The 121,985-nt window shown below is 40.7% G+C and overlaps 1 protein-coding gene across 1 annotated transcript; it reads left to right on the forward strand.

The window, feature by feature from the left end:
- The first annotated feature begins 3,847 nt into the window (after nucleotides 1-3,847).
- Nucleotides 3,848-90,205, forward strand: nectin1b (nectin cell adhesion molecule 1b). Its single transcript, XM_033976661.2, has 6 exons — nucleotides 3,848-4,561; nucleotides 64,545-64,916; nucleotides 66,517-66,816; nucleotides 67,583-67,700; nucleotides 73,034-73,185; nucleotides 86,894-90,205. The coding sequence occupies exons 1-6, from the start codon at nucleotides 4,510-4,512 to the stop codon at nucleotides 87,379-87,381; spliced, it is 1,482 nt and encodes a 493-aa protein (XP_033832552.1). The 5' UTR covers nucleotides 3,848-4,509; the 3' UTR covers nucleotides 87,382-90,205.
- The last annotated feature ends 31,780 nt before the right edge of the window (nucleotides 90,206-121,985 follow it).

Below are 121,985 nucleotides of genomic sequence, written 5' to 3' on the forward strand. Positions count from 1 at the left end.
ATGTGTCCTTAAGCAAGACACTTCACCCACATTGCCTAGTATGAACGTAGCGTGAGTGTGAGTGATGGTGGTGGTCAGAGGGGCCGATGGTGCAGATTTACAGTCTTGCTTCCATCAGTCTGCCCCAGGGCAGCTGTGGCTACAATAGTAGTTTACGACCACCAAGTATGGAGTGCCTGAATAATGCACTGTAAAGTACTTTGGGTGTCTTGAAATGTGCTGAATAAATCCAATGTCATTAATTAACATACTTTTACTATGTGATATTCCAGATATGTGATATGTCTGTGCTTTGGTTATTGTACAGTCCATTCCTAATTTCTTGGGCTTCTTCTACCTTAACCAGGGATTTGAAGGCACCTTTTCACATTTCTGATGGATTGCCATGACATCAAAATAATCTAGACAATATATTTTGTCAAACTTGCCCTGCCCTTGTCGTAAAGCCATGGTTTTAGTGTCATAATAAAATGTTATGAGCCAGAAGATGTGTACACAGCTGATGATACAAGGCAAGTCCAGGTCCCCAACAAAACAATTATAGCAGAAGTAGGTCCAGGGTTTGGTGAGAACAAGTATTACAAAAAGACTACATTTAATCTGACTAAATCAAAACCGAGCAGGCAGTGTTCTCACATAGTCAAGGCTCTTCCCTGACTGGACCTCGCCTGTCAGGATCCTCACACTGCCCATGACAGGCATCGCGTTAAGCTGCAGTAAATATTATCTTCTTTCACTTAGCCTGTTTTATATACATGACTCTAACTGAGTAACACTTGTGGAAGTCTTTGTTGGTATGAAACGTTTTCCAATAAAACACTCCACCAGTTGAACATAACTTCATACATCATCTCTCACTAACTTTAAAGCACATCATATGGGATGCGACAGTTCCCAAATCTCCACAGTGAACCAGGCCTTGACTCAATCTGTACCACCAGATGTAGTTCAAAATGAGTGCTTCAAATTTCATCATCTCTTCTGTAAATCAATCACAAGCAGACTGCTCCATCGGAGAGCCATTGGAGTTACTGCAGAGACGACAGGGCCAGACCTGCAGGTTCCACTTGTTATTTGTTATTTAAACTTTAACCAGGTGCCGTAAATTGAATCAATTATACAATGTGATCATGTAAACAGAACTCCTCTCAACGCTGCGAGTTAGAGCCTAATATACAGTTTTAGAGTAATTCTATTTTACTAAAACTGTAAGTGATAATTTCTAGCATCAAGTATCAAGTGTAACCCCCATGACATTAATTACCAGGATAAGTGGCTGTCTGCTTATGCTTTTTAACACTATACTTATTTATTAAATGCATAATGTAAGCATAGCATGGCTGTGCACTTCCCTGCTTACAGCCTGATTGATGCTACTTTGCTTGGAGAACCTGCTCACCCTAAATACCAATTGGCCCACTGCTCCCCGCGATGGCAGGTGCTTCCTCATTCAGTTCAGCGTACACTGTTTTACTCATGGTTATACATCATGACCACAGACAAGGTTTTGACCCCAAGAAGCAACCCTCTACCCTCCCTACATCCCATTTGCCTGCTAATGTGAACGACTGCCATTAAGTGCAGTGTATCAGCATCAAGCAAAACATTATGACCACAGCAGAAGAGGTGGGTTAACAAAACTATTCATTATAAGACCTGCTGGAGATGAGACGTATGAGGCCGCAAGTGTTTATCGCTGCTAAAATGTAACGCAAATCTATCAACTGGACAAATCGTGGTAAGAGTGAATAGATAATAGATTTAAACTTCGTCTTTTGCGATGAATCAGACCTGGATGGCTGAGGGTTTACACAGACGCAGTAACGCAGGAGAATTTACGTTAGCCTGCTGGGAAAATCTAAAGTGTAATGGCCAAAATGATGAGCATCTCAGAATCTACGGGGTGTCTTGGTTTGTGAATAGAGGTCCAAGGAGGTAAAATGCGGTGAAATGTCAAACCAATCATATACATTTGAAGTTAGAGCTTGACAATACAGTGGTCCCTCGCTATATCGTGGTTCACCTTTCGCAATATCGCTGTTTTGCGGATTTTTTGGGTGCAATTCTACAGGCTTTTTTTACAGTATATGAAGGTGCATCGTGTTCTGCGTCCTGATTGGCTGTTGCACTGTAGACCATTGTCCATCAGTCTCCTCCGTGCCATGTCTCCTGTACAGTACAGAATGTGTTCAGACAAATTTACATAAACGTTGGATCGCAGTGTGACTCTGAAGTGCTGTACGTTTGCGATTTGTTTTCTCCCCGACAAAACCCACGATGTCGATGAAACGTTCTGCACCAACAAAGACGCCTACGAAGGTTTGAACTTTGAGAGAGTTTAAACGAGAGAGAAATGTGAGAAAATGTTAGTAACTGTGTGAGAAAAGTGTATAAAGTGTGTGGTGAGGGGTTTTACAGCTGCAAAACATATAGAATAATTCAAAAAAATAAAGCTGATACTTCACGGATTTCGCCTATTGTGGGTTATTTTTAGAACGTAACCCCCACGATGAATCTTTTCTGGTAGAGGGTCTGACACCTGCTTCTTTCCAGGAAGGTGTTACAGCTTTGATTGAAATGTTCCAGCATGTCATAAACTTATCTGTATCCATGGAAACAAGTAGATGACGCCACCAGATCAAGTTATAGGTCATATCCCTGAAGATCCGACCATGTTTACAGTAAGAATGCATGATTTTTAAAGCTATTTTGCACAATAAAAACATCTGTAATAAAAAGATAGATGTATGTAATGTCATATTGTGGAACATTACAGCCCAGGCAAAGCAATAACAAACGGGTGGTGAACTCTCCATCTCTAAAGTTACAGAGTGCACCTTTAAAAACCAGCTACAAAGAATAAATGATCTGTCCTTGTGTATGAGGGTTGATATAAGGGTTACTAATCATTCAGCTGGTGGTCATAATGATACGGCTCATCTGGTTAGTGTATAGTAGCACGTAAAACCCTTTCCAATTACCCAATGGCCACTGAAGTAGCGTCCACAAGAGGGAAGTGTTTTCACATTGATCCTAACACTCATTTACCTCAGAGTCCACAGGCCGGATCTGAGGGCTTGTTTGTAAGAAGAAAAAGGGATGAGGCAAGGACTTACAAGTGAGAAACAAGGAAGAGGGGCTGTCAGGAAGGAAAGCCAAAGGAAATGAGCTGAGCTGTGTTAGTTAGCTGTCACAGCAGTGGAGGAGGTAAAAGCACAACCCTTCAGGCGTACACAGACCAACACACACACAATGAGGAGTCTTCTGCACAAAGGTTTAGAAACTTTTACCGGGTCTTAATACAAAACACTGGCTGTGCTGTCAGTTTGAGTTGGAATATTTATGTTTTTTTTCCTGTAATTTAGTCATTTTGTGCTGTGAGTGGTGCCATGGCTAATAAGAACAGTTCCTCCTTGTATTTTTTTTCTTTTAGTAGCTCAATTTATTTTTAATAGCAGCAGTTATTACCTCTCGTATTAACATTTTAGCTGTAGACTGTAAAGTAAATGCCCTTTACAAAAGCCGTGCGTTAGGTTTATATGCTGCACTGCCCTTGCTGGGGGCCATCACACTGTTTTAAGCTTTAATCATGACTCAAAACCACATTCTAATGCGCCCTCATTTCCTCACATCGCCACAACGCGCCACACAAACCATTACGCATCCAAAAAGATTCTGTCACAAACATGCCTGTTGAGAAGCATTCAGAAGTTTCAGAGTCAAACATGGGGCTACCAGGCTGCCATAGCGTTTCAAATCCTCTCCTTTTTGCAGGACAATCCAGGCTCCTCCCCCGCACCACGTCACTCGCCCCGATCTCTCCCAAAGCGCAGGGCTCGTCTGCAGCGCACAGTGGCAGATCTGCGGGGCGGAGCGCGTAGCCTCACACCGCTGCTCTCCATTTGGTCCAAAAACAAGGAGCTATCGGGGTTCATCTGTGATCCCCACTCTTCATACAACTTTACTGCTCTTCTGGCCCAGGGGCTGTGTACGGGACGTTCGGACGTGCGTAAAGGTCTAAACCATCTTTTAACTGCTCTACGAAGGAGACAAACGGCGACATTCTCCCGGAGGAACTCTGCAAGTATTGGAAACTTCCCAACCCAGCATCGATCGAAGACCTCCCGCCCACTTTACCTCCACAACAGTGGAAGGAGGCTGGAGTAACAAAGGCTGCATGGTTCAGTAGAACTCGTCTTTGCCTTCGTCTTTTTGACACACGGACTCTAAAGCTGCTTGGATTTGAACAGAGGGACTCTGAGGCTGTAGTAACAGTGCAAACTCTGCACGAGGAATAGCCGCAGATCTTGAATTGATGCTTAATCACAGAAAAGCGCATCGGAGAGCACCCACTTTGGCAAAAGTCTGCTACTTCTGCTCTACGACTGAGCTGCACTAGTTATTTGTATTTGTGGGATTTGCACAAGTTGCATGCGCGTTTTCTGTCGCCTGTGAGCCGCATCCATCCGCTGTCAGGTTATCAGAGACGTTCCGGATAGTTGAGGAGCCATGGCGATGTGTTTTGGCTTATGGATACTGGCGTTGGCGCTGCGCCTTCAAGGTATGTTTATTATGTATTTAATACGGAAATGTTGTTTCTGTGGCAAATGAGGAACAAGTATCTCTCTGACAGGGACATAATGCCACTAACAGAGGCTAAAATACTTATTTGTTGACTGGACTGAAGTTTCTCCTGTAGCAGGCAGATGGCGATATGTGCGAACTGTGGAGCAGCAGTCTCCAAGTTTTCCAATATCTCATTGAAATGGCAACTCTATCTGCACAGTGCTCTTGAATGACAAAAGGAAAGTGTGTCCCAGTGACGCCTGCCCATTTAAATCCACCACCTAAAGCCTTAGTGTTTGTGTTATGTTGCATTTGGCCTGTTTTAGGAGACTCCAGGTACAAAGCAGCTTCAGCGTGTAATGGAAGTCAAACAGACAAATGTGGAGTGTGCCAGTGTGGGACTAGATGTGATCTGGGTGGAGATTGATACTAACCACAGCTAATTTGACACAGATCACACTGATACTATGGCCTGTCACAGCAGACCTGTTTATTCAGGGCATGTTTTGAAAGAAAGTGTTGGGCTTAATTTCTATTGACAGCTTCCTAATTGGGAAAGAGAAACAGCTACAAGCATCAGTCTGCCAGTCTCTTCACTTTGTCAATGTGTGCGATGCATTATGCAATGAGCTTGAAGGCTACTCAACTAGTTTAGATTTTATGCTTGTAATTTTTCCACTGGCATTTCATTTTCAGAAAGGAATGATAAAGGGTCAGCTGTGGTCGAAACATCAACATACATAGATTCATAAGTAGTTGGTTAATGTGTAATAATAGTACAAATTGTCTTATGTTGACGGAAATTCCAGATATTTATGGCATGTGTTGGATACTTTGATCAAAGGCCTCACTGATTTACACTGAGATGATCCCTCTTCTGCTGGAAAAGATAAGGATTAGTTGAGACTCTTGGGATTTCAGTTGGAAATGTTTGAAACTGTTCAGTGAAGGGAGAAGAAAATGACTTAAAGATGCACCTAACAAGTCCCATTCACAAAGCTTACAAGCAAATAGATGTAAATAATGATGATATAATTAGTATTTTTGATGACAGCAACACAATTCAAAGATGATAGAGCAGTGAGGGAGGACATTCACCCTTCACTCTTCTATAAATCCATTCAAACCCCTGTGATTTATAGTTGTGGCACATACAAGGCGCCATAGAAAAACAGTGGATTTCAGATGCACTTTGTCTTCACCCTTTTTCAAATGCAAATAAAGAATTTGGTCTTTCACCCTGAGGTCAAAGGGCGTCACCATAAATACCCATGTTCTTTGAAGGCCTAATTGATATACAACGTGCTCCAGACATTATCATTATTGCTGCAACATAAACAAAAAGACCCTCCCTCCCAAATGCAAGAGGAAGAAGCTGTAAAAACTCCACCAGCTCTCCATCAGGGAAAGCTATTTGTACTTGTTGCTGTAATAAACCATTTGGAGGGCACACAAAGGGTCCACATTTACTGAAATATTGTCGCTGTTCTGCCAAATTGCTGATAAAATAAAGCAGACATTGAGAATAGTGGCTGTGTGGATGATAATAGCAGCTTTGTTTCCTATTGCATCAGAGTGGGTCTCTCCTGTATTCCAGATTGAAACCTAATTGTCTGTGAATTGAGTTAGCAACCAGGTGCCCATTTGTGGCTTGGCTCTTAGCTTGTGTCCTGTTGCTGCAAGAGTCTGAAGTGACACTTTGGGAAAATCAGCTTTTATAGTTTAATTTTTTTATGCTCGTTGGATTAAAGATTTGAGAACAGCTACAGAGTGAACGTTGGTGTAGTCAAGACTATCGAGACTGCGGTATTGTTGGAACATTTAGGGATTAGCAATGGAAGAAAGTGTTCAGAAACATAAAACATGGATTCTAGCTGTGCTGTATCCTTTCAGGTGAAAATGCGTCTTTCACAAAGTAATTCTAAGAACCTGTGGCAGATTTTTGTGATTCAAGTGCATGTTTTTCAGTTTAGAGCTCAAAAATAGAACATAATTTCCTAGAAGTGACATTCCTCATTTTGTCCAATGCACATACTGACCATTCCTTGGTTCTATAAGACAAAAAAATGTATAAATCAAAGCAGTGTTCGTCACATCTTTCTTGAACTTCTATTTAGTATCTCTGTAATAACTTTGAAGTCAAACTTGTATCAGATTTGCTGAGAACCCCCCGCTGTTTCTTCCTGTCAGTCAGTTGTTTCAATCTTTTATAGCATAAGTTTCATACGTGTTTGTTAGTCTTTTTGCGTGTGATCACAGCGTAATCTTAAGTTAGCCTGCTTCCTGTTTTGATCATCACCTCCCTCGAGACCTCGCTGTCTTTGGAATGACAGTTTCAACTCTTTTATAATTAATTATGAGCTGCAAATTTGAAGCATGAACTCGTGCCATAAAATACAATTGCCTGTGTGAGAAGTGGTGACATGTGGAGCTGCTGCTGCTGACATTGTTGTTGTGGCTTATTAGGAACACATTGAAGTCTCTGTATGAAAATGTCAGGAGGATTGATTGATGTATTTCTCATGAAGGAGGTGACAGGACAAACAGTTGCTACATGCATTTGTACATGCACTAACATTAATAGCAATTTCACGTTGAGCTATCAAACAGGTTACAATTCCCAGATGGGTCATTGAGCAAAGGCTTCTGTCGGCTGGAAATGTGTTAATTAGCATTTCAGCAAATTTTTTTATCTTTGCTAGAAAATGGTAATTGCCACTGCTTGGCATTTTAACTCATCTGACACTTTAGATACGGAAAAAATGGAGAATGTCACTATGGGATTGTTGGACCTTGATGGCTTTAAATGCAAATTGCTGTGATCCTCCATTCCTCTGGGAGTGTCTCTTTTGGTCCCCGCTGAGGTGATGGATGGGGGGAGCGATCTTGCATCCCGGGAGAGGATGGCTTGAGGCGAAGTGACAGGAGATTAAGCTTTTAACTTAGCCATAGGAACTAATAGAGGCTGTTGGCCATTCAAACGTCAAGTCTTTAAGTATTTGGCTAATTGTGGTCGGTGCTGGCAGCTCTTAACAAAATCCTACTGAGTCAACTGTCTCGGTTTTGTGTCTCGAAATGGAGTGGGTTTTTGATTAACTTTTGGAGAAGCATACTTAAGGATGACATTTCAAAATGATCTTGAGAAAAATATGAGAGTTTAAAGAAGTTAGTAGGCACATTTTGCAGAGTGTGCACTAGTCCCTGCTCCAAGAAAATCTCTGCATGCATATTATAAATGAATAAAACATGATGATAAGCACCGAGGCTAAATAATGAAAAGGTTGAGCTGAGATGGAGGATTATGCAAGGAGAAAATGGCATGAATGTGTCAAAGGGGTCCCCCAGAAAGCCTATTAAAGTACAATAAATAATCAGATATTTTCATCGTGATTTGGTACAGGTTTTACACCAGATGCCATCACAGACCTTACATGACATGCATTTCTATAAAAAAGTTAATTTGCAGCTCTTCTGCACATCTCCTTGATGATGACACAGTTTTCACATATTCCTGCGTGATGGTGTTATTTTGAGCAGCAGTTCAGACAGTGGATATCTCAGGTAATGTTTGTCCTAGACTCGGGCTCCTTCAGTTACCGGATGGCAGCATTTGTCAGAACACGTTGTTCAGCAAAACATGCACCAATATTATTCCTATTCTTCACTTTGGAGGTTATTTTAATCTACAGTTACTCTCAAGTGTCATCGTTTTCACCTCTGGCTTTCTCACAACAGTCACAGCTATAACCAATCAGGATGTAAAGACGTTTATCAGCAGACTGCAGCTGCTGTATTATGCTTTGAAAATCCCTGAAATTTTCTCTGTTTCAACTCAAATGGCAGCATCAGCAAAGAAAGAAAATCAATGGAAGGGATCAAATCTCGCCCTTAGCTTTTTTGTATTGCTTTTCTAAGTCTAGTCTTTCTGCCTCTTTAGCCCTCAGTTCTTATGAGACTAAATGGTTAACTTTCCATTCGGATCTGTAGAATGACATTGATTGAACAAAGTCTTCCATATTTCGCTTCCCGTTTGTATAAAACCTGTATCAGCCTGGGAGATGGTCTCCTAGCAGTTCGTTCCTGAGTTTGGAGAAAAGTAAACTATTGCACATGGGGGAGGGATTTGGACAGTCTGCTCTGTATTTATGTGACAAAGTCGTGCCTTGTTGGGAGCTTGTAAAGTGTTTCTTTTGTATCACCACTGTTCCTTTGTAGTTGCTATAGATAATACTCGGCCAATACAACTGCACTATAGAAATCATCAAAACTATTGTTATGTTGGCTTACAATCTAACAGACATTTTTCCATCAAAAGCTCTGAAGCAGTGTGCTAACTGGACAGAGACATCAAATTGTCAACATTTGAGTTACAGTAAAACGATACCAGTCATGATGTTGTGATTATTCATATTTTATGTATATTGCTAATCCCTACAATCAGATTTGTTTTATTTTTAAACCTCTGTCTCCTCTTCTACCAACACACTAAAGATCTCATCAGTTTTAATACAGGCAACCAGTATTTCTAGAGAAACCATAAGGGAATGCGTTTAATTATTCATTGTGTCTGGGGTTTTCTGCTGGGGCCTAACTCAGGAGCTTATTCGGGATTGAGCGAGTGGATAATTCCTGGTCTTTTCACTAAGACCGTATGCCTTTAAAAGCAGATCTGATCAGCGCCGCTCCCGCCCCCATACGCGAGCTGAACAAGTCAATTTACACCAGGCAGCGACTGATGTGCCTTCCATTAAAGAGCACGAGAACACTGATAACCAGTCAGTCTACAACCTGCTGACTCCACCAATAAAAGGGATGGATAGGGTGTGAATGCACGGGTTTAACTCACTAAAACACAATACGTCTTATCAGGGCTGTGCTATAAGAAAAAACACACACGCAATCTCTTTTTTTATTTTGACTTATTAAAATCAGATGCAAATAGCTCTCAATATCGCTGCCCTGAACTTTAATTATTGCCATTTAACTCAACAAATAGTCAGATTTATTTCTGTAAAGCATATGTGTCAAACTCGAGGCCCGTGGGCCAAATGTAGCCCGCCACGTAATTTTATGTGGCCCGCGACAAAGTAAATTAAAAGGTATGACTGTCTTAAAATATGAGTTTATCAGGAGATACACAGTTACACACCTATTTTTTCATATCTATGCAAATCCGTGCGCAATATTTGTAACTTGAATAAGTAATAAATATAGAAACGGTTAATTAACAGGATTAAAAAGTAGTTGCATTTATTTTACATCACTTTTGGTTACATTAAGTTATCTAACAGTTACATCTGGGCCTTTGAGAGCAACTATTTTGTTGATGTGGCCCTCTGTGAAATTTAGTTTGGCACCTCTGCTCTAAAGGCTGAAAATCACATGTTTTTACTGACAAAGGACTGGCTGTGGACCTCTCAGTTATATTACAAATGACTGAATCTTGATCTTGATTACATTTGTATTAATTGCACAGCCATTCGTACCACATCAAACAGGTATAGATACTTCTGTCTCTGCATTTGACCCATGCTTCTTAAACGGAGACCACCAAGCAGCGAGGGACCAAAAGACAAACCCACTTCAAACTTCACTCAAGGAATTTAACAAGGGATGTTTTCACTGTAAGGAGAACCAGACTTAAATATTTAATCTTTATGTGGATTACATTGTCCCCGTTAGGATCCACATCACAATAGATTTGAAACTGTTTGATTATTCATTCACTGAGGCTTCGTCGTACCAGGATTGAATGAAACCTCGCTGCCCTTGGAGGTCAAAGGCTTAGCTGTCTTGACTTGGATCTGGAACTGATAAACACTGGCCTAAGCAGTCACCGGTACGTCTCACCACCGTCGTTTTGTTTGATAGCCTGACCAAAACTGAGGTCAAGTATTTTGCCAAAAGCTATTTGTCGTCATCGCTTTTACATTTCACATAGTTGAGATTGTCAAGCGTTCAGTCTTAGCGTAAACTGGTCTGTGAGTCGTGTCCCTAAACTGTCCCAGACAAGTAACCCAGAGCACACGGCACCCTCTGAAAGGCCTCTTCAGGTAAACACATGTAATCAACATCGCTCCCGCAACTCTCCATTAGCTTGGTACTTTTTTTTTTTTGTATAAACCTGTGCATGACTCCCCGGTATCTCCTCCTCCCTCCGCAGTCTCTCCCTTCCCTCTGCCTTTGAGGCCACCGCGTGCAGTGAGTCGACTTGCTCTCTGCTTTGCACAAAAGGGGGTTTGTTTCATGAAATGTTTCCCTTTTTAATGAGTGATGGTGTTCACTCATTTAATATTCCGCCGTGATATCTCTCTGGGAGCTGACTGTGCTTCAAAGCAACAGCCGTGCTTCTTGTAAAATGGAAGGCGCGCGTGTCGGAAAGGGGGGCATCCACAACACGAGTTTATTTATTCTCCCTGGCATATAGTTAAGCTGCCGTGCGCCGCAGCATAGCACAATAGATACTTGATGGTGTGGTCCTTTTTAGACGGTATCGTAAGTGATAACCAGTCAGCTCTGTCTCATTCGCACCAACCCTGCCATCACTTTTAAAGGTAATTGCCCTGTTCGCCGGGATTTTCTACTGCTTATATCAGAACATTTGAGCTATTTTTCCGCTCCACTTGCAACTGTAGTCGACATGATGGCTTCCCAGCATGTGCCATTACCGAGAGATTGGGGTCAACTTCTATGAGCTGGAAAAAAATACTTACAATTTACCTGTTTCTTCAGTGCTGGTGGTTAAACCTGACTGCACCAAAAGATTGAAGATAAACACAGAGATGGCCTGCAGTTTTGCATTGATCTTTCTATTTTGTTAGCAGGGGCTATGCCAAACCAAGCTAATATAGTCAGCTATCGATTCCCTCTATTCAAGCCTGGCTGATTCCCACCGTGATGCTTTGCTGTTTGCAGAAAGTCAGGTGTGACACGTTCATTGTATTATATTCTATTTGCATCTGGTCTTTATAAAGCAAATATAGCTAAGAATAGGAGCTAAAATGGTGTGCTAAAAAGGTACACGGTTTTGGGGTGAGTAATCTGTAGCACTTGGAGAGGAGAAAGGTGCTGTGTTTATCCCTTTATCTCAAGCTGTAACACGCTGAGCCTGCGTCAGCACAGCACCTACTTAAACTATTGACTTGTTTGTATAAAAGGACCCATAGTCAACCACTGTGCACTGGCTAAACTAAATTTACCCCTATGAATGCAACAGTAAATCGTATATTGTCTGTGAGAGCTGTCAGAAGAATAACACAAGGAACTGAAATGTAATCACCGTTCAACAATGTAACCCACACCGAGGTCCCATTTTGTTCCTCTACATAAATACCTACAGGATAAAGTCAGTGAGAAATGCGTGTTTGTTTTGTATGACGTTTGCATCACGATTTGCAAAGAAAAACTGTGCTATGTTGTTACTGTGTCATGTTGTTATGTGGCAGGCAACACATTATTATCAGGCCAGAATTGTTTGCTCATTTGAGTGTAATCTCTGCAAACCTTAGTTTTAACTGTGCTTCTTTGCTTGTATTGTGGATTTCAAAGGGTTGTTTTGAAAGCACAGTGTTTAGCTTTGGGTAGGGAAAACAAAAGCGTCTTTGTAAAGGTTAAGGAAAGATCGAGGTCAATGTCGACCTAAATCCCACCGCTCTGGGGGGTTGACATTTTGTTTAGGTTACATTTACAATAGTATAACCCCAGAAGGTAGTGATTTGATAAAGTTGAGTGAGAATATGCCCATGGTGCCCACATTTTCTTTCTTTAGTGTGCAATTTGACAAGTCTTCCAACTTGACAACTGCGCCAGGCGTTTCCACATGGGAGCTCTCATTTTGGCAGCGTGCATTTGCTTGGCTTTAGCTCCACCGTTGGAATTACCCATCAGGTATCAGTGGAAGTCTTGGACACGAGCAACGGGTCCATGTGGGTCCATTTTGTCTTTTGCAGTAAGTGTCAATTGAGCCATAAAAGAGCCAAATGTCAGGCCAGTGTAGAGGAGCAGAAGGCTTAGGTCAGAAGGCTTCATCCTCCGCTTCCACCACAGACATAGATATTTACATGAAGGTTAGTTATGCAGAAATAATCGCCCCCACACTGACCCTGCTCCCACTAACCACAGCCCTTCACACAGCCAGCCAACCCTGTGGCTTTATCATTGTAAACCAGTTTGTTCTCACATTTCAGCTGTACACTTTTATTCACCTTTTGAACCCGGTGAATATGCAGCTGCAGTTGTCTTCGTGATAATTGGGTGTGTTCTGTGTCAGTGTGCACCAACAAGACACAGATCCCTTATTTATTGTGTGCGTGTGCCTATAGGGGCGAGCTATAGTCCATAAAGTTATTTTATTTTTGAGAGCCGAAGCTGATTAAAGCTGTGTGTTGCTTCTGAGCATTCAAACATCAGTGTGATTGGTTAAATCCACTTGTCGCTCTTCTGAACAGGATGGAGCTTGACCAATAATAGTCGTGTGTGAGGAAAAGTGTCTGTGTTTGAGCTAATTATCTTTAACCGTGCCATTCATGTATTGAAAAGTGCATTTAAAGGGAGTGTACATGGATAAACATTACATCTGAGACCCCAGATACGAGATAAACATGTTCAAATCAAATACAGCTTTTAATGTTTTATGTGTATATACCATTGGACACGTTTCAAGATGATAATCCAATCATAAAGAAAATCAGTGTGTGAATTCTGGAGATTCTGAGCTTTCACACTGTAAATGTCCTGAATATGGAGGTCAAGGCTCTGGTCATTCGTTGTCATTGTAATACCTTTAAAAAACAGCATAATAGGCTATATACTCCCCCTGTAAATGGTAAATGGTACTTAGTGTTAACAGTATTGCAAATGGGATCTAGACTGCCTTTGAAAATGGCTGTACAGAATTACATTTCCTCCAGGAAGTATCACAAAACTTGTTGCCTTGAATGGACATTTACACAGACAAGAATCCACAGACAGCAGGGTTTTGCATTGGGACGCGTTGTTTCTGAATGAACTGCATGTTTCAACTGTGAATTGGCTTAAGATTTTAACTTGGCGTTCTTGGCCGTGGTGCTTTTTTACCACCGCACTGGATGCTGGCTGGGTGCTGGTGCAAATAGTGTAGTTCATTCATGATTTTCCAGCTCATTAGTTGTTTTCAGTCAATGTGGGAGGCCATTCATTCCACCCCCCAAATTAATTCATTACTTAAACAATGGCTTAATTATACAAATATCTATATGAGTGAATTAAAATATACTTTAAAGCTTGTGTTCTAAATCAGGTCATTAGCGAGTAATTCAATCATCTCATTTCTTTTCAACCCGATCTTCTTCCCTAAAGAGTCCAGATGAAATGAAGTGCATTTCAAAGTGCTGTCTAATAATGTAATAGAAGTCGCAAATAGATGAAACTGATTGGATTTGGCCCACATTACTGACGACGAATTTGCTTCCTGCTGTTTAGACATTTCTGTTCTATGAAATTTCTGCCAGAGCAAGTGGCTTCCCAGTGGCCTCAGTCTGAGTCATTCAAACACCAGGGGTCTGATTCAATATGCTCTTCTGTGGGATTTGAAGGGTTAATCCCCATGATTGGAATGGTGGGTTCCTGCTGGAGATTTTTAAATCTTATCTCTGCCCGATGTACGTCCTTGTTATCGTCAGTTTGTTAAAGGGACGCTGCGCAATTTATTGCATTGTTACAGCCATAAAATACTGCGTTTCTGTATACCTTTATAGCCCTCCTACAGACGTAAATGAGTCATAAAAGTAACTGCATTACCCGACACAAACCCGCTCCAAGGAAATCTAATTCTTCTTGAGCATTTATTTCAACTCTAACTTTACTCCCTGTAGATTTGTTCAGAAACTTGACAACTTTTCTCATACCTTTTTTTTTTTTGTCTAAATTAGTCGAGCTGAAACTTCATCTGAGTAATCATGACTTATTGACTTATTATTAATTCGTTGAACATTTTATTCATTGTTAATCATTATTTGAATATTTGATTCTAAAACCCAGAAGATATTTTGTAACGACGGCTGAGTTAATAATTTGTATCTGGTTAAAAATATCCGCGTAATCCTTCAGTCGTCTGGGTAGGTTCCATAGCAAAAAGAAAAGTCACTATTGTCAGCTGAAGATTAGAGACCAGCTGCCGAAATGTGCATAAATAATATATGTTTAAAACTAAGATGGTTCTGCAAAACACTGGTCTTATCCATTTTGTAGTAAAAACAAGGCTGTGGATGAGTTTGTACTGAATTCAGATTAAATTATTTGGAGAAAATGGTCAAAATCAGTCTATATATGGGCTCAAAACTGGTCACACTGCTCGATCTCTTAAGACGTTTCTCCACCCGTCTGTTAATATCCACCACATTATTGCACATGACATGTTTTCCTAGAGTTGTGCATCTGTAGTTTCTCCATAGTCCTGTTTTTTTCCCCTTTTGCTGCTTCAGTTTCAAAGCTTCCTGACTGGCATGGAGTGGGCTATTTGTTTTTCTACGGAGACAGACCCAAGTGAAGTGAGGCGTGAATGAGCGTTGGATGTGCACATGCAGATGTACATGCGCAGGCCGGGGGCAGCTCCACGTTCCCGGGACACTGCTCTGCTCCAACCCCTCCCCGTCCTGATCCTGACCCACTTTCTTTCCCCCCGCTCACTCTTTAATTGCCGCACAGCGCACTGAGGCCATCTGCTCGACCGAGGCCCGTCGCCATGGAGACGCTGGGAGGCTTTTCGGATTTGCCGCGGACTGACCAACAGGGAAAAATGGAGGTCAGGGGTATGGGGGGTAGGGTTGGGACACCGTGGGGGACGCACACACAACACAAGTCCACCACGGGACAGTAGTTTGGCAGAGATCCTGCACCTGGATGACTCAACAGAAAGTTACATCCAGGCAACACTAAAAATAGACATTTATCCCCAAAAAGGATTACTAAACTTCCCAATGTCGCCATTATTGCATGGAAACAGGAATACAATTTTGCTCTAAAGTACATTTCTGTTCCAACTTATCAAAAAGTTCAGTATTTTACATGTCATATACGAGGGTCATTCAATAAATAAGGTGAATTTTTCGGTATAAGGACTTTAAATACACATAGAAGCTTACTTTTTTATTTTTTTTGTTTTTGTTTTACTTGTTTTTCACATGGATTTAATTTTGTTGCAGATTAAAAAAAAAAAAAACGTTGAGAGTTTTGGTGATTAACAAAGATGGCCGACCAAGAAGCATGCTCCAGGATTGAACAGCGGTCAGTTATTAAGTTTTTGGTTGGTGAAGGTGCAAACCCATATTCATAGGAGAATGTCAACTGTGTCTGGTGCCACATGTTTCAGCCAAAAAAATGACCGCTGTTCAATCCTGGAGCATGCTTCTTGGTCGGCCATCTTTGTTAACCGCCAAACCTCTCAAAGTTTTTTTTTTTTATCTGCAAAAGAAATTAAATCCATGTGAAAAACAAGTAAAAAAAAAAAAAAAAAAAAAAAAAAAGTAAGCTTCTATGTGTATTAAAAGAAAAATTCACCTTATTTATTGAATGACCCTCGTACATGTCTTTTCATACAAGTGAGGAAAAAGGCAAAGGAAAACTCTCTAAAAACGTTTTGATTGCGGCTTCAGGAGCTGAGAAACTGTAAGAAACTGGAATGTAGCTGGGAAATAGAGCTTTGAATAAATGTTTTCTTAAGTCCTGCAAAACACGGCAGGGCTCTTCAAATGTATCCAAGTATTAAAGTTAAGTTTTTGTTTATGAGCAAAGTTAAAGGTTCAATCTTTAAGTCATGTTTTTCTAGCTTTGTATTTCTAAAGTTATGTAGTAGTAGTGGTCAACTTTTGGAGTTCCAGCTCTTCCGGTCTCTAGCCACCCTACTAGAGGCGTGTAGTTGCTGGGAACTTGCTGGAGATTATAAATACATGTTTCAATGCTATCTTATAACTTTTCAGCCGTGTCCTTGCAGCTATCCTCCACCCCAGCAATACAAAGTTAAAGCGAACACAAAAACCCAGACGTCTATCAGTGAAATGTTGTTACACCGAACCTGACATGACCCCTACTTGTTACAGGGCATCAGGAGAGACAATGGGGCAGTTGTGGACGTTGCCGTTGCCCCGTGTCTCCTGTTACAGTCTATTTAGTGTCGGTTGCATCTGCCTCCTGCCATCACTCAAGCTCTAGTTCGTTAACCTCTGCGGTCTTTATATATTTTTATGCGTACTTCCTTTCCCAATGACACGGTTCAGGGATGAAGCAGTTGCCCCGTTTTTCCAATTAACACACAGGCGAATTTCAGAGTACTGGTCTGCACCGATACGTCTAAGCTTTTACTTCCCGTTTTGCCAGATGCACTCGGTGTCAAGCGTATTTGTGTGATTTTTAAATATTTCCCGGGTTCTTTGCAGTATACATTTACCACTCATTTTGCACGGCGAAGCTCCTAAATGCATATATCTTACCAATACGACTTCATATTACATTTAAAGCTTATGCATGTTCTGCTGAGGTTCAAACTGAGTGTCAGACTGGTGCAGAAATTAACTTTTTTTAAGCTGCCGTGATGTGTAAGAACTTATTTTCATACTGTGGGAGTACAATTTGCTTTGGATAAATGCCAAGTTGAGGTTACAAGGAGAATGTCCACACTTCTTTAAGTCACTGTAAAAAAAATGGTTGTTTCTATCGTGACCAGTAACTGTTAATTTAGACGATTTATTCCAGGGCCTTGTTTTAGTTAAACAGGCTTAATGGACTCTACTATTGACCCCTGGCTTGTTCTGCAGTGCATGTGGACACAATTTAGATTAGCTTCTCCTGCAAAGGTCAATATTGGTCTATGTCATTTCTGAAGTGGCATTTATAGGTCAGTAGCTCATTAGTAATCTGCTAAAGTTTGGGATACAATGCAACTGCCAACCAATGTGCAAGTGTCAATATCAAGAGCCACAGTAGTTCGATATTGTTTCAGACATTTTCTTCTTCTGATCACAGTCATAATGTTATATTGCACGGCATTGCACAAGTTACATCCCCGCTGTGTCCATAACTAATAACACTGCAATGACACATCAGACTTGTCTGTTTGAACGGCTCAGGATAGTTTGACAGCGGAACAAGCTTCAGCGTTACTGTCAGTCAAACATCAGCCTTCAGACTGTTTAAATTAAGTCTAATGTAACTTAATGTTCCTTCATTGCTCCAATTAGTGCATAACGTTGTCACTTCTTGTCTCTTTTAAGCTTGTCTATTTCTTGTCTATGTGTAAATGTTGTGTGTGACGCAGGGTTTAACACACAAGTACTGGACGACTAAGAAAGATGTGTATTTCTTTTACTTTGTCAGAATAAACGATACTTCATTGGGTCTTAAAATAACACACTGCTTCCAAAACTACTGAAACTAAACAATTTATCATTTTGTCTTCCAATTTACCACTGTTGCTATACAAACTTTTTTGTTTCCATAGTGCTGTGTTTTACTATTTCTTAAAATGCTATTGCCACACGCCGTCAGCATCTGCATTAAGTCTTTTATTAGCTGGATAATACACTGGTACTAACATTAAGCACCATTATGCATGTGCTTCTACAGTCTTCTGCCTGTAGTGACGCTCCTGGCAACTTGAGCTGGTCTTGTATCTCTGCGACAGGCTAACTATGATAGCGAAAGGCGGATGGCGCTCTTATTTGCTGAAATCTTTCGACAATGTGGCATTGTGCGTTACTTGATGCCTCTGCACCGTTTACTTAACAAGACTGGACCTCCTACGACGGCTGTCATCATGTGCCAACAGTGATGGCGTCAGCATCTGCATAGACGGGCTCTGACAGCTTATTTTGCTCCCCCATCACACAGTAACACGGCAGGCAGTGACAGTGGGAAAGGTAGCCGCGTCAATTTAAACTCCAGCGAGCACTTGATCTCTGGGCTGCCTCAAAATGTACAGTCACAGCCAAAGTTAACAAGACAATGTAGCCAGGCCTGTAATTAGACTCTGCCTCTTTTCAGCTTGAGAAAGAGTGTCAGTCAGGGAAAAAGCTCTCTAGTCAAGGTCATGGTGCGGAGCTAGACGCGCCCTTGTCCGACGGTGGCTTACCCATCTGCTGCTGCTGCTGTGAAGTGGGCCCTGAGCCACTGCACACTGTGGGATTCACACTAGATTATAGTCTAAGATTAATCTGGCCATACAATGTGACATTGATGAAAGACTGATCTAGTCGAGTACAATCCGACTACAGCCGTTAAATACTAAAGTCTTATACAGTTGTGTGGACATCGGGTTTGAAAGGTGTTAGAAGGTCAGGGGTCATGACTCAACTCTGTATAAATGTAGAGTGCTAAGGGAGGGTATCTGATGTTAAAATATTGGCTTGATCAATATGCAAACTATTCAAGAAACATGTTTTCTGAAGCAAAACCAAGAGAGGAGGACAGACACCTAAAATGATACTGGACTGCATTCTATTACTGCAGACAAACATTAACTGCACCAAGAATGATCATATATCACTGATTATCCAACTCCAGAACTTATACAGCCGCAATGCAGAGAAACATGTGAGATTAAGTGTGCAACATTGTGCAATGATGGAGAGTTTTGCATAAACCTAGTTAGCTCAAGTGATTTTCAAAGTCCTTGTTGTGCCAAGCTTGTGATCCAATAGAGGCCATGCTGAAGAAGGATGCTAATTATCCCTCTCTCAAGTGCCCTATAGTCTCTCCAAAGTGAATTCTGATCTGTTAAACAAGAGCTACAGCCTTTTCTTTTTCTTTCTTTGCAACTTTTTATCACACTATCCTATTCCCTCTTTTTATGGACAAACAACAGTGGACTAGGAGAGTTCTTCACTATTCAAGAGAAAGCAATTTACCTCTCTGCTCTATATATATATCCTGCCGATGCCATTTGGTCCCTTGAGAGGAAAGTGCATTAAGCCACTCACTGTATTTACTTGTTGGACTGATGTGGATGCGTCAGACCAGTCTAGTGGATGGCGATGATGGCAAATTGATCATTGGCGAATGGGAGTCATGGGAATTTTGACTTTGCCTTTCACACACTGAGCTTGGAGAATCCATCAAGTAGGAAGTCGGGGCCGGTGGGGAATACAGGCACTTACAACACATTAAGACATGTTTGCTCAGGTATCTGTACTTCAGCGGAGAGCTTTGTTTGATTGGGAGAGGTAATTGACTCAGAATATGTTTGTACATTCAAAGGGTCATTGTTATGAGCCACTCTCAAGACTAAGGCTAAGTGGGATTATGAACCTAAAGATATAGTGGACGCATAAAGATAAATAAAAAATCCGTTATCACATAATGGAACTGTTACATAGGTTATAAGAAAAACAAATACATGAAATAAATGGAATAATCAAGCAAAGCACTGGTTGGAAGATTGTTTACCTCGAAAAGTACAGAAAAAGTAGCTTAAAATGAGCTTTTTTTTGACACAATGCGTATTTTTTATTTGGTTTTCAATAGAGAGACCTATAATTATACAGCAAACAGTGCAGTTTTTGTTAAATCAGAGCTGCCACAAAAATGTCAAAACAAACAAAAACTTTTAATAAAAAAGGAAGCATGAAAATTAACAAAAATAAATAAAATAATAAGCTCACACTCTAATATGATTATAAAATTATTAGTTTATTTATTTGTTTGAGAAAAGTCCATTAAGAGTGTCTGTACCTCTTCAGACACTTGTGCTTAACTCCTACAACAGACTGACCTTTATTTACTTTAATCAGTGTGTCAGTGTATAATTATTGTGTTTTAAACATTAAAACTCTGGACAACTGCAATAAAGATACATGTTTATAAAAGGACTCAATGTTATTACGTCATTACAACAGCTGCTAATAATTTGTGAACTAAGTAAATGCATTTTGCCCAGCTGACTGGGAAGATGGCCAGTCCCACTCTGTTTAAGGCAAATTGGATGCTTAGAGGACTTAAAGAAAAGAAAAAAAATGGTGGATTAACCGTTTATACATGCAGGCACTTGTGCTATGTGGAAATACACCCATTTGTTTGATAGAGTAATGGTACACGCCTATTGTGGTAGATCTTACTACAGTAATACATGTAAGGTAATCCCTTGAGCAAAGGTCTAGTTTATTTAACATTTCCACAAAGAGTGTTTTCTGAACTAAGCACAGCTAAGAGTGCGCATTCTGCAAATACAGTCTGAATAATGAATGAAACCTTTTTAAAATTCTGTCTGCGATAAACAAAAAGCAGAGACCAAACGGCTTATGTGATGTGAGCCTTTGAGGTTTGCATTCCCACACACCTACGAAACACACACTTTTCATCCGACAAATCTGCTGTTTGAAAGGCTCATAGTCATTTATAATGGGAACTGATGGAAGCTACCTCCATGGGCTCCATCTTATAATTTGTTTTTACAAAAGTTCATAGAAGGGCTGCAGAATCTTCCAGGCATAAAGAAAGTCTTTGTGTTGGTTTGCTTGTGTGCATCTTACACAGTAAGATCATTTTATGCCATGGATTTCAACAGCATTTATGATAACAAGAGGATTAGAGGCTTTTCTGTTTCATGATAACACAAGATGACTTGATTCTACATAATAGCTTTTTATTTCAAACCAGGAATCGAACTTGCCCCTACAGGTTTTGATTCATGAATAGAGCAAATGCCAAGTCATAGCTGAGAGGACTTTTATAGCTGCACAGATTTGTGCACTGACATGCAAAATCTGATATAAATAAATAAAAATAAAATTACTGCAACAAAAACCTTTAGTCCAGAGCCTTCTCCAGCCCAGTAAGCAATGCAACCATTGTTTTAAATGCAAATGTTTACTATTCCACTAATTACCTTGTAATGCTCTACTCACCTGTGTTGTGGCAAACACAACAGAAAGTGCTAGAAAAACAACTTTAAGTTTGAAAGTGTTAAACTATAAAGTTAAAGACAACAACAGCTGCCTCTTAAATGGCCCTGTATACTTCAGTATGAGAAAGCAAAGCACCTGTCTTGTACTACGTAGATGATTAATTAAGTTTAGGTAATTAATTTCCCCAGCCGCCTTTGTTTTACCACCATAAAGTCCCCTTTAGGGGTATTATTAATATTTATTAGGGACTGTCAGATGGTGTCATGAATCAAGAAGGATCCAGAATTCAAGAGTCCGTACTTGATGTGCTATAAATCCCACATGAAAGATGACTAAAAAGATCCAATTAGAAAAGTGTAACCATTTTGCGAGGCGACTTACGGTGTGATTTATTAGCACTGTTACTCCTCCCATTTCTATTATGTGTTTTAATCCATAGAGGAAATGAACACGTCTGAATGGGCGCTAGCTATGTGACCGCTGCTATGCAATACAATAGAGAGTGCATGCGCCAGCTCCCCTTTCATGCTGTGCACACAGAGCAGGAAGGTACTATGCTACTACTATCCAATCCAATTCTCCAGAGTGCGCTTGCTTGCATGTGCATAAGTATTTTTAGCCTCACGCTTCACATTGGCCTCTGCTCAGATGTGTCGGTGCAGCATCATGTTAAGGGCTCAGTCAGATGGTCCTTAACGCATTTGCCCACGGTGCTGCAGAGGGGATGTTTGTGCTGGAGCGCTGCAGGCGGAGGGGGGTAGGGTCACGTGCCGACCTCATTGTGAGCACGAGGAAGTGAACTGTGTAGAACTATAGTGAATCTGCTGCTCCCAGTCAATGAGGACAGTTTACTACGCCATAAACACATTAAACTTCAGTGATGTTCGATCCAGTGACAAAGTTAAGACCATTATTACCATTTTCAGAGGATACTTCTCAAATACTAAGGGACATTTACACAGTTTTGACACTTGCTGACCCGCCTAACCTTTCCCAAAGATCGATTTAACCCACATAATTGCATGTACTACAAAAAGATATCATGACATGCTCCGATCCAGTTATACTCGTCTTGATGCTACCTAGGGCTACGGCAATTACTCTAAACTAACTACTAAAATATTTGTTTTACGAGGCCCTAATGATAACCTGTCCATTTATCTAGAGTTTGGACTGTCACAAAGAGAGACAGGCCTTTTGTCTTTCTGCTGTGTGTACTAACAGTGTGTAAAATGTTAATGGTACATGGAAATGGATCATCATGTCCTGTTTTCAGGGATAATAGTGCATAATAGACCATAACCAACTGCTGCCGTTATGACAATAGTGGAGAGAATTGTAACTGCCCCTGAGTCCTATTCAGATTAATTTAACATGTTAGCAACGTGCCAGCCTTAAAGACCCGTTCTTTTACAGGGATCTGGGAATGCTCTTAAAAATGGGAAAACCACATTGTGCCTCTGTAAACATATGGGTGAAAGTTTATTTTACAAGCGTATAATCCCCATTTTTTTTAGCTCGTCCATATGTCTGACTTGTCTTTCAGAAGCTGTGATCCAAGAAGAGAGATCCATCTTGCACTGTCCTCCTCCTGCGTGTCTTTCCCCCCATTGTTACGTTTATAAAAGGCGCAATTGAGCCACTTTCCTCCCTGGTACATTAACTCTTGTGGCTTCCTTGCTTCAGTGGAGCAGATACAGGTGAAGAAAACAAACCCCAAGTCCATAGGGTTAATCGCTGCCACCTTTGGGTCTGCACGAGCTGTATCCAGGTGCGCCACAGACAAAATACACTTGACTTCCTCCTTTCCGTGACCTTTGACCTGCTTCCCTTTCATACTAAGAGCATGGGAGCAGCGGCGTGATGGATCGGTTTCCGGCCAGTAGCGGCGGAAACATAAAACAGGAAGTTAGTTGAGAATAGTTCCTTTGTCGTCGTAAAAAATTACAGTTGGCTATCCTAATACACTTCTCAGGTACGCGGTACATTGTTTTGACACGTCTGGGGGAAACTATAACCTTGAATTCATCGCAGCAGATGTTATTATTTTGTGTCCGAAGTTGTTGTTAGTTTTGGTGATTATGTTTTCTGTACAGCAACTTTGTGACAGTCTATTTCACAGACCGCGCCAGCCGAGGTGTTCTTTCTATCGCCCATAAATTGTTACACGATACACGGAGGAGGCCTACATACATTTGTTACGAAAGAAAAGATTGTTATTTCTTCTCCTTCACTGATCTGTGACGTTCCTGTTGTAACTCTTGATAGTATTGTTTGTGACAGATTGTATATTTGAGTAAGGCCAGAGCTGTGCATCAATGTGCCAGGGAGATTTTCTTTGTAATGTACTGCATCTTGGGAGCGTATTGTTTGCGTTTGTTACCGTTGTGGGGAATAACTTCTTTTAAGGGAATCCATAACAGTATTTTTTTTATTTTTTTTTGCTATCTTTCCCACAGAATGAGATGGCACCTCCTAGGGAACATCAAGGTTGTCTTTTGTCCTTGTGCTGTAACTAAACACTAAAAGGAATTTTCCAGCTTGTGTTGCCTCAGTCAAAATCTTGTTAAGTCTGTTATATGCCTATCCATTCTTTCCGTTCCCATAATGCATTTTTGTGGTAGAATGCCAGTTTCCTCTTTTGAATCCCTCTCCTAAGACACAGCTGCTTACTTGGATAGCTAATGGCGGCATTTTGTGCTGCAAAGCTCGAGTGTGGCATGATGGCATTTGTTGTGTGTGTGTGTGTGCTCAGGGCTTGGCTTGTCATTGTGTATCAGGGCCAGCCAGTGGGCCTGACTCACACATGACGCCCGTGGGTGCTCCGACTCGTAGACAAGACACCGGGAGTTTAGCATCGTACACCCACAAATACATATGTCAGGGAGAGCAAGGACAAAGAGAGGGAGACGCTGAGGTGGTGTTACTGATTCTGTTCACGGTGCAACAGCTGTGACTGAAGCGTCGCACATACAGAACAGATCGTTTGGAGATTTTTTTGCAAGCTGTCACATTTTCAGTGTTTACAGTTTCAGCTAATCAAGAAACAGCTATGCGTCTATGATTATAACCTGGTTCTTCTGCGTATAGAGTTTAGTATGTGGTCCTTTTCTTCTTCTGACGACTATCGGAAACTTTGGGTGACCCTAAGACAGAGGTGCTACATCTCAAAACATATTCGAAGACCGATGATGAGTGCAGCTTTGACAGAGCCGCTGTGTATTAATAAGGCTTGAAACATGTTAATTTTAGGTCTATATTATAATGCAATGTGATGTTTGAGGTTATAGTGGTAGAAATAGCTTAATTTGCTGTTAAAGTACTGCTTATAATCAATTGGGCCGGTTCAGCGGGAGGTCTGAGGGCCACTTTTAGCCCTCGGGCCATAGTTTGGACACCTCTGCCCTTAAACATGGACTAACTTTATTGATCCACCAGGAAAATTACTTTGACCCTGTAGCTCACACCTTGCAATATAAGAAAAAACAACTAGAAATAAGCAATAACGTTCAAAATAATTAAAGGCCGTTCACTGCTTGAGCCAAGAATCTTAGTCACAATCAGAGAATTCGTGTAATATCTACGTATGTTTTAGGAGACGCATCGAGACGCAGAGAAAACTGTGTACCTTATCGTTACGTGGCAATTTTCCACAAATTTAGATTACTTCAACACTTTGCTCAGATGCTCGACTCTAATGCATTCCATTTAGCATTTCCCAGCTTTGTCGTTATAAATGAATCATCAGACACAACAAAACAAAGATTTACATAACTGAAAATGTCACCCGTAATTATTCTGATCAAGGTTACTTAGTTTTTAATCATGATTTGTTTTTTATTCTTTTGTAGTTTCGGGTTTTGCACAATTCGACTCCATTCCGTCAGTGTACGTCGGAGGTGGCCCCACATCCCCCCGTCCTGCGCAGTGACAAAGCGGCTGCCTGTTATATCACATATCTATCACCGCAGAGCGTGTGTCGAGAGGCCTGTCCGGTAGAGAGGCGTGCAGTCAGTGTGAGGGGGCTGTAGCCGACGGGCCGGTACAGATGCTAAATGACAGTGACACAAAGAAAGGCGTAGCACACAGGTCTAGACAGGCCTGTTTTACCATTTAGAATATGCCTAAATTTAAAGGGCTGGGCGTTATGTTTAAATATCTTTTGATTTTCATGGAGCCACATCGCTATACTGATCTTTCCATTGCCTTTCATCATCTTCTGAAACTTGACACGTCACCCTGATCGCTTAAATCCAGTTGTCACTCACTTACAGTATGACCAAAAATAGCATATCACTCCAGAAATGAGATCACAATTTGATTTGATTTGTACCAACCCTAGTCGAAAATGACTCCTCTACAGCAGTGCCAGGAAATACTTACAGTAACTATTGTAATTTCAGAGTAATTTGATATTATGAAAGGTTTGTTTTACAGGACTGTAATCAAATTCAAAATGCAGACGAGCCATTATGGGCACAATCAGGTGAAGTGAATAACTGAGATTATCTAGCGCCAGTGGTTATATCAAACAGTATTTTACATCTTTTGTCCTCGATTTAATGAAGACTAAAACAAAATCGCTCTATAGGAAAAAAGAAGCAACTGTAGATAATTTTATTTCGTTTTTCATACCTATTTTGTTGGTTAACGCCTGTTGTCGTAATGTTATGGCTGGTTGCTCTTGCACATGAATGCCACTGGTGTAAACTTCCATGTTGTTTCCCAATCTGAAGTGTGACCTTTAACTTGATTTCACTGTAGCCTCGGGAGCACGCAGTATCTGTTGTAATACTTTCTGAAATATCCTCAGAGCCAGAAACTCAACTACTATCTCATTGTGTGTCCTTGTGCATCAGAAGTATTTCAAAACTGCCCTCAAGTACAAGTATAATAATATTCATCATGGTGCCTGCGTTTACCTTGTGTCCAATCTCTGTGGCGCCCCAAAGCAAAGTGCTAGCATGATCCTTTTGTTAAAACGCTGAACGTATAGTATAGTATAGTATAGTACAGTGATATCCGCAGTCACATGGAGGTACAGGCTCTTGTCAGATTATACGGCTTTTTGCGAAGTTGTCTGTCTTGCTTAGGTGTGTCTAACCTGGTTTTGAATTTACATCAGCTGCATCAACCGCCGCTGTAACTTTTGTAGACAGTAATCTTGCAGGATTATTGTTATTGTACATAGGTTGTGTTTAATGTGGGTTCGTGCAACACTTATTCCCGTTGCGTATTGCTAAACTTACCACTATGATGTTTTCGTTAGCTACCATGTTTCCAGGCGCTGCGGACCATGCTAGATACGCTGTTTTATTCACGGGTTTGTACGCATCGTTTTGGGTACTTATTCCCATTCAAAAGATAAAATAGTTTGTTTTAAATTGTTGATCGCTATGGCAACAGGGCTACATTCTCATCATTATGAAACCCATGGATAAAGTGGGCAGCCTTTATGTCTGCAATGTATTATTTTCCTTGCAAACAGTCAAACCTGTGAAACAAAGGAAGTACTCACGGTCCCAACTTTTGCGATAGAAGTATTGCGCATGCGAGTGTTCCTAGTCGATCAGATGATAAACACGATAAGAGTGAAAAATGTACAAGGCCTGCGCTAACCTGCCCGCACATGCACAGCTCAGTTAGTTTGTGTTTCTTGTCAAAATGAGAACCCACGGAGGTGAAGGGGCTTGTTTTCATCTGGAGTTTCCATCCAAAGAAAGTCGGAACATTTTTCCAAATGTACTATTTGTTGACACTTAAATATCTGCTCAATATTTGATGGCAGCTCTAAGTTGGTTCAAATGGAAAAGTAATCAAATAGTTGGAAAAGAGGCAGTGATTAAACTGAAGATAGAACATGCACTTTAATAAAATAAAAAAAAAATATATATACTCTTGAATAGAACCTTGCTACTACTACTACTACTACTGCTGCTACTACTGCTACTTCAACTACTACTACTACTACTTCTACATTTCCAAGTGCTACTGGTATAACAACAACTACTGTCACTTTTACAAATATCACTACTTCTACAACTACTGCTGGTACTACAACTACTTCTACTATTACTGTTGCTGCTACCACTTCTACTACTACTACTACTACTACTACTACTACTACTACTACTACTACTACTACTACTACTACTACTACTACTACTACTACTACTACTACTACTACTACTACTACTACTACTACTACTACTACTACTACTACTACTACTACTACTACTACTACTACTACTACTGTTGCTGCTGCTACTTCTACATTTGCAAGTGCTACTAATATGATCACAACTACCACCACTTTTACAAATGTCACTACTCCTACAACTACTGCTGGTACTACTACCACTACTTCTACTACTACTACTTGTACATTTCAAAGTACTACTGATATGATCACAACTACCACCACTTTTACAAATATCACTACTCCTACAACTACTGCTGCTGCTATTACTACTACTACTACATTTCCAAATGCTACTGACATGATCACACCTACCCCAACTTTTATAAATATCAATACTTCTACAACTACGACTACTACTACTTCTAAGTTTCCAAGTGCTACTGATATGATCACAACTACCACCACTTTTACAAATATCAGTACTTCTACAACTACTGCTGCTGCTACCACTACTACTACTACTACTTTTACTACTACTACTACTACATTTCCACGTGCTAATAATATGATCACAACTTCCTTAAATAGCTTAAATATTTTCAGCATCTGTCACATGTGTTTTTAACTGCTGTTATCTTCAGGGTTAAACTTCCATCCAAACAGGAGGAAGGAAAAACAAAGCCTATCTGCGTATCTTGTCAGCGTAGAAGTACCTCTTTGTTACTCTCTGCTTATTATACTGTTGAAAAGTACATTTCCCGTGGCATTGTAGAAGATTGCAAAACTATTTTATTGTGAAATGAGAATCGCTGACCTCGTGACATCGATCCATATCTGCTCAAAAGTCACACTTATATTTATGGATTTCCTCTGGTGAAGTGAATAGCCTTTTTCATTGTGTCAGCAGTAGTTTTAGAAAATCTTTTGACATTTGCTTCACTTGAGCCTCTTACAAACAGAGCTTTACAGGAATCCACCAGAGAACTACGCTACAGGTCGAAAAATGTGCACAAACTTCACTCGGCCTTTTATTTCCTGCTCACCACGGGGAAGGCTGAGTCATCAAAACGTTGGCTCAGCTTTCTCCTTGGGGTACAACGTAACAATTTGGTCCTCTCTTCCGTCTTTTATTTATAGTAATAACCTGGGGATACATAGTTGTCCAGTGATTTTGTCAGACAGTCACTCGATCCTTACGGTGAAACAGCATCTTTCTAGCCTTTACTGCTGCGAGCGTTCTCCTATAGCTCCGGACAACTTATCTTATATTGCACTGACCACATTTTTCATGGGCTAAGAGTTCAAATGGCAACTTAAAGCTATATTTTTTTAGTAAAATCAATGCAAAAACTGAAAGAATCCTCTGAATACAATACAACAGTAACAGTGTGTAACAAAAAAATATGGTGCTTTTTACCAGCGCCGCCAGAATCTTAAAGTCAGGAAATTTGAACATGTTATTTTTAAATCACTGCACTGGCTCCCTGTTACTAAATTCATCTGCTGAGCCATGAATGCATCACTGATCAGGCACCGCTGTATCTGCAAGACCTGATCACTTTGCAATCTTCAAACCGAACCCTCAGATCTTCAGGTGGCTCCTTCAGGTCCCCCCTACAAGGCTCCGTGCTTTTCAAGTGTTTCTAGTTTTCTTTTCTTTTAGTAATTTGCATATTGCTGGACTCGTATGCCTTTTTTGTTCATAGCCTTTCGCTAAAACCTACACCCAAACCCGCTCTACCACACTTTATCTATTTCATTTCCAACCTAAAATGTCACTTAGCTCTTAAATCCTCCCCTTTCTTTTCCTCCCTCCTTTGTGTCATCCTGCAACAATAGAGTTTTTTTTTTTTTTTTTGTTGAGCCTAATGGCCGGCAGGTGAATTACATCTGAAAAGCCGTGCTGTCTCCGCCACCGTGCGCCTCCAGTTTCCTATGACAGCTTCATCTGTGAAACCCATATTCTCTCAGGACTCCGAGGCTGCCCTGGGATCACGACAGCGCTTAAGATTACATGTCTACTGGCAGGGAGCAGCAGATAGGTGAAAATAATTGGCTTCGTCACTGCGGCTTCCCCCCCTCCCCCTTTTACACTGAATGACACATGGGCTAAAAGAAGCACCCACACCTACCTTATTTGCCTTCCTAATCCGCAACAAGATGACTACCCACGACTTAGTATCTTATAATCAAGAGAGGGGGACCCGTGTGCCCCCTACTGATTGGGTGTAAAAGAGGTTGCAGACCTAGTTTCATGCAATTAGTGGAGGAATGCCAGACACTAATGGATCACAGTTGTGTTGGCAAAACGCTTGATGGAAGTTAGAAAAAGGACATATGCCCAGAGGAGAAACACATTGGTCCATATGAAACAATAAACTGTAGTAAGGGGAAATGCGCACGCAGCATGCTAGCGGGGTATACAGAAGGGGATTGTGGGAAACGGCTCCTCAGCGCAACAGGATAAATAATATTGAAGTAATGCAGATGGTTTGGGCTCCAGGGAGCGCTCTGGAGGGAAACAATAGTGAATGGGTTTTTTCTGTAGTAATTAAGATCTAATTTGAGTTGACGGCAGATACAGTGTAGTTTTTTTTTTCGCCCGATTCTCTGACAAATCTGATTGGCTACTCGCGAGAGGCCCTCTGTTTTGATTCAACACAGAGAGAGGAAAGCAGGACAAAAAAGTTGGAAACCGAGATGCAAAATGTGAAACTCTGAGCGAGTCCAGCAAAACAAAACTCAGCCATTGTATTTGGTGACGTTATTCAGCCAGATTACGTTCAAAAAGCAGATTTCGCCATAGATTACCCTCAAGTTGAGCCTGGTCCTTTCTTTTATAACTCGAATTTGCTTTACTATGTCAAATAAACTGCCCTCCATTGAAGTTATGTCCAGGTTAATGTAGTATCTTGCATGGGAAAGTGTAAAATTATGCAAAATCACATGCAAGTCTGTACATATTTGGACACAGTGATTTGCTGTCGTGACGCTGGTACCAAAACGCATGAACGACAGTATGTGGGACATGTTGAACATCACAGGGTACACGCCGCTGTGTGATGCAGACAGCGCTGTGTAAATCAGGGCTGTCTGACTTCAGGTGGTGTAAAATTAGTGCACAAATCCTCATCTGAAAGTCATTGGGCATGTTTATGTACTTTAGCTTTAACAAGGCACCCCACCGAGTCTCCTGGGAAGTGATTGTTTTTATGAGGGAGGTCGACTTCAAAGTTGAACTTGAAGGAATAAACAGTAGGCTGCAACAGGCTTTCATCGCCGCCTTGTTGACAACTGCTCCGGTATATGATTAAAACACCCAATGTGGTGCTTTAGACATGTAAATAACTGTTTGTGAAAGGTCTGTTTATTTACCCAATGTGCAGTCCATACAGTGCTTTAAACTGCCTACTATTGTCGCAGGATAATTTATAGTTTCGTTGTACCTATTGTGGTTAAAGGTGGGCAGGGGGTGAGCATTAGTACGGCATCCAAAGACATGTATGTGACGTAAGCCTGAGCAATTAAAATCACAATTATTTTCACTTGTATTGGTCCATCATTTTTCTATTTTTCTATTTGATTATAGTTTGCCTTATTAAAAGACAAAGAAAAATAGCTCCTGATATATCAAGACAGAGGATTGGCTGTAAACCTCTCCATTTAAAAAGACCCAAGCTTATCATTGACGATTATAAATGGCTAAATCTTGATCGGGATTTAAACTGAATTAATTGCACAGCCCTAATGTGACGGACGAGATATGAATCTAAATTGCTTCCAGTTATTGGATGTAAAAAGTTTTTTCTATGTGTATCCTTCTACAGGCTTTTATAGCTAGAAAAGGTTCATGAAACTTAACGGCATCTTATTTCCCCCTGATAAACCGTGTGCATTCTGTAGCTTTTGCCGTGCACAACTGTTTCAAAATAACACTTCTAACCCTGTTATTTGCTTGCATTACCACAGAAAGTGCTTAATGATATCACCCTTATACCTGCAGCTCTATTATTCAAGTGGGACTTTAATGCATGCATCGACTTAAAGCATCTTTGCGTTTGCCCGCGCAGCATTTACATGACATTAGATATTGCATGTCGGCCTACTACATGCCTTATCTGCTATGTTTTATTCATGCCGAGGTCTACCAACAAGGGGGCGTTCGATGAGCAAACGCGGCAGAATAAAAAAGCCCTCATTGCTCTACACAAGTGGGGCAGTGCGGGTTCAACGGGAGCTTCTGTAGGTCACCGGGAAAAACAAAAAAAAAAAAACAGTGGCATCCCCGTTAGCCAGCCAATTAGACGACACATGCCAGCGCCGATCCCATGAAAGAAAATGAATTGGAGCCCAAAGTGCAGCAGATGTTTGGTGCTAAGGGAGAATGCAATATCACAAGCTCGTGTTGTATTTTCAGCGTGGACCGGATTCAAGACGAGTGAGAACGAGTGTGAGAATAAACTGCATGTGACTCGACAGAAGGATGCTGAGCCAAAATAAGTACTGCAGCTCATTATATGCGATCTACAAAGTGCTTTTATGGCTTTGTACTTGAGACATAGTAAAAAACATACACTTTAATGAGAAGAGATAATAACTTTAAACTGTACAAACACTTTTTTTCCCCATATTTCCTTATATCAACATTTATATTTTAGAAAGATCTCCTTAAAATGTAAATGTTTTGCCTTGGATCAGCATGAAATAATACAATACAATACAATACAAAGATGACATAATATATTAAAGGTGCGCTATGTCACTTTTCTAGTAGGGGTCTGCCATCTGTTTGTCTCCATGGAGATATATAATATTGCTTTGGAATGGCATTAAACTTATCTATATTGGTTTTCCCGATCACAAATGTCCGTTTTGCTCAACAGAAACATTCATTCTGTGACTTATCTCCATGGAGGCAAGTTTAATGCCATACTGTGGGACATTCCAGGCACGGAGACGAGCTGAAAAGTTAGACGGCACCTTTAAATACAGTAAATATGTCATTTCGCGTGTATTATTCCCTATACAACACGACCTGTCTCCATTTACAGGCCTGTGACATCATGAACACAGCCTATTCTTTACAGTCACTCACTGTCCTGTTTTTCCCTCTTTCTCTTTGCCCTTCCCCCTTAAGAATGGGCCGCTGCCAAAGTGTCACTGGAGGTTTTAAATAAATAATAACCATATGCACTTATCAGATGACAGCCTCAAACCTCCCCCTCCCCTCCCCCCCTCGTCCCGCACGGATCCTACCAGAAGTTCAGGTTTGCGTTCGCTGACAGGAAGGACAAGTCCCTGCATGCACGGTACATTGCCAAACCAACTGTCTCCATAGTAGAACAATTACTCACAACACCGAGGGGGTCAGGCCACTCAATAGGGCCCTTGTTTGTCTGCTGTCGTGTGAATAACCGTAGCATGAATCACTCCCGTTATTGCTAAACTTGGACGTATTCTTTATTAGACCTTGACATTGCACTAGTAGGTGTCAGTTCAGAGATAGTGAGGATGGGGAGTAAAAATAGCAGCTATAAAGGTGAAAATAATGGAAAAATACTTCAAATGGAGTTAAGATAAGGGATTTCCTCATAATAAACCATGACTGTGTGCGGTATACAGTATATAAGAATGTCCTTGTGGGCTGCCATTGTTGTTTGTTCGGAGCTGATGAAGTCTGTGTGCGTATAAAGGTAGCGTTTTCCCGATATTTTTTAATTTTAAACTCTTCCTTTTCCTTGTGTAGTGAATTTTAAAGCACAATTTCCACACGAGTGCACCACTACTATTACAACTACCGCTACTGATACTTCTAGAGCTATGGATATTATTACCTACTTCAAAGCTCCTTCTAAAATTACACACTTTATCACTAGGTATCACAAAAATAATTGGTACCACTTGATAATAACCACACTTTAATAAAACATAAACAAAGACATGATAAACTAATACTTAAAGATCCTATATTACGCTTTGTTATAATGTATCCTCAACAAAAACATACCTGGAGTTGTGTTTTGTTTCATATATTTCACCCATTTATTACACAAAACCATTACACTGAGTTCTTCTCGCAAACAGAAAACACGCCGTTCCACTTTGTGATGTCATGAGGTAATACAGGAAGTGCTACGCTGCGCTGTGGGGTTTTTTTTAACTCTGTACTTCTTCACTAGAATCATTTGGATGATTTCAGCCCGGGAAATGCCAGTCCCTGCTGAACAAAAGTTAAAAAAGTAGCTGTTAACTTGAAAACTACCACTACATGACATCACAAGGTGAAACGGAGCATTTTGAGCTTGCCAGGATTACTCAAAAGAGGTGTGACTGAAACAAAACCCAACTCAGGGAATGTTTTGAGGAGGCAACAACTCACAAAACTCCCTTTGTGTAATATAAGACCTTTAATCAATACCTCAACTCCTAACCTATAATTAGTTTATTAAGAATAATTCAGGCTTTGTAACGACGTAGTTATTCAAAATGTAACTGCTAATTTAAACGCTTTTCTTTTTTTACTGCACATTTTTGACAAAGGTGACAGCTGTGAGCTAAAACATGCAGCACATTTGGGTCACGTAGGTTGTTTGGGGGGAAAAAAAATCAGCCAAAACATTATAACCTTGATAAAAGTTCTCCGGTGTTGAGTGGCTGCAAACCTTAAAACTAGTTTGCACTTCGCCCGGCGCCTATAAGCCTATAAGTTTCTGCCCGAGCTCCCAGTCCTGCCTGTGGTCCCTCAAGCCTCTCATATTGGCCATGTTGCGGTTAGTGAAATGTGCAGAAATTATACTGTGCCTTTAGCCAGAGAGTAAGCTGCGGCAGTGAGGCAGGCCACACCCGCTCGCCCACATGTCTGCTCCCAAAACCAGGAGGAAAAGACGAGGGAACCATGCGACATCAGCTGTGGACGGAGCTTGCTAAACCAGTCCTGTAAACGCCGCGTGGAGTGTAATCCCGAAAAGCCGTTAGAGTCAGCCCCGCCGCGGAGCTTGAGCCGGCTGTGTTTGCCGAAGAGGGAGTGTCCGTGTGCTCTTCCTCCTCCTCGTGTTTGACTACGGACCTTTGTGTTCACTCTGACCAATTTGCATGGATGAGTTTAGTTTAAGGATTGAATAGGAGCAAAGTGGTTGGCTTTGAAGGACATATGGAGGTTATAAGGCGAAAAAAACCCAACTGACCGAACCAATTCTACTGATCTACATGTATTTCGATTATATATTGACTGCACAATTCAAAATGCTGTTTGAATTCGCACAATTAGCACATCTCAGCATATCTAAGTAATATAATCCCTTCTGCAGAACAACCTGTCTTCATTATGTCTCATTATTTCTGTTTAAAACCTGCTATCATCACCTCCCAAACATGTTCTGAAATGCATGCGATTAGTTTAGCAGCTCATATTTCAGTTAACAGTCAGTTGAAGTCAATATTTCTTTAAAAAAATATGTGGGTCATATCTAGTGCAACTGCTACATTCATAATCTAATAATGTTTCAGCGTTTCTCCGCCGTAGTATCGCACCAAAATGAAATGCATAAATAATAATGAATGAATGGACTGGTTAACATTCCAACCGCGAGGGTTTGGTCCGTCATTCAATACCGCAAACATGTCTCAGATGTTGATTGATTTAAAGTATTTCAAGAGTAAATTCTTATCTAACGAACCCTGAGAATGTCCGTAACCGATGTTTTTTTGCAAGGATGAAACGAAAGAACGTGCTGGATGGATATTTATGTTCGCGAAATGAAAACAACAACTTTGGCAATTTCAAAAGCATCAAGCTGTCATCTTTGTTTATCTGACAATTTAATGTTTATAAAATGTTTTAGGCTTCCGTCTCATTCACAGATCATATATTTGTTTTGATTCGTGTCGTGGAATATCTAGACAATAGTTTTTGCAGCGTCTTTGTTGTGGTGCGTCCTCGTATTTTCAAAAGCATCTGGTTATACGACGCGGATTTGCACCCTCGACTTCTTCGCCGCGAGTCAGAAATATCAACCACTGTGCCGTTACGCGCCCCTTTTTTTTTTCGATCGCGTCTGACACAACATTGTTAAGGTGCAAAAGCTCGCGATGTCTTCTACTCCGGCGCATTTGTAAAGCTTCATGTCACTTTGAATGTAGGTGAAATGAACCCGAGCTGTCTGAAAATCTTTTAACTTAAGCCAGACTATTTTTACCGCACAAGTCAGATGTCTCGCCGTCTTTGGACCTGCCAATCACATCTCACATCGTTGAGATCGCCTTGTGTATTTTAGGCTTTTTTTCTGGGTTATCTCCCTCTTCCCCTTTCAGACCTGTCATGTTCCAAGTCTGACTTATGCAGGTTTAATTATGCAATAAGGATCACTACACATTTTACAAGACCAGTGAGATAAAATTCTAATTGTATTCAGTCTTACAAGCTGTGTGACACCAATAACAGTGAGTGGAGATTGCTTTTTACACTGCAAAGCCATGTCGATGTGAAGACACCTGCTGTGAACAAGCATGTCTTAATATCGGAGCTCATTATTTGAAAATGAATGAGTGTATTTTAATGATTTTTTTATTTTTTTTTGTTGAATTGGCGCCAGAGGAACATGAGCTCTTAATTAGGTCCAGTCACTTTCACTGATGTGTTTACCTGCAGCGGATTTGATAATGTGCCAACGACTACAAAGCGTTTAAATCTACTCTTTATTATTGCTAAAGGGGAGTATCGATGCACCGTTTTCTCTTTGTTTAATGGAAGAATTCATTTGTTGAGAAGGGCAGGTCGTTTTTGAAGCAGGATTGGTTGTGACACTATTACCTTCTTATTCGGAAATATCGCAATTTCACAGTACAGACCGTGAAAACGCCTTATCGCTCCGTGCAGCTCGCTCCGTGCAGCTGGCGGCTTCTCTCACTCTCACGAGCTTTATTCACAGCTAATGTTGTTTTTTAGCTTCATATTTCTGACCTCAGTCCACTTCATTTACATTTGCTGATCTGGTATTGCACTGCTCATTCCTTGACCAGGAGCTCTATTGGTTTATTGACCTGTTTTATAGAGTAAGGAAGAAATGAACATTCAAAGCCTTGTACTTTCCACACATTTATTGATATCGAAATGCTGAACTGTTCTAAACATACAGTATAACCTTTTCTTTTCACTATCCAGACATAACAAGACTTGCACTGGTCATCCTCGCTGTAATTGTGCCATGTTATTATTGTTTATTGTAATTTAGTGGATACTGTGGTTGTCTTGAGCGCATATTGAACAGCATTAATATCAGTCTGTATTCAGTATGTTCACGCACAATGATATCCACAGTAGAGATGCAACAATATTTAGCATAATATCAAATCGATCGATACAGGTGTCACAATTCAGTACATGTGTTTGCTCGATTTGTGTGTGCGCTGTGTTGTTATTTACCCTGGTGCGAAAGGTGAACGGCTCCAAAGAGGCTCACAGCTGAAGTATTCTAAAGATGTGCGCTTTAGCTTTCAGTTTCTTTTTATTTGACGCTGATGGACCCAGGAACGACAAAAATATGAACTTTTAAATCCTCTAAAAACAATAATCAATCAAGTAATTCACACTGGACATGACTCACAATACATGCAATCTTAATCTTAATCTTAATTCAGACTCTACCTGATAAGTTTTACTCAGAAAACAGTCTGTTGAGACATTTCTATGTAATATAATATAGTTTCAGTGTTCAGAAAGAAGACGGGACAGTGCAGCGTGTTAATCTGACTCACACCAGACTGACGTACATCAGTCTGAATTGAGTTCTACACATTATCAGTCTTGGATGGCTCTCACTGAAAACAGTCAGAAAATGTGGAACAGCATGATGAGTATTTGAACCCGATTGGCAGAACAAGATGAGAAATCAAACTTTTGTTACATCCAGTTGAGAGAAAACCACACACTTCTTCCCTGTCCACAAATTCACACAGCTCTCGCCTTCTGTACATTTTTCACAAACAAAACAGTCCATATTGACGCTAATAGGCTGGAGTACGTCTGTCGGCGTCGCCACGTTTGTTTTGGTTCACTTGAGCGCGTTTGCTTTGGTGCTTTAACACAACCCCCAGTGTTGCTCCGTGATTGGTCCGCCTTAGCGATGACCTCACCGAGTACGCGCCAAGATGGAGTTTGTGAACTCAAAACTATCGCGAGAATCCATCTCTCTGTGCAAGGTTAACTGTCTGTGGCTTCTGCTGCTTAAGATGAAGGAGAGCAGAGCAGAGACAGGCGTCAGAGGAGGTTTGGATTCAGGGGGAAAAGAAGAGAAATAATCCAAATAAATCATCAAATCGCCATCAAAAAAGGAAAAGTATGATAATGGATGTCCTCTAGCAGCCATGTTAAGAGTATATTATAAAAACTGTTCTCCTTAGAAAGCACAGTTCTTATTTTCTGATTTGTAAATCACTGAATCAAACGAACTAAAGTCCTTCACATAGAGAATACTTTACTGTAGTTGTACTGTACTTTACTAAATGGAGACGTTTAATGTTAATTTCATAAGCATTTACATTTTTCTCACCTTTTCTGCACCTCAAATGTATCAAAAACTAATTGATATTGTAAACCATGTATGAAGATATGCACCGAATTGTGGGAAAACTGCATCTTTGCATTCCTAATCGACAGTAAAGAGAAATAATAACTGGGCACGCCTCCCTTGTCTCACTCCGATTGGAAAGCCCTAAACCCATAGCTTCCATTTTAATAAGACAGCTTTATGCACATGAATATTGTGATCCAGTGGGCTGTTTACCCATCTCACTTTTACACCCACATTACAGGGAGCCATTGGTTTTCAGTGCCACATCTGCCACTTGCATCTGCGCCGTCCGTGCCAAGGCTGAGGATCCAGGTGTGTCTCGGAACATGACCTAACTATTTATTACACCGGGAGCCCTCATCTGTCCGCTACAGGCCACAAACCCCCCCATTGATGAGTAGCGCTCGTGGTGCCATCAAAAACACTCGGCCGGTCCTGCAGCGCGGCCTTGTTTTCAAAGCGCACTTGAATGAATATAGTGTTTCCAACTGTTGCTGTCAAAGTGCCATAACGACCCATATAACCAAATATTAGTTTAACCTTCTGTTTGCGAGCGGATGTAAGTACAAGTACGAGTATTACGAGTATCGACAGTTGAAATTATATTTAGGGGAGAGATTGTGCTTTCACTAAAACGCAGTAGTAACAGTTATGGGGTTTAACGTAGCAGTAATAGTAGTAGAAATGGTAGTAGCGGTAGTTGGTGAAGTGCAGGCTTATCGAACAACTATATAAAAACGTGTACTTTAAAATGCATCTTTAAAATCCTCCACAAGGTCAATTGTAAACGCAGGACGGAGGAATTCCCCTTCACCGACGTAACATGCCCTAGAGCAGTTTCACTATGGCTATGACGTGTTGTGTGCATCATACTTACTATAACTACCAAATGGAGTATTTTCCTCGATTATACGCTGCGCTAATACTACTATTCTTGTATTTCCTAAGTGAAATGTGAGTGAGACCTGAGCTGCATGTTCCTAGCTGCTTGTTGACATTGACAACACTTCCAGTTTTGACACGTCGGTCTGTGAGAACATGCATTGGGGCAGGGGCATTCCACCGTGTTATTCCCAAACACAGCTTCAACAAAAAGACCAGTGTGTGTTTAAATAAATGCACGCAAGTTTGGAGTTTAGCGTTTAGTATAGTTTGCGCGTGTAACCCAAAATACAAGAAAAAGAAGACGTTGATGTGAATAGAGTGAAGAAAATTTAAAAATTGATTGTGGTAATTGCTGTTTTTTGAGATATTCTATCAAACAATTATAGTACAAAATGAATAGTAAAGGAGACAAGAGCTGGTTAAAAGTAAAAATAAAACAAACGTGGTGCATAATCTTTCAAATTATACATATTTTCTTAGTTTTGTGCAGTACTTGAACCTAAACTATAACATTTACAAGCACTTTTAGCACGTTTATGTTTGATTCACATAATGCAATCCGAAAAAATGAAAAAATATAATAAAAATGGCTGATATTGTCCACCCATTGATGTGACTTTCTAACCCGGAGTTACTGTCGCCATAGCGTCATGCTGTAAATAAAATATAACGTCTTCGCTTGTGTGTGTGAATACATTTGAGTCATTGGCGCACCGCTGTCCTTTAATAAGCCTAATGAAATTATTCAGCTCGGTTCTCATCACGCTCTATAAATACTCCACATTGGGATTCTGCTCTTCCTCTAGGATATTTTCTGCTGCTTTGCTCCCATAATGCACTTCTAAGCTCTGCTCTGGTGCTTGGATGAAAATTTGATGCACTACTCCACGTTGGGCTCTCCCTCATCGCCGCACTGAGGCAAAACAAGCCCTCTGCCTTCTACTCGCGCTCCCTATTTGATCTGGCACCCCAGCTGTTCCACTGCACTTTCCCCAATACGCCCAAGCCTCCTGCTGCAGCTCTCATCTGCACCGCTCTGCTTCTGTCCTCTTCAAATAAATCTACATGTATAACCCTTATGTGGGCTTATATTACCGGGCTGCAGAGGTGGTACATCTTCATCCACCAAAAAGCCGTCGCAAACTCATGAAAAATGCACCCCCGGATGACCCCTTACGTGTCGGGGAAGGCAGAAAGTGCGAAAAATAGAGGTTTTTGGATGCTTTTAAGAAAGTACCAGGGGGAAAGTGGTGCACTAGCTGGAAATGATCCGTGACTTTTTCTGTGTGCTTCCCTGTGAGGCAACAACATATTTGTGTACCAGAATCGGGGAAAAATACACCCCCCTCTCCATAAATATGCATGGTTTAGGCCAGTGGAATACATAAATTATTGTAGATTTGATTTTACTTTCCTTGTTTTGACAATCAAGACAGAGAAATGAGCAATTATGTCTTCTGAGTATGATAAATGAATCTGCGTTCTTTCTAATTCTCCTTTTCACTTCAAGGCAACACCAAACAATGCACAAATACAAGTTATTACACACACATATATATAATAATAATCGTTTTTTGTTTTTTTCCTGTTATTTTTTCACATACACCCAAAAGCTCATACATTTTCTACCATGCAGTGACTTGCTGATGCTGATTTTTATGACTTTTTACGAGTTCTATAGAAGATTCATTTATGGCCCTTGCAAATTAAAAATCCAAAACGCGCAAATGCCAATCACATTATTCAAATAAGTACATGTCAGCGCGTGCATACTGTACAGTTGTTAAAAGTCGTTGAAAGATTTTCAATAATATTCCTCCGGGCTTCTCGTGTCTATTTACCGAGCTCAAAATTGACAATACACGGAACAAAAAGATGTCAGACACGCCCTTGACAATAGTCGTTTATATTGTCGTTTCCTCATTTTCCTCCATATTTGTAGTTCTTAATCATTTAAATGTAAGTTAATGAATAAACGCAGCCAGCAGGCCCGTGTTTCCTTGCGTTTCCCTTGAGAATACTGCAGGATTTGGTAAACCGCACGTGTTCTCATTGCAAACAACTTGACCGTTTACTCCTGCAAGGTTAAACAAGGACAAACTTTACTTAAACGCATATACACAGCTATGTATTTGTGCAAAGGTAAACAGCCTTTTTGCCGTTGCAGGGGACACAAACTAATTAGCCAAAATAACATTTAAACGGCCTCATTGTGTAATTATAACACAGCCTAGAATGTGCCACTGCAGGTCAAATCATCTCTGGCGTTGAATCATATGCGGCATGCTAAATCTTTTCTTAATTGGCGCATTTAAAAGCAGCGATGTTAAGTGCGTTTCGGAGCAGCCAAACTTCAGCCTGGATTTATGTGCTGCTGCTGTTCCAGTTAGACCCGACTTCAAGGACATCAGTGTTCAATCTATAAAGACAAATTGCAATCGTTTGAAGAAAGAAATAGGTTTGATAATCTATATACCTGGCTGTCCGTGAAAGAACGAGATGAACTATGGGACGGATCTTAAGAGTGGCCAAGCGATGCCGAGCGAGTCTGAAGTTACTCGTGTGTGGAAATGTAAATCGTAAAGCGGGTTTTTGGGGGGCGTCGCAGCATCGAAGCATCTCAGTCCTGATCACTGATGATTCTCGTGTGTGTTCAGAAAATGCCACACCAATTAAGATGGTCTGATTTAAAGATTCATTATGGATCAGTGGGGGGTCTGCCACCACTGAGATGTTATTGCTTTGCCCGGAATGTCCCAGAATATGTAAATTAGGCCTGGTGGCGACGTGTGGTGGCCCCCGGAAAAGTTAAAACCATCCTATCCTATGCTATCCTTTACGTTTTTGCTTCAATCCGATTCTGACAAATAAAACATTAACGCGCTGCTGATGCTCAGAGCTAATGCTAATAATTATAATTAACTTAACATTTTGAGGATGATGTGATAAATCTGCATATTTGGTTACACATTTGAGTCGGATACATTGGCAGATGGGCTTCCAGCTCGAACGCAAATAAGTTGCAGCTTTTCAAGTTGGATTACCGAGGCTGTGTAGACCTGTTATTTGGATTATTTGAACAGGGGTTAGGGCTAACTGACTCGGATCATGTGCTTAGCTGCTAAAACAGTAATGCTAGATAATTGCACACCTTTCTTGGCCAATTCCCCTGGTTAATTTTTTTACAAACACTGCGAATGAGCTGGTTTATGGAAAATACTAATTCTCTGTCTTCTAAAATGAAGGCTTGTCCCAGGAGTAGGTTTTCAGACTCTTACTTGCCCTAAGCACAAAATGGCAACCGTAAACATGGGGGAGGCACTGATGTTTCTGAGACAGCCTGTGTTAACAAAGCAGGGCGTAAACAAGCTCCACGATGTAACTGCGAGCTGCGTTAAAAGTACTTGTATTTGGATTTATGTATCGTAATATAGTTTACGATTTAGAGCGCAATCAAAACAGTATTCAGAGTAACACAGGAGCAGTACTTTGTTGCAGGGAAAGTATGTTTTGGACAAGTTGCTTTATGGGAAAAATAAAGTATGCTAAAACAGTCTCGCTGATTGCCAACACTGCGATGCTTCTATGGCATTTCTTTCACTTGAGACCCCCTTGACCTCTTTATATTCTACTTTTTGATTTCAGTAAATGTTGCTCAAGTGCTTCAGCATGGAGCACTGTAATTTCTGTCGTATTATTGGAACACAGAGTCTCAATAGATGATGCAAAAAAAGGTGCAGTGTGCTTTAAGGTTCATAATAGATGGCAAATGGTTCTTGAGGTAATAATTTCAAATGGATCTTGAGTTCAGAAATATCCATGGGTATAATCAGGGGTATAATAGCGTGAAGAGAATAAAGTTTATATGAGCAATGTTTTTCATACAAGCAATGTCAAATTATGGGCGATGTAGCAATGGAAGTACACAAACATTGGGAGACATTTCCAGTCCAAGCTGTGATTTTGTTTAATTTGAGGTTTGGGTTAATCATGTTTATATCCTGCTCTGGCCTAGAAAAAGCCCAGTTAACTTTCTGTAATGAATCATGTGTTTTTGCTGCATGTTTTTCTGTAATTCAATGGTAAGTCGATAAACAGGCTTTTTCAAACATCAGTCGAAGGTATTGAAATGTTCTCAGAAAAGCTAAATATTTTCCGAGGTGTTATAGCTTTGCGAATCACTGTTTTATTACCCAAACATGATTTCTGGCTGTGCGGTGTTACAGTGGCAGTGAGGATCCTTCACGTGTGCACTAGAGGGTGTCGCGTCTGTCGCAGAGCCGGCTGATACCAAGGTTAAAGTCATCACCGGAGTTTGAACAATCTTTCACACTATTACTCCGAAAGACTTGGCCTATACAAAACCCTGTGCAAACAACCTTGGAGTTGTGTTCTTCTGTCACAGTTCAGCAGCCAAGCAAAGTCAGGCCAGCTGAGCGGTGGGAAAGAGGGGAGCGTCAGTCACCTCGGCCTGTCCGGGCCTGTGCACCCTGCGGGGGAGTGGCAGCGCATTAAAGACGCTAATGCATGGAGCAGCTGCAGGAGCCCTGTCCTTCAGCGAGCCGGCGTCAGGGCAAGGCTCACATTAGAAAGAAATTGTGCATATTGATAAAAGATGGTTATATGTAAAGGTCAATGATATATCGGGGGAAAAAAAGCTGGGATAATGTCGTAGCCGTTTTGGAGATATGCAAAGTTAGAATATCAAGTATACGGCCCACACTCGAGAACAGCCTCGCTCTGCCTGTCAGATCCTCTCAGTCTATAACGCAGTTTAAAACCAGACTAAAAATCCACCTCTTCTCCCTGACATTTGGTTCTAGCTTGGCAGGATCTTGGTGTTTTATTGTTTTATTGTTCTATGTGTCATATTTTATCTATATCTGCTTTTGTGTCGTATGGTGTGGTCTGCTTTTATTTGCACAACAGCACATTGACCTTAAAAGACGGGAAAGATGTACAGTTTGGCACCAGGTTATAGCAAAAAAAAAGGCTGATGTTAAGTAAGAGTAACAGTTTGGTGTAGGTGGATGAAAGACGTGTAAACATATGGTACATACATGTAATACAGGGGTGTCCAAACGCGGCCCTCAGACCAGTTTTGTATCCTGCTGAACTGCCCCAATTGATCATAAGCAGTACTTTTAACAGCAAATTAAACTATTTCTACCACTGTAACCTCAAACATCACATTGCAGTGTGTGATACAGACCTAAAATGAATGTGTTTCGAGTCTTATTAATACACAGCGGCTCTGTCAAAGCTGTTTATAAAGCACCGCACTGCATTGATCACCCGTCTGTGGCCCTCTGCTTCGAAAATGTTTTGAGATGTGACTCTTGATATAAAAAAGTTTGGGCACCTCTGATCTAATACAACACATCACGCCCCTCAAATATGACATTTTTAAAAACATTCAGTTCACACACACACACACACACACACACACACATACACATACACAACCATACCAATATATTCACAATCACTCAATTTCAGATATACAAATACTCTTACACATTCACTAATTGGTACAAACTTTGCGTGGATATTAGCCATTTCTTTGTCGCATGTGCAAACTTTTGAAAATTTGTGCATGTTATAATCTCATTTGGCAAACTATTCGATTACTATAAAGCCGATTTAGAGTTATATGAAGCACTATTTTAAATGCGCTATACAAACAAAATTGAACTGAATTGATGCAAAACTTTAATTGATTGAACCCCAACTGAGACATTTACAGGCAAATTTCAGCACAATTCTGAGGTATTACTATAATATTGTCTGACAAACTGGTGACGTGATCCCAAAAATATATAAATATATTCATTTTTGTCAATATCGCCCGCCCTTATTTATATGTATTTACAAGCTGAGCACAGTAAGAGCCGTATATGAATACATTTTAGCTAAGAAAGGATTAAACCTGAACTAAACCAGGAATTATCCGGGTCTAAACCTGTTCTCAACAAGGTCTAAACCACGACTATGAAGTGGTCTACACCTTCGCTTTAATCCACAACAGGACCAAGACTAAAGCGGGAATAATCCTGCGTAACACCAGTGGAAGCAGCACCAGAGCTTGAGAAACCAACGCTGTAGACCCTCGCAGACGACTGGCATCTATTCTTATCCGTATATGGTTTGAGTTCTGCAGAGGGAGGCATGTCAACGCAACAACACCACCAATGCACATGAGTAAACAATCACAAATCTGCGTGGTTTTCTTTTAAGGACGAAGCCAGAGCGTCACCTTGTCATGTTCTTTTTTAACTAGGTCACCAGTTTCACTTAAGTGCAGCGTTGCATGTGAGTAAGAAAATGGGTATATAAATATTTAACCATCTTTTTTGCTCTTTTCGCCTCACAACAACAGGATAAAAATGGACTAGTCATTTGTATTCATGAAATAAATTATGTTGCAAATCTATAGCAAATTGATGGCAGGCATAATAATTGCTAAATATGTTGCTGGTTGGGGAATAGACGCACACAATACAAATTTAATTGCTGCACAGTATCAAGACTTGCACCTCCCAGGAAATGAATGCCTTTGATCATTTCTGAAAGAGAAATATATGCAGTTAAAGCTTATATTATTACTATTTTGTTGGATAATTTACTTACATTAGGAACAATAACTGTGTGAATTAATATGCTAGTCGTGTTATACAGTTCTCCGCTGTGGCTCGGGCGGTGCGGTGGAGATGTCTTCCTTTATATCTTCTTCTTACGATGTTAACTCAATGTAAACGCTACCAATTGTCAAATGAGCACGCACGGAAGAAATCTATTGTGAACGTTGATCTAATTTTCATGAATGTATAATTCGAGTTGGCCCCAAGCGCTAACGTTCGGGTGTATAGTTGTAGTGTAAATGCCGTTTGAAATCAACATAGGTTTGATTGTATTATTTCCTCTTGTATTCAGCCCGTGGTGTCCTGTGCGCCCCATGCTCTCCATCGCATCTATTATGTATGAAGACCTGTCTATGTCAGGATCTAGCACGTGCGCACACAAGAGCAAGGGATTTCTTTGGAAACTGCTGGCGTTGTTGAGGGGAACTGGAGTTTAAAATCCAGTTCTGGTAAGTTTTAGTCGTTTATGTCGAGTTATCTTGTGCCATTTTGAGATATGGGCCACACAGAGTAAATAAACATGGATCATTTACTCCTAAAAAGTGTTGCTGACTGAAATTTCAGACTTAATTTCAATACGCAGATATATTTTTTAACTTTTTTAAAACAAGAGAATGCAATTTTCATCTTATGTTATCATGTGATCCAGTCCTAACCATTTAAAATTATTACGAAAATGTCAATTGTTGCCCAACTGTGGTTATTTCAGTATTGATACACGTTCATACAAGTATCTAGTTCCAGTACTAGTTTTATTATCGACTTTTTTTTATTTCTTTGGCAGCCTCTCCCATGCACGTAAAAACTCAGTTGGCCCAGGTTTGTTTTCCTCTGGCTTCTTTACAAGTACCTGCCATGTTTTTATGTAGCATTTTCTCACACATATCCATCAGCGGTAAATGAGTAGCCGTGGTAATTACTTGGCTTGTATGCTTGATGAACATGCATTAACACTGTCTGGAATTATAAATAAGTAGAAACCAGATTAAAGCTCGGATTGTGCCCATGAGGGATGCACCTGTCACAGCTCACTGGACTTTACTTGTCTCTGGTCTGCGTCTGCCTCTGTGCTGCTGCTGCTGCGGAGCGTACATCCCCCTGAAGTCTACCACAGTCTTTTAACTTTGACCTCGCGATTTCTCCTTTTTTTCCAATCTATTATCAAAGCTGTGCGTTTGCAGACACATTTGGTGGCAGTGTGTGTGTGTGTGTGTGTGTGTGTGTGTGGTAATGATAGAGGACACAGAAGCAATCTGTGAAGGGCAGAGAAGAAGGCAGAATTTGTTTTTCTCCTGATCCACAGACATTTGTAGGCTAGAAGCACTGCCAAGTGAAATAGTGTCACTGAATGAACCATTGCCGTATGATGAATAAATGACTGTAGGGATACTCTGTTTGCACACCGAGTTTCTACCTTACTTCAACGCAGCATTCTTACATTGTTTGGATGAAATTTGTTTGTATGAGACAAATTCTGTTTTTTTCCCGACCTGGAAACAACCATCACCATATATCCACTAGACACGGGCGCAAAGAGGAGTGACCCTTGTGGTGACATAGTGGTTTAAGGCGTTGCACATATGTTCTTGCTACCACCTCGGCTTCCATCGTTTACTGAATGTCTCTACCCTCTCTCTCCTCATTTCATGCTGCAGCTGTCAGGCCAAATAAAGCCCTATATATGTACAATCTTTATGTTTGTATTTATGCATGCTTTTTCTATCAGGAAGGCTTCTGTTTCACTGAATAATCCACGACAATAGACTTAAATGTACAATTAAATTAAAAAAATGCCATTTAAATTACTACTACATTAAGCGTTTGTAGTTGCAGCATGTATCAGTGTTAGCCATAAACCCTTGAGGACACTGCTTTTCTTATTTATCTACTTGTCCTGGTCATCTCCGTATAGCTCTGCAAACATTTAAGAGCCAAAAACACTAAAAATAGTCATTCATTTTCTCAACACGAGCGCGTATCTTGCATCTCTATGTTACGCTGATGCTCAGAACACCATGTGACTCAGAGATCCTCCCCGTCCCTCCCAGTGCAGGCCTGACTTCACACCTACTCGACTGCTACGTGGAGAGGCGTTAAGCCGCTCCTCGCACCCCTATGTTTTGCTTCTTGCGCATCCAAAAAAAAAAAAAAAAAACTCCAAGTACAAACACATTACGGCACTGCTGCCTCTTCAGATTAGCAGTGAGTTGTAGCTGTTATTACGTGTAGGATTTAATTTACCAGTTCATTAAATAGTGTAAACATGTAGCCTTGTTTGCCTTCATTATTTAAATCGGTTATTGCTTTATTCAATGTGTTTCATCCGTGCCCACTAGTCCAGAAAGACTATGACTGAGACGCAATCACCCTTAGCCAATATGAATGACTTAAGATATTTATTCTTTATTATGTCATTTTATTATTATTATTATTATAAGCTATTTAATCTCCATGCATTGTGTTAATTGACTGTAGAATTCTGTGCTCATTTTTAAACAAAATGTCTGCCGCTATAGTGCAAAATATTTGTATTGGCTACAGATGTCTTGAAAAATAGTCCCCTGATGATAAATTTATGGTATTAGATTTCATTGTATAGCAGCAGCGGCAGCAAAGAACAGCATTTTCCCTCGAGTAGTCCTGAATTCAAATGTGCAAGCTATCAGGGCTGGTGGTATACTATATCTTCATTTGTTATCACTGAGCTGAAGCGGAAAAGTAAATAGAAGTGTCTGTGTTGGATTGTGACTCTTGACTGGATGACTAGTTTATGGGAAAAGTACAGGGTCAGGGTTTGTGGCTTTTGAGGGCCTGATTGAAGCAACAAACAAGCATGCAAGCATTTCTTTAATTAAAGTCATTCTTGGACAATATTCTCAGAGTACCTAGGCTTAAAAAGTGTAGTTACTTACACGTACTGAGACCTAATAAGAAGAAAAATAGGTGTAGTGGTAAAAATGTTACTGCAACTGAGACATTTGTCAATAAAATGATCATTATTCACCTTTTTACATTAGTATTTCATTGGAAGTTGGACGAAAACAGAATTGAACATTGAAATGCAGCCTAAATTAGAGCAATAGTACTTATATATGTTTACAGTCCACTACAGTAACTTAAGCTCATGCTGTTACCATCTCCCCATCTCATTTCTTACTGCCTAAATTACCCGTATAGCAATCTTAAACTATTCCAGTGCAGTACATTTTGGCACCCACTTTCTTCTTACACACACACACAGAAAGTAATTTGACTGAAGCGAGCTAAAGAAAGGGTTAGTTTGCAAGCCAAAGCAGCAGAGTGGCGGCGGAGTGCACTGTAGCTTTTAATGGTGCCATTGATCAGGCCCTGTGGAGGACACGCCCAGCAGGGGGCAGACTCTCGGTGAGCAGACAGGTGTTCGCTCGATATCTGTCCCACTTCCCTGACCTTAAAGCTTTTAATCAGCTCTGCGAGGGAGCTTGTCAATCCTGTCAAACAATGCACAGGCCTGGCTACAAACACAGTAAGAGGAGGCCAACACAGGGGTAAGAGCTGAAATAATGCCAGCGCAGCCCTAGAGGAGAAAGTGCGTATGCGGGATATTGCTATTTGGTCAGGACTCCCACCGGATAGACCTTTGTGAGTTGGGACACACCGCAGAGGCAGCCTTGGCCCTGTTAGCGCATTTTCAAAGGCTATTAATGCCAAGGCGGAGGTGTACATGTGAATGATTACATCTGGGGAGAAATGGAGGAAAAGATGTGGGTTCAATACAGTCGCAAAAGCTCTTTTCCAACTGGCTTTGTGATTTTTGTCGGTTCATATTTCTCACAAAAACCTAAGGCAGTAGTGTTGATTTTTTGGAGTTCAATCAGAATATTGTATTAGGCGGTGTGCTTGTGCAACTCTTGCTGTATATATATTTCAGATGACTATTCCCTATGTCACGTTGTCAGTCGTTACTCTCGCTATAGCACATTTTTTCATCTAAATTAATGTTTAAGTTGACAGCGAACCCTCAAGGTAAAGGCATAAAATTACAGTTTTTGGCACAACACATGAAAATTACCGGCAGTGATCCGAAGGTTTGCTGGTTCAAATCCCGCTCTCGACATAAACATCGTTGGTTGAGCGCTCAGATCCGTTCACCTACAGGTTGATAATGCGATTCCAGCTCTCACAGATGAATGCTGTCGCTGTGTCCTTGGGCAAGACACTTAACCCGCCTTGTCCCCAGTGTCTGCGTGCATTGGTGTATGAATGTGTGTGTGGATAGGTGAGTGATTCCTTGATGTAAAGCGCTAATTTATGGACTACTACTATACTGCTCTAACTGATTATTTGTTTGTCAGTGCCATTTCCTTGGGAGAACGCTCCAAAGTTTGATTTTAACTCTCTCTTTCCATAGAACCATCCAGGTGCCCACCACAAACCTGCACTGCGTTGCGTTAACCACATTCCCATAACTCAACACTCTTATTGTGAACTCTGGACATACTTTTGGTGGATCCCGTGCCTTCCCCTTAAGCCCATCATGTGAATCGTCCTCATCTCAAACGCATTGGCCACAGTTGCGTTTGACTGACAGAGATTGCAATACGAGCTAATTGAGTCGCAGAATGCCTCCACGACTGCCTGCTTCACTTTCTGTGCTTCTGATCAATAGTAATACACTATCAGGATTTGTCAGCTATACTTTTTGTCTTTGTTTCATCTGAGGCGTAGCAGCCAAAACTCATTTCATTCTCGCAGGCTCATTTCTCAGAGAATCCTTCTGCATTTCAACTGGGCGCACTGTGAAGTTTAACTACAGCATATCTCTTAACACAGAGGGTAATTATGGTGCTGACTTGATTGTAGCTAATAGTCCGAGTCTTCACAGCAGTCACACAGTTACTATTTGGCCACATTCAAATGACAGTCAACCACACCATTATCTGAGGTCCCTTGTGTCAGCAAATCTCTTACTCTTTTCTTTGGATCGCTTGTGACTTCCTAGAACTACAGTTACTTTCATACCGCTCTTACTATTACTTCCACTACTGCATTACAGCTTATACTGCTGCTACTTTTCCTAGTTCTGGATTGAAATTCAGAAAAACATACATGTTGAAGTCTCTGCTTTTAACTGCTAGCCTAAGGGCAAACCCTCATGAGTTAATTTCCCACAATCCCACAGCCCACAGCCCACCTACGTGACTGACTTCATAGGTTAGAAAAATACTCTTTGTTTAGCAGTTTTTAATTCCAACTTTGATTACATGACACCTTCTATCCATTTTCTCAACCATGTGCGATGTTTGATAAGATTTTTCAGTTCTTTGGTTTATGTCAATAGAAAATGTGAGGACCCGAGGAGACTGGCGTTGCTCAAAACACAGAATCATCTTTCAGAGCGTTTCTTTCCCCTTACTGTGGCTTGTGGTCGCTGCTCATGTCTCCACGCCAGCTGAGTTTCTTCTGAAAGGAATTAAAGTGTTGTTTTTCCATGTGCTCTTTTAAAGTTCGCCACTGAAAACAAAGAGGAGAAAATTCTTAGATGTCCTTGAAAATGATGAGAGAAGATGTGTTAGTTTGTGTTTTACTGTTGACAAACCAGACACATCTACATACACATAATTACACACTTCTACTGTTTTGTTAAGCTGCTTTGAGCATTCAGAGAGAATCCACCCTTATGTGAAATCTTCCAGGTATACCTAATGTATGCTTGTTGTACTTGGACAACAGTAAACCTTGAGAGAGCCCTCGGAGGCCGCTGTGAAAGACAATCCTGCTCCCAGCTGGAGCGCACATGGAGCAGGCTCTGAACATGTCTGCGATGTGGTGAGCATTCCAATAGATGTATGTATGTGGAACACGGAGCCACTGTGGAAAAGCGGCTGTGGTCGTGGTTTAGGAAATGGTTCAGCTCTGGCCTCAGCTCTGCTCTGCTCCAGTCACTTTCAAAGAGAGCTATGAGCAAAACAGTCACTTAAAAGAGGAATTTACTGTAGATAAGTAGCACATCAGTTATTAAAGCCCAATACAATATGAATCATATAAAAATGTCAGAACTTTGCATTTCATGTGTTCTCTTCATTTAGATAAGTAATGTAACTTATCTAAATGGTCTTTACAGAGAATACTGTGCCGTGTGCAGTGTTTGTTTTATAAATATCCCAGTCATTCAAATGACAAGATAAGATAACAATTTCAAGGATGAAGATGAAATTAGTGTTGCGAAAACAGCTTTATGAGCTCAGCGACAGTGCACATCGCTTTTGGTGGAGACTAATCCATGCCAGCTATTATGGCTGCAGGGCAAAATGTATAATCATGTTTATTTGTACTTCATATCTTCTGACATGCTCTGAGATGGTTCATTACAGTGTGGGGTTGATTCCGAGCTGATTTGAATAAATGGGGTTGGATTAGTACATATAAAATCTGTTATTGTTATAAGGCTTGTTTGGAGCAAAGCTAAGGCATTTGTCCCTGTCCCTCGTGCCCCTGACTCAGACACATACTAAGTGTGCTTGTTAATTGATAGCAGGCTGAGGCGGCAGCCCACTGCCCACTCCAGCTGGAGTGTGAATTCCCTCTCCTATATGTTAATGGCTGTGCTGCATAAATGGCTTGCGCCAGCAATGTTGAGGTAAAATAGCTCACTATGCCGTGTGGAGATGTGTGCTCTTCCTGCTGTCCCAGGCACAATTAGCCATGCACTTTGATGACAGACATGCTGCTATTTTCTCACACATCTTTAAAAATGCATGATTAGCACAGAATTAAGTTATTTCAAACTCTCTGGAGGTTTTTCAAGACATTGAACAGAAAATATTTTCATAGTGAGTTTAGCTGAGCTCATGTCCATGCAGCGCCCCCCTCGTCACAAACTCACATAACCTCAGCTGCAAAGGTCAGCACAGGTCACAGCTCTGGAAAACACTGTTAGTGGAGTATTTCTAAAGGTCAGTCCATGCTCTATAAAGACCTGTGTAGAATTCTCCTCAGACATGTTTTCTACGAATGCACAAAGGTATTAACAGGCAGCACATGCAACTTTGATAAAAAAAAAAAAAAAAAAAAAAAAAAGATTGTGCTTAAATTTTGAAATCTTAATGTTTAATTTGCATCAAAGTTCTGTGCACAAACATGGAGTGTCCTCACTGCTAGACTTATCTTTGCTTGTGGACAATGAAGCAGATGGTGTGAGAGAAGGATTTTCCACGCATGAGTGTCCACGGCCAGACTCTTCCTCAGCACTTTTTGGCAGAAATGTAGATGCATTTCATGGTGTGTTTAGCTGAGAGTATAAAGGAGGGGAGGGACGCTCTTGTGCTGAGCTGCTCCACATAAGTTCCTGACAATCCATTCTCACAGTCACAGCTAATCCAGCCACACTTTGGCCTGGTCGTTTTATGGACATGATGAAACTATGGGGAAATATAAAAAAGCAAACATGTTACAGTGCACAATACACAACTATATTTAACCTCATGATGTCGTGTGTGTTTTTAAGGAGAAGGGAAGCGTTAGTTTAGACCTGGAAACCACATGTAGTTTAGATTGTCTCATTATAATTTCCACTTTCACTTTATCGGACATGTTAATAGTATGTTAATGGACTATTTATTCATAACAATTTGTGCCAAAAGCAATCTAACTAATCTAGACAAAATAGCACTCAAAGCACAGATACCTTTTCCTAATTCTGAAATGAACCATTCAAAAAGTAGCTACACTGGCAATACCAAAACCAATATCTAAAATGTCTTTGGCCCGCGTCCCTCCGCTCAGGATTCCCCCATGAGGCGTGTGCAGCAGCATGCAGCAGCTTTAATATCCTGAGTGCTCTAATCTGCTCGCCGCGTCTGACCCGTCTGTGTCACTCTCACCGCCATGCGCCTTTCACTCCCCCAAATCCTCTGCATCATTCTCCCTCACCTCATTTCACCTCCGCTCTTCCTCTCAGCCCATCTGACCCCACCCGAGTCACCCTAAGGCCATCAGGCACCGCTCCGAAGCACCCCGCAGATTCATTTTTTATTTATCGATCACATCACCACCTCGTAAGACGTCTTGACAGCTGCTCTTATTTGAAATCCCAGACGAACTTTTAAATAATTGAAGCGATTAAGTGGCTGATTTGTTTAGATGCTCACCGGCGGGTACTTTTATATGAATTGTTGTGTAATTTCCAATAGTAAAAACCTTAAAAATATATGAAATCAATAGAGAAGTCAGATTTATTGAATCAATTGCGCACAACTGTCAAAGAGCTGTTGTCCCTGATAGTGTCATCTCGTCCTCAGCCGACAAATGAACATACAAACAGTGTATTTATACCATCAAAATAATCATACCAGTCTTAATCTAGTCCAAGCGACTTCACGCTGCTGGACACATCGTCTTGTACACTAACAAACCAGAGATATACCTGTGCGTAACAACAAATAGTATCACGAAAATTAGGTCAAAGAGATAGATGACGATACATATCAATGCAAGTAAAGATTTAGGGCAAAGAACGTCGTAACAATACATATATATATACTTTTAGAATATCAATATAGCAAGAAATGGCTGTTGTTTTTTTTTAGGTTACAGTTTTAGACGTTTGCAAATTGTCCATGTTGTGAAAGAAGTTTGAATTTCCTATAGACATGTTCAAACTAAGGCTGCATGTAACTCCTTATGCATTCTCTGGATTGTGTTGTGTATATTTTACTCATTTGCAGTATTTGGTATTTGGTAAAGCCTATGAGAAATAAAAGTCTTCCAATATTCAGCTCCGTTATTATACTTTCATGAGTTCATCCGTGATTCCACCCTGACACACTCATCTTATCTGAGCGTGTTCCTGTTTTAGTTTCAGTCAAACAGTGGGCTCTGTGGTTCATTCACCTCTGTGCGCTGTCGCTCTCTGTGTGTGTGTGTGTGTGTGTGTGTGTGTGTGTGTGTGTCTGCAGCTGACAGTGGCTGTATCGGTCTCACACTAATGATGTCATGCCACCATTTGGTCAGGTAACGTCAGCTCTGTTTGTTTAATGTGTAGGAACCGAAACCGTGGCAGGACTGTTTGGCTTAGCTGCGGGAGGGAGGGAGGAGGAGGAGGTGGAGGAGGAGGCGGAGGGGCCGGAGTCCGCTCGCACTCTGTTTACACTCGGAACAGTCGCCCTCCTCTCTCACTTTCAGACGACAAAAGCAGATGACTTTCCCTGGTTTAATTGTGAGGACAAAGGACAAATGTTGTTTACTCTTTTAACAGCTACTTAAACGCTATTTATCAGTAATTAATCTAATGCATTCTTATGACAGCAATCGGGGTGGGTGACATTGACAAGAAAAAGAGCCTCTTGATATTTTAAGAATCCCAATAATGATCCGACCGTATTATCTACAGAATTCCATCTTAATTTTTAATCAGCTCTTTTTGCGGCTTTCTTATTATTAACTTCAAAACAACACTGACAGAGTTATTGACCTTTATCGGGCTTAAAAATTCTTACTTTTTGTTGGATGAATAGCCTACTCAGAGCGAATATGTCTGCGTATGTGAGAACTGCCTTACTCTTTTAGCGTTAAGTGTTGAAATATGCATCAAAGTATAAATATTACCGAGTGCTAAATTCTTTTTGATGGCATTTGCGTAATATGATTTTTCAGAAATAAGAACCAACTTCCTCGTATGTCTAAATATAAACAGCAGTGCTTCGTCTGATTAGTTTCTTTGAACAAAATGGCGCAGTGGTGTTTTTTTTCTGGTGTTCTTCGGCATGAATCATTAGCGTGCCTGAACTCACATGTGAAGCTCCATTGCTGGAGAACTGATGCATCCCCTTGACATTTCAAATGCCTGTAAGCCGCTCTGGGCCTTATATATATATGTGTGTGTGTGTGTGTGTGTGTGTGTGCTTCTACTGCGAACCATCCCTCTGCTATATCGACGCATACAGCAGAGGTATTAGATGGGTATCGGTGCATGGGGTTGTCCAATAGTACGCGCTACCAACCTGAAAGTTGTAATTTTCAACCCCCCTTTGGATAACGTACGACTGCTGTGCCGCTGCGTCTGGTCATTACGCCTCGCTCGCCTCCTCAAACAAACAGCCATTGGGAATAGTTAGAATTAAATGCAGAGAGCTACTTTCAGGGGCTGAATCCAGATTTGCTAACACAATAAATATTCTCGATAATCATTAACATTTACAGCGCAGCAGATGTTACGCTTTGCTCAATGAGGGGAGAGGGTTGTACAATGAAGTAGTTCAAATTTGAATCAGATAGCGAGGACCGGTTGCCATCTGCTCCCATAAGGATTTGAGCTTGCCTCTGCAGTTCACTGTTTGCTCCGGGAGACAAAAGGTAAATGCGAATCTGGCAGGTACACTCTTGTTTACCCACGAGACCGGGCTGAAGCACCATCAAACAGTGTCCGAGTGCGCGCTCAAAACGCATCTACTGGCACATAAAATACTCCTCCATTTTGACAGCGCGGGGTGGGCATTGTGGCCAGAAAATCATCACTATTATAGAATATGGCTGCTAATTGAGGGCTTAGTGGTTAATGTGCATGGGTTGTTAACTCGGTGAGACATTTGACTAACAGGACAAATTGGACAATTAGCTCTGACTGTGCAGCTTTCCATTATATCCTGTTATGGATTATAGGCTAGGTACAATATTGTCAGATGCATTATGGTGCATGTGCGGTGCTATTGTTTAGGTTTGATTCTTGAGCTGTGAAATTACAATGGCAAATTGAAACGGAGAAATAAATAATAAATCTTGATATAATAAACATTAAAAACTGCTGAAACACAAGGGTTGATCCTGACATAGAGGTTGACAAGTCGGTTTACTGCTTGATACTTGGATTCTACTTTACCGTATTTTCTGGAGTATAAGTCGCACTAGAATATAAGTCGCACTGGAGTATAAGTCGCACTGGAGTATAAGTCGCACTGGAGTGTAAGTCGCACTGGACTATAAATCGCACTAGAGTATACGTCGAGTATAAGTCGCACTAGAGTATACGTCGAGTATAAGTCGCACTAGAGTATACGTCGAGTATAAGTCGCACTAGAGTATACGTCGAGTATAAGTCGCACTGGAGTATAAGTCGCACTAGAGTATACGTCGAGTACAAGTCGCACCAGCCAAAAAATGCATAATGAAGAAAAAAAAACATATATTTCACATGTAAATATCACCCCCGACCAAACTATGAAAAAAAAGTGCAACTTATAGTCTGGAAAATATGGTGTATTGCATAGATCTTTATTCTAAGATGGAGACTGGACTTCACTTAGCACTGAATGATATCAAATTTTGCATATAGCATTAAGATTTGCTATTAGCATTCAAATCAAATGTGACATTTATCATTCTGGCAACGCTATACGGAAAAGGGATTTCATAATACACTTGAAGGACGAGTCAGCAACACGTACAAACTGACCCGAATGACCAAAGCTTTTAATACCTCAGTAATCAAAGGCGTATTTGTAATGGCACATTAGACGTTAACTGAACATGTTTACCTCAGATCCTTCTTTGAACGAAATTTACTTAACAAATAGGCCTACATCATTTTCCTATTTCCTCTTGGTTTGACTGTGACAGCTCCTGCAGACAGATGCGCCCATACATCTTTTCCCACAGAGGAATAAGCAGAGGAAGCATTATTATGTATTACAATGTGTGTGCGAGACAGATAGGAGATTTGTCATAAACATGTGGCACTGTGGAGGGGAGTGCAGAGAGCCCTGTCCCATCGCCGTGGGAACTGGGACTACATTAAATAGTCATTATCCCGCAAGGCTCAGGCCATGTTTTATCTATCAGCATCCCACTTAAGCAACAATAGCACGAGCAAAGCCTATCAGAGCTGTGGCAGATAATATGTCTTCATGTGATAAGGTTTCGAGGCACTCCTGGCGAGAAGTTTATCCGAAAATGCTAAAGATTTATCTGTACTGCCAGTTTAAGCTGAGGCGGTGCTCTCTTCAGGCTAAGTGGGATGTTACGAAGTTTGACCCAGTTGCTTCGATTTAGATGCGTGCGGATTTGACTGGGTAACCATAGTCAATAAATTATATCATATTAAAACTTACATTTCTTGAACATTTAACCAGACGTTATTTAGACTCATATTAATCGTTGTAATTGGCAAACTCGACACGATTCATAATTTCCTGTTTTAATGTTTGACACTTTGGTAAATATCATCGCAGTAGAGGAATGTCAGTGCTTGTTGTGGGTGTTAGATAAAGGATTTCCCCACTCCAGATGGCAATTGAAACGAGATACTAATTTGGCCTATTGTTTAATTATCTTCAATGTGCACTTTAAAATGATTCTCGCTGTACTTTACATCTTATTATAACACGATGAATCCCTAAGCTTTCGTGAACTCCATCTGACTCTGGCACAAGCGGTTTCTCTTGGCTGTGGGCCTTTCTAATGTTGAACAAGCCAATCGTTGTTTCTTAAATGGTTTTGAGTTTTCGCCAGATGAAAAAAGGAATACAGACGCAATAGCTTACACATTCGGTGCACGAAGAGCTGTTTGATTAATATAATTCTTTGTATTTGTAGCTTATATTTTGTTTTTATAGCTTAATACCTTTTGCAAAGTCTGTGCATAGTGGTATTTTTTGTTTGTTTTTTTTCCTGTAGACTAATTGTAAATCTTCGTAGTTGTTTTATCTCATGTTGAAAAATGACTTAAATGCCTTTTTTTATCGCCTTGGTTGTTTAGCAGAATTATCCTCGCCAACAATTAAAAGACGGTTTTGAGTGAAAGCTGTTGTCGCCTGTTGTCCAAAGCGCCATATGCAAACTGCTCACATGGTTCTTTCTGCTCTTCAGACGACAGATCCTATTTCAGCCCCATGTTTTTCGCGCATGCTTGTGCCGGAGTACTGTCAGCGTTAGCGCAACGACACGGCATCTGTTTTAATCTCCGCGCTATAATGTGTGCGCGCTCACCTGGCGTGCTCAAATGGCTTGTTTTATTGCTTTTTGGATGTACACTTTGCCTTTGTTTATGGGGCTGTTATTACTTGGTTTCTTGTAACTGGCAGCTCTCAAGGCAGTGTCAGGTGTGTTGGACCGTGACAGTCCCATGTCCTCCCCTTGTCAGTGGAAGGGCAAAGCTACCCAATAGAAGTGTCTCGCTACAATGGTTTCCACAATATATTGCAAGGGTATAGTTATATTCAGTTAAGATGCTCCATTTCTGCTGCTAAATGAAACAGTAGGGGGGTAGCAGTACTGTCATCTGTCTGAAGTTTACTCATTTAAAGGGGATATACGCTATTTATGTACAATTGACACGTGTAGGGCTGCAAGATGAATCGAATCAAAGCAAAATCGCTATTTGAATGGATGCAATTAGCAAATGGTGAACGCTGCAACTTTCAAACGCCATAATTTCCACCACAAACAACAAAATATTCTCTTGCGCATTGTTTAAAATGTGAAATTCGAACACAATCCTATTATTAAAACATAAATTGCAAGTCTAATCACAGTCTCGATGGTAGCCGCCTTCTATTTATGACTACAACGGGAAAAAAAGTATAATGTAAACAAATACCTGCAGTTTCAGTTGTCACTTTTGAACTTGTTTGACATGTTGCAACATAGTTTTGGCAAATCGCATGTGTTTCCAATCTTCCAAAAGCTACCCTAAATGTCCCCTGAAGCTCCTCCCTCTTCCCCTCACTACTCCTTTGTCTTCTCCTTCTCTGACTCACACATCGCTAGCCCTGCTCTGCTAATGTATCTGGCATGTTTGTGGTCGCAGCGCTCCGTGGCTGCGCTGCTCTGTGGTGGAGTCTGTAATTACGGCTCTGCATTGAGCTGCGCCAAGGCCTGCTCGTGTAGTCCTTGAGTGAAAGGGGTCCCAGTGGAAGCCCCCCCTCCCAGCCCCTAGTCCCTCTCTGGCGGGGACCAAGGCTTTGCGGCTATGTAATTATGCCTATTGCTCTGGTTTCCATTTGCCCAATAGTGTTTACGCGGTGCGGTATGAGTAAGAGTATGGTGAGGACGGGGGCGGACATTTTCTCACAGACGCACCGTGCCACTATGGAGCCTTTTAGGCAATTTGGAGGGTAATGCTCTTGATCCTTTCTGTTCAGAGTGAGCCCATAAGAACACTTTTGATTCGTATTCATACATAGTTTCAATTTAACTCTGAAATGAATTGCGGTTTACTAATTTGAAGTAATAACGAGGACTGTTTATGTATTGTAATTGAGATCGAGATTCTAATCGTTGATGTTCAGCTGTTTGATTGTGAGGTTTACAGCTGTGGTTTGGCCTGTCTTGATAATTACTATAACGACTTATTGTTCAATATATCAAAGCTGGAACGTTTCATTTTTGGGGTCAATATTCATCATGTGCACAGTTTCTTTGCACTACTAGTATTTTTTGGTTATTATCTTAGATTTACGATAAGATTTAAGCCGTAAAAGGTTAAATCGATCACGTCTATGACTCATTACAGATGCAAACGAAGTACTTAAGTGTTTCATTCTGCTGTTTATTGCGACAAAATTGTACATTTCGAATAGTTTTTGCGGTTTAAATTCGCTCTTGGATTATTATTGCGTTTGCGGAATAAATTTGGTTCAGTATTGTCGTTTATTTACTTCGTCGAACTTCAAAATTTGTTATCATGACAGGCCAAGTTTGGAGCAGAGTTCAGCTTTTGGAGGAAGAAATGTGTCTCTTTTCTGTGTTAAATGGTAATTATTGAAAGTTTGTATTAGTTGTATTCAAGAAGTTAATAATGAAAACCTTTTATCTGTTTTTAATAAGACTCGAAATCAAAGTCATTCAATATCAGAAAAAGAAACGTGATTAGTTTTTCTATCGTATTGTCCAGCCCTACATGCATCCAAGTGATTTTTTTGGCGGTTCAAAATGAAAAATGCTAATTCTTCCATACAAAAATGTAGCGAGGATAAACTCTTGGCAGGAAACCTTGAAACACAATTCTTCTGGCTACAAAGAGTCAATTGTTTTAACATGTAGACACAAGAAGCATTTTTATGAGAACTTTGGCTGACATAAGCAAGAGCGCCTCCACTCCCCCCACCCCCACCCCTCTTCCACGTAGCACCCACGATACAAGCATCATCCAACTCCAGATTAAAGTTTAACCGGTGTTGTCAGCCTGTAAATTGTGTTGCTCTTTCAAAAATATCAGGCTATATCTGCCACAAGTGGTAATCTAAGCTGTGATCAGATGGAGCAAAGCTTTGGCTGGAGGTGCGCACGGACACAGGTGTTTCTCAAGGTACAGATGACAAGGTTGCCAGTCGCTCCTGTCAAACTGCATTAGTAAATCAATCTGTCATTCCCCAATCCCTCAAGTTTAAATGTCCACAGAGGGGGTCTCGCAGATCCCCTCTGGAGGAAATGGAAGACGCCACGTGGACAGTAACTTCAAAAGCTTGTCGTATTGTTTTATTTATTTATGTATTTGTGTGTTAGGCAGTTTGATGGGGTGTTTTTTTGGGGCAAGAGTCGAAGATGCAGCTGTGGAAAAGATGGGGAAGTGTTGGTGTGGCTTGGAGTTGAGTAGATGTACTGTTATGTGTAGTTGTAAAGTATAAAAAAAACAAAAAACTGGGTGATTTTAGTTTAGTGTTTTGAAAGGAACTAGATTACGCTGTTTTCTGGTCGGTTATGTTATTTCCTCATCACATACCCGGAGTTTGAGTTTTAACACACAAATCCTGCATATTGAGTTCTTCTCTAAGACACAAAACACTCTGTTCCACCTTGTGATGTCATCATGTGGTAATGTAGGAAATGACTTAAACTCCATAAACCTGCACTAAAGTAATTTGGCTCATTTCTGCTCTGAAAATGCTAATTTCTACTGAGGTAAAAGTTGGATAAGGTGTTGATAACTTGAAAACTACCACTTCATGACATCACAAGGTGGAACAGAGCATTTTGAGCTTTGGAGATGTTACAGACTAATAATAAACGGTTACTCAAACGTGTGAATGAAACAAAACACAACTCCAGGTCTGTTTTTTGAGGAGGTAACAGTATTTTAAACATGGCTGTGTAACGTAGGACCTTTAACCCTTTAGCTTCGGATGCTATCGTTGCCGCCGATAGAGCGCGGTTGCGGACTTTCCATTACCGTAACTCTGCGACCAATTGTGCTTCATGTAAATTCAAACGGCATCTCAAATCAGAGGCATGGGGCTCTTTAAATATTTTATTGTCATTACGGTAATCTGCTTAAAGATGACCAATCAGAGCGCAGTTGCCACAGGGATTTTCCCAGTCAGTTTATTCAATGCGTCAAAGGAAAAATACAAATGGATATGTAAAATAGAATAAAATAGTTCTGTGAAAAAATGCAATAGTCCAGTCTAGGTGAGCTATACTGGTCTATAACGTGCTCAGTCCTTAAAGGGTTAACATTGCCATATAAAACTATCCAGAAACTGACAAATTCTGCCCCGTTTATATGATTTTTGATACTTTTTATTGAGGAGTACCTACACTGGTTTTAGTATCTATTAGTATATTGATTTTTTTCCCCTTACAGACCACAGAAACACCCCATACGATCCATGGTTTTGCAAATACTATGATTAATTTAGCATCCACAGTTTGCTCATTTGATGATCTTATCCTTCAGCGATCATATTGTAATGCCTGATCTGTGTTCACTATTGTGCTGCGTGTGCTGTCTTCTTCCCCCCTCCTTTTTATCTCGAGTCAAAGCTTTCGAACGGCTGCCACACTTTGAAAAGATTGACGGGCTTCACACACACCGTCCTCTTTTCACTCCTTTGCAAAGGCGGAGATAGACACGATCAGATATTGTATTCGGTGGGTGTACTCATAAATGCAGTTCACCAGCGTAGATTTTACAGCCCCCCGCGGTAACTTTATCTCCCAAACACGGCTATTATCTATCAACTTGATGCACTCACTCCATTTTTAAGAGCTGCTTTGTGTGTTTTTTTTTTTGTTGCAAGGCTGGTTCTCCACTTGAGGTTGCGGCATATTTTCGTAGTGTTTATGACTAGGGTTTATGAGTCCGGCGTGATTAACAGAGAAACTTGCCGGCCAGTCTTCCTGAAGACCCTGCCCCATCCATAGGAGATAATTATAGCTTTGGCTCGGCTGTAAATACAAGGCAGCTAGTTTGTCGCACTAGGAAATGGGGCATCATCCGACTTTACCTGGATGAGAACATAAATCAGAGCCTAGAGTAACAAAGAAAGGTGAAGACAACAGGATGCAGGTGCCCTCGAGCAACGCACTGACACATAGTTTAAGATGTGTTGTTAGAAAATAATGGGCTTAAATATAGTGCGACTGCTATTGGGTTGTGAATCACATTGACGTTGTTCTTTCTCACCTATAGCACAATTTTACGTGTTACCAAACAGAAAACAGAGACGCTCCTTCATTAATACTTGTAGAATTAGTATACGAGAACTATTAGTCAGTTTTATGTAACGCGTAAAGGGACTGCGCATCTACCGCACTGTAATAAATCAATGTACATTCTGACCGTAATTGAACTCGGGCCATAAATGGTATGGACACAATTCCACCTTACAAATGGGATCCTTTGAAGAATCACTCTCACTTTCAGGACCCACCTCTAAATTTAACTGTGACTTTATCATTTTCATTCTAATATACGTGTCCAGAGGCTTGCTGTCAGAGAGGGATACAGACTTGTCCTAATCGTAACATTTAACACCGAAATAGAAGTATAAAAAATTAACGTTTGACGGAAAAACCTCGAAACGGTCCATATGTGCGGTCCAACGATACCATATGTGCAACTTTCAAGATTAGATTCAAACAAATAATAATCCCGTGAGGGCGTCTGGCTTGAAACATGTGCCAAGAACGAAGAAAAAACCTAATATGTGTACTAAAAGCAGCTATCATTTGCTACAGAGACCACATAAAGCATCAATTGTGCTTGCGAAATACTGTATATCTCTAAGTGCAGAAGTCTAATTAGCATAATGATAGGCTTTTAGACCAGTGTGAATATATGCAGCGCTGCCCTGAACCAGAAACAGGAAGTACGCCTTTGTGAAATCAACATCCAACCCAAGATTTGTCCAAGTGTAGTGCATTAACTAATAGACCTTATGAAAAGCACGGAAGGTCTGCCCTCTCTAATTAACCTTTTTCACCCTCCTCACCGCCTCAGATAGTAGAAAGGCTTAATTGCTGTAGCACTAATGTGTGTTCTCACTGTTTATGAATGCTTGCATGGGGCTCCACATTGTGTCTTTAGCATAAGCTCCAGGCATTCATCGAGGTATTTGAGAGTAAAAAGTAATTAAAATGACTATGGGGTGGTCAGCCTGTTGCTTGGTCGGAGGCGGAGGAGGCTGCGCTGACGACGGCCTTGTACGTCGGTTCATTAGCGATGCATTGGATGTGTTGCTCGTCCCTCCCATCTTATTAGAAGTAGAGCAGGTAGACAAAGGAGAGGTTGTAGACGCGCTCTCCGTGTTAATAACAACTGCCCCGTGCGTTCATTGTTTACTGCTGAGTATTGTAGTGGAAGAAATTATTGATTGACTGGGATGCAAGAGGATTTTTGAAAGGGTCCGTAGCTATTCTCGCTGGTCGAATTACTTAAGTATTTCATAAATCTTTAACCTGTCGTTTTTGATGCATATTTTATAGACAGGTTCTTGCCATTTCATAACCTTTCAAATTGCCACATAATCCATAAGGTTGACTGCCTGTTTAATGTACTCGGGGGCCAAATTGACTTTCAGTAGATTCTTTTCAAATGGCTCTTTGAAACTTTTTGAACACATCGCACACTCCAGTTTCTTATAATTTATTCCTACCTTTTTCTGTGTTTTTCTTCTAGCTGGCTACGGACAGATGGTACAGATGGACCCCAGTAAGTCGGGCTTCGTGGGCTCCCAGGTGGAACTACGCTGCATTTTCGTTAACAGTAACCCGCCGGTCAAGATCTCCCAAGTCACCTGGCAGAAGGTCGTTAACGGTACCAAGCACAACGTGGCCATAGCTAACCCGGCTCTGGGAGTGTCCGTGCTGCCCCCGTACAAGGAGCGTGTGAGTTTCAAACAGGCTGCAGTGCGCCATCGGACCCCCTCGCTGGAAGACACCACGATCGTCTTCTCTAACCTGCAGCTGTCAGACGAAGCTGCGTACATCTGCGAGTACACTACGTTTCCTGCGGGGAACCGGGAGAACACGGTCAACCTCACCGTCTTTGGTAAGGAGAATGCGATTTACAGTTTAACTACGACTACTGCGATCCTGGGATTTGTGTTAGTTGTTGTTATATGTCAGTGTAATCCGTCATTCATACAGGAGGGATGCATAGTAACAGAGGTTTTAAAGGTATTCATCTGGGCGAGGGTTTAAGCTTAGATACCTGATCAGTTTCATGCAAAATTTAGAAAGGCTCTTGGACGGGGGCCAAAACCTCTTGTCCAGATTACTACCTTTGAATCTCTGTTGTTGTTAAATGTAGACCAGAGTCTCATCAAGACCAAATTCTCTCCTAACGTGGTAATAATGTCACAAAGAATTCACTGCTCTGTGTCATATAGACAACAAGATACTCCCTGTTGTCCTAAATCTTGCTCCAGTAGCTGCATTTGGGCTGTATGTGACGAAATTCAGTCTTTTTGTAAGGAATATGCAAGTCCGTCTTAAAGTTTCTTAATACTGCCAACCCTAATAGCTAATACAGATAATTTAATTCATTTTGATGCATGTTGCTGTAGTCTATGTCGCGGCCCCTGTGCACATGAAGATTCAATTATTTTAACTTCCTTGTTCACGTGCATTTTTTACAACTGCCCTCAAGCCCTACACTATAAGCCATGTGATCAGCAAATGTATTTCCCTTGACGACAGACCCTGGCCTTTGCTCGTTTCATTTGTGACTTCCATTTTAGTGTTGTTTTTTTTCTCCTTAATCTGTATTGTAACATCTTATTTCTGCTTTTATGGATTATGTTTTGGATTATTCAGGAAACGTTCATGTGAATGCTTTACCCAGCTGAGGAGTCAAATTTGAAGTAATTTGGTGTAATTTGGACTTAATTAATGAGTAATTTGACTTAAGTTCATGCTCTGGTCACTGAGGTAAAGCGATATTCAACACTAATCTCATATTAGTGTATATAGCTTTTTATAAAAACGAGGAAGTTTCGTCAGTGAGGAGTCAATAAAAATGGCAGGTGAGACAGAAATCGATGAGGCCTCTTCAGAATGTGCAATTTGTTCTCAATAATCGTATCTAGTGAAGAAAAGCACTAGTGTCTTACATACAGTTTCTCTTGAAAAGATGCAGCTTTGAAAATGTTGCACCCAATTGTTTATTAAAGAGCTAATTAGGAATCAAGTGCTTTTTCTATTAGGCCCCACCAAAAGACAGCCCCCTAGTTTCACTCTTTAATGTTATTGTGACTCAGAGGCTGCCATGTCGCTCTGCATCTCAGCTCGTGCAGATCTCAAAAGCCTTCTTCATAGCCTGTCTCTTTCACTTGCTTAAGCTCAAGCCCATTCGTTTGAAGTATTAAAAAGTAGATTGCTAATTGGCATGCCACAAAAGGATTCAAATTGGATGAGTGTGCATTTGGGTAGGCAAGTGCGTGCTACATTTTGGAGAGCTTTGACAACTGCTTTTGCTTTGAGGATGAAGGCAGAGAGGCAAAATCTGAAATGAGGATCTTTTTTATCCAAGGCCTCTTTTGTTTCATTTAGTGTTTTGATCAAACCACAGACAGTATGCAGGTGTTCAGAAATAGAAATGTCAAGAAAAAAATGTATTACAGTTTCTCACTATCTGTTTTTCTACGCAGCTCGACCTTCGACCCGCATGACCCTCACATCGCCCACCATCGTCGCCAGGGCACAGAAGCGCAAGACGACAGTAGCCACCTGCGTATCGGCCAACGGCAAGCCCCCGAGTATCATCAGATGGGACACGCGGTTGAAGGGGGAGGCCACGTTCCAGGAGACGCGAAACCAGAACGGGACGGTGACTGTGAGGAGCAACTACATGGTGATCCCGAGTAGAGAGACGCATAAGCAGAAACTCACCTGCATCGTGACGTACCGCAGCGAGAAGATCACGGACAGTGTGGTGCTCAATGTGCAATGTAAGTGCAGGGAAGTGCTCACAAAAGGAATGACTGCATTAGTATGTGCGGGAAGATACAAAAAACTACAGCCATAAGACAAAACACGTGTCAAACTCAAGGCCCGCGGGCTAAATGTGGCCCTCCACATCACTTTATGTGGCCCTCGACTGGGTAAATTAAAAGGTACCATGACCAATTAACAATTTTAAAAAGTAGTTACATTTATTTTACATTTGGCCCTTTGACAGCAGCCATTTTGCTGATGTGGCCCTCGGTGAAAATGTGTTTGACCCTGTTATAAGAGAAAAAACATCTTGAATATTATTAAAACATGCATTAGCTGAATTCTGTTGTTGGGCAAGACACTTAACCCATCTTATCCCCAGTGTCTACGTACATTTTACTATTACTTAAGTTTTTCTTCAAGCTTGCAAAGAGAAGCATAAGGAAACCTATTTTTTTCAATAATCAATAATCAAACCATGATGTGGATTATGTGCTCATTATACTGTGTTAGTTTAGTTAGCAAATGTTGTATTTAAAACCCAAAAGTACATCTCATAACATTCCAAGTAGGATTGGGCTGGATGATTGATTTTAAATGAAAGAATAAATAAATAAAAATGGATTTCATTGTACTTGACATAAACAAAACTCAGAGCCATTTAGCACAAAAAAACTTGCACAGCCCCAATTCCAAAATAACATGCAGTACTGTGCTGATACCACCTGTACAGTAGATGTAATACTTCGCTGGTCTGACTTGAGCCTGTCTTGTTGCCAGATGAGCCTGAGGTGAAGATCGAGGGCTTTGATGGAAACTGGTACCTGAACCGCCAGAACGTACAGCTGACCTGCAGAGCCGACGCCAACCCTCCTGTCACCGTCTACCAGTGGAAGCTGTAAGTCGCATTAAGCCCCATAACCCCTGAGGCTTTCACTGCCTCACTCATATTAGAGCACATGGGGAGATTTTTATAGCACTGTCAAGGTAAACCAAAGTCTTATTTTATGCTTCACAGTTTGTATTCAGTATCCAAAATCTTGTTTTTCGCCCACTCCAGAGTCTGTCTCCATTTACTAGCATTTGTTTGTGTATAAAACATATAATGGAGATAAGGTAAGGTCCAGGGGCTTGGCACAATAGTTCCCTCGCAGCAACAGCACACACCACTATCTTTCTAGATACTGTGTGATAAATGCAAACAGAAATCTTTTGCTTTGGGCTCTCGCTTTGAAGTCTGAGTTCAGGTATGCAGGTATAGCCGACTATAAAAGCACCATTGTTAGTGAGGTTGTGTTTTCCGGAGAGCAGTGAAGGCAGCGGTTTTGTCCCTGACACATCAGAGGAGTGGAGTACTGTATTTGTAAAGTTTGAGCAGCATACCTGTGCCCTGACATCATCGTGTTATTCAGAAGGGTATACAAATGTGTTTTCAATGACCGTGCAATCACTAAATAACCTCAGCTATGTTTGGTTGGTGTTTGGTTTAACAGAAAAACAAACTGGCCATGCAGGAATGAGGTAATGATACAAGTACTAGCAAAGGAAAGGCATCATATAGAGAGGGATTTAAGTGGCATTTTGACAGTGATTTTGGAGAGCGCTTTAATAAATAAAGATTTTATGTGAGAAATACTGCAAAGGTTAGTTTTGTTTTTGTAGATTCTTTAAATTAGAGGGATAAACGCAACGAAAAGAGCAGCATTCAGTTTAGAGATCTGCAGATTGAAACAGTGTTAGGGTGTTAGAGGTAATACGATCACATGAGCCCAACTTTTTGATCTTTTCTACAATGCCACATTAGAAGGAAGTCATAACATTATTCTAAGGGTCCATGTCATTGGCTAAAGCTGAATGTTAAAGACGGTAAAGTACTGAATATAACCCATGATTGCAAAGTGCAGATTGGAAAAAAGTGGTCAGTGGAGTGGGGCAGATTAATAGACCATTGTGCCCTGGTTGTATCCATTCTACAGACCAATGTTGGGTTTTAATGAGGCATTAGATTTCTTTTTTTCCTTTTTTTATAGCTTCCAGGACATAAAGCATTGATTTACAAGGAACCAAAAGGGAAAAGATAGTGAATATTTGTGTGTGTTTTTGTAGATTTAGGGAGATTAGAGATAAGAAAGGGAAAGAGGGGGTGGGGTAGTAGAGACGTGATATAGAAGGACTAGAGCGCCGCGCTGACAGATCGGAGGGGACGGCGATTGCTGCACTGAAAATGAGAAGCCAAATGTGTTGTGAAGGTTCCCCTGGGCTGCACTGTGGAGGTCAGCACAAGGCTGTGACGGAGCCATCCAGACCGGGCCGGCTGCATTACGTCACGCTAAAACACACACAGGCACACACACCCGGCTCTCGCGCACACACCCGGAGCACCAGCCAAAAACTAAAAGGACAATGGTTAGACAAATACTACAGATAGGTCTATAGGGAGAGCGCAGTGCCCCAGTTCAAACACAGAGAAAACACACTCATTTGAACTGTAATGTTTGTTCTGGGACCTACAAATCACATTACAGGGATTTGAAAACCACTTGATATTTCACAATGCGTGCATACTGATTAGCTGTCGACACATTTTAACGTGTTGCTCTTTGAAACAATGTTAAACGGTAAAAATGAGTGCTTGTCAAGGTCCAGTTTTCATCCAGATAATTTTGTAGACCTACTTTCTCAACCTCGTCCAGGAAAAAGCTGGAATCCTAAGATAAACAATAGCTACATGTTTTCTCGCTGATGATTTCTTTTCAGTCTCCGTTTTACTTTAGTTTATAATTAATAGTTGGTCATTCTAGTTATTTATGCATACATTTTATCATCTTAATGTGTTTAGAATTACTTTTATGAACCCAAATACTAATTTATTCTTACAAATGTAGGTTGTAATCGACCTGGAGTCAGATGTGAACCAGAGAATTAGAACTAAAAATCAATCGTAATGCATGTTTTTAATAGGCCTCGAGGGAAGTGCTGTCAATAAGATCAAATTGACAGACTCCATGTATTGCTAGTAATGTTCATTTTAAGCCAGTTTCTCATTTTTAACAGATTTTTCTTCTCTGACCTCAGCATACAACCGGGGAAACCTAATTGAAGCTGCACTTTTAATTAACACACTGTCACAGGTCACCTTTCTGGCATTATCAGTTGTTATTTCAGATGCATTGGTTAATAATAATGTCTTATTTGTAACCTTTTTTTGGTGCTGATCTGACAATTAGATTATTTTTCTTGTTAATTTATCAAGTGAAAAGTACAGTGTGCCCCTTAGACAGGTCAGGGAGGTTAATAATTTATTTCTCATCAGTTAGCGGCTGCTGTGGCGTCCCCTCGTTACACTGGCTCGCATTCTTCTCTCGGTTTGACATTTTGACTTTGTAATTTGTTTGCCAAATTGTTTCATCGCATCCTCATGGCCAGTCCCTGAACAACATTGTCTGGATTTGCATATATAGGTATTTGCATTAGAGCTATGGCAAAAATTGAAATATTGTCTTTGGTTGATCTCGATGATAAGGAAAACGCATTTTAAAGGTCTAGAGCAAAAACCGTGTGGCAGTAAAAGCTCCACAGTCTTTTCGTCTCCTCACGTGTCCTCATGTTTAACAAGTTATGACTTAAATCTGCACAATACAACTAAAAGTCCAGTATCTTCTTCCTTCTATCTCTGTGTGTGTGCTGCCGTCTGCCCCCGCTCCCCCTCCCTCTCTCAGCTCCTCACCTTCTCTTTCTCTTCTCTTGTGCTTTTTATCATTATAATCCAAGTTACGGAAAGTGAACAGCTATTTCCTCACCATTTACGAGTGAAACTTAAGACCTCATTTAGCGCAAGGACATCCCGTGTGTTTCTGTCGATAGCGGTAGAGCGCAACAGTTTTTTTTGGCACTAGCGGCGATCTGTGCTCGCTTTTACGCTTAATATCTTGTACGAACTCATTTTAAACTTTGTGGATTTCTGCAAAATTATTGGTCCTGTGAACACGCTGCTCTTTATCCCGGAAATCCACCTTTCGATGTTTGCGACAAGATGGAAGATCGAATCGAAACGCAACATCGATGGTGGAAAAAAACGATGATTCTTTGTTTCCCGTAACACCACGCCTTAATTTCCATGTCCATGAATAGATCTTAGCGTTTCCTCATCAGAGCGTGCTGGTATTTTGTGTCTTTTTGTACAAATAGGGACATCATAGGCGCCATAGGACGGGTGCGAAAACGCTCTGCCAACCTTTCATTTCTATAGGATTCAATTGGGCTTTACGGAGCGCAGCATTTGATATAGGCCAGGGAACGGATTACTGAAGTGTGACTTACAGCGCCAAGGCTTGTTTTCAGCTCCACTGCAACAAACAATAAACACTGAAACTGCAGCTCTAACTCGTATCTTTGAACTATCACGGCACTATATGCTATTTTAGAACAAGAGAGCTATGAAAAAACAAATTATTCAGTGTTGCATTTTTAAAAATCCCCCCTACTTTGAGATCTATACTATACTTGTGTGAAATAAAACCCTAATTTAAACACTGCCATTAAAGTTTAGCTTTCTAATGCAGTGTCACAACAAGGCTGTGTTTAATCTTAATAGCTTTGTTATTATACAATTCAGCGTGCAATTTCCTCTCATCAACCAAATCGTTATTCTTTTGCATGAAGACAAAAGGAGTGGGTTTACACACTATCCATCGAAATATATTTGGTTAATGGCTTTTAGGGTCAAGCTCTTAACCCCAAAATAAAGTGTTGCCTGTAATTATGATATAAGTGTCACAAAAATGCCATCTTGAACAAATTGTCCCTTGAACATAAACAGAAAATTAAAACTATGACCTTTTTTCAAATCTATTTACATCATGTCTGTACAAATTAGTAATTTCTCGTATCTTTCCAACAAACTGTAGATCAGGAGTGTCCAAACTATGGCCCAGGGGCTAAATGCGGCCCTCAGACCAGTTTTTATTGGCCCTCACGCCTCTTGCTGAACCGGCCCAATTGATCATAAGCAGCAAATTAAACTATTTCTACCACTATAACCTCAAAACATCACTTTGCATTGTGATAAAGACCTAAAATGAGCTGTATATAAAGCACCATACTGCACTGATCACCGCTCTGTAGCTCTCTGCTTTGAATATATTTTGAGATGTGGCCCTCGATTACAAAAAAGTTTGGGCACCTTTTGCTGTAGACGCACCAAAATCAGCCATGGAATCTTCTTGGAGGGGTGAAAAAGCCAGAGGAAACAGCTAATTGACGTGAAATTTGACGCTCCCCTTGGCCCACAGGCACCATAAAAGCTGTCCAGATAATAGAATAGAGGTTTTGTGTGCGCTTGATCCATGACCTCTGAGTTTGCTGACCGGATCAAAGGGCAGGAGGCAGTTTGAATATACCAGGAGAGAGCCCAACCATGAAGACAAACACCTCGGGCTGAGAAACACGCTACTCTTCTCCTCGCAACATCCGCGCTTGATCAGCTGCCTTTTTTGACATCTCCCTTGAGTTCTGAGTTCAGTCATGTGCGTTGTGGGTAGGTAGCAGTAGTAGCAAACCCCCTTTAGCTAGCGCCGGATCTGTTTCATATTCTGAAAACGGAGCTCGAGCCTTGGTTATGTCCTTACCTGTTAGGACCTGCTGGGATTCCCTGTCCTCATAATTTTGTTTGGACTTGATGGATGATGGCTGAAATATAGCCCTGTCAGATATTTCTAGTATTTATCTTGTCGCTCCCCCACACACACACATATGCGCGGGTTTGTTTGGCTCCTGAGACTGTATATTTCTACTGGTTTGGATCGTGCTCTGTTCCTGTGAGAGTTTTTTTTTCCCTGACTGTCGGTTTTTATGGTGTGTAAAGCTATGCCTCCCCTCCTCAACAACCATGCATTGATTAACTCTTGTGGCCCCTTGACTATAGTAAAAAGTGAAGTAAGCCTATATTATTTTGTTTCCATCTTTAGGTTTCTGTGTCCGTGAATATTTTAACATTTAACAGTTGTTTTATATCCAAAAAATAGTAATATTGCACAAGTCATATTAGTTATCCTTATATGCAAATTTAATGTGCACTTTGTATCTTTTACGGTGGAGGATATGCTAGCTGCTCGTCGCCATGGAGACAAACGGAAGACAACAGTGCACCTTTAACATCAATAAATACGTTTTTGACTGTGGCTTTTGCACGGTTGTCTCATCAATTTCCTCTCCCCTTCTTCTTCTTTCCAGTTTAAACGGATCCATTCCCAGCAATGTGGAAATCAAAAACAACACGCTATTCTTCAGGGGGCCCGTGACCTATGACCTTGCAGGAACATACGTGTGCGACGCCACCAACGGCATCGGCACTCGCACGGGGATCGTGGACGTCAACATCACAGGTAAACCGCTGTGCTTATTCTGGCTCCTGTTCTCCAGCTGAATCTGACTAATATAACTGATATCAAGACAGTAGCCCTCTGCCATACGACTTTAAAACGTGATTAAAAGAATCCAATAAAATAAAAACTTTGTTAAGACAATATTTGTACACCTCTGTCCTTGATAATAATCTCAGTATTGAAAAGTGCGGTTGGTTTCTTGACTTAAGATTCTGTATTTGTGCTCTGTAAACCTGCCCACGCTATAGGGTAAAGCATCTAGAAGTGTAGGAGGAACACAGAGCATGTTTATGATCAGCTCCTCAAAATAACATGAATGAAAATGTAGCTTTGAGGCGAGGGCACTGTATTGATTATCATTTGCTTCCATCGCGCTCACATTTTGAGACAGCCTTTGTTTCTTTTGATTTGTCCTTCCTTTAACTTCTTGGGAAAACAAAATGCTGAACAAAACTGATCAAGTTCCCTCATCCTCCACAGAGCATTTGGCACACACACACTGTGGTCAATCTGGGTCTCTAGCCAAAAAAGCACAAATTTCCATGGCCCTGTACAGTCGATCTCACATATTTCATGGATTTTGTGGAGATCAGAGCACAGTGAGCAGCTGCGTGGAGTTGGGATACTGTCAGTTTTGCTTGGTCTTTCTTCCTGGTGTTTCTGGTTTCTGGGAAGCGGGGGTGTTCTAACTTGCATTGCTTTTGCATGTTGACTGATGTTGTGTCTCTGAGAACGCTCTGTTGTGTGAACCAAACAGCTGTGCTTTTACACTATCATGCATAGCATAAGCTTACTGCTTCTTGTTTTTCCTCCTTTTGCCATGTAACTCTATAGGACAAAGAGCCTTTGTGGGATATGATGTCATTATTAGCACTGTGAAAAGTAGTGGGTCCTCACTCGAGCACAGTTAAGTATGTGCTGATAGAAATATTAGACGACTCACAAAGCAAGGAAACCAGATTGTTGTGTGTTTAAGTTTTTTCTTTGTTGGACTGTTTGGGAAATGATGGTACCTTACCAAATGGTGTACTAAAGACTCAAAAGTAATTTCTTATATCTACTTAGCCATTACATTCTTAAATTAACGAACCGTAGTGCTGTTGCTATAGACCATAAGATGCTAACCATGTAAAGGCGAGCAATAAATATGGCTATGGATCATATAATGACTGTTACAGTATATTCTGCAATGTGCTGATCTACAGAATATGTGGAATTGGATACAAATGCAGGAAAGACTCTGTGGCTTTGGTATCACTTTGTTTGACACAAACACAATATGTTTGTGGTGGAGGTGAACCTGATGGTGGACAGGAGATTTCCGGTTCATTCTTTGAGGCCATACGTTCCTCTGACCCTGGCTGTGCATAATGTCCTGCGTTGGAGCTGGTGATTGCTGATGCTTCATTAACTTCAAAGAGGCTCTTTGTGCGTCCCCAGCCTGAATCAGGCCGGCTGCACAAGTGTCAGGTGAGAGAGCCCACTGCTGGCAGAGGTTCAAGGCTGCAGCAGTGGCCTCCCTGCTCCTGATAAGTGTTCTCCGCAGAGGGGCAGGAAGCAGCAGCTGCAGCACTACATTTGTTCAACAGCTCACAGAGCTAAGAGCGCTCATTTGTGCTCAGAACAGTGCTGCTCAGGCCAAAGCACTACCCAGGTGACTCAAACCAGTTAAACATGTGTTCAGTTTGTAAAATGTAGTGCAATGGCCCCAGAACCTGTTCATAATGTGATAATGAAGCAAACCAGTGGTGGTCGTGGTGACCATGTTATCTGACTTTGCAGAGACTCAACCATGTGAAGCACTTCTACATTTGACTTAGCATCCACGCAAAGTTGAACTACAGTATCAACCTTACACTCCTTATAGAGCGACAGAGAGAAATGCCAGTGTACTTTAATGGACACATTTTGTAGAAGCTGCATAAGTGTCAACTCAGCAGACAGAGGGGCCATGGAGCACCTTGTTTCAATTAGTTTGTGGATGTGCTCTCCACTGAGACGGCACAGAATGTGGGCAGCTCACATGGGCTCTGGCTCCTCTGAGGACATGTGTTCACAGCTACACTGTCACAATCTAATGAACCTCTCCTGTTTTAATCAATGCTCTCACAACCAGAGGAGTGGTTAAATCTATAGCGACAGACATGAACCACATATAATAGGTTCTTTTCATTCACATCCACTTCAGAAACCTCGTGAGAGTACACTGACAAGTTGTCAGGTCTTATTAATCAGCTAATTACAAAGACGCAGTAAAAACTTTTTCATTTTACACTTCAGCTTGTGGTTATTTGAAAGGAAGCGATTGAAGTTTGTGGAAATATTGAAACACAGAAAACCACGGGAAGAGTCCTAAATGATGTGGTCAGCCCCCAAAATTCTCCCTCACTGTAGAGAACTGAAGAGGCCTTTCATTTTGATAATCAGTATTTTCCCATCACTCTTGTAAGGAAATCAATGTCACTACCTCACGCTTCTTCCCACAGCATTCAGAAAAACTTGGTGAATGACCTTTTGTGTGGAGATAACCAACAATTATAGCATTATCACCACTGACTAAAAGTAAAGGGGAGGACTCTGTTGCAGAAATTCCCCTTGTTTACCCTTTTGAATAGTGCAATAAACACACATTGAAGTTTTTAACCTTGACTCACACAACAGCACACAACACCACTGTAATCTTTGGTAGACTAACTGTGTGCATAATTCCAGGCTTGATAATATAAATCCTATTAGGTTTTGGCAAGGTTAGGATTATGAAAGTTGTTGTTTTGATCCTGGGCACTAGCTTTAACACTTGAGGAGAGCTCGATGAAGTGATTACAGCGATAAAAGTGTTTGGGAAGCGGGGACGACCTGTGTTGACATTTCTCCGTGCTCGCCAGATCCAGCCGTGGATGTCAGAAAATGCCAGATAAATTAATAAAACAGTGTAGTCGGATAGAAATGAAACCTGCGAGATTAGCCGCGTAGCTCGTTGATTACATAAATATACACCCATTCATCATAACACGTCATAACAATTTAATCATCGTTTATATTCATTATGATTACTAATTGATTTGTGTTGCGGCATATCACTGAAGCAACGTTCTAGTTTGAGAATTTTCTGGCAATTTTAGTCTTATTCTGATAATAATAAGTCTCGTAATGTGTTCTTAAATTAAATAACAAACCTTGAGTGCAGTCTGCTTCAAAACAACAATTAAATTCAGAAACAGAAACAGAAGTCATACCGAGATGGATGAAACGTCCCGCGGAGAAGGCAAAGCTGGAACTATCACAACACTTAGTATCATCGTCGCTCTGTCCCTGGCTCACCTGTGTTGTTTTACAGCTCCACACCAAGTAATGAGCGCATTTGATGGGGCTTGAGATTTAGTGGCAGAAGCCCTAGTGGACACACCTGCTTCTGTCAGCAGTTTCCAGTGGTGCCAGTGGAGGATAGACTGCAGCTGAAAGAGGCCTACACCTGTTCACATCTTTTCTCTGCTTGTGTTAACGATTGTATTTATAGTACCAAGACAAATCCAGAGTTATTATTTCATTAAGTATTTTTTTCCTGTCACGCGTCGCAGGTGACAAGAGCTTATGCCAGTACCTTTGTGCCTTAGGCGAGGTACACTAACAGTTGTGGCTAGCTATTTGTAGCGATGACATGTTTATAATAATACGCTACATACGCCAAAAGATTGTATCGGACTAACAAATTCAGTCACAAAAACAAATTAAACTAAATAATCAAATCAACCGTGTTAATCTTCAGATTGTGGGAACCGATTTCCCCATTTGCCGTGACGTTTCCAGTTTAACATGAACTATAATGCGTTCATGTTTTTTGTTTTGTTTTTTAACGACGTATGGCCACAGGCATTTACATTTGAATAAAAGCGTTACCAAAGAACACATTGAAAAGAAGTTTAAAATATGTGTGAGAAAATGTCAAAAAGCCGCTCTCTGCCGACACAAGAAAACCCACAATACACCATCATCATTTTGAAAAACACGGTGATTGCCAGTCGGACCCAGACACATCGTCACTCAGAGCATAAGAGAGAGATTCACAGACCTTTAGTAATGGCCTCGCTGAATAAAACAACCATCAGCCTGTGTTACTGACATCTGTATACGACATTTGTATCTTTTTCTTTCCTGACAGAGACGAGTAACCTGATGATGTCAGCGTTGCGAAGGCTCCTCTGGCAATGTGAAATTTGTTTGTCTGCGCTTGTCATTGCCATGTCGCTCTCAATCCCACCGCTATAACGCATACATTATTCATAGACGCAAAGGCCACACGTGTACATCATGGCGTGTATCGTTACATTTGTACACATGTTGTTAGCCGGGTCGCACGGTGCAGCCAGCGTCTTCACCGTTTTCTCTCTAAACTTTATGATCCCTGTTACAATGATCGGTAGAAAATTCGAGGGACTAAGCGGCGCTAAGATCCTGCCAAGATCACAGCTCATTATCCAAATGAGAAGTTAGCATGAAGCGCTCCCCCTCGCCTGCACGCCACGGGGCGGACCCATAAAGCCACTGCTGTCTGCTCTGTGCCAAGGGGGCAGACATGGTTGCATGCGGATCACTTTGCATAAAATGGTGGATGGGGGGTTTCGGTTATTTATTTATTTATTTTTCAGAAGAAGAAAGATGCATTGGGTAGAGGAATAACTTGGAATACTTCTCCCCACGAGCAACACGGCCTGCTCTTTTGATATAGAATTCATTTTACGTAAATTATCCATGGTTAACTTGATTTATTATGTATGTATTTGTTTATTTTTATTCCGATTGAACCCTAAAAAAACACAAATCTGAAAAAAAGAACATTAGGCTGACCCCTCCAAAAGCAGTATCTTCTAGCCACTACCAACGGACGCAGAGATAGTAACATGCAGATGGCCTTGTATAAAATGGTGGAAAGAAAGCTGCTGAAATGTTTTTGGGGAGCAGGAGAAAAGAAGGATGCGCTGGCTGCAGGAGTGAAATGGAAATGTCACCGGGGGAGTGCATGTGAGAGCAGCTCATACAGTGATTTATCTTAACATTTGTTTCTGCATGGCTTGCTGTTCTGGCCTCTCCCGAGAATATGCAAGTAGACGAGAAGGAGGAGGAGAAAGAGGGAGGGCGGGACGGGCGCAGACAGATGGAGCCGGGGGATTGGTCGGCGGTCGGAGGAGAACCCCCGGTTTACGCCCCGCCCCCTTCGTTGTCGTTGGATCGGTCACGTCGTTGCTGATGAAGTAGGTCAGATTCTGTCCCAAGGTCTGACCACTGGCTCCGTAGCTGCTGCTGCGACTGCTTACGGTGCTGTTGTTGCTGGCTCTGCACCGGTCGGGCTGATTCATTCATTACCCATGGAGCTTCAAAATAATAACAACCTCATGACAAAAACGAAGAGGCTGGGGGTGGTTGGGGTCACGCGGTAAACAAACATGTCCCATCGGGGCTTAATGCACAGTAACACAAGAGATTTGCTATAGCTGCAAATCTGCTGACCCATTAACTTACACTTACTTACATCGTGACGGTATGTGGTTACTGGGCACTATAGGGATTTTTGAAGACGTATTACTAATTAACTGCAGTAGGAAGTTTGTACAAGTAAAGCGAACCACATTATGTCATTAGTTAGCCATTATGCGTTTGTTTTTCTTTAAAATCGATAGAAAAAAATGCACGTTTCTAACTAATCCTGTCTACAAAATAATATAACTTGGCTGTTTTTGTTCTTTTTTTTACTTTTCCCACATATAAATGATAAAAAATATAATGAATAATCAAAATTGAAAGTCAAATTCAACCGATATTTGTGATAATTATGTAAATACACCCATAGGACCGCTGACACATTCAGTACCATTTCAGACTTGACTGATAATATTTCTGTCACCTCTGTCCTGTCTTGAACTCCTCCATTTGACCCATAACTGATGTTGTGCCACATGTCCATATGCCAAAACAACTTTGTTGATAGCCCATCGCTGTATATGGGTCACTACATTACCCCAGCAGTGATGTCAGCGGTGACTTTCTGCCAGTGTAATTCCCACCAGCTTTTCTTATCCATTTATAGTGAAGGGAATATGATTTACCATCCGACTGCGGAATAGCTTAAAATACCGAGCCAAAAGTAATAGAAACTGGGACAAATTATATCATATCCTGGAAGTGGCGCAAATGCAATGATCAGGCAATAAAATACGACCTTTGCTGAAGAAGCTACTAAAATGTTCTATGTTTGAAGTGAGAACTGTTGGCAAGTGTGAGAATTTGAATAAACACTGCGCGGACGAATAACCTGATCGGATCTCCTTAAAATGTATGGATCACTTTAAAAATAACCTGAAACTCCTCCGTGTTTTATAAGTCCACTTTCGCACGACGCATACAGTAAAATGTCCAAACGATGTCCAAATTGTACATCTCGTTTTGAAATCACACGACACCAGTTTAATGTAATAGCGCTATCAACATTGGATCTTAAATTTGTAGTACTTTGTTGTATGAGACTTCGCCAACTGCAAGTCTCCCTAGAGATGTTATTGCAATGGTTGGAATGTTCCCCAGTATGGTCATAATCTGTTTATCTTGCTTTTATTCGATTAAAGATTCAAAAACAAACTAAAAAAGCACACGCATTCTTACTGTGAGGAGATCTGATATCTAACGTGACCTTCTGGCGTTACATACATCTATTTTGGGTGTAGACAAGTTCGGTGACGTACTGTGGAACATCTACAATCCAGCGTTTGTTGTAAAAGCACGTAAACATCTCAAATAGTAGTGATCAAGTATTGCCTGATCTTGCTTTATAAATTACTACTAGCGTAAAAAAGACGAAGTTTAAATCTGTCAACCGGACAAATCGTTGATCTGAATGAACTGAAACGTCTTCACTCTTCCAACGATTTGTCCAGCTGACACATTTAAACTTCGTCTTTCGCTGTGGATCTGACCTGGACGACTGAAGGTTCACGCAGACATTACTACTAGCGCTAAACGGCTTAAATCTCGCCATTAGCGTTTGATTCTTGAATGGAAGGAAGTCATATCAAAAATGTCTCCTCCGTTCTCCGACCTGCCTGACTTCGCTTACGTTGGCTTCAGACAGGGTGCTAAATGAAGATCTTTGGTTATCGCTGAATGAGCCCGTCTCTCCCGATTGTCCCGGTGCTCTCTCACTCATTACTCTGCTCTTTATTTGGTCGTGTCACTCTCCTCCTCTCCTAAAAGTGCCCTCTCCATCTCGCCTTTATTCCCGCTGCCACCCGTGCGTGTTCCAGACCCAGCCTTTTCATTTCCTTTCATATTGTCTTGTCAGCTTCTCATTTAGTCAAATTAACACCACTCCCTGCTCTCCGCTCTTTTTCAAATCCCCTCCTGTGTTCCTAACCTGTCATAACATCTTGTCCGAGCTCTTGCGCTAAGACTCTGGAATGCGAGTACCTGTTTTTCTTTCATGTATGGACAAGACTGGAGCACACCCACAACTCTTACCTGCAGGATGTGCTTGTGAAACAGTTGCCAGTGTGCACGTAGGGCCCTCACCGGCTTCAAACACTCTTTTTTGATCCCTTTTTCCTGCTGGCTGTCTCCCTCTGTAGTAGAAAGACAAACCGCTCCTCAGATTCGAGCTGTATGTTGTTTTCCAAAGCCGCAATCTGGCACTGACAAGACGCCATTTATGCAACAAGATGTCAGGGTTTTCTGAGTGATGTTGTTTATTATTTGTTTCTCCTCACGTCTAGTTTTTTTGAACGAATGACTCAGTGGTGCCGGCTCGAGAAAGGAAGCAGATTTCAAATGGAAGAGGTCTGAGGAAGCAGAAATGGCAGCGATTCAATATGTCACTCAAGAGATAGAGATAATTACTGTTATAATTCATATTTAGTTACACTTATAATGATCAGGTTTGGCTGATCTCAACTCAAGGAATTCTCGGGTCAGCTTAAGACTTGCCCTGTGCATTAATTAGTTAAATAAAAGAAGGCGTAGCGCTAGCACAAGATCTCAAAACTTTCTAAAAAATCTCTTTGAACATGCCATGAATTTGCACAGACAAGACAAGAAAAGCAAATTGCGTATATTTGTGTGAAAAAAAGCCCAGAATTCCAGCTAACTAACTCACGCTACGCCCTTTCCTTCTTCCTGTTGTCCATGTCCAAATCCCTTATAATCCCAATCAAATTTTAAAATGATTTATCAACTAAGCAATTGAAAGTTAGTTGGACATTAAAATTATAGATTGCTGTATTTTCTGGGCTATTTTGGCTGGTGTGACTTATGCGCAGATGTGATTTATATGTGAAATATGTGTTTTTTCTTCATTATTATGCCTTTTTTTTGACTGGTGCGGCAGATATTCCAGTGCGACTTATACTCAGATGCCATTTATATGTGAAATGTATGTTTTTTCTTCATTCTTATGCATTTTTTGGCTGGAGCGACTTATACTCCAGTGCAACTTATACTCGGGAAAATACGGTACTTGTCGTGTAATACAAATATTTAAACCTTTTATTTGTTAACTAACTAGTCCAGGTACAGCTGACGGTGAGCATTCAGGTAAACAACCGGTTTCACCACCAAAATTTCAAAAAGCCAAATTGTTTTCTCAAGCCCAGAATTAAAAGTTAAATGCATTATCTTAAGTTGTTTGTGATTGATTTGCGTTTCATATCTTCTATTTTAATAAACGACTTGCAAAAGGAAGCAGATTTTAAACCGCTTTGCCTGTGATAAATCATACGCACCAGATCAAATCAGGCGTTCCGTGTTCAAAATGGTATGATTAATGCAACCCCTGATGGAAGCATTTAAAGGGCCCCCAGTATTTCATGTTTTTCATTACCTGTATAAATCTGTCATGCCCTTTGGATTGAATTATAGCCAAGTCAAGGTACATTTTGGTGACTATTAATCTCAATGGTTATAGTGAGATTGGAGGACTCAAGGTTAGCTCCATATCTGCATATTCCCTGTTAATAGACACAGGCTTTGTAGCTGGAACACTGGGAGGAGGTTGTTGTGAGTTGCTTTGAGGTCTTCTTTATCTGTGCCTTGGCAGGTGTTGCTGGGAGCAGTAGTGAGCTGCGGGTTCAACGCCTCCTCTCTCCTACACACTGGCAATAATTCAATGCAGTTTTATTAATATTCCATAACATGATTAAAGCAAACCGTATCTTGTGTATGCGAATTTACATATACTGCGTACATATGGCTGTATAACCTGGGTTTCAGTCAACGTGTGTGGTGGTATGTTTTGAAGTAATTAATCAAAAGCGAGGGAAGATTCAAAATTAAATCTGTGAATTAATGTTTTTGCATGTTTTTAAATGCTAAAATTTCAGGGTCGTTTGAAAAGAAAAGGCTCGATACTCAAAAGCTTGTAGATAATAATAACAAATAACTTTTTTTAAGGCAATAGAATGTAATTTAGAATGTAGAATGTAATAAAAAAAAGTTCACATATAAGGACATTCATTCTACGTTTTAATCATTTTGATAGGACAAAATAAAATCACATTTGAATAATAATTTGCAGAAACTATTAAGTGCCTGAACACAGCATTTTGTTCTTCCTGAGTTTAAAACAAAATGAGAAACAACAATTGTGTCTCTTGGACCAATGTGGCTCATTTGAAGAGCTGCTGACACATATGCCTTTAACAAAGTCCATCTTGAATCTAAAGTATAATGTGTTATACTTTTCTGTCATCACTAAGTGGCAGTATATTTACCTCATATGTGGACAGCAGAAAAAAAATGTATTGTGGCCTAGACAACCCAAAATGTGTTCCCAGGAGGCTAGCGTCAATACTAGTTTTCAGTATTGATATTTTAGAACAACCCTAGTTTCAGATCTATTTAGATGTTTGCAAGTGCAGTGTAAGGTTCTGATTCATTTGTTTTCTTTATAATAAAAGTTACAGTGTATTTAGCTAATGTACCGATCAGAAAAACCAAGAAAACATTGCTCAGATGACTACGTTTAAACCCGTTTCCACCGTGTTTCTCTCCTGTCTTTCTTATCAAAATACCTTGATGGAAACCAGTCTATTTCCCCATGTTTTGTTGTCTTCTTTTTTCAAAAATTGGACTGCAACCCTGCTTTAGAAAACAACCATTTTCCACATCTCCTAGCATTTTGTTCCGTTGCCATCACGAGGCCGGTGCCGAGTGTAAGGCGGTGTTGTGACCTTGCAGACGGATAAGCTCAAATAGTAGAGGATAACACGGTGAGAACAGGCTGCCAACACATCTTTTTGTTCCCAAATAAAACGCTTGTTGCCCTGTAGCGCTAATGAGAAATTATCATGTTTTGGACCAGTAGTTTTAAGCTTTCCCCCATTCTAACTTTGAAAGAGACTCATTGCTTCCGTCCATTGGCACTTACTAATTAAACACCTAATTAAACGTCACCCTTTAAAACCCCAGAAAGCTTCATTTCTGTCGCGCGGCTGTTTAGCGCTTAAGCCGCTACAGCGAAAAACCCACAAAAATACCTGTGTGTTTATGACAGCTTTCATGTCTGCAGTTTAGACCGTTGCGGGTTTCTTATTCATTAGAGAGCGCATTCTTTAAATACGGGTTTACGAAGGGCAGCGCCACCTGATCCTTTTATTGAAGTGGGGGTGATGGCGATCGGCTTTGAAGGTAAACTCTGTCACCTTTTACAACCCCACATCAGCGGTTTTAGCAGCTTAAGCTAATGTTTTTACTAGAGAGGTCAAGACCACCTAAACGCAGAGCAGCCACCTCAGTTTCGAAATCCTCCTTAGCACGTTTTTGCTTTTAACACTTTCCACTCTGTATTAGTTTCAAAGTATCCATTTGCAATTTTTTCTTTTTTATTTTAGCATTGCACGTATTGTTGATGTAAAAAACAAGACTTGCTAACTCATTTAATACGTATCGATCCTGCAAAAACAGCAAACGAAAAATAGGACGAATGACTTTTCTTGAGTAAATGAGTTAATGTTGAAAATTGCGTTATTTTATCTAAAAAAAATGTTATTATGACGTTGAAATGAGTCAAAATCAAGCATCAGGCCCTTTCCTTAGTCTTAAAATCCATTTTGACTTTTGATTTTATCCGTTTTGGAATTCCAACCCCATTCATTTTTAATTGATCAGCCGATATTGCATTTTGTTATATTGTTTTTGATAAATGGTTTGTTACGATAGACCTCTCTCATCCCATACTTTTTGCCTTACCGCTTCTGCGTGATGACTTTTAAAGATGAAATAGCACTTCGCTGGCAGCAAGTCTTGGTTATTAGCAAGACAGTATAAAATTAATTTGGATCTTTCCCGTTGATAAGCTGTAATAAAGAAGATTCAATAGAGGGCCATAAAAGACATAATGCATTTTGGTTCTTTTTGGGGCATTTTGTCTTTATTAGATAGAGACAGAATGGGAAAAATGGAGCGGGAATGAGACAATGACATTTCCCACTAAGACAATTCAACCTGTTCTAGTGTTAATAGACTGTACCAAACGCAGTATCCACAATTTTACTGAAAATGCATAGCCAGAATGAACATATATTGCCTTTGTATTGGTAGTAAGAACCATAAGGGCTGCTACGTTTCTCTTCCCGATGGGCGGGGTTGTGTGACCTGGCTCTGCTCTCCTATCCATGTGTGTAATAAAGGCCTGTGTCTGAATAATCCCATTAGGAGGCCCGATTAAAACCTGAGCTGAAATTTGAGTGCATGCCCAGAGAGATGAGGGGGCGCAGGGGGGAGTAGAGAGGAGCAGAGAGAGGAGCAGAGGGCTGGGAGGAGACTCTCATTTGGCCTGATGATGTGACATTATCATTACACGGGAAAGATGTGACTTCTTCTGCTACTCCATCGCCTTACATCTGCGCCAGATCTGTGTTCGGAGACTTATCTATGCCCCTAAATGCCCGCTCTAATTGAGTGTAATGCATTGGATGTATCACCTTATCGCCCTCCAAAACACCTCTGCCTATGTGAGAAATTAGCTCTTTTGTTGCTTTGTGTGACGAGACTGGCAACGGTATCAGTTTCTATTTTTGCATTTCACGTATCGCACCTGCTAGAAAAGCCTAAATGCATTTTATATGGACAAATTAGCATAGCCAGGGAATATCGCAAATAAATCACGGAGATAAATATCAGTAGTCTCGAGCTTTTAGAGAAAGGGCATAAAGAAATCGCTAACATGCCGAGCAGCTTTGCAAATGGCTTAATAAGACGTTTTGAGTGTATTTATCTGTTTAAGCCATTCAAAACATCGTATATAACGTTTTAAATGGTAAATCGCTATGGCAACGGTCCTACATTTTCATCATTTTGAAACCCGTGGTAGTTATTTTGAGAATAATGCAAGTTTTTTTTTTGCAATATTGAGTTAGTCATCCACATACTAGGTACAGAGAAGCTACTTTTCTTGCCACAGCTGCCCTGGGGTAGACTGATGGAGGCCAGGCTGCCAAACTGTGCCATTAGCGCCTCCTTCCATCCCTCAGACCACCGTCGATTACTCAAAAACTGCTTTAATAAGTTAACTTTTAGTGGGAGAGACTGATCTGGCTGCAACCGTTTATTTGTGCCACCGAAACAATCTTTGCTTCGTATTTTTAGCTCACGCTGTCATAAGAATTGTTTGGGGGAGAAAAAAAAAAAACTCGTTGAAGACTCTATTGTCTTTGTTCCCTAAAGTGGCAGCATGTGTGTCTCTGCAGCATCACCACCCTCTCCATTCCACTCAGAGGATGTTTTCTCTGCATGTGTTACCTCTGTCTTTTTGTTATAAACTCAGAGCTTGCCATGCTAGTTAGATGTACCTGTACTGTGCCAGTTTGAACAAGCAGTACCTGAGTGCCTCCAGGCTTTGATTGTGTCTCAAACAAGAGTCCCTTCTGTCTGACTGTGCTCACTGGAGCCTCCAACACTTCTTTATCTTAAGTGTGGAGAGACATGGATTTTTTTGTTTTGTTTTTTATTGTTGTGCTTTTTTCTTTAGCTGTAACCAACCAGGGGTGTAGACGAGATCATTTGTTTTTCCTCCAATTTGTAGTATTTGCCGTGTTGAAGATGGCAGGTTCTGGTTTATTTAAAAAACAATAGAGCGTGCAATGTTTTCTACAGATGCAATGTTTTATAGTTAGTTTTGGCTGGCTTTTTGCTCGGTTACAGATATGTTGGTATGACACTGTTTCTAAGCGTTCTAGATGGCCTTTTTTCTGTCTTTCTTTTCTGTTTTGACTGCTTTGCTGCAAACATTGTGCTAACATTTCATATGCTGAAAATGCCCACGCTTGTATGTCATGTTGCAAGTATATTCCGTACAACGCAATGTATTATTTACTGTGTATCTTCTATGCCATACGTTTGTTTTCTTTTATGTACTGAACAAATTCTGAATTGAAAACTTGATCTCATGCATGCTTGACTCTACACTCTTCTGCCTGTAAAATACTTTCTTCGTGTGATATTGCATGCAGTGAACCCTCCCACACACTAGTGGGGGGTTCTCACGGGTTGTGGGTGGGCTGTCGCTGGGCTGTCGCTGGGCCTGGGTCCGTCCTTTTCCCTTCTTCTTTCCTTCCTTGTGTCCCTTACTTCATATTTCCCTAAAAATGTCTGCACCTGTCTGCACAATGCACTTCCTCCTCCCAACCAGAGCACTGACACACTCCCTCCCGTCTTGTCTTTTCCTACCCAGAATACCCTAACAACTTGCCAGTCGAGGACCCAGACCCCAGTTCCGACCTGCACAACCCCGGGGCGGCCATCGGGGGCGCTGTGGGGGGAGTTGTCCTGCTGGGCCTAGCTGCTATTCTGCTCTTCGTGTTCCTGCGCCGGCGCCAGAGGACCTTCAAAGGCGACTACAGCACCAAAAAGCACGTCTTCGGTAACGGTTACGCAAAGGCAGGTGGGTTACCGGCACATCCTCCCATGCCAAAGAACCTGCAGTACCCGGACGATTCAGATGACGAGAAAAAGTCGGCGCAGATCGGCGTCACCGGTAGCGACTTCGATGCAGACGGTGAGGATTTGAAGAGGCCCTATTTCACGGTGGACGAGGGCGAATCGCGGGATTACGACGAGCGGACTCTTGCTTTCCAGTATGATCCTGAACCCGAGCTAGCCGACGATATGATCTCCCAAACCGACGGCTCGGTTATCTCTAAGAAAGAGTGGTACGTGTAAGGGCATGCCGCATTCAAAAACCAAACAGTCACCCTCCCCGTCACCCGCCGCACCCACCCACCCACATCCCACCGTGCACCCATCACCTGACCCCCACCCAACTGTCACGACACCCCCAAAACTCCCACGCACCATTGGACTCCAGTAGAAATTTGTCTCTTAGATGCTATAATCACATCATTGGTATCAGATCCATCAGGGGGAATGGTTCACTGTGAGAGCAATAGGAGCCGGACTTTACAGAGAGGATTTATGAGTTGGTCAAAACTGGTGTTATTTTTGTGCATTTTTTCATGTTTTAAATGTATTAAATGTATCAAAAGAAAGAGACTGCAGGTTGAACATTTTTGCTGAGCACATTGTGAAAGTCCTACACTGGATATAAAGTACAGTACAGTTGTTTGATTTTGTATTTCCATTGTTTATTGCTTTATATTGTTATTTTTTAAGTCTTTTTGTATGATTTTTAACTTGGGAACAGAGAGTTAGATGTCCGAAACTAAAGTGGGTTTTTAGTGTTTGTAATATTGTGGTCAAATGTTTCAGAAAAGAGAAAAAAACATGTTTTAAAAGCACCTGTATGACTTTCCCCTGATTCATGGTGTTACAGACTTTTACAGTTACAAGCACTGCTATTTTCCCCATTGTATTTCATGAAACCATTGTTAATGTGTAACGTTAAGGGTCAATCTACTGATGTAGGCAGTACTTGGATCCCAATTGCCTTTATTTCAGCCCCAGTTTAAACGGCTGATGAAATGAACTGTATACTTTGCAGTGCACCGGGACTCAACTGATAAAGGTAAAACATTTTCCTGTGGATTACCATTATGTTCAAATGTCTTAACACTTTTTACATTTTGTTGAGTGCCCTTCTATGAAAACTCCTCAGTACTGTCTTAAGTAACCTGCAGGTTTTCATGAGGAGACGCCATGGACTCAAATGACGAGAAAGATGCTACTATCGTTTTAATATGTAAAGGGAAAATCAATGTTGGTGACTTTGCTGGATTTTAATGTCACCTGCTGCTTTTGTTTTGTTTTTATTATTATTTGTAATTAATTTTAGATTTATTGGTGGATTGTTGTCTTTCAAATATGAATCCGTCTGCAGTAACATCCAAAGGCATTACTCATCTGGCTATTTCAGTCACTCAAAACCAGTGGAGGCTTAAGGCGAGCTGATAATGTCTTGTTTCCTTCCCATTACACAATCCGAAAATCCATTTAAAACAAACACAAGAGGCTCAGTGCAAGAAGTAAAACAATGCAAAAGCCTGTAGATGTGCTTAAGCACCTATCTGGCTCTGAAAAATATAAATACTGTATTAAGCCTTATTTTATGCATGATTTTCTGTGGGAGTGGAAGTGCATATGTTGCTATTTTTTCTGTTTGGATTCAGTGCATTCAAAAGCGGCAACAATGTCCCTGTTGTCAGTATTAACAGACTGTGGGTGCACAATCCCCAGTAACAATATGCCACTTTTAATACAGACCTCCATATACAGTAAATAAATGCATTCATACAAATAGAAATATATAGCAGAGGCTGGACACATCCTGCTCAGAGTTTTTTAGAACATGCTTGTCTACTCTGTGTAAATAGGTGAGCATGTTAATAATCATGAGCCTCAAACCCAAATGGGGAAACTCGCAGCACTATCATGGTACAATCTGTTCATTCTAGTGTACAGTTACTTTTCTGTTGTACAGAAAGGAAAATGAAAGTTGTATCCAAGCATTTCACGAAAAGGGAATGTTTTTTTCAGCCTACTAGCTTTTATTTCCTTTAATATATATTTTTTTTAATTCCAAAAATCACTGTAGCATTCAATAACGGCACCAATTATGTAGTAACTTCATTTGTATGGGTACTACAATTTCTACTGTGGCTAAAATAACCATTTAATTTCAGGTTAAGATCAGTGTTTTTGTTTCATGTGCAAGCTTTCGTTTTAATCTACAGTTATGTTTATTTTAAAAACACTATATGGCTGCAGCCCCGTTTGCATTGTATCATTTTTATTTGGTTTATTCTCGCATTCAGTGCCTATAACACCAAAAGACTTTAGCAAATGTGATTGGCTGCTGCGTTCATTCACAGAAAAGGGCCAAACTGTGACATAGAGTAAGTATGTCTTTTCTCTCTAAATGCAGTAACGCTGGATAGTCTTACTACAACTTGTGTCTTAGCCGACCATGTCTGACATATTGAAGCACAAACTGTCTAAATCCTATAAAAAGAGATTTCAATTGGGCCAATTTTGAAAGCACAAGTAGGTTTTATTTAGTCACTGCCACATTTTCAGACAAAATGGAGAGTTATTTTTTAATCTGATCTGAGTTGTGTCTTTTTTCATCGTCTTTCTGTTCAATCATGAGTTCCACTGTAACTTCATTCCATCTTCTCCTTTTTGTATTTGTTGGACATTCCACTGTAAATATTGTACATATGGTTGAAAACATAGTTGGGATTTATTTAGAGATGTAGAGCCCAGTTCATGTAAAATATACCTATTTTGACTGCAAAAATAGAGACTCAACAATGGCTATAAACGAAAGATGATTCATAGCTTCTTTCCAAAGTCGTACCCCAAAAATACCGTTTCAAAATGCCACTAGCGACTTCACTGTCATGCAGAGGGTTTTGCATACAGTTCGTCCATGTAACGTCAACAGAAAAAGAAAAAGAGAGACTTGTGTATGCAGCCATGTGAATGTATATTTCTGAGGGTGTTACAAAAAATCTCTTGTTCAATTGTGATGATACAGTGAAGTAACTTGTATTTGTTTTCAACATTAAATGAGTTCAATAGTCAAAAAGTGTTGTCACGTCTTTGGGTGTTTACACTGTACGAGTTTGATTCATAAAAGCCAAATTGCTGTTTCAGAACTGTCATTTTATGTATTATAATAAATACAATGTTTTAGTATTACCAGTGTTATAAAAAGTAATGTATTGTCCTCAAATTCACATAAAAGTACAATTGTTTCTGAAAATTTCAAGCATGTCACATTAACCACTCCACTGTTTTCGCAGAATCCCGACTGTTATAAATTGTCGCTGTATTTCTTCTTTCTGTGAGCAGCACAATATTCCCTAGTATTGATTTGGGCAATGGCTGTTTTGTTTTCAAATCCTTAACACATTGGTTCAGCGTCTTGCGGATTTTTTTTTTTTTTCAGGGAACAAAAGAAGTAATCTGGGAGTGTTTTGTTGCTCACATAATTCATCGCCTCTTGGTCAAACGTTCAGAGCGCGGCGAGTGTTTAAGATCCAGTCTGCAGACGAAGCCACAGTCCACCAGACGAGTCCGGGTTTCATTCAGCAATTATCATTTTTCATTGTAAAAGGGGGCGATTCAAAGGGTTTTGTTTACAGAATAGTTGGGTTAAATGAGCAAATTCTAACCTACGGAGCGAGTCTAGACGCTGTATTCTTGTGGTGTTATTTCTTAATCACCCGTATTACATCAAAGTGGAAAAAGTTCATGGAAATATTCTGTAAAGTCGAAGTTACACTGATTAAAACCATACAAGTTACAATGATGCGCCAGGACCCCCTTACTACGATGTTATAGGACGTTTTTCATAGAGGTTTTTGATTTGAAATGATAAAATTCTGCAGATAATTTAGTTAAATATAAAAAATATACTGTCTAGGGAGGTGTTCCGGGCATGTCCCATCGGGAGGAGGCACCGGGGAAGACCTAAGACACGCTGGAGGGGCTGTGTCTCTCGGCTGGCCTGGGGACGCCTTGGGGTCCCACCGGAGGAGCTGGAGGACATGTCTGGGGTGGGGGAAGTCTAGGAGTCCCTGCTTAGACTGCTGCCCTCGTGACCCGGCCCCGGATAAGCGGAAGAAAATGGATAGATATATTTTCAACTCCACTGATTCGTTAAAAAATAACACAAATATTTCAAAACTGTATGAACCAGAGAACCCCCATTATCTTTAATTTGTGCCTTAATAATTTTATGAGTTAATAACATGACTTTACAAAAACTACTTCATAAACCAGGGGTGGGCAAACTACGGCCCAGGGGCCACATATGGCTCATTGGGCTTATTAATCTGGCCCGCCAAACGTGATCAAATTATGGCGCAGTTTCAGCAAAATCAACCTTTTACTATTAATATTACTCTCTTATTCTCTTATCAGTCCTTCTGCAAAAATGAGCTTATCAAAGAAAAGTGGATAGTGAGCGCTGAGTGTTTAATACGGAGTGGACAACAAAATATTTTTCACCGAAGTACCGAGGCAAGAGTTTTTAAAAGAATGCATTTGGAAAACAATTTGCACAATGAGTCTTGAATATTCATGTTTTGCTACACGTTACAGGCCAAACCTCTAATGTAATATACACATACGTATATCCTGACCCGGCCCGTCTGTCAAATTTTAGACCCGATTGTGGCCCGTGTGTCAAAAAGTTTGCCCACCCCCGTCATAAACCGTCACAAATAATCAAATAATAAATCGTCAAAACAAAACCAGTGATGAGTCTGCCATTGAAAAAAGACAATTATATTCAGAAAAGTGAGCGTATAAAGGGATTCGATATGAGCGCGTATAGTGTGATTGTGTACAGGAGCAGTGTGCGTGTACTCGCGTTGAGCTAATGACTCTCAGATCCAGTCTCCCAGCTCTGTGTCAGGACTGGAGAGCCCACATCTGCACCGCTCGCATTAACAACAGCCTCCATCTGCAGCTGTTGCCATCCATTTGCTAAAAGAGCTCTTTGTGTCCTGAGGGCCTTTGATGCACATAGGTTTTTAACATGCACAGCCAGCCCGTTTTCTCCACAGCACAGAATAAGAGGAGAACCACAACATTTCCTCTATCAAAGGCGCTCCCAGGAAGAGAAATAACTGGGGTTTAAAGCTGAAATGTGCTCCTTCAGCTCCTGGTAGAACCTCCGAACAGCTGAGGTTTTACCGAGACTAAACGAAGTCCATTAAACGTGGATGAAACCGCTCGAATAAAACCCACGATTTAGACTTTTTGTGTTTTAAATGTTCATGTACAGTTAGCACTCCCATAACAAGATGAATCGACTTTAAAATGAATGAAATATTTTAGTTTGAACAGTCTTCTTTGCGTCTTTTTTTCCTTAAAGTGACTCCAAGACGCACAATTATCCGTGTACACAACGCCAAACAAAATATCAAACGCTAACACTGGCAGTTTGAGCTTAATTAAAACTTCAGGAGACAAAGACCTCGTATGTGAAAGAGTTCTACAGTATTATTATTCTTTAAAGATTTTAACAATCCAGATGATTTATTCAGGACACCAAATGATTTTCAGCTCTGTCTTGTTGCCTGGAGACTCACTGTTTCACTGTTCAAATAAAAAAGTGTAAACTGAAGTGAATGATGCCCCTTATTTACTCAAGTCTAATAGTTTTATGAATTATTCACAACTTTTCCCCTCCTCTGAGAAAGGAGGTTGTCGGTTCTATTCTCAGGTGGAGTTTGTGTCCTTTGCTACAAAACAAAAAAGAGGTAAATGAACTAAACAGAAAAGTGAGGCTGCGTCATTGGTGTCTCTGTGTCTGTCCTGAAAGTAAAACCTAAAACCCACGACAGCACAGACCCCGTCGTGTCTGTGTATGAGACTGAAGTACACAGCTTAGACTTAAAATATAAGCTGAGATAAACTAGATCAGGAGTGTCCAAACTTTTTTCACCACATTTTGAAAAATATTCGACATGGAGGGCCACAGAATATTTAAATAAGGCTTAAAATATTAATATTAGGTCTGTATGACGACACAATTGATGTCATTTAGGTTATATTGGTAGAATTACTCAAATTTGCCTTAAAAATGACTGAATTCAACTTCAACTGAAGGTCTGAGGGCCAATAAAAATTGGTCTGAGGGCCGCATTTGGCCCCCGGGTCATAGTTTGGACACCTCTGAACTAGATATAAGGCAATGGTGGGATGTAACGAAGTAGTAAAGTACTGTCCTTAAGTATGAATTTTAGGTATCTATACTTAACTCGAGTACATTTTTAAGTGATTTTTACTTCATTACATTTGAGAGCAGTATCTGTACTTTCTACTCCACTACATTTATCAACAGAACTAAAAAGTAAAAGTATTTTTCTTGAGACGTGCTAAAAAGAACTGAGGCTTTATTTTTATCTTGTTCATGAGCAACAAAATTTCTATCTATCTATTAAACTAAATTCTACAGAAATCTTGATCAAAATCGATACTGAAGCTTGAAACTTTATAAAACCTCAAAATTACTATCATTTTTTAAACAGGTACTTTAATACTTTTACTTAAGTAGATTTTTTCATGTGACAGTTTACATTTTATTTTATTTTATTTATTTATTTTTTGCTCTAATAGCTGTACTTTGACTTAAGTAATTAAATAAATAAATAAAGGTAATTAGTTAAGATGAGTCATTATATCACTGGGACACATCTAATAGTTGATGAATTAAAGTACACTCTGGACAATACGTACTTCCTGACCAATCCTAGCTCAAGATCTGGAGGTGGGTCCCCGGGTGCTGCGCTGTGACACCCGCTGCTCGCCCACTGCTCACTGTGGGACGGGTCAAATGCGGAGGACACGTTTCCCCAAACGAACGAACGAATATCTCAATTTATCCAGGAATGCTTTATTTCATGCAGTAATTAATCATTCAAACTGCACCAACTGTCTTTTTGTTAAATCCTGTTCCATTTGAAAAGTCTATTATTTATTTCCGAGATGGTTTATTTTTCAGCTGCTCAGTCCTGTCCTTTCTTCACCTCCCTCCTGAACACCGTCAGCTCCACGTGCTTACTTTTATCAGACAGTGGAAAGGATAATTAATGAGAACGCCAAACTATTTCACTGTAACGCAAGGACATAATGCCTCTCCTCCTCCTCCTCCTCCTCTTCTTTCTTCGTCAGTGAACCGGAGCCAGTACTGCCCAGTTTTAACCCGGGTACACAGGGGTACACTTAGTACTCTGTGGGGAAAGTGTGTTGAACCTCTGCAGACTGGATCAAAGGGCGCTAAAACAAAGATCATTAGCATTTAGAAACAGCGCTCCGCCGCCCACGCCTCTGTCTGCGCTTATGTGTGTCAAGGTAACTTTCAGCGTTCATTTGAGGATTTCAAATTCTGCTAAGAAATACTTCATGAGCTCGGGTAGTGCTTAGTACTACGGCCAAAAGGTATTCTGAATATTCTAAATTTGTGCTCAAGTAAATGTAAAAAAAATACTGTGATGTAGTATTGAGTGTGATCTTAATGATAGTACTTCTCTACTAGTTGCAATAAAGAACAATCAATACTACTACTACTACTACTGCTACTACTACTATCAAAATATCCATGATTGTTCTTCATTGCAACTAGCAGAGAAGTACCACTAATACTATTACTATCAAAACATCAGTGAAAGTACTTCTCTCTTAGTAGTAGTACTAGTATTGCTTGTTCAATATTACAACTGGGTAGAGAAGTACTATTGTTGATATTTTGATAATAGTAATAGTAGTACTGATTGTTCTTCATAACAACTACTAGATAAGTACTATAAATACTACTGCTACTATCAAAATATCCATGATAGTACTTCTCTGCTAGTTGTAATGAAGAACAATCGATACTACTACTATCAAAATACCATTGAGTGTTCTTAATTACAACTAGTAGAAAAGTACTATTACTACTACTAAAAATCAATGACAGTGCTTCTCTACCCAGTTGTAGTGACGAACAAGCACTACTACTTACTACTACTTACTACTACTTACTACTACTACTACTTACTACTACTACTACTTACTACTACTACTACTTACTACTACTACTACTTACTACTACTACTACTTACTACTACTACTACTTACTACTTACTACTACTACTACTTACTACTACTACTACTACTACTACCAAAATATCAGTGACAGTACTTCTCTACTGGTTGTAACATTTTGATAGTAGTAATATTGATTGTTCTTTATTACAACTAGTATAGAAGTACTATCAATACTGCTACTACTTCTACTACTATCAAAATATCAATGATAGTACTTCTCTACTAGTTGTAATAAAGAACAGTCAGTACTACTACTACTATTAAAATATCAATGATTGTTCTTCATTACAACTAGTAGAAAAGTTCTATCAATACTGCTACTTCTACTACTACTACCACCACCAAAATATCAGTGATTGTTCTTCATTACAACTAAGAGAAGTACTATTAATACTACTACTACTACTACCACCAAAAGATCAATACTAAGTCCTACCAACGAGTACTACAGCGATGAGCTCTCACTGTCTCACCATCGCTTCTACTACTACCGTGTTACTGCCTCCACTGACCATGTACTTCCTGCTGATGAGATATTTCAAAGTGGCCTTCCTAGTTTAAAAAAAAAAAAAAACCTTAAATAAATGCGTTGTACCTTGTGCAGTTCTGCTCCTCTGGCAATGATTCAAATACTTTTAGTTAATGCAAATTCTAAAAGTAGATTTACTGCGCAGTTCCTTCCTCATTTGGATAAGCTTAAGACGTATATTGTGACTGTGTAAACGACTCTCTTGTGATAAAAACAGTTGTGTTCTATAAAACACTATATAAATTTGAATAGTCCAGATAAAGTATATTTATTGGCCTTTGATATTTATTCTCGCGCCGTCATAAAGCGTATCGTAAAACCCTCGTTGAAAGCATATTTTTCAGTTAAACAGTCGGACCCAAATGTTTTCCAGATATTTTTTTATGTCTTTTATCAATAACTCTTTAGTGATATCCAAACCGTTTTATTTCCTGGGGTCCCCGCCTGCAGTATTTCACCGACGCCGCTCTCTCCCGTCTGCCTTTGTCTAAAAACATGTTTCACTTTCGGCTCAATCAATTGGGCATGCGGTTTACACCCCACTGATACACAGAACAAGGCAATTCTATTTCCACTAAATGTATAATTATCATAAATTGGCAATTATTTGGATTAACCTTGGATCAATCTGCCGAAATTATTATAGCCTATTATTTTGTAAATGAGACGGCTCATAAACAAGCCAATGTGAACTGTGAATAAACGCGGAAAATAACTGCTGCACGTGGACAAAAGTACGATTCAAAAATATGGAACGCTATTTATCTCGCGATTATAAAGAAATGTGCCAAAATATTCTCTTTAGTTGAGGGGTAAATGCTGTCTCTCTCTCTCTCTGCTTCTATTTCTCTCGCCTTTCTCTCAGCCTTGCCTTTTCTCCCTTCTTCTCCCTCTCTCTCTGGACAACAGTCTCTCTCTCTCTGTCTCTCTCTTTCTGCTTCTCCCTCTCCCTGCTTCTCTTTCTCTCTGCCTCCCTCCCCCTCTCTGTCCCCCTCTCTGCTTCTATTTCTCTCTTCCTCTCTCTCTCCCTCTGTGCATCTGTCTCTGTCTCTCCCTCTCTCTGTCTCCTGCTTCTTTTTCTCTCTCTGCCTTCCTCTCTCTCTTTCTGCTTCTATTTCTCTCTCTGTGTGCATCTCTCTCTGCCTGTTTCTTTCTCTCTCTCTCCCTCCCTGCTTCTATTTCTCTCTCCCTCTCTCTGTGCATCTCTCTCCCTGCCTTTGTTTCTCTCTCTCCCTCCCCCTCTCCCTCTGCTTCTCTCTCTTCCTCTTTCTCTCTCTGTGCATTTCTCCCCCTGCCTGTTTCTCCCTCTCTCTGCTTTCTCTCTCTCCCCCTCTCCCTCTGCTTCTCTCCCTCCCTCTTTCTCTTTCTCTCTGTGTATCTCTCTCCCTGCCTCTGTTTCTCCCTCTCTCTCTCCCTCTATCTGTCTCTCTCTGTGCATCCCTCTCCCTGCCTCTGTTTCTCCCTCTTTCTGTCTCTCTCTCTCCCTCTGTCCCTTGCAGCCTCTGTTTCTCCCTCTCTTTCTGTCTCCCTCTCTTTCTCTCTCCCTCTCTCCCTTGCAGCCTCTCTTTCTCTCTCTTCTTCTCCCTCTCTCTCTGGACAAATGTACAATTCAAAAATACAGAACACTATTTATCTCTGAGTTATTAAAAATGTGCCAAAACATAGTGTTTAGTCGGGGGTAAATGCTTAATGGTGCAGTAGTCAATGACGATGAACATACTTGTGGTAAACTACTCTTGTACTGTGATAATAGCTGCCCAGAGGCAAACTAGCAAAAATGTGGAGCCCGATCTGTGCCAGTTACCTCTTTGACCAATTAATTACTCACTCACACGCATTATTCATACCTATAGGCGAGGAGCGTGCAGTGTCTTGCCCAAGAACACAGCAACAGTGTGCGCGGTTTTGGGAGTGAACACCTTAAACGACCACGCTACCTGAACCGCTGACCCGCTTTTAAATAGTGAGCTTAATTTTACACTTAAAAATAATGATAAGATAAAAACCAAAGCACTAAATAAACAAGAACTGAACACTCTCATACTTCGTTGTTCCGTCTTTAGCTTTGATCACGTCACACATTCGCTGTGGCGTTGTTTTGATTTCACTTCTGAAACGTCACAAGATTTATTTCCATCCAGTGTTGCGTTCATTTTTCACCGAGATGTTGCATTGATGATGGTCGAGTCTGACGCTGCACAAAGCTTCTCCAGCTCATCCCAAAGATTCTCAATGGAGTTAAGGTCTGGACTCTGTGGTGGACGATCCATGTGTGAAAATGATGTCTCTCTCTCTGTCTCTCTCTTTCTGCTTCTCCCTCTCTCTGCTTCTCTTTCTCTCTTTGCCTCCCTCTCTCTCTCTGCTTCTATTTCTCTCTTCCTCTCTCTCCCTCCCTCTTTCTCTCTCTCTATCTGTCTCTCTTTGTGCATTTCTCTCCCTGACTGTTTCTCCCTCTCTCTCTCTGCTTTGTCTCTCTCTCTGTCTCCTCTCTCTGCTTCTTTTTCTCCCTCCTTCTCTCTCTCTCTCTTTCTCTGTCTCGCTCTCTGTGCATCTCTCCCTGCCTCTGTTGTTCCCTCTCTCTCTCTCTCCCTGTCTCCCTCTCTCTCCCCCTCTCCGTCTCTATGCTTCTTTCTCTCTCTCTCCCTCTCCCTCTTTCTCTGTCTCTCTCTCTCTCCATCTCTCTCTCCATCTCTCTCTCCTTTCTCTCTCTCTCCCTCCCTCCCTCTCCCTCATTCTCTCTCTCTGCCTCTGTTTCTCCCTCTTTTTCGCTCTCTCTGCTTTCTCTCTCTCTCCCCCTCTCCATTTCTGTCTCTCTCTCTGCTTCTCTTTCTCTCCCCCTCTCAGCCTCCTTTTCTCTCCTTTCTTCTCCCTCTGTCTCTGGTTCAGGGAGCATAAACACAGAGAGAGACACTCACAATTTGATCCCGGTGAATCCTGTCATTGTCGTCTTGGAATCTGCCCGCGGCATCAGGGAAGAAAAAATCCACTGATGGAATAACCTGGTCATTCAGTATATTCAGGTGTCAGCTGACCTCCCTCTTTGCCCTAGACCTGACTCGTACCTATAGACTCGCACCTATCTGCTTAGTTAAATCCCCTTAGCGACTTTTTTTTTGGCCGGGCAGTGCACTTGAGCCATTATTCACACCGATGTCACTTGTGCACAGTTCTCGCAGACACACTTTCACTGCTTCTATTTCAGAGCGTCTCTCCAGCTGTGCATTAGACTTTCTCCAATTAGAGGCAGGCAGGCGTCCCGGAGCGGCACCAAAGAGGCACCACAGAGCCTAAAACCCCCGGTGGAGAGGGAACTGCTGACAACCCTGCTCTCCAAAGACCGGAGGGGAATGCTCTGTCCCTGTGTCCATTTACTCCGGAGCTGAGTTTAACTAGAAAAAGAGAGGGATGAGGTAGAGGCGGGAGTAGCGGGGGTCTGTGTGCGTATCCTTCATCTGCTTGTTGACTGTTTGTTTGGCTAAACTGAGCTGAAATGACCTCAAATCGGTTTCACTAAAAGTTTCAAATTTTGTGACTAAACTTGTTTTGAACGATCGGGAAAATACAAATGAGGCAGAAAATTATGACCACAGATGAAATTGTTTTGATTATAGCGAAACATCGGCTCTTATTCAGGCTGAAACAAAAACAATACACCCCTGAACGTTCCAAGCAAACAAATAGCATCTCCACTAGAAAAATTACCCAGTCTATCTTTAAGGAGTTGGCGTATTGAGTACACAGTGAGTGGCACTTCCTGTGGGCGTGGCCTCAGGACAAGACAACAGTCCATTTCCAAGGACACTGTGCTGCCGGTGGAGTACAGTGCGAGTGACATTAACACGCTTTGGCACGAGGCTCACAGACGTAATTCATAAAATTAAACACATTTTTCTTTTCTTCTATATTTAACCGTTCCCCATTACTAGAAACTATCTGACCTTAACACCAAAATGCATGAATTTCTATGACATTCAACCAGTGTTTTCAGTTTCAATTAGTTATACAAAAAGAGGTTCTTCGTGAGTCTAAATATACAGTTAAATCAGATCCACATAACCCAGAACCTACAGGCCCTACGACTACAGCGGCCTACACCTCCAAGTGTCCCGCTCACACTGAGTCTAGTACTACAACTACAACTACTACACACTTTGCACAAATTGAACTTACAAAAGAAATAGTGAATAGTATTGTCCCGCCTCTGTTTGTGTCCTTCATAAAAATGTGAATCCATTGCAGTACGAGTTCATGAGGGAAAAGCGTGGGCCAAACTCTCGTTCTCTTTCTGCCTTTGTGTCTGTCTCTCTCTCTGTGTATCTCTCTCTCTGATTTCTCTCTCTCTCCCTGTCACTCTCTCTCCCACTCTCTGCCTCCCTCTCACTCTCTCTCTCTTCCTCTGTGCATCTCTCTCTGTCTCTCCCTCTCTGTCCTTCTCTCTGTCTACCGCTCTCTCTTTCTCTCTGTGCATCTCTCTCTGTTTCTCCCTCTCTCGCTCTATCTTTCTCTCTGTCTCTGTCTCCCCCCTCTCTTTCTTTGTGCATCTCTGTCTGTCTCTGTATCTCCCTCCTCACTATATCTCTCTCTCTCACTCTGCCTCCCCCCTCTCTCTCCCTCCTTCTCTCCCTCTCTGATTTCTCTCTCTCCCCCCTCTCTCTCTGCCTCTCATCCACCCCTCTCTCTGTCTCTCTCTCTTTGCCTCTCATTCTCTCTCCCTCCCCCCTCTCTCTGCCTCTCATTCTCTCTCTCTCTTTATATGTCTCCCCCATCTCTCTCTGTGCCCCTCATTCTCTCCCCCCACTTTCTCTGTCTGCCACCCCCCCTCTCTCTGCATGTTTCTCCCTCTCTCTCCGTCCCTCTGTCTCTGCCTCTCCCCTCTCCTCTCCCTCTCTCTCTGTGTCTCTATCTCCTTCCCCCTCTGCTCTCTCTCTCTGCATGTTTCTCCCTCTCTCTCCGTCCCTCTGTCTCTGCCTCTCCCCTCTCCTCGCTCTCTCCCTCTGTGTCTCTACCTCCCCCCCTTCTCTCTCTCTGCATGTTTCTCCCTCTCTCCCTCTCTGTGTGTCTCTACCTCCTTCCCCCTCTTCTCTCTCTCTCTCTGCATCATAACACCAGCTGAGGCTCAAATTAAAACATCTTCCTCTTCTCCCACACACACATTCATCCTCCACATTCATCCATCAGTCTTTGGACCACCACCACAGCTCCTGCCGCTGACAAATGGGACAAATAGGGGTGAATTAAGAAGCCCCTGTCTCGCCGGCCCTCGCGCTCTCTGCTCTAAGTGTTGACACTCAGAGCTTGATCAGTGTACATTAGTGTCAGTGCCACTACACATTTACACACACTACAAATGTAAGACACACAAGGGAGAGTGGGAGGGGGGGGGATGGAGGGGAGGAAAGAGGAGAGGAAAGAGGAGAGAGGGGAGGGGGCTCTGTTATCATGTGATCTGCACTGTCAAAGTCTGTGCAGCAGAGCCAAGGACAAAGCCAATGTCTAACCAGAGCACAGTTGTCTTAAGGTCACTATAATATCCAGCAGTTATGTGATCCAGGTTAGAAAATATATAATTATCTCTAGTACAAAAGTCATATTTTTAATCGTGCTCGACTGTCAAAATTGAAATCGACAATGGAGGAAAAGTGGTCCTGCAAAAGAAGAAAAGAATCTGATACTAAGGAATAGATTTGATACTCAATACTCATTCAAACGCCACAATGATAATAAAAACACTCAGTAGAGACAGAGAGTACTTTGTTTTATATTACAATGTGGTGTTATATCTACGCCTTAATCTTCTATGTAGGTTCCATTCCAGTGATTCTACCGCATAAAGTGAACGGCTCGTGGGGTGGGCGGTGCTGGCCACGCCCCCCCACGCAGTCACTGAAGGACCAGCAGCAACTCCAAGCTCTGGGTACGGCTCCGAGTCCAACTAATGTCACCTCAACGTAACTAATATTAACTTAAGAAATAAAATCGAAATCATACATGAATTATTCTTCCATGAGGCTGATCTCCCTGAATCGCAAGAACACATTTAGTATTCCAAGGTCAATGCGCTGTGAGACGAGGCTAAAGCTAGCTAGCACTAAACTAATACTGGTTTATCGTTCTTTTTTTTTGCATTAATTTCATTTATCTGCACCTCTATGCCATGTTATAGCTTCTTTTTATGTAATGCATTGGGGGTTGTTTGTGATAGTTGTATTATACACTGCAAATGTAATGTTTTTTTTATCTTAATGGGAGCATTTCAACTCAATAGATAAATTGCCGTCCCTGGAAATATGATGATATATCACAAGAAACTATTATTTTATGTTTATATGTTTTTTTGCCATCTTAATGATCGTTTATCTGAGAAATCCCTGTCGCACCTGGCATACTTCTGGTCCTCCAATGACTGCGTGGAGGCGTATCCAGGTCCAACCCTCGCGAGCTCTTTGTTGTGCTGCTGTTGATCTGTGTTGATGCTCCTGTAGCACCGGTGTTTTTATAACTGCCTTGTGCCTCTTGGTGGGCAGGATAATGTCACGCCTTTGGGTGTGTCTGGACCTGGGTCACGCCCAGTCTGTGTTACAAATGGCTGTATGTGTTAAACAATACATTTGTAACCTCCAAAAATGCACATTGTCTTATAATATAAGATCATCTGGGTGTCATTTTTCCCCCTTTGGTTTGAGTTTCTTTTTTTTTAATTATTTTGCAGTTGGCACCTAACATTTTTTTTTTTTTTTCTGCACCAACGGCATTTTTTTAATTTATTTATTTGTTTTTTTGTTTTTTGTTTTTCATTTTACTGTTGGCAGATTTGATTTTTTTTTCTGCACCAACAGCATATTTTTTTTATTTTCATGTATTTATTTACTTATGGCAGATCTGATTTTTTTTTTTTTTTTTTTTCTGCACCAACAGCATTTTATTTATTTATTTATTTATTTTTACTGTTGGCAGATTTGTTTTGTTTTTTCTGCACCAACAGCATATTTTTTTTTAAATTTTCATGTATTTATTTACTTATGGCAGATCTGATTTTTATTTTTATTTTTTTTCTGCACCAACAGCATTTTATTTATTTATTTATTTTTACTGTTGGCAGATTTTTTTTTTTTTTTTCTGCACCAACAGCATATTTTTTATTTTTATGTATTTATTTTCTTACGGCAGATCAGATTTTTATTTTTATTTTTTCTGCACCAACAGCACAATTTCTTATTTTTTTGCGCTGTCGGTGCAGTGATGAAAAAAACAAAAATTGAAAATCTAATCCTGCAGAACCCACTGTTTTCCCAGTGCTCACTTGACAAAGCACTGGTTTTTAACATTGGGAGGCCGAGGTTCAAGACCCATCTTCCCCAATTGCAGTTTTGAAGTGTATCTATTCACTCTGATGGAAAAAAAAAAGCCACAATCTTTTGTTTTGTTTTATTTTCTCTGTGAATAGTGAGGGACACATTGGAATAAACTCTTACACAATCCCACACTGTTTAGGTTGAGGTACATTTAGTCACCCCAGTTTGGCAAATATGATCTCAAAACCAATTATCAATCTTGTTGTGACACTATATGACGCTATGCTCAGGACTTTTCTTCTCCGGGACACAGCAGACTCATTTGCGGCAAAGCTCAGCCACAGACGAAGGACGGTGAAAGGTCCTCACCTCTGTACAAGGAGAACCACTGAGGACCAAGGCTTTACGCAACTTCAGTCCAGTCAAAGTTAGAAGAGGCACAAAGAAGAAACGTGTAGGAACTAACACACTGGACTGATTGTGGGATTGTTTTTAATGGACTGTGAAGCACTTTGTCTCACTTTTTTTTTTTAATATGAAAAGCACTTTATAAATAAAAACTTGGGTGGCTACATTTGCTCCAACCTATACAGTGTGGAGTTGTGGCTTTTTGGGCATTTTTAATTAGAGTGAATACATACACTTCAAAAATACAAATGGGGAATATTTGTTTTGATCCACAGCCTCCAACGTTAAAAGTCTAAAAAAGTCTTTGTAACTGAGCTAAACCTCCACTCACAGGTTGGTGCTGACTTTGTAATTTCAAATAATATACTGGGAAAAACACTTTGGCTCTGGAGCATTAGATTAGATCAGTTACACAAACAGTGCAAAAAAAAAAAAAAAAAAAGAAGAAAAAAAATCTTCAGACCCGCCAACAGCAAAAAAACAACCACAAACAAACAAAAAACTAAAACCTTTTACCTAAAAACTCAAACCGGAGGGAAAAGAAGAACTTAGAAAATGGAGCTCCATCCAAATTATGCACTTTTTTTTTCTCTCTTGCCCCCCAAGGCTTCCGTACATTCCTGACTTGTCACATCACGAATATCAAAAATATCTCAAAAATTTATATAATTACCAGTAGCTGTAAAAGTTGAGCGTGTCCATTAAAATCTGAATCTGTGATAAGGCGAGAAAAGCGTAGCCGGTCTGAGAAAGAATGTCTTTTTTTCAGATTTTCTTTCGGTTCGGGCAGATACAGAGCAGAGGCAGGGTTTGATTGGGATATGATTATGTGCTGGAGACTGCGCACAGGTGCTTCCACTGCACATCACTTAACCACTCAATTATCTCCGGACTGCAGAGGTCACCCGAGAATATTTAATTGAGTCCAAAGTTGAACCCGTTACACCTCTTCACGACTTATATTGGATGTGTAATGGCCGGACCAAAGGGAACCAGCCTACCAGCTCCGCTCGTCAAACCTCACCAAATAATGCAGCTGAAAGAAAATCAGCTAATCTGCTACAAATGCAAATGTAGAGCCAGTTATCGATTATCCTACGAGCGTGCGCCTGAAAAAGCTGAGACGCACAGAAATGCAAAAACAAACTGGCCGATCTTTACTGCAAAGTCAGTCACGACTAATTCCCCTCAAGCTCACGCCAGCCTGTTTCCATGACAATGCACCGACCAATTAGATTCCTCCGGGGGAATGGCGGAATCTCACTGTGGGTATCGGTCGGTCCTCCAACCTCTGCCCACCGGTTCAGTCGTGCAGCTTTTGAAACGTTGCTTACGGAGAACAATCACTTGACAGCGCTTGACAGTTTTTTTGATATCCATGTTTTTAATGAATATGTATGAATGTAAACTGTGATGAACACTGAATAATGTTTTTTTTTTCTTCAAGATTTGCCATCGCCTCAAAAGATTATGTCATCAACTTTTGAATTTGTTGTGCACATTTAGAAACACTCAGACTAATGTTGACAGATCAGACAACCATATATTTTCATTAATATGCATGAATGTAAGTGTGATAAACAGTGTGTTTTTGAGACGTAACATTCCCCTGTGATGGATTTGTGGGAAACATACTGGATTCTTACTGACGCCATATTGTGTTGTTGTATCGTGATCTGATATATCCGATTCTTACTTAAAGGCGCTGTTTTACTGTCTTAAAAACGTGAAAAACATTGTTCATTTTAAACGGTTTGCGGTTATTCCTCACTTACATTAGATCAGGCATGCGCAAACTGTGGCCCGGGGGCGAAATGCAGCCCTCAAACCAATTTTTTTCGGCCCTCAAGCTTCCAGGTGAATTGGCCCATATTACCTTAAACAGTACTTTCTGAAAATCTACTTTAACAAGCTCATATCAAATATTTAATGTGTCCCACTGAGGATGTAAGCATGAATAAAGGTCTAGTGGTTCAGTCTAACGCAGATTTGAAGTATTCACTGTATTTGTGACCAGTCTATGGCCCTAAATCGGCCCTCAGCTTTGTCTGTGTTTTTATATGTGGCCCTTAATGAGAAAAGTTTGGACACTCCTGCCTTAGCCATTCCGTGCATCTTATTATTTTCACAACTTTCAGAAGCCAGAGTAGAGTTTGCAACAACAACTAGCATGCTAATCACATTATTATTATCACACGTTATTTCTGATTCGCGGTCAAGAAATCGCTTTATAACGACTGGATTTTCCAGAGTCTAAGTCGCATCAGCCAAAAAAAAAAGCATAATAATGAAGAAAAAACAAAACATATTTCACATATAAATCGCATCTGAGTATAAGTCGCACCCCCGGACAAACTATGAAAAAAAGTGCAATTTATAATCCGGAAAATACGGTACAAGAGCTGCTTATACAACATATCTGTACCGGGGCACGACAAATTTCACTCAATTACATCACGTTAAAGATGTTTTTTTGTAAATTATAGACACACAAACATGAATATCCTTAGATTCATTCAAACGCCCAGACATTATTGAACATTTGGTGGCATATACTGTATTTTTTCAGCCATATTGTTTCTTCGTTTTGTTCCCAGTCCACCATTTGGAAAGTGTCACTCAAACGTGTGAAAGTCATAAAAGCAAATCCGGTGTAGAAGTGAAAGGACACAGCTGTCATTACACTGTTCCCACCAAACAACACAGATGCTTTTCTCACTGTTACACGTCGCAGTTTTTTGCACTTACACTGGTCTCCTTTACACCTACATCTGCGTTTTGTTTGCTCCACAGTACGGCATTAAACATAACTACCTATAGTACATGGAGAACTGACAACATTAGACTTAGTTAGAGGTCAAATCTGAGGAGAGATGTGATTGCGTACCACAAAAACACCCGAAAAAAAGCAATACGGACTCATTTAATGCCGTACTGTCGAACATTTCAGGCAAAACGATAACATTTCAGTGAAGATAAGCGGGTTACGTTGTGCACTTTTAATTAAATGCTAACCAGAATCTTGTAAACAATGCGGAAAAACAAAAAAAACGGTCGTGGAACTGGAGTCAACCAAGTTATAAAGAGGACAAAATGTTCACGTGTAGCACATTTTCATAAACATATATAATAAAGTACACCTTCTAAACATTGTCATATGGTTTAAACTTGAGAAAAGAGTCGAGTTTCCGAGGTGGCTGCACGCTGTTTACATCCTCTCCCAACCCGAGCGCCTCTGCACAGTACTTACCATGTCTAAAGTTTGTAAAACATTTCAAAAACCAATTAGGCCTAAAGCTGGAGTCATTTTAGATAAGACGAATCATTATCAAAAACATACTCTTTACTCAAGGAAATGTATGTTTTGGCTGATGAAGTTAAAAGATTTGAAGACTTTTGTGCGCCCCCATTTCCTAATTAAAGTTAGAAATGTATTAGCATAATTGGATGCTAGCTGATGACATGTTTATTTATGTGCTCTCCCCGAAGATGATGAACGCTGGTAATCACTGGAGTGTGTGTTCTTTTTTTTTTTTCTTTTTTTTGAAGAGCTTTGTCATGTTGTTTTGCTCCATAGTTGGCTTGGGCCCATTCACTTTTATGACTTGTGGAGCTTTATTCATTACTCAAATAATACGCGGGCTGTAGTACTTGTATTTGCATTTGTCGCCATCTGTTTAATTAGTCAGGGAAATGTTGTATCGCCTTGACGTGGGTAAATCACAGCTGAAGCGGGGTCACGAGTGTCAGCGGGGGTAGAAGTAGTTGTAGTAAGCGGAATAGCAGACAAGACAACTTCTTTCTAGGACTTTACAGCACGTTTAAACGACGTCTTCACGGAGATGTTATTGTTTTGCGTCCACACTACGGCACCAAGCGTATCTATCCCCGTGAACGCGACGTGCCCAGGCCGAGTTACAGGCCAAAGTTGACCCAGCTCACCTGTTTTTCCAGGTGTTACTGAGACAGAAAAACACTTGTAATTAAAGGCAAGGCACGGCAAGTTTATTTGTACAGCGCGATTCGTACATAACGTGATTCAAAAGTGCTTTACGGAATAAGAAAGGCATTCAAATCATAATATAATGCATCAAAACATAAATAATCACAAATAATCATCATAAAATTAGCATTTAAAGAGAAGAGCGCAGTGTAAAAAATGATTCCGTCATACGCACAACCATTTTGAGCCAGAACAATGCTATACAACAAAAGTTACAGTTACAGATACACATTTTTCATACTTAGTTACAGGGCTGGCTCTGTAACTTTCAGGGGGCCCTAAGCTGAATTTGTCTCTGGGGCCCCTGACAACAAATGCTTCCTGGTTCAGCTGTTGGTGATTCACTTTTGACAACATTCTGACTCTGCTCTCATCACTTTGACCAGTTGTATTTGTGTTTTTTTGACCAACATCAGACTGAAAACATCCAGAATGTCACAACTACCAGAGTCACAAGAACAGAACACAAACATATAAGGGGGGTCAAGAGTTTTAACATTTTTTCTTCGTTTCTGGTGAATTTTAATGTGTTCCAGTTGGTGACAATGAGCTTAAATTTACATTATGTCGGGTCCTTGCACCGGTGTAAACACAGAGCTGCCCTCACCTCTGCCCGACTCAAAAACAAACATAGCAACAGCGGATATTTTACTACTATAGATACAAAACAAATGTAATTGTTTTAAAGGGATAATTAGGCTGCTGTAAACACACAAACCCTGTGCCCTATAAAACTTGACATATTATATTATTTTCAATATAAATGCATGGGCTCTTGGGGGGCCCCTGCTGGTCTCGGGGCCCTAAGCAACTGCTCAGTCTGCTTATAGGCTGAACAGGTCCTGCTTAGTTATAGTTATTATTATTATTAGAAGTAGAATATCAGCAGTTATCTGAAGTCTGAAGCTACTCTATTATGAATAACTGCACTGCTGCGAGTTACACTGTGTTGTTACTTCTATGAGATAAAAAGTACTACATATCAGTACATATTTTTACTTGTTTCGCTAAGTTTATCAAGGGTAAATCGCACAGGGAGGGCGGTGAACGTGTCAGGACCTTGCACTGTCTGAACTATCATGTTCAAAATGCCTGACATTCCACAGCTGACATTGTTATTGTGTCTTTTGAATAATATATCATCAATGTTTTTTCAAAAGTCAGTGTCGTCGGAGCTGTTCTTTCACAGTTTGTTTGTTTTTGGGGCTTGAACAAAGACAGACTAATGCTCAGGTGTGTTTGATGACCGTCCCGACCGTATCAGTACCTCACGCCGCGGTGTACATGTATCGACGCAAGGACTTCCTGCTATTTCTCCTCTTGTCATGAACGAAAGCCTATCCCCGCGTGTGTTTGTCTAACAGCTGCGGTGAATAGAGCAGGGGTGAAGGCTTCCTGTTTGGAGAGGGCATTTAGCACTTGCGCAATTAGACGTCTGACTGATTGCACGCTGTAATGGGGCTCCTGATGTTATTCGCCACAAACTTGTTCATTACAATAAAATCTGAACATTGTACAAGAAAAGTAGAACCGTGTAATTGTGCATCCATTCAGGAGTGGCCTAAAGGTTATACAATGCAATACATGAACTGCACAAAGCTGAAATAATGACAAAAATAACTCATGTATGCTAAGAATATACTTAAAACAAATGAGGACACATCACTTAATGCTGCATTACGCAAGTACAGTGAAATAATGACTATCACTACTTTTACTTACTTTTTTCTCACACTTTCCCGAAATGGTTAAACTTTCATTCTTTCCTTCTTTCATTCTCTCTTTCGCTCTTTTCTCTCTCTTGTTCTCTCTGTCTCTCTCTTTCTCTTGCTTCTCTTTCTTTCTCTCTCTGTCTCTCATTCTCTCACTTCTTTCTCTTCTCTCTCTCGCTCTTTCCTCTCTCCGTCTCTCTTGCTTCTCTCTTTCTTTCTCCTCTTTCTTTCTCCCCCTTTCTCTTTCGTCTCTCTCCCTTCCTCTCTTTCTTTCTCCCTCCTCTCTCTCTTCTCTTTCTTCTCTCTCCTCTCTCTTTCTTTCTCCTTCTTTCTCTCTTCTCTCTTTCTCCCTCCTCTCTCTCTCTCTTCTCTTTCTTATCTCTCCTCTCTTTCTTTCTCCTTTCTCTCTCCTCTTTCTCTCTTCCTCTCTCTTTCTCCCTCTTCTCTCTCCTCTCTCTCTTCATCGCTCTCTCTCCTTCTCTCTTCTCTCTCTTTCTTTCTCCCTCCTCTCTCCTCTTTCTTCTCTCTCTTCATCGCTCTTTCTCCCTCTTTCTCTCTCCTCTCTTTCTTCTCTTTCCTTTTCTTCCCTCTCTCTTTCTTTCTTTCCTCATGTACGTTAAGAATCTACTTAAAACGTATGAGGACACATCACTTATCCACTTTAATATGACTCATAATACATAACTGGAACCTGTGCTGACGTTTTACCCCATTTGGAGAGTCCTTTCAACTGCAAACGTTAACTTTCTGTGCATAATTTTTCCATATCGAATGGCTCAATACGCCGAATGTTTTGCCTTTGCGTTGGCCGTGGTCGGAGGGGCCAACGCCGCAGCTCGACAATGTTCCTTTCATCTGTTTTGCGTCCATTTTCCCTCCATTTTCCCCAGGGCAGCTACGGCTACACGCGTATCGTAGCATCGCCAAGTAAGGAGTGACTGAATACTGCAGCGTAAGGCTTCTCCGAGCGTCCACAAACACTATCCAACGGAATGCAGCATTAAATCAGCCTTAGCAGTTTAGACTCGTTTGAAAGCGAGCGACTGTATTTCATGTGGTTTTGGCCCACTCGTCTACTTCAGTCTTTCTCAAAACTACTCGACTAGGAGCTGGTAAAGTTATTGTTAGCTTCGCAGTCATGTTTTAATTAAAATCCTAAAATCCTGCCGGTGCGTTATGTTTCTAAAGAAGCAGACTCTTGAACAAAGCTGTAGGGCTCTCTTCAAATATCTGCAGGACTCCGATGGAATAGTACTCCCGGGATGTGCGGGATTTCTCGACAAATAAATAAATGAATATGTAATTAAACTTTGAACGGGCTTTTTTTTCCCTGTAATGCAGCGCTCCACGTCATGTATTATTATGGTGTAGTACTTTTTACCCCGCAATACAACGATTAAATGACAAAATAAACGTATATATCAACCAATTTTATCATTATTTTACGCTACACTAAGACTTTCCAGGTAAAATCCAGTATTTTTTTGAGACCAGATGCCCTTCCTGGTGCCATTTTTCCATTTTTCTGACACAAAAGTAGACGACCCTACGTTGACCCGTGGCTGGATATGTTTAGGTGATTCATCGCTAATGAGATGGGTGCCAAAGTAGCTGCGATGGTGAACAAAATAGAAGTGCCATATGAAATACTACTGATGTGTTGAACTTGGACTCCATCATGGAAAGGTCGTACGAGAGGTTCCACAGCACAGCGCCTCTCAGAACCTCCGCTGAATAACACGTCTGAATGAGTTTGACAACAGACAACGAGCACAGGGTCACTCCTCCGACCCACATCACCAACTTTATTTTATTCCCCGTTGGACATAAAGAACATATCATGAGGAGAAAATAAGGCGTTTTATCATTTTATCAAATCATGTCACTCTCCTCTCTTTCTGTCTCTCTCTTTCGCTCTCATTCGCTCTCTTTCTTTCTCTCTTTCTCTTGTCTCTCTCCTCTCTCTTTCTTTTTCTATCTTTCTCTTTGTCCTTTTCTCTTTCTCTCTCTTCTCTCTTTTTTCTCTCTTTTGCTCTCGTTTGCTCTCTTTCTCTTTCTTTGTTTCTCTTTATCTCTTTCTTTCTCTTGTTCTCTCCCATTCTCTCTTTCGCTCTATTTTTTATTCTCTCTCTCCTCTCTCTCTTTCACTCTCATTCGTTCTTTCACTCTCTTTCTGTTGTCTCTTTCTTTCATTTTCCATCTTTCTTTCTCTCTTTGTCCTTCTCTCTTTCTCTCTCTTCTCTCTCTTTACTCTCTCTCTCCTTTCTCTCCTCTCTCTCTTTTGATCTCGTTTGCTCTTTCTTTCTCTCTCCTCTCTCTTTCTTTCTCTTTTTCTCTTGTTCTCTCCTGTTCTCTCTTTCGCTGTCTTTTTTACTCTCTCTTCTCTCTGTCCTTTCTCTCTCTTTCTCTCTTTTTTTCTCTCTCTTTTCTCTCCTCTCTCTTTCGATCTCGTTTGCTTTCCTTCTCTCTGTTCTCTCTTTCTTTCTCTCTCTTTCTCTTGTTCTCCCCCGTTCTCTTTCGCTCTCTTTTTTACTCTCTCTTTCGATCTTGTTTGCTCTTTCTTTCTCTCTCCTCTCTCTTTCTTTCTCTCTTTTTCTCTTGTTCTCTCCCGTTCTCTCTTTCACTCTTTTTACTCTTTCTCCTTTCTCTCTCCTCTCTCTTTCTTTCTCTTTCTTTGTCCTCTCTTTCTTTCTCTTTCTCTCTTCTCTCTCTGGATATAAAGAACATATCAGTTGGTGAAAATAAGGCTTTTTTTTAATCATTTTATCAAATCATGTCGTTTGTTTGTCGTTTTGAGCAGCAGATAAACGTCACTGCAGATGGATCAGGGTAAGAAAGACGAGTCAAAGTGTTAATACGACACAAATACTCATACTTTATGTGGCCACAGCTGCCGGAGGGTCCACTGGCAAAAGTGAGGCTGTACATCTGTGTCATCTGCCTCTCCAATCCCTTCACCAAACACCACATTCTCCCTAAGCAATGTGGGCGAAGTGTGTTGCTTAAAGACACAACGATAGAACTTCAGAGCTGGAAATGAATGAATGTCGTTGAACGAGCGCGTATACATAACTCTAAATTATATTATTCCACAATTTTTCATTATTTTATGTTGAGGCAAAGCAAGTAATAAAGATGCAAAGATGAAAAAACACAAATATCAAAACTCATCTATCATAAATGTTGGAAAAATGACCTATTTATAAGTACATTTTCGTATACGCACGTGCACAAACCCATAAATAAAATAATTAAACGCAAAAAAGCAACACATTTTGCTTGGTTAAGGTACAATTTTTGACTGAATCTGTAAAACGAACACTTACGCTCATGTTATTTGTTTATTATTTCAGTTTGTCAGTGAAAAACTACACTCGCGTCGTTACTTAACCGTGTTGTTTGCGGGTGACGGCTCCTTTCTGCTTTTAACTGGATAAAGTTGTGCTCTTAAGTGAAACAAAGTAGTATTTGAGCCTCGACAGCTCGCACACTCGCGCTGATCAAGTTCATAGCTCAGAATACGATTGTGATTAAGTGCGGCTCATCTAACGTCTGGATTTTTCATTGCTGCGGCGCTCGTGTGATTTTTCAGGCGTGTGTGTGTTTTAGTCGTGCGTTCTCTCTCTCTGCTGCTGTCATCTGTTTTCAGGCCAAAATGAATCAGCCTCCCTTCTCCTCTCGCTTCATTTTGACACCCGACAAAACTCATTGCCTCTAAGGGAATTGGAGTGGACGCTCTTGTTTTGTTCTGGCACTTCTTTCAGAAATGGCCATCAATCAGGTGATCTATTGTGTTAGAGGGGGGCCTTTCTCTATTGAATTCACAGCAGCGAAGAAGAAGAAGAGGAGGAGGAGGAGGCAGATGCTACAAAGGTATTGAAAGTTTGCCCGGTGCGTTCTGAAGCACTATCAGGGGGCGAGAGGCGTAATTGTGCCACTGGTAATTTAAATGTCAAGAGGAGATGTCGCCTTTACAGAAACTCCACTGGTGCTTTATGTCATTTCAACTTCCTTTTTTAGTGTAAGTGGAAAAAAAGAACAAAAAAACGGTGCAATTACAGTAAAATAGCCCACTGTGAAACAATGACTGCTATTACTACTTTTACTTCCTTTTTCTCACACTTTTCTGAAATGGTTAAACTTTCTTTCTCTCTCTTGTTCTCTGTCTCTCTCTTTCTCTCGTTTTTTCATTTCACTTGTTTCTCTCTCGGTTCTTTCATTTTTGTTGCTTCTCTCTTTCTCTTTGTCTCTCGTTCTCTCACTTCTCTTGCTTCTTTCTCTTTCTTTTCTTTCCCTCTCTTGTTCTGTCCCTTCTCTCTTTCTTTCTCTCTCTGTCTCTTTTCTCCCTCTCTCACTCTTCTATCTTTCTTTCTCTCTCATTCTCTCTCTCATTCTTTCTCGTTCTCCCTCTTTCTTTCTTTCTCACTTTCTCTCTTGTTCTCTCTTTCTCTCGCTTTTTTCAATTCTCTTATTTCTCTCTCGATTCTTTCATTTCTCTCTTTCTCTCTCTGTCTCTCTCCATCTCTCTCGTTCTCTCACTTCTTTCTTTTTTCCCATTCTCTCTTTTCCCTCTCTTGTTCTGTCTCTTCTTTCTTTATTCCTTTCTCTCTGTGTCTCTCTTTTCTCCCTCTCTCTCTTCTATCTCTTTCTATCTCTCTCTCTGTCTCTCCCTTTCTCACTTTCTCCCCCTTTCTCATTCTCTCTCTGTCTCTTTTCTCCCTCTTTCTCTCTCTCTCTTCTCTGCCTCTCTCTCTTCTCTCTTTCTCTCTCTTTACTTACACAGAGAAACCCACTGACATCACTTTATCTCTCTTTATCTTTATCTCTCTCTGAGATCACTCTCTTTTTCATGTTCGCCCAGTTTAAAATACAATATAACCAGAAAAACAAACGCACAGGTCGATATAAAACATTAAAATACGTGTGAAAAAATCTGTTACCAGTTTATCAAATCGTGATTGCGTCACCAGATGATCCAGTTTTGCTTTTCCTTGAAGCGTATTCCAGCAAAAATCCCTCGTTGCCGTCTCCGTTTTTGCTCGTCCTTAACCTTATGCGGTCATGTGATCTTGTATTAAATGTTCCGTTATCAATGATTAACAAGGACGTGAGGTTTTAAAGTCGTCCACGCCCACTTTTTCATTCATTTCATTCCACCTTAAATCATTCTACATCAGTTCGTCTCTATTGTCTAACAGATTCTGCTCGTTTTGTGTGAGCAGCAAACGCACAATCTTAAAAAAAATAGTAAATTGTAACTTCTGTGGGAGCTGAACTTGCACCTCGAGCTTGTATCTCCGGGAGGTTTGAACGCTCAACCACCGATGGTTACGTCGACAGTGGGATTTGAACTTTGGACTAAAGCACCAACTCTTACCAACCGCTCCAGCTACTACTCTACTTTTAAAAATATTATCTGAAATGTTCCCACGCAGAAGTAAAATTGAATAAAGCAGTAGCATTTCTTCATAAAAATCAGACGCTGGTTGCTGCTGAAAATCGTCCTGACTCAACTCGACTCGCGTGATCGATCGGCCTGAGCGCGTTTCCAGCCCGAGTGAAGCCAGAGGCGCAGCGTTGGGCTTCACTTCCTTCCGTTGTCTGTCCGTGTCCGTGCTCTTTAGCCTCGCACTGGACACCGACTTGTTTTCTGTCTCTTTTCTGCAGACGAGTAAAGCATCTTGTTACGAAAAACGACCCTATGGCTAATGTGATTTCTAGCACTTGCAACATTCGCCGAACACTCACCGACTTAAACGTAGACACGGCAAAGTTTCAGCGCCCAAAGCCTGTGGAAAGTTCAGCGTATTATTGAATCATTTTGTAAGCACTTGTGTAATATTTTCATTGATTGCGTTTAAAATGTTCTGAACTAAAAGTACACCGCGCTAACGTGGAGCGACGCGCAATTAATAAGGCAAACGCATTAAAATCACTTGTTATCTACGAGAAAACACACAAGCGCGGCAAGAAATGTGTTTATTTAGGCTGTGCGCTTGATAATAACTATAAAAACACTTAATTCACAATGAACAAATGTTTAATTAAGCATGATTTAGGCTTAGTAACGCCTTAATTACGAGGTTGGGGTAGTTATTAGCCAGCGCGCGCCTCCAAAAGTGTACTAGGAGTGTTTACGTGGTAGATTCTAACCCCGTCAGCTGTAATATACAAAGTTTACGGGACTTTCAGAGATTGTTGAAGGACTGAGAAGAACGATTAAGAGTTTTACCGGATTTACAAAGATCCAAACTGGCGGTAGAAGTGGATTTCTGTAGCTAAATGTGCTCGCGGCTAATCAAATCACACATTAATTAAGCTATGATTGTATTTTTACATGGATATTGGCCTTTTTATTTTGGTTTTATCTGAATGATTCAACCATTGTCCCGTAATGATTCAAATTCTGTACGTTTGTGTATTGACGATTAGCATTACGGTGTAACATTAACTGACTTACACTCAGATTTAGACTTAGAAATGTGGATTTTAGAGAATAAAAGCAGAAGTTAAAGGTAAATCAATGTTTTTTGTGTGTGTTTATTACATTGACAGGCTACAACATACACACATTAGCTAGAGCACATCGTATTTTCCCTATTTTATCAATTTCACATCATTTAAACTGTCAATATCTGCAAACGTCGTAACTACGCGGCTTTGTAAAAAAAAAAGTATATCCTTCACAGACATCTCCAGGCGTCTGAAAAAGCGAAAAGTAAACCAAATGTCCACATATTGCAGAGTTAAGGCGAAATCTCGTGCCAGGAAAGGGTCAATAATGTTTAATCTAATTAGTTTTAAGCAAAATCGGTGTCTACGATTTCATTTAACGACAAAAAAAGCTAAATAAAAGCAGACTCGATGCCACTCAGCGTTTCCAACATCAGCGTATTTGTAATTACGGTAGTTATTTTAAAACGTCCAAACTAAAACGCATATTTGAATGTTTATATTAATATTTGACTATACAGAGTACCTTTTTATTGACTCACTGATCCATTTTTCTTTGGACTTTTGTGATTTTCATTGACGCTTCCCAATTACACTCTCGGAATATTGGCGAAATTCCTACCAACACTGCTCCTATACGTGTCACCTTGCACCCACAAATTGCATACATTTTCACATTATATTGGCTTCTGCTCCTCGGTTTTAGTCATTTAAATTCAGCGTGAGTGCGTCTTACTCTTTCTGCGCTCCGTTATAATTATTGAGGCCCTCGGAATGACTTGTGCGGCGTGCGAGTGCTGCTAGTTAGAATGGCGTTCCAATATGATCCGAGCTTTACCCCGGCTCAGGTATAAACTCGCGCTACTTTCGCTTCAGCTGCTGCTGCTTAAGCGAAAGTGGAAAACAATGTCTTCAATGTGGAAACGTGGTGTCAGCTGTTTGCAGAAGGGGGCGGGGGGTAATGACACACTTACAACACGGGCCCTATGAGTCACGGTGACATCAAGGCGGACGCTTTTCATTTTCACTGTACGGGACGAGTCTTGATTTAAATGTCGTAGGCCGGATGACAGGAAGAAGACAGAATAATAGCAGAAAAAAAACACATCGTGGTCGCGGCTCCTGGGTGGCATCCTGGACACTGTTTGCGTAGGAGCCCATTTGTGTATGTTTCACCTCTGACGTAACCGTAGCGACGCGGGTGTGGGCCGGTATTTAAGGCGTCGTGTTGAGGAATAGCGGAGACAGGGATACGGTTCACTGGTTCGCTGTCCTGTATCGGGATATTGGTACTTTAAGAGATGTAGATGGGAACGCTAAAGTTAAAATGAGATACTTGACGTTTGACAGTTGAGCGAGAGGAGTAATATACAGAAAGAGGACACTTAAGGACGCTAATATTACTCACGCACGCGCCAGACGGGGTTGGATAATCGTAAAGGTGCACTGCGTAACATATTCTACTGCATCTGCTTGTATCCGTGGAGATGTCATCGATCTTGACTGGGCTATTCCGCAGTTCGGCATTGAACTTATCGATGTTGCGTTCATTTTTCTTGCGTATACTTGCACTTTAAAAACATTCTGCGACTCGGTTTTACGGCGTCATCCGCTTGTCGTCATGGAGATGGTTAAATGCAATGCCGTACTGCAGGATAATCGAGGTAAAGCTGCAGCAACTACACGGAAACAGGCGTGAAACTTGTCTCGAAAAGTTACATCTTGCAGGTTTAAACAATGGCGGCGCTGATGACCACGCTGAGGATTTATTAAATTGGATGTTTCTGTCTCGTAAATTTTGTAAAACGACTGGGTTTAAACTTAAAACTTCGACTTCCTCTTCAAAGATACAGTGAGTCAGGTGTGATTAGGTGTGTCTTGAACAATGAAGCCTCGAAATGACTCAACCCCGACGGCGAGCGATGATTTGAACTATGATTAATTGTAATAAGTAGCAAAAATGACATGCATAGTCGTGTTTATATTTTATGTGAAGGTGAAGAAAGTTTGGGAGTGTGTGCGGTTGATTAGAAGAGAGTGCTCCGCTGTGTTTTTGCCGGATTGATTGCTGACCAAAGTAATTAAAGTGACTTGCTTAAGCCTGCTACTTTGATTGTACTCTCCTTTATAAAGACGTGAAGGTGTTCGGGCTTTTGTTGCTCAAATCAGATTGCGCGGCGACATTGAAGTTCCTGTAGAAGAAACACTTATATGGGATGAAAAGTGTAGGATCTGTACGCGCACTGTTAATGTCTTTTACTTTGAGACAGGGTGAGATTAAGAGAAGCGCTCTCCTTTGAGGTTGGAGCAGATAAAGAGTTCGTAGCTCCTGATGCCCTCCAGAGACTTCGCAAAAATGATTAGGTTCATGTGCCACTCAATTATCTGGTGCCCTTAAAGCACTCCCTTTGAGTACGCAATTACACAGGATGGATGTGAATGGAAATGTGGGCTGCTGTGATGCACGAGGCCTATTGAATTTAAAGCTGCCCTCCACTATGAAGCTGGATTACAGGGTTACCGTGGTGACTGCAGGCTTAACCCTGGGCTTTCAATGCGACAATGCTGGTTCAAGTTCAATGGCAAAGTGAGTGTCTTCTGTCTGCACCGAGTGGAAATACACTTACACTTAAAGTACGATGATAGAAATCAAACATTCTCAACTATATCTTAAGGCGTACTTATTCCTCCTATTTATTCATGTATTTATGAATTTATGCATGTATTTATTTATTTATTTATGCATGTATTTTATTTATATCATTTATTTATGCATGTATTTATGTATTTATTTATATATTTATGCATGTATTTTATTTATATCATTTATTTATGCATATATTTATTTATTTATATATTTATGCATGTATTTTATTTATATCATTTATTTATGCATATATTTATGCATTTTATTTTTATATTTATTTATGTATGTATTTTATTTATATATTTATTTATGTATTTTATTTATATATTTATTTATGTATTCTTTCATTTATTTATGTATTTTATTTATGTATTTATTTATGTATTCATTTATTTATGTATTTTATTTATATATTTATTTATGTATTCATTCATTTATTTATGTATTTTATTTATATATTTATTTATTTATTTACATACATATTTATTATACAACATAAATAAATGCTTTGTAAAATCTATATATAGTGAAACGCTGTGGAAGTAGAACAATATGTGAAAACCATCCCGTGTAATTTCTGAAACCATAGAAATACCTGCAACTATAAATGTCTACGATGATTCCATATTTATTTATTACCGTCTTTGCCACAAATCCTGCTGTAAATCCATTACATCTTCATAGCGCGGGGCCCTGTTTTGTGCATTATGCATGTTGTTACACTGCATATTTCCATGATACACAGGACCGGTTGGCATATAGACCCCGAACAAGGCCAAAGCAGTGACGTGGTTTTCCCATCTGTTGTATTAATTCCCCATGAAAATTATCGCAGCTCAACTTTTCCTGTGACTTCTTTTTTTTTAACCAAATCTAATCCAGCTGACCACAACAACTGCGCCCCCACCATGTTGGCGCATCCCGCTCCTATGGTTACTTAGTGCAGGTCTATGCTGGCTGCTTCACCGGATCAGGTTTCCACTGTTCTGCCTCTGAAGCTCCTCAGGCTCTCGCTGCCTGGCAAAGCACTCCTGATTAAATGTGAGACACGAGCCATCCTGCCAAGAGAAACCTAGGGAGAAGGAGGAGGGGGGCGTAGGGGGTAGTTGGAGGGAGGTTTGAGGGGGCAGGGGGGCGGGGGGCTGGCTTACAGGACGACCACAGTTTGGAATTTCTTCTCTGTTTGTCATACATGCAGAAAAATGAAAGCAGATGTTGAGATCGGAGAGGCCGGGAGGGAGGCCATCTTAAAAGAGGCTTCACAGTGGATGGAGCTGCACTCAAGTGAAAAGGACGATAATATGTTTAGTTTTATATAGTTTAATGTCGTTTTAACTCAGTGCAAAACAAAACGTACACATTTTTGTTATGACACTTTCAGGTAATGGACCATGCTTCATTTTTGATGCCGATTGGTTTTGATTCTTGACCAGTTTTTCATCTTTCTCTTTGGGTTTTTCTGTTACCGCAAAAATACGGCGCATACGGAATCTGGCTGGATATCTACAGTGCTTTGGAATACCGATGTCATACTTACTGAAATTCATGTTTGGGCTTATAACTTCAGCTGTGTGTATTAGAAGGTTTGGTGGGAAAAAGCATTTACCCCAGAACCAGATGGTAATGTGCAAATCTATACGTTTTTATTCTAGGTTAAGCTTATCCTTTATTGTCACCTTAGAGACATCAATTTACTGTAAAATCTTGCACATAATAGTCTTTAATATTTGTTAAACTGTAGGAAACTGTATTCACCTGCCCAGAGACTGCAAATAGAAAGTACCTGCAGTAACAAAGTACAAATCTTTTCTAAAATAAATTAATTTGTACATGGTAAATAAAAAAGAAAGAGATGTGTCCTCTGCTTTTGACCAGGTCAGGAGTGAGACCCAGACACGAGGAGAAAGGAGTTCATTTGATCAATTTTTTGTCCTCCTTTTGATCATTTCTTGTTTAGAACTACAGCAGAAATGATATAGTCCACTTTCAACCTGGAATAGTCCTGTTATATCCTTCTGGTGATTTTGGAAAAGCTAAATTATTTCTTTGGTGTGAAAAGTTCAAAAGACACTTTTGCGTATTTTTGTGTGTTGATATATATTGTGTCATTTTAACCATTGAGACCACTGCTGTAAATTATGCACAAATGTACGACCAAAGAGTGGCTTCAATTAGAGTCGCAAATACATGCAGCTCTCTGATTGGTCAGACCATGCCATTGTGGGCGGAGCTAAACCCACCATGCATTTCTTCTGGTTTAACATTGCATTGCCACAAGTATTATAATTATATGGGAAAATGGTATCAAATTATGACATTAGCAATTAATTAAGTGTGTGATGTGAAAAGGGTGGCCTGCAGTGTAGCAGAGTGAGAGCTCAGCACTGTTTGTTGTTGCTCATTCTCACGGCTCTAATCAGCGTCTTTCAACAGGAGCCAGCAGCTGCTTCCACAAAATACTCGTTTTCTTTTTAACTGAATATAAACCAAATGCACGGCACACTCAATTACAAGTGACACTAATGTGTGACAGAACATTTCTTCACTAGTGCAGCTACAAGAGGGCACATGACATGTACTCTCTGTGTCCCAGGACGTGATAAACACAAGGTGCACCAGGGAATATAAAATCTAAATGTAATGCAAATAATGTCCTTATATAAATGCAGAAGAGGTATCGAAGTTTGATGTGCAAACTGCATGTTCACAAACGTTTGCTTCAGGAACTCCCATTTTTCATCCCAGCTGACTAATCCTCCAGCGAGGTACTCCTGACCCTGACTCAGGTCGTCCTATGGAACCTTTTGGAACTATGAGTCAAATGTAGAGGACAACTGTCCCCGTGGGGATGATAAAACCTTCAAATACAAACATGATTTAACATATTTGGACAGAATTGTATTCATATAAATAAAAATTGACATATAGCAGTGAAAAATATGTTCTTTCATATGTAGAGAAATGTCAACATGTCTTTCTTCCTGCCGCATTCATAAAACAGTTGGATGAGTGTGGCTTATATATAAATTGCATGAATATTGTCCATGTCTGATTTTGAACCGTCAAATGATCCGTTTTCCAGATACAAAAGGCTTCCAGACATTTGCTTCTCATCTACGGGGCTTGAGTGAGGTTTACTCTATATTTGAGCTGAGATGACATCACTATCAAATAGTTATGGTTAGAGTAGGACAGTAAAAGCTCTTTGTTATTGTAAAAGAGTGGTGCAGTAGACAGAGAACAAAGTACAGTGATTAATGACAACGTTATTAGTGATTACAACTGTATTTTAAGTGGTCTTATGTGGACGTCACGTCTTCCAGCACGTCATTCTTTTTACTTATAAAACTTGTCAACAATAAAAAATACAATTGTACTGTGTTAAACAAAGGATTTCTTTGTAGCCAAACTAATTGAAGAGAATAAAAACAATAGCTGCCCTGTTTCAATACTGAGATGTGACTTAGGTAAATAGTGTAGTAAATTGTGGACTTTAACTCTCCGTCTCTCTTTAAATAGTTCATTCTGAATGCACTGAATGTAGTCTGTACATTTACAACTGACACCGGGTGAAGCCAGTGAAATCCATGATCTCTTCCACATTATTGCGTTTTTCATGGGTGACCTCCCTGCAGAAGAGTTGTGTGTCTACATGGGTTAAGGCCATAGTCAGTCACTTTCTTTTGTCCCGGTCTTTGGTCTATTGTTTGGTTACACT

This window comes from Periophthalmus magnuspinnatus, chromosome 13 (genome assembly GCF_009829125.3).
Source record: "Periophthalmus magnuspinnatus isolate fPerMag1 chromosome 13, fPerMag1.2.pri, whole genome shotgun sequence".
Taxonomy (NCBI): Eukaryota; Metazoa; Chordata; class Actinopteri; order Gobiiformes; family Gobiidae; genus Periophthalmus; species Periophthalmus magnuspinnatus.

Excerpts from the sequence above, each read along its gene's own strand:
- nectin1b (XM_033976661.2), top strand. The coding sequence starts at position 4,510 with ATGGCGATGTGTTTTGGCTTATGGATACTGGCGTTGGCGCTGCGCCTT. Across the intron at positions 64,917-66,516 it reads GGTCAACCTCACCGTCTTTG|CTCGACCTTCGACCCGCATG; the intron begins GTAAGGAGAATG and ends TTTTCTACGCAG. Across the intron at positions 73,186-86,893 it reads CGTGGACGTCAACATCACAG|AATACCCTAACAACTTGCCA; the intron begins GTAAACCGCTGT and ends TTTCCTACCCAG.